This window comes from Eucyclogobius newberryi, unplaced genomic scaffold (assembly GCF_026437365.1).
Source record: "Eucyclogobius newberryi isolate DKJ021-1_F unplaced genomic scaffold, fEucNew1.0.hap1 SCAF_7, whole genome shotgun sequence".
Taxonomy (NCBI): domain Eukaryota; kingdom Metazoa; phylum Chordata; class Actinopteri; order Gobiiformes; family Gobiidae; genus Eucyclogobius; species Eucyclogobius newberryi.
The window spans coordinates 25,753,203-25,888,152 of record NW_027316389.1 but is presented as its reverse complement, the minus strand read 5'-3'; the positions used below and the strand labels follow the sequence as shown (position 1 = coordinate 25,888,152).

At 39.7% G+C, this 134,950-nt stretch overlaps 11 protein-coding genes and 1 long non-coding RNA gene across 21 annotated transcripts; 2 read left to right on the top strand and 10 right to left on the bottom strand.

Moving 5' to 3' along the window:
• Window positions 1–2,523: 2,523 nt before the first annotated feature.
• Window positions 2,524–14,686, bottom strand: dhtkd1 (dehydrogenase E1 and transketolase domain containing 1). Its single transcript, XM_072435356.1, has 17 exons — window positions 14,434–14,686; window positions 13,272–13,424; window positions 12,020–12,231; window positions 10,977–11,171; window positions 10,019–10,288; window positions 8,341–8,512; window positions 7,882–8,080; window positions 7,334–7,646; window positions 6,723–6,807; window positions 6,512–6,651; window positions 6,270–6,420; window positions 6,088–6,194; window positions 5,616–5,780; window positions 5,460–5,542; window positions 5,096–5,262; window positions 4,018–4,103; window positions 2,524–3,597 (listed from the first exon to the last, which is right to left on the bottom strand). Exons 1-17 carry the CDS (start codon window positions 14,603–14,605, stop codon window positions 3,496–3,498), a joined length of 2,772 nt encoding a protein of 923 aa, XP_072291457.1. The 5' UTR covers window positions 14,606–14,686; the 3' UTR covers window positions 2,524–3,495.
• Window positions 14,687–15,957: 1,271 nt separating this feature from the next.
• On the bottom strand, window positions 15,958–41,546 carry LOC140348688 (CUGBP Elav-like family member 2). 8 transcript variants are annotated; one of them, XM_072434723.1, is made up of 14 exons: window positions 41,292–41,544; window positions 30,529–30,716; window positions 27,473–27,555; window positions 24,913–24,961; window positions 23,977–24,132; window positions 23,056–23,135; window positions 21,848–22,006; window positions 21,692–21,755; window positions 21,410–21,535; window positions 20,739–20,855; window positions 20,460–20,630; window positions 20,224–20,370; window positions 19,962–20,133; window positions 15,958–19,191 (listed from the first exon to the last, which is right to left on the bottom strand). In XM_072434723.1, the coding sequence occupies exons 1-13, from the start codon at window positions 41,402–41,404 to the stop codon at window positions 20,006–20,008; spliced, it is 1,581 nt and encodes a 526-aa protein (XP_072290824.1). In that variant the 5' UTR covers window positions 41,405–41,544; the 3' UTR covers window positions 15,958–19,191; window positions 19,962–20,005. The 8 variants fall into 8 exon arrangements, with proteins under 8 accessions (XP_072290824.1, XP_072290827.1, XP_072290825.1 ...); XM_072434726.1 differs by having other exon boundaries at window positions 15,958–20,133; window positions 20,224–20,367; window positions 23,977–24,111; window positions 41,292–41,546; XM_072434724.1 differs by having other exon boundaries at window positions 15,958–20,133; window positions 20,224–20,367; window positions 41,292–41,545.
• A 4,019-nt stretch (window positions 41,547–45,565) lies between these two features.
• On the bottom strand, window positions 45,566–51,631 carry taf3 (TAF3 RNA polymerase II, TATA box binding protein (TBP)-associated facto). Its single transcript, XM_072435888.1, has 7 exons — window positions 51,255–51,631; window positions 50,745–50,987; window positions 48,437–50,217; window positions 47,569–47,651; window positions 46,969–47,239; window positions 46,568–46,674; window positions 45,566–46,336 (listed from the first exon to the last, which is right to left on the bottom strand). Exons 1-7 carry the CDS (start codon window positions 51,418–51,420, stop codon window positions 46,222–46,224), a joined length of 2,766 nt encoding a protein of 921 aa, XP_072291989.1. The 5' UTR covers window positions 51,421–51,631; the 3' UTR covers window positions 45,566–46,221.
• A 1,413-nt stretch (window positions 51,632–53,044) lies between these two features.
• Window positions 53,045–71,703, bottom strand: tasor2 (transcription activation suppressor family member 2). Its single transcript, XM_072435355.1, has 22 exons — window positions 71,474–71,703; window positions 71,041–71,189; window positions 70,786–70,881; window positions 70,639–70,711; window positions 65,990–66,081; window positions 65,779–65,916; window positions 64,390–64,514; window positions 64,285–64,301; window positions 63,339–63,438; window positions 63,161–63,255; window positions 62,978–63,084; window positions 62,814–62,889; window positions 62,675–62,746; window positions 60,696–62,597; window positions 59,773–60,487; window positions 59,219–59,648; window positions 54,963–57,899; window positions 54,387–54,506; window positions 54,149–54,302; window positions 53,965–54,070; window positions 53,702–53,883; window positions 53,045–53,532 (listed from the first exon to the last, which is right to left on the bottom strand). The coding sequence occupies exons 1-22, from the start codon at window positions 71,505–71,507 to the stop codon at window positions 53,429–53,431; spliced, it is 7,824 nt and encodes a 2,607-aa protein (XP_072291456.1). The 5' UTR covers window positions 71,508–71,703; the 3' UTR covers window positions 53,045–53,428.
• Window positions 71,704–79,021: 7,318 nt separating this feature from the next.
• Window positions 79,022–81,628, top strand: LOC140349431 (ankyrin repeat and SOCS box protein 13-like). Its single transcript, XM_072435748.1, has 6 exons — window positions 79,022–79,209; window positions 79,974–80,173; window positions 80,248–80,398; window positions 80,757–80,891; window positions 81,109–81,300; window positions 81,374–81,628. The coding sequence occupies exons 1-6, from the start codon at window positions 79,167–79,169 to the stop codon at window positions 81,520–81,522; spliced, it is 870 nt and encodes a 289-aa protein (XP_072291849.1). The 5' UTR covers window positions 79,022–79,166; the 3' UTR covers window positions 81,523–81,628.
• Window positions 81,629–82,019: 391 nt separating this feature from the next.
• On the bottom strand, window positions 82,020–86,678 carry LOC140349039 (neuroepithelial cell-transforming gene 1 protein-like). Its single transcript, XM_072435237.1, has 12 exons — window positions 86,318–86,678; window positions 85,493–85,559; window positions 85,367–85,426; window positions 85,138–85,245; window positions 84,888–85,052; window positions 84,747–84,809; window positions 84,579–84,675; window positions 84,415–84,491; window positions 83,799–84,056; window positions 83,313–83,483; window positions 82,933–83,119; window positions 82,020–82,686 (listed from the first exon to the last, which is right to left on the bottom strand). The coding sequence occupies exons 1-12, from the start codon at window positions 86,455–86,457 to the stop codon at window positions 82,349–82,351; spliced, it is 1,731 nt and encodes a 576-aa protein (XP_072291338.1). The 5' UTR covers window positions 86,458–86,678; the 3' UTR covers window positions 82,020–82,348.
• Window positions 86,679–87,721: 1,043 nt separating this feature from the next.
• Window positions 87,722–92,088, bottom strand: LOC140349540 (uncharacterized). Its single transcript, XR_011924540.1, has 2 exons — window positions 91,994–92,088; window positions 87,722–88,565 (listed from the first exon to the last, which is right to left on the bottom strand). It is a non-coding gene; the product is annotated as an uncharacterized lncRNA (long non-coding RNA).
• Window positions 92,089–96,998: 4,910 nt separating this feature from the next.
• Window positions 96,999–103,075, bottom strand: chchd3b (coiled-coil-helix-coiled-coil-helix domain containing 3b). Of its 2 annotated transcripts, XM_072434652.1 has the most exons (10): window positions 102,865–103,075; window positions 101,338–102,319; window positions 100,432–100,923; window positions 100,039–100,153; window positions 99,399–99,579; window positions 99,271–99,285; window positions 99,041–99,124; window positions 98,727–98,797; window positions 98,518–98,653; window positions 96,999–98,124 (listed from the first exon to the last, which is right to left on the bottom strand). In XM_072434652.1, the coding sequence occupies exons 1-10, from the start codon at window positions 102,937–102,939 to the stop codon at window positions 98,101–98,103; spliced, it is 2,175 nt and encodes a 724-aa protein (XP_072290753.1). In that variant the 5' UTR covers window positions 102,940–103,075; the 3' UTR covers window positions 96,999–98,100. The 2 variants fall into 2 exon arrangements, with proteins under 2 accessions (XP_072290753.1, XP_072290754.1); XM_072434653.1 differs by lacking the exon at window positions 99,271–99,285.
• Window positions 103,076–103,640: 565 nt separating this feature from the next.
• slc35b4 (solute carrier family 35 member B4) lies at window positions 103,641–106,403 on the bottom strand. Of its 2 annotated transcripts, XM_072435197.1 has the most exons (10): window positions 106,219–106,403; window positions 105,761–105,874; window positions 105,578–105,680; window positions 105,441–105,490; window positions 105,264–105,345; window positions 105,132–105,195; window positions 104,906–105,015; window positions 104,756–104,831; window positions 104,612–104,687; window positions 103,644–104,101 (listed from the first exon to the last, which is right to left on the bottom strand). In XM_072435197.1, exons 1-10 carry the CDS (start codon window positions 106,293–106,295, stop codon window positions 103,852–103,854), a joined length of 1,002 nt encoding a protein of 333 aa, XP_072291298.1. In that variant the 5' UTR covers window positions 106,296–106,403; the 3' UTR covers window positions 103,644–103,851. The 2 variants fall into 2 exon arrangements, with proteins under 2 accessions (XP_072291297.1, XP_072291298.1); XM_072435196.1 differs by having other exon boundaries at window positions 103,641–104,101; window positions 105,441–105,680.
• A 638-nt stretch (window positions 106,404–107,041) lies between these two features.
• golt1bb (golgi transport 1Bb) lies at window positions 107,042–109,768 on the top strand. The gene is made up of 5 exons (XM_072435198.1): window positions 107,042–107,213; window positions 107,645–107,736; window positions 107,828–108,006; window positions 108,084–108,165; window positions 109,290–109,768. Exons 1-5 carry the CDS (start codon window positions 107,189–107,191, stop codon window positions 109,326–109,328), a joined length of 417 nt encoding a protein of 138 aa, XP_072291299.1. The 5' UTR covers window positions 107,042–107,188; the 3' UTR covers window positions 109,329–109,768.
• Window positions 109,769–112,636: 2,868 nt separating this feature from the next.
• On the bottom strand, window positions 112,637–117,310 carry ldhbb (lactate dehydrogenase Bb). The gene is made up of 8 exons (XM_072435372.1): window positions 117,145–117,310; window positions 116,612–116,745; window positions 115,298–115,415; window positions 114,425–114,598; window positions 113,842–114,015; window positions 113,372–113,489; window positions 113,166–113,289; window positions 112,637–112,825 (listed from the first exon to the last, which is right to left on the bottom strand). The coding sequence occupies exons 1-8, from the start codon at window positions 117,197–117,199 to the stop codon at window positions 112,658–112,660; spliced, it is 1,065 nt and encodes a 354-aa protein (XP_072291473.1). The 5' UTR covers window positions 117,200–117,310; the 3' UTR covers window positions 112,637–112,657.
• Window positions 117,311–118,593: 1,283 nt separating this feature from the next.
• Window positions 118,594–122,472, bottom strand: tmpob (thymopoietin b). The gene is made up of 6 exons (XM_072434900.1): window positions 121,873–122,472; window positions 121,633–121,750; window positions 121,229–121,378; window positions 120,786–120,892; window positions 120,596–120,702; window positions 118,594–120,432 (listed from the first exon to the last, which is right to left on the bottom strand). The coding sequence occupies exons 1-6, from the start codon at window positions 122,104–122,106 to the stop codon at window positions 120,051–120,053; spliced, it is 1,098 nt and encodes a 365-aa protein (XP_072291001.1). The 5' UTR covers window positions 122,107–122,472; the 3' UTR covers window positions 118,594–120,050.
• Window positions 122,473–134,950: the final 12,478 nt, after the last annotated feature.

Sequence of the window (134,950 nt, the reverse complement as noted above, 5' to 3'; positions counted from 1 at the left end):
GAACACACTACATACTGGAACACACTACATACTGGAACACACTACATACTGGTAGAACACACTACATACTGGTAGATCACACTACATACTGGTAGAACACACTACATACTGGTAGAACACACTACATACTGGAACACACTACATACTGGTAGAACACACTACATACTGGTAGAACACACTACATACTGGTAGAACACACTACATACTGGTAGAACACACTACATACTGGTAGAACACACACTACATACTGGTAGAACACACACTACATACTGGTAGATCACACTACATACTGGTAGAACACACTACATACTGGTAGAACACACTACATACTGGTAGAACACACTACATACTGGTAGATCACACTACATACTGGTAGAACACACTACATACTGGTAGAACACACTACATACTGGTAGAACACACTACATACTGGTAGAACACACTACATACTGGTAGAACACACTACATACTGGTAGATCACACTACATACTGGTAGAACACACTACATACTGGTAGAACACACTACATACTGGTAGATCACACTACATACTGGCAGAACACACTACATACTGGAACACACTACATACTGGTAGATCACACTACATACTGGTAGATCACACTACATACTGGTAGAACACACTACATACTGGTAGATCACACTACATACTGGAACACACTACATACTGGAACACACTACATACTGGTAGATCACACTACATACTGGTAGATCACACTACATACTGGTAGATCACACTACATACTGGTAGATCACACTACATACTGGTAGATCACACTACATACTGGTAGATCACACTACATACTGGTAGATCACACTACATACTGGTAGATCACACTACATACTGGAACACACTACATACTGGTAGAACACACTACATACTGGTAGAACACACACTACATACTGGTATAACACACTACATACTGGTAGAACACACACTACATACTGGTAGATCACACTACATACTGGAACACACACTACATACTGGTAGAACACACTACATACTGGTAGATCACACTACATACTGGTAGATCACACTACATACTGGAACACACTACATACTGGAACACACTACATACTGGTAGAACACACTACATACTGGTAGAACACACTACATACTGGTAGAACACACTACATACTGGTAGAACACACTACATACTGGTAGAACACACTACATACTGGTATAATACACTACATACTGGTATAACACACTACATACTGGTAGAACACACACTACATACTGGTATAACACACTACATACTGGAATACACTACATACTGGAACGCACTACATACTGGTAGAACACACTACATACTGGTAGATCACACTACATACTGGTAGAACACACTACATACTGGTAGATCACACTACATACTGGTAGAACACACTACATACTGGTAGAACACACTACATACTGGTAGAACACACTACATACTGGTAGAACACACACATTAACACCCACAATCATGCACCACTGTGTGCAGACACTGAGGATGCAAGTTGGTGTCTTGCCCAAAGACACAACAACACTGCACTGCACTGCACTGATGGGAGCAAGACTCAAACCACAGACATTAGGGTTTGTGGGTGAACACTGTCATCTAGACTGTAGCCAATTGCTGTAAATCCTATTAGATGCCATATTACAAGTTCTTCTTTCATTTAGGATACATAGCCCACCCCTCATTGTCTTTAATAAAAACAATTATAAATGGCCACAAAAACGTTGATTGAAAATAAAATGAACAGATACTAACAATGTATAGTAGGGCTGGGTATTGGCAAGACCCTCGTGATACGATACATATCCTGATACGTATCCCGATACAGGGGTCATGATACGATACTTGTATATTCCGATACAATTCCCTCATTACAATACGTATCCCGACACATTACAAGCACTTATTTATGAATCCATTATGCTCCAATAACTTCATACAGCCAACCGACTGATCCAAATAGAAATATATGGAACACATTCTAGCAAAGTATTGCATGTTTCTTGCCAAAGAATTGGCCTGGTCTGAACATGCTGCAGCAGCATCTTCTGCACAGATCAGCTTCTGACCAGGTCCACAGCTCCTTCTCACCTCGGCCCAGAGGAGTGAGGCACAAACAGCAGATCAAAAGTACTATTCCACCTCGTTTAAAACATATGGGCCAAAAAATCGATACCGAGTCACAGTATTGATACGGAGTCTGTGACGATATAAATGTTTAGTGTGATATTTCTGCACTTTAGTTAAATTTTAATGTGCATTCAGGTTTTGAGCGATACTTTGACCTCAACCAAGACATATCTGAATATTGTCATCAGTAAGTAAAATATATATACAGTATATTTGTTTCAGTATCTCGACCCTGACCAACATTAAATGACTATATCAATCTTCCACAGATGTCACATGGATAGCACTGCCCTGCCCGCAATTACAGCTCTTTATTACAGTGTCGTTTTGTCTTGTTATTTTAGCTGCCAGTTAAAAACAGACACAATAGCGACATTGAGTTTTCGGTTTATTTTTCCTACTTTCAGCTCTGGCACAGCTGGGCATCCAGAGTTTTGATTGCCTTTGCTGAGTAATAAATCCACTTAAGTTTTAGAGCGTATTCATAGTTGAACAAAGTACAGCGACACATCAATTATCTTTGTGAGAAAATATTCAATTTAATGCTCTGGTTTGGTATATTTTACATAGCCCTTTGCAAACAAGTCTTTGTAAACATAAAAATAATCCACAATTAAACCAAAAGTTTAAATATTCATTCATTTACTACCGCTTGTTCCTGTTTGAGTCACGGGTGACCCAAAGTCAAAGCAAAGTTTAAATATGTTAGTACTAAAATTACCATATAGATCTCATAAAAATCTCACAATCACAAAGATGACAACTTGAAATCTTATTCAGAAACTAATTCAAGTCCTGTTTTGTGCTACTACTAACAGACTGTTGTGCTTGGTTGTTTACCGCAGCGCGACTCACTAATCTAAAGATACTTGTCTTTAGATCCACAGTTCAGTGGCGACGTAGTCCTCAAGAAGCAGTTTCTCTTTGTACATTCTGTGTTTAGGATTGCAATTGTAAACGTGATCATTAAGTGAGTGTGCCCATACCTGATTAATAGGCTGTGTTCACATCACAAATGCTAAACCGGATTATATTTTTTGTTAGTCCACAAACTAATCTATGTGGCTTTAAGAAAGAACTATAGAGCCGGTCAAAAAACACCTAAACATTATGTCAGTTTTTAAGTTTGATTTCATCTACATTTTAAACTAAGGTCATCTGCATGAACACAACCCATTAAGAGTGAAATGATATGATGTACTATTCCTCAACTTTCTGTAAAACAATGACCGATTGAGTGGCAATCACTTGAAGATAGTGTAAACGTCCCAGGCTCCCGTCTGCCCCACAGTTGAGCTAGCGTTGATAAAGGTTTGTAGAGGTAATGCCCGTCTCTGGTGGTTTGTTTCAGGAGAAGGTGGCATTCAGAATAGCTTCTTGTTGTTGATGGTGAAGGAAGCCGATACCTACAGCCGGAGCAGGCAGAGAAGGACGGCTGACGAGACGGAGCTAAAACAGAGAAAAACTTCAATGTTCCATATTTGAAAACTACTCTCCACGCATACTTGTATTGCATATAAAACCTATGAAACTATAGATATGATATTGTAGTGTAGATTTGGAGACATTCTAAAAAGTAACTTCTGCACCTCACTTTGGCAGTTTTCCAGTCTGATTCATAAGAGGTCAGTTGAATTACATAATTACTTCCCTATGTTGAAAAGTCCAGGTTGGAATCATTCTTAAAAACAAAATACCAAATAACTTGCCAACATGAATTTAATATAATGACAATCAATGAAATAAATGTATCACAATTACGTTTTTATTCATTATATTTTAGTTGACTATTTGACCTCTTTTTTTTATTAGAAACCTTTTATACATATGAGGACTATACCGGATATGAATGCGTGACAGTGTTATTACCTTACAGGCCAGTTGCCTCTCAAACCTAGGACCTACAAAAGACCACGGGCCCATATTTTCAGGTTCTTCTTGACTCCAAACAAATTCTGAAACACAACATTTGTCAAGATAATAAGATGACAGGTTTGTGCATTCAAACAAGATAATGTTTAGGCTATGGTATGTGGCTTGTCAGGTCTAGCTGTCTTCAAGCAGCATTCCAAAAGTTATCCTTTGCTCTGATATTTAGCATTCTTGCTTTAAATTGAAAACAGTTACATACCAGTGAGTACTGTACTCGGATATTACCAGAACGGCCAAAACTACATTTGAAGATGTCAGGGTCAGATAACTGGCTTTCAATATTCTCTCGAAGCAAAAAGTATTCAGAGATTCTTTGTGGTTGATCTGAATCCAAATTGATAGAGTTGTTAAATTGACTAGAAAATAGCTTGTGTAAAGGTTAATGTACAAGACTGGGGAACTCACTACGGCTTGAGGGGAGGGTTTTGAGGGTTGGAAATATAAAACAAGAGTTAAAACCTGTCTAAACAAGACCTACAGAGAGGTTATATTTAGAAAGCTAAGCTACTCACTCACTTATATAAACAGACCCCTCTATGTAAATCATTATGTTGTGACTGCTATATTGAGTTTTGACCAGCCTTAAAAGAGTGTTCCTATGTTCTCTCCATACTGATACACTGAAATGTAGAGAAGTAAAATATATTTAATCCACATTTCTTGCACCAAATGCTTATTTTAATGAAAATGTCAACAAAAAAAAGCCGTCAATTATCTGTGCAATAGTCTGTAAACCAATGTACTCCCCCATTTGTCCAGGAGGGTTCATAGTAGAAAAAAGGTAGTCAGGACAATCTGGACTAAACGTCTCGATCTTAAAAACATTGTCCAGATGACTTCCATGGAAACGTTAGGGGCGAGTAAACTATCGCCACACATAAAGGCCCCAACTTATTACTATGAGTTTAAAAGCTAATCACAATGGCACTGTGCAAATTTACTATATTTTAGATTGCAAGTTGTAAATATAAAATTCTGTTGATCAAGTGTAATGTACATAAACTGTTCGTTGTACCTTTAGCATTGTGGTATTTTGAGAGCTCCCGCTGCAGCGCCTCCAGTGGAAACGGACACAGCTCCTCCACTCTGATGAGAGCTGTGTTCTGATTGGCTGCTGACGCTTCCCTTTGCTTCAGTAAGGCGTAGTAATGCTTCCCTGAGCACAGCACCACCCTCTGGACACTGTGGAAACAACAAAAGCACAAGACAAGCTTTGATTGTGGACCTCTTTACGAAATGGATGAGCCCCTTGAGCCAGACCTATTGTGGAGATGCTGGAAAAACAGACAAATCTGATCTTTGTATTATTCAAAACCTCAAATTTGACAACTACTTGTTCACTGGCTGATGAGAAAAGACAAAAAAAAAAGCTTTATTACCTTTCAGCTGTGACCGTTGTATCACCAAGAACTGGTTTGAATGAGGTTCCCGGTGCCATCTCACTCAAACTGGACACTGCCCCCTAAAAAATAAAGATCCATCAAGTATCATTAATTTCATTGAATTGATTTTGCTGTTAAAATGTTAGCACTTACAGAGAATCTAAGCAGAATCTTGGGTCCAACCACAATGAGAGGTTTTCTGAAGTTTCGTATCATCTGTCTCCGGAGAAGGTGAAAGTACTGGGCGGCGGTGGTGGGGTTTACTACAGCCATGTTCACCGTGTCTCCATCGACACCATCCAGTTTACTGTCACACATCTGAGACAGGCCAGGTATTATCAGACACAAGTACTACGGTGTGAAACTATAGGACTGTTAGTTTTCACCATTTGATTTTACGTGTTGCTGTAGCGTTGCATGACCACATTAAGAAACCTGCACCGATGATTTGAATTGACTCCAATAAACTGGACCTTTCCGTAACTGTTGTATATTCATGTTTGACCCATCACATACCAATTGAAACAAAAAAGGTATTTATTCTTGTTTATGACTTGTATTTGTAGCTTGTTTGGCTCTAAATGAATATCAGTTTGGGTAAACAAGTGTGTAAAGAAATACAAACTTGTAAGAATCGCTCCATTCGACAGGACGAATGCTCAGGACCCGCCCCATCATAACCATGGGGCAACAGAATCACCATCCCACACTGCAACAGCCACTTGGCTTCACCTGTGGGCATTATATTTACACATTCAGTCAACATAAGGGAGTTAATAAATCAAAATCACGTTAATATTAGTTTACCGCCAGAAATGAAGGTATCAAAGATAATCTGTGCTCCATTGAAGAAATCTCCAAACTGAGCTTCCCAAATGGGGAGAAGTTTAGGTTGAGCAATACTCATTCCATATTCAAAGCCAAGCACGGCCTCTTCGGACAAAGGACTGTTGCACACCTACAAATTACAGTGATGACATCAGTAATGTGATACGTGAGGAGTACTATGTCCCATTACATGTGAGTATTTAGGAGTTATTTGGCATTACCTCCAAGAAGCCGGTTTGCTCAGGGCTTATGTTGTTTAGTGGGATATATGTGTCGTTAGTCTCCTGACACACCACCATTGCATGTCTCTGACTGAACGTGCCTCTTCCAACATCCTGTCCACTGATGCGTATATTAAAGCCTGAAAACAAATCACAGGTAGAAAAGTCATATTTTTATATTTTTGCCAAGACCCTTTATTCAAAAACAAACCTTGACAGAGAAGGGAGCCAAAAGCCAATGCTTCTGCAGTCGACCAGTCCAGTTTGGTCCCTTCCTCCAACTTCTGCAGTCGAGCCTAAGACAAAAGATTGAACTCTCTGAAACAAGTGTTTATGATTAAATACATGTTTAAAGGAATAATAGAAGATTTTTTGCCGATTTGAGAACTCAAGCGATTGTTAGTCCCTTTTTAAAAAGTGCGCATGCACACACCCCCGTGCGGAAGCACACAACAGCCCCGCTGCTACACGTGCGTTTGTTTATTAGCGCGACAGATCGCATCGCATCTCTCGTCTCCGCAGATTTCCATCTCTTTTGCGCCAGCTCGAACACATTCTTTCTGTCGTAATTTTGCACTTTACACTGAGGAACTCGCTAAACACACACACCGGCATATCAACCACGCATGCGCAGCCAGGAAAACGTGCTATGCTGGGAACGAGCCAGAACGAGGCTGCAGGTGAGCAGTAGGTGAGTCCTATGATTGACATGTGAATGAACTACTCGGCTGTCCACGCCACGAGGAAATGAGACAGATATGGCTCCAAAAAAATCCTCCATTATTCCTTTAAATGCAGTGCAATTGAATGTTTTAACGGTACCTGAACATGGGTTTTTCCTAGATGGCTGTGGAGTTGTGTATTTTCAGGGATGTCCACAGACTTTGCCCCGACAAACTGCAGAAGGGGAATAGGCACTCCAGTGTCCCATGTGGTGACTTTGGCCTGTGGTTCAACCAGGCCTCCCCAGCGCCCCTGCAGGTTGGTAGGCGTGGGGCTGTACACAGTCATGTTGGTCAGTTTTTCATTGAGCATGCTGTAGTGTTTGGATTTGATGCCATCGCGCTCCTCTTCAGTCATCAAACCCTCTGCAATGAGCTGATCCGAGTAAGAGTCTGGGACACTCTTACGAGAACTGCAAAACACCCATGTGGAGTCAAGTACTGTGACATTTAACACATCCAGGCAGGCGTATTGAAATACACTGAAATTTCAAATGCTAAACTAAGAATAGTTTGTCATGATTTTACCTCAATAATTTAATTCTGTGATTTGCTCATTGCAAAATGTTTTAATTGTAATTCTGTTTCAATTACAATAAACCATTCAGCCATTTTTCTATATAAAAGGAGCTAAATAAATCTTCATACCGGATAATCTTGTACATAGCCGGGTTTGTAAAGAAAGGCTCATCCAACTCATTATGGCCCCATTGGCGGTAACATAAGAGGTCCAGGATGACGTCCTTCCGAAAGGTGCGCTGATACTCCACAGCCAGACGAGTGGCCCGCAGCACCTCCTCCGCATCGTCGCCGTTCACGTGGATCACAGCACAATTCACCATTTTACCTGAAAACATGTTTCAATGTGGAATTAATATGTTGTCACTTTTCCTTTTCTGCTTGAATAATATTCTCTACATTTTCAGTAACAATTTGGGTCAACGGTATCCCACTGTCACTACAAAAATATGTCTGTTCTTGATTTTGTAAAGATTCTGTTCATATTTTCTGTATCTAGTTGGAACTGACATATGTTCACATTATTACGTCAATGAATAATAGGATTTATCCTGGAATATAATGTTACACAGCTGCACTACACCTTACCAACATCACTGCAGTAGAGTGAGGACCGGCCCCGCTCTGATGGGGTGGTGTAACCGACTTGATTGTTCACGATGAGGTGGATGCTGCCCCCGACCCTGTAGTGGGGCAGGTTTGAGAGGGTCAGAGTTTCAGGAACAATGCCCTGTCCTGGGAAGGATCCATCTCCATGAACCTGTGGAAACGCACAACAAGGTCAATATATTGACAGTTTGACAGGATTGTTAGATAGGAGTCACTGCTTAAGATCGTGAAGATGATCTATTCAAAATCCTGTAAAAACCTGTAGTTTCTTTCTGTTTTGAACCTGGTGTAACCTCATATATGTGCTGGTTTCTATGTCTGAACCTAATTTAGTATTGTTTAGACATGTTCACAAGTTATTACACAAGTTATTCTGGTTCAGTCCTGTCCTTTGGCTTGGTACTTTTAGCAAAGAGTTTAAGAATCACCGGAAAACAAAATGAATGGAAATTCAGCAATTACATGATTCAAGACTACTTAAGTAAGAATGGAACAAAGAACAAATTTGGGTATGTTTTGCTGAATAACAGCTTTAAAATACATTAAATAAATGCATTAAAGAGCGAATATAACTATATAGGATTAATGCATATGTTTTACAATGGTCTTGCTCTTAAAGTAGACAAATGTGTATATTTAAATGTTTCCTTAGGCAGAGGTGAGTAGTACTCACATTTAACTTTCAGAGACTATACTTTTATTCTTACTGGAGTACTATTTTTATTGAAGTAACAGCCTCTAACTCGAGTAAACGCTTTGGTTTTTTCCCCACTGTGAGCAAATTGATAAAAGTTTTATGTTGACGATATTACATTATTTTTTACTTGCATCACTCCTTCAGATATGATTATTTTTTTAAATAGCAGATTGTGTGCATGTTATGTTTTCTTGCACCAATTATCTCAATTTCAAATTACAAATCAGATGTTACGTCTACACAGTTAATCTTTAAAGTTATTCTTGCTTGAGTAAAAGTACTTATTAACTCTTACTTAGTCATTCTTGGACCACTACTTAGTACTTCTACTCGAGAAATATTATTGTGATGTAACTTTACTCCAGTGAAATCTTTGGCAACTCTTCCCACCTCTGCTCTTCGGCTGAAACACCTTGAAAGCGCCTGTATTTGCCTTTGAGTTTAAGCAGGATTTTCCCCTCCCTGTCTCGTCCAGTTTTGCAAGTCACTTCCTCTCTTCATAGGATAAAGACAGGTCCACTTCACAGACAATGATGCAAGATGTAGGAAACATACAGCAACAAAAATGACGGTAGAAGAAGAAAGTCACTGCATAACTCTCACACACTTGCCATATTTGAATAGTGTGTGTTGGGAAAATGGCTGACTTTACATAAGGTTTGCCACAAAAATGTCCAATGATATGAAGTGTCAAGGAAGCAACTCATTTTACCAAGTATTTTTACATTGAGACATTTCCCTAGACCCAGAGATGTCTCAAAAGGGAGGGAAATCCAATCAATAGGACTTGACGGTTTTGAAATAAGAAAACAGGACAATGTTATTTTTTTCACATTTTTACAGAGATTATTACTTTTACTAAGACTTACTTCCACACTTTTAGTCAATCAACAAAAACTTGAGACCATTTAAACATTACTTTTGACCAAATTTAGAAGTTCACCACCCTTTCCCCTGTACCTGCAGACAGACAACATGGTCTCCGGGCTGAGCACTTTCGTCTGGAGAGTAGTCGCCCTCTTGCTTCAGTTGCTGCCTCGCTCTCGCCTTGCCCTGAGCCACTGGGTTAATGGCCTCTAAATGAGACGGGTTCGGCAGCATGGTTACGTGGATCGGGCGTTCAGCTCCGAAATCCAGTTCAACGGACGAGGTGAGGTGCGACAACACGTCACCGATGGCAGGAGACGTGTCGGGAAACTCACTGAGACCTCGCATTTTACGAAACATGAGCTAAAGCAGCAGAGACATAATGGATGGTTAGTTACCTCGTTTACATTATGACTACTGGATTAGGACAACTGGTTTGCTTACTTAGGGCATTACTAGTCAAACATTGAATCATTTGTAGAGAAGGAATTAAAAATTGAAAAAATACCAACATAATATACATTGTCGACAGTTTTGGGAGCTGATCTTGTATAATCTCTGATCTTGTCTTGGTCACATAATTTAACAATACACTGTACATAAACAAAGGTTTGCCAGTGTTGTAACATAGGATCATTGCCATGTATAACAAGCCATTTTATTTACCGCATTTTCCGGACTATAAGTCGCACCAGCCAAAAAATGCATATTAGAGAAGAAACATATACAAGTTGCACTGGAGTATGAAATAAGGTTGCAAGTGTGGAAATAACAAATAATATCACATATAAGTCCCTCCGGAGAATAAGTATATAATATAAGTATAAGTCGCACCCCGGCCAAAACTATGAAAAAAGGTGCAACTTATAGTCCGGAAAATACGATATTTAAAATGAATGTTAAATGACAAATCACATTATTTCCCACACCTAAAATGTCAAATTTGATGGGACGTAAAATTCAAACCTTCTCTACTGAAGCCATTGGCACTGCCCTGTCTGGCTGGCATTTGAATACATCACTTGTCTGTGGGTCTACAGTGCCGTCTGACCTCAGGGGGGGACTTGAGCAGGCCTGTCAGGAGGTTCAGTCGGCCGCGGTGAGGCATCCCAATCACAATGTCCGTCACTCCGCTGTGGTTCGCCCGGTGGAAGAGCTCGTAGAAAAATCCCATCATGCTCTCTGCTCCCTCTCCTCCATAGCGCTTCACAGTGGCAAATTTGGTGGCCAGGAAGTGGTCAAATTCCTATATGTTGATACAAGGACATGCATGATATTAGAGTAATATTTATTGAGCAAAATACACAATACAATAAATGTGCTTTATAATAATATTTTGGGTTTCTTTGAATGTTGGGTTTCTCTAAAGAATCATTTATGCAAGAATAACACATCCATTGCCCAGAATGTGTCAAAGGGCAGTTGTTTCAATAATGTATACCTGATCATTAACAGTATCCAATTATTAAATGAGATTTCCTATATGTCTTGTGCTGCTTTCACGTGCATGTCAGGAAGTTAGAATGGGACATGTGGGATTTCTTTGAGGGCAGTGGTCATTCACCCAAACTGTGTGTTTTTGTGCTTTTGGTCAGATGCTGAGAGCACACTCTGTATCAGTTTATGAATCAATATTTTGAGCAGAAACTATTGCCCACAGTAGTTCTCCAAAAGTTAATGTTCCTTTGAGACAAAATGCCTTGCCATTAATCTAATTTATTATGAAATCTCATTTGACTTCCTTCAATCAAATGTCCCCAACATAACCCGGATTGTTCCTGCTGCTTCCAGAATTACCAGTTCTCCAAACCGAGCAAATGACTTGGGGAGTGTTCATGTGCAATATCTGCTCGGAAAGTCACATTTATAATCTCTCTGATGCCAGTGCAAGTTGTTTAGACAAGTTTCTCAGGGTGGTGATCAGAGTTCTTCTGCGGTTCTATATAAACCTGGTGTCGTTCAAAATAAGTTGACAATGGGCTAATTGTATCCTGTTTAGGATATGTTTAACCTAGATTTGTCTTGATTTAGAATCTATTTAAGATAGTACAAAGTAATTTATTCTGAGGCGATACCTGCTTTTTTCAGACTTGCCTGTGACTCCAGCATGATTTTGGCCAGTTGTATCTTCTCCTCAGCGTTGAAGCTCTGTTTTTTGAGTTCCTCAAAGCGATCAGCAAACCACACTCTCTCCTCGAGGCTGTTGAGCGGAGCAATCTCCACCGACAGATGACCACAGTACGTTTTCTCCAAATATGCCTGAACCTCTTCTACTGATGCCTCCAACTTGCCAAAATGTCTCAAACCTGTTCAAGCATTGCCAAGGAGTAACAATACAACAATATCAATCATTAAGCATCAGTAAAGCCTGAACTGACACTGGCGCTAATCATTTTGCATTTGCTCTCTTTCCCAGGTAATCCCGTTTGGTTTCTGTCTTCCACTTTGGTTCCAGTTACATTACACTTTGTACTTCTGTTTGTTATGGCATTCTTTATTATGTTTATTTGTTCAAATAAATCATCTTAAACGGCCCGAAACTTTTGTAGCCATTTTTCCCACCCTTTTGTTTGTGTTGTAGCATGCTGTTGAGCCAGGCTTGTGACAGGCTTGTTACACGTTAATCATCGATTGCTTGACATTTGAACATGCCAAGCAATCGATGATTAACAGTAGTAGACTACACTACACTTGGCCTAAAGGCAATGAAGCAGAGATTACAAATTTTAAAGGTTTTTCAAGGTTTGAGACTACATCATGACCATCTGGACCAAACAAATCTTTAAATTAAATCATACCGTATTTTCCGGGGTGCGACTTATACTTGTATATTATACTATATACTTATACTCCAGAGCGACTTATAAGTGATATTATTTTGTTATTTTCACACTTGCAACCGCATTTCATACTCCAGTGGAACTTATATAAGTTTTTTTCTTCTCTATTATGCATTTTTTGGCTGGTGCGACTTATACTCCGACTTATACTCCGGTGCGACTTATACTCCGGACAATACGGTAACCATTTACATTGCTGGGTGTGTGTTGTACCATGGTAATTTTAAACCAGTACAGAAGCCTATTAGGATGCCATATTCTGTCTTTGTTTCCTAAAGTGTGGCCAAGAACATGTATTTACAGTACACAGTATTGGCCAACTACACAAAAACACACTTATTAGACACTTAGGTATTTTAGCTGATCAGTTTCTTATAATGAGGGCAGTTTTGTGAAATTCTATGCATAAGGCTGACTTCACAATCTTTATTTATTCACTTATTTATTCTAAAGGTTTTGTACTCCAACTTAAGTTGTCTTCATAGGCATAACCCTGAGTATCTTACCAGAGGTGTTGAGTTGTCCACTAATGGTACCAGCAATGGTGCTGATCTCTGGGACATCGTCCAGTACAGGTTTATGGGGGAGTAATGGGTTAATTTTGGCTGCCTTATGTCCATGAGCTCTGTATGCCTCCACCAGACGAGCCAGGCCATGATCTGAGTACAGAAAAGCAACACCATTCATTGTTTAAGTCATTTCAACTTATTGCCAATACTACACCCTGTTTTCCAAGGCAGTGTTACACATGTCGAAGGTGTTACATTACAACGAAAATTAAGCGTATATTAATTCATGACGTTATAATAAAAAACATTTATTACGACCTCCTTTGACTGCCATTTTGTGTATTAAGTTCTTAGTCATTGTTCAGTCTATGATTAAAGGTGCACTATGTAACTTTTCTGATGGAGGGTACACATAATCGGCTCGTCTCCACCGAGATGTTATTGCTTTGACTGTTGTTCCACAGTATGGCATTAAACTTGTCCATCTTTATGGCGAAAAAAAAGGTAGGCTTACAGGTAGGATCTGTGGAGAGGTGATCCTACCGTAAGTAAGAATGTTTGTCATGGTATTTTAGAGGCAAAAAAACCAAAAATAAATAAATGAATGCATATTATTTCTTCACATTCACGGAAAAAGCAATAACATCACCATGGAGACAAGCAGCTGGACGACCCAGACTAGAAAAGTTACATAGTGCACCTCTATAGCATTATGATGTCCAGCTTACAGTCCAGTGATGACCATGTTTTTGTGATTTTAAGCATATCTGCCCGGGGTTCGATGAAATAGCAAATGCTTTTGTGTACGCATATTTTTCATTATCATTTTTGAGACTGTACAATATGGACACCTGCAGACTTTTAGTGGACACTTATACCACCGCAAATTATTACGAATCACTATTATGTAAAAGTACCACTTACATACATAGCATAACACAAAGATGTAATACATGAAATGCCTAGTAAAAGTATGGATAAGCAAAGACTGCTTACTAACTAGCTATAACATGCGGTCCTAGCTATAGCAGGGAAGCATTCAACAAGTAAAGTTAGGCTCAGATGTTGTGGAAAAAACACTAAGGAGCACTTCTACAGTTCCATAAGTGAACGTGTGCTGCAGCCACGCTTCATTGCGTGACTCGTGTCCCGCACTGACCTTGGTTAAGTGCGGTTGTCCAGTCTGTGCACAGCCCGAGGTCCCTGTCGCTGTGTTTGGGTCGGTATCCGAACACTCCTCGCTCCGTGTGGTAACAGCAGCCGATGACCTGCCGGGCTGCAGTCGGGGGGAGTCTGCTCAGTGAGTTTTTGAGGATTAAAAAGGCTGACATGGTTTAAAGTGTCAAATAAATGCATTTAACAGCAGTGACGCGATGATCTAACTAAGCGGCCATACTGCTCCAGACCGAGGCGGGCGGTGTGGGCGGGGACGCCGCTGCGCAATCCCATTGGTTTGTACAACTCTGTCTTTCAACTTATGTCACGTGACGCTTTATCGTTTGGTTGAGTTGGATGAATAAAAAAAGAATAAAACGCACGGCAAAGAAAAAGCGATTACGTTTTACATTTTTGGGCTTGTCATTTGTGGACATGGCGTGCCTCGTGTCGCTTTGAGCAACAAGTGCGCGTGAGGCGTTCAAAGACCCAGAGTACATTTCAGATTATTTTAGAGGGACTAATGTCAAATAATGGGAATGAATAAATGTGTATTTCTTCTTTATGCGGTCAAAGCAGACGAGGGTGGCAGAAACTTGAAATCTAGTTCAGCATTGAGGTTCATGTCCAAGTTAGTTAGTTCTTTGATGGAGGATCCTACTGAAAATGTAAAGCCTTTTGTCCAGTGTTCGTTGTATAATAGTATAAGATACAATACGGGGAAAAGAGTTTGTCAGCTCAATGTCAAAAATATGGAATTGGCACTGTCCCTAAAGATTGTATTGGATATAATGCAAGAGTGTTTCCAGAGAGCGGAAAGGAATATAGCCTGTATTTATTTACCCTCTTTGACGCAGTAAAACCTTTGTAATTATTCAAGTGCCAAGAAATAGTTCATAGGTATAGACTCACACATTTTCTACTCCTTCATCCAAGTAATGGCTTAAATCATTTTAATATTGACTCCTTAAAGTGCTCGCAAACAAAATATTCAATGTGACTTTTGATATTCAAAATGACACATTACTGCATTTGATCTTGGCCGAGTCTGAAAATTGTAGAAGGCTGTCGGTCTGTACCAAGGTGCTTTTTCTGGTGGAAAGTCCATGAAGACAAGCAGGGGACACCACCAGGCCAAGTTTCAGGTCAGATCTGTAGAAAAGGGACTCTGCTCACAATATGCATGATTTCCAACGATATTTTTGTTTTGTTTTCCTAAGATAAATTACTTTTAATGTCTTACTGTGAAACATCCCAGGCAATACGTTTCCATTTCATTTACTCTCAAAGCTGATAACCAGTACTATCTTAATGAACTAACCTACTATACTGGGGACAGAACAGACCAAAACTAGGCCTGTCATAGTTGGGAGGCCCATAAGAGAACTGAACCAGGACTAATATTCCCAATCATAGGCAGCTGGCTAGTGGTAAGAAGCAGAAGTACAACAGAAACATGTTAGCAAGACATGAGCCACAGACAAAGGGAGACGCTTTACAGCACAGGACAAGCACGGACACGTCAAAATTCGGGGAAATGGTTTAATTCAGACAGAGGCAAAGAAACACACCACACATGAACAAACATTGACCAAAATTAACACAGTCCTTGGGCTACACACTCCTCTATGGGAAACAAAAAAACTACACAAGTAAAAAGCAAGGCTCAAACTAAACAGTTAACTTCTTTTAAACTAAGACAATTACCCACATAAGTTGTCAAATGTTTTGCTGACTTAAGTATGGACAGCACAGGTACTAACATGAAACTTACCACGGTTTAGAAGACCCAAGTCCCCTCCCCAATAAACTCAAAATGAGACATGTAGTCAAATTAAAAATCAGGCATATTTAGAGACAAGGAAAATGACAAAAAATTGCTTGTCACCACCAAAGAGGCCCGACCTGGCGAGACGAGCCACATTGAGCGGCCAGACAATTTTTTCCATATAGATTTTGTTTCCTTTAATTTCCAATATAAAAAGCTCCACTGGTACAAAATACATATGAACAACCAGTTGTGGATATTGAAAGCCTGACATGTCTTTTTCAAATCCCACCCATTTTCTCCAAAAAAGAAAAAAAAAAACTGTATACAGATTACATCAAGATGCACCCACTTTGGCTTTTATCAGACAAGACAAAAACATCTATTTTAACTTATTTAACATAGTCCTACGGATAAGACAAGGATCAAGACAATATCTAGTGATGCAAATCTACCGCACGGCCAAAATGTTGCACTTGTTGGGAAAAAAAAAAGTGATCGTTTACTTGGATTTTGTGATGGAAGCCCCTGAAGCAAGTCATAATTTGGGACCACTTTGGACTGTACATTGTGCTCTTAAATATTCACAGTAAAACACAACCACACAATTAACCCTTTCAGTGTTTGACACAAGACTTCCATGAAACATTTCAATGTTGCATCGAAAAGTGTAACATGTTTCACACTAAAAAAGAGGGTTAACCTTTGAAACGTATAGTTTTATTGTTTATCTGCAATTTTTAAACCAACTGCTCAAATAGTACAACACAATACACATTTTACCAATAACTCAACACAGAGTGGGGGTAGGGGAAAGAGGGTTACATGAGCAAGTGACAAAGCTTTTTCAGGACACTGGCAGACAGATAGATATAGACAAAAAGGCGAATTGCAGCAATCTCTAACCAAGGCCTAATATTTAAGTGTAGGCAGTTTCTAGACGTATATATATTATGGCACTTTGAATATTGTATTGCATTTGGATAGAAAAAACACACCGTAAAAAGCACATGCCCACGTTTAAAAAGTGAAATTAGTGGTACCTTTGTAAATTTTGGGATATAATCACACGTCACACACATTCTGCAAAAGTGATTACAGCCCACAATTGTGCTTTTTCTTACAAAAAAAAAAAAACCTCCTCCAGTACTGGTTCAAATTTTGGTACCTCAATATTTTTTTGGAATATTTATGCACGTTAAGAAATAAAATCCAAACTGAAAAGGTCAAATGTGACAATTGTGCATTTTGTGTCATAACCCTGCGTGAACCAGTTTTCACACAAAGCAACCCCTGAGTTGACAACTCTTTAGCGCCATCGGGTATGCATGTTTTTTTTGGGAACCCATCTTTGGGGGATGATATTTTTTGTCTTTATTATTTTTTTTAAATCAAGGTTACAATACCACCCTGGTATTTAAAAAAAGTGTAAACTGCTGAACAAATGGAATGTATTTTGTAAACCAACACTACAGTGAAGGGTAAAGTTTCAGTGTCAATGTGCTGTGTGCATTTGTGAAACATGAAGTCGCTGAACAGAAGAGCCATAACTAAAATTAATCTAAAGCTAGCCTACGCGTGTGTGTGAATAATAAAATGTGCTGAAACCCACAGGCCGAGTGTTGTGTGTCCAAGCGATCTCTTCTTCAGGGGCTCCCACTAGTTAACACAAAGTGTTGGCGTGTGTCGGTGTGTGCATGCAAAAGCGTATTTGAAAATGTTAATCATACAAGAAAATGCATGTTTGTGTGACTTCAAAAACACTGAGGCTGACAAGTGGGCACTTAATAAAAACAAAAGTACATTGTCCGACATGTGTACGGTTTGACAGTACAGACAATTGTAAAATATTTCAACATTAGGCAACCAAGACTAAACTAAAACGTGACATCCATTAATTCAATTAATAATTCACAGAAAGTCAACAAAAATAAAACGTACCATTAGGTTTTTGTTTTTTGTCACACGGAGAATAAAACTACGAAAAATGTTTGTCATCTCAAAAGTTGAAGTTACAATTAATGCAGCAACATTTTAGACTTAAACTGAGATTTGAAATTTAAAGTGACCCTTAAATGGTCAAACTGATTTTTAGTCCTTTTTAAAAAATGTAATACACTGAACTTTCCCCAAACCCACATACACAGATGACAATTACAACATAATCTACAAAAAACCCAAAGTTTGCCTGGGTTCTGTGAGTTAAATTCTATAGATTCAATGGTATAAAATATAGGTAATCTAAGTGTGCATTTCAACCACAGATTGTCTATTTGTGAATCAGTTCTACAAAAGTTGACTCATGTAGGTGTCATTTCTCTAAACAGAGCAAATGCACCTTATATTGTGCCATCAATATTTTCCAAAGAACACACAGTTTTGTAAATAAAATGAAAATATATATTAGCCTTGGTGAAAGTTTTTTTTAGGGTTTTTTTTTACTTTACACTGCCCGCAAAATGTAGAGACCTTTACAGAGCACTGAGATTGAACTGGACTTTCAAAAGTGTTGGAAAGTGGTCTGGAGCACATTATCGTATAAGAAGCCAACATATTGCTAATGGCACCAAATAGCACAGCTGTGTGCCAATCCCTGTATTCAACTTTCAAGTGAACTTTTACTGAGAGAGGTAAAAAGAAACATAAAAAACCAAAACAAATCCCACAGGTTTTAAAACATTTGCGGAAAAAAAAAAAAAAAAAAAAAAAAAAAGCAAAAACTTTAAATGAATTGAACATAGTTTTCACATTGATTTGCTTGACCTCTCTCCCACCTGTCACATTTCTTTACAGAACAAAAACAAAAAAATGAATACACATGCTGAGAAACCAGGTTGAGCTAAGGTCAGGGGTCAGTGGGTGGCCAGGTATTGGTCAGGCGAGCTTAGACATCACAGACAATGGTGGGATGGTGAGGCCACGAGTTTGGCTTGGCTTTCAACATCATGGAGACATGCTAGGCTAATGATGAGCAAACAGGCATGGAGAGTTGTTCTAGAAAAGAACACGACAGGAGGAGAGAAGACACAGGAGAGAAGAGAAAGTTAGGGGCACAGCACAAGAATCTTTAGCCATGAGGCACAAAAAACAACAAAACATCACCACATACAGTAAAGACAAACCCCCCTCTACACACAAAAACGATACACAGGTTTAAGATGTGACACCAAGACACAGTATGGCCACATGCATTGACTATATTATACTTGGCACGCAAAGAGGGTCTCTGTGGAGGCCTGTAGACGGATGGAATGCCTGGAAGTGGTTAATAGAGAGGTAGCCTCACTCACAAGACACAGGACAGATGAGACAGGGGCAGGGGACGTTTGGGAGGGAGGGGCTGAGTGCAAAGATTCACATGAAGGACAATGGACAATGAGACAGACTACACACAAGAAGCCACACAGGGTGAAGCACTGGCTCAGGGTCTACGCTTCAGCCCTTAGACTGATCCTTAGTCAACCCCTCTACACTTGACCTAAAGGCAATGAAATGTATGGGAACACAACTGATGCTCTCCACTAAATACAGTGACACAAAATACCTCCAGCAAACACTGACTCCAGTGATAGTCATAAATAGGCATACAATAAAATATTCAAATAGACTTAAAAGTACATGATAAAACTGCAGGGATGAATACAAGAAAATCTGGAAAGAGAATTGCAACCATTTAAGGAATAGGCCGAGTCTCCCTCCAGTGACAGGCTCCGCCCCCTGCCCCATTGAGTCTCTGTGATGACCTTGGCAGGAGGTAAACTTACCCTCGCAGTGCTAGCTTTGAGCTGGGGAGGGGGCCCGGCTTAGATCAGTAAGGTTTGCTGTCGTTCTTGGAACGCTTCAGCTGAACCTTCAGCCTCTTCATTCCGATCTGAAAACCGTTCATGGCCTGGATGGCAGCTTGTGCAGACACAGGATTGTCATAGCTGACGAACCCTGAGAGGAAATGATGAGTGAAACTAAGTCAGTCATTCTACTTGTGTTAAAATGTCATTTGATGAATCCATAAATGCGAGCGCATCTTACCAAAGCACTTGCTCAGATTGGTCTGTTTGTCAATGAAGACTTTGGCAGAGACCACGTTTCCAAAAGGCATGAACATCTGCAGGAGGTCCTGATCACCAAACTCTTGGGGCAGGTGGTAGATAAACAGGTTGGCACCTTCTGGCCCTACTTCATCACAAGAGCAAATCAGATTTACATTTGCTGTAATAAAATCATACAGCACATATGGTATAACGCCACACACAGCGAGTCCTAACCTTCTTTCTGGTTGCCAGCAACACTCTGCTGCAGCAGGGCCTGGCCGTAAAGCGAGGGCAGGGCAGAGGTGTACTGCTGCATCCCTGAGTATGCCTGAGTCAGAGCGTCCATGGAGCTGGCGGCCGAGCCATTGGCCAAAGAGCCCAACCCTCCGTTCATGGCTCCCATACCTGCCACACACAAGGACAGTCATAACCTCCTCACCACCATACACAATATGGGCATTAAAGTATGGATGCAGTTACAATGAAAATTAAACAATAGAAGTAGAGTCTTACCGCCGACGCTGCTGGTAAGAGCATTCAGATTGTTGAGACCCATAGAGCTCCCGGTCAGGCCCTGCAGAGCGCCCAGAGAGGCCAAAGGGTTCATGGCTCCGGACCCTGTTGAACCAGCTGTAGAGACAGAAAGATTCACTCTCATATTCTGTCATATTATAACCATGGTTTTAGTCTAATCAGGAGAAGCAAACGATGGGGGAGGAGGGAGTAAAATATCACACTTGCACAAGGGCTCATTAACTGCTACTGCAGTGTGCCCAACAATAAATTGAGCCAATGTATATTTACACAGATTAAGGGTAAACTGAGACTCTCATAAAATGTTGGCTCAGGGTTGATTAACTTCTATAAAACAAATGTGCAGCGGCTGAGGACCATTAGGCAATCGGAATCAGAAATGGTTTATTGCCATTGTCAGCGAACAAAATTCACAGGCTAGGAACTTGCTTTGGTGATTCGGTGCAACATACAACAAGGAACAATAATGAAGCAAAATGGAGGATGCGCGAGTTACAGATCATTTGAAAGGTGCAGGCAGAGCAGCAGGAGGGTTGAATCTGCCCCTATGGTAGGTGCTTTTATACCCAACTCTGCTCGGTCTTTCCCAAAGGATAAAAAGCATTAGCATTTCTATGAAGATATTCTCTGCATGCGTTAGTGGTTAATACCAGGGCTGCCCAAAGCTCCCAAGCTGGAGGAGAGGGCACTAGCGGCGTTGGGGCTGCCAGTGCCCTGGGCTGCTGCCGCCGCAGCAGCTAATGTGGCCAGGTTCTGCAGCTGCAGTGGATTCATACCTGAAGAGAAACAATAATTATGGAAAACTACAGAATCTATTTTGATACAGTTTTCCAACATGTAGAATGACAGCGTTTAAGTATGTACTCAACATGCAAGTAAAAAAAGTTCAAAATGATGAAAAAGGCAGCCATCAAAAATGAACTGCTACCCACCTCCTAGCCTCTGAATGCTATTGAAAGTGCCCTGGTTACTGGTGGATGTGGCCTGCTGCAGCATCTGTTGAGGAAAAACACCCATACGTAGCAGTAAGTTATACATGACACACGTGTCTATGGAAATGATCCAAACCCAGAACATAAACCACTTACAGCCAGATACTGTGGCGTGAGAGTTCCCAGTGCAGCCAAGTTCCCCCAGGAGGCGCTATTGAGCTGCTGGATTTGCTGTACCAACTGCTGCTGCAGGCGCCTCTGCTCCTTATCTCTCTGTGTGTCAGCAAACTTCACCACCAAAGGCGAAGAGCAGCCCTAAAGCACCACACATTATATTAAGCGAAAAACACCACACTAAAATGTCAAGTTCAGTTCCTAATTGCACTAACTAATGGCAGCGGATCGCTTATAAAAAGGAAAATATAGTCTGAGTCCGAGATAGTCTTTATGCCTTTAGCATTGGTAATAGAGCTAACACAGAGGGCATCTGCCATGCACAGCTGAGCCGGGCCTCATTCCATGAAGAGCACAAATCAATGCTTCAGACAGTGAACTTTTTTAGCTTTTGGGAGGAGCTTAATCAAGTCCACAGACAAGCAGACAACTGATGGAGACGACATTTAGAAAATAAAGACACTGAACAAGGGGCTCCTCAGCAGACATTTAGATCGATGCATTACAATACAGACAGTCTCACAGACAGATTCATGAAGACAGACGCATGGAAATGAGGCATGCGGTGCAAGTACTTTCAGAGTTGACCCATACAAGGACCAGGTGGGAGAGGGAAAATGGCTTCTGCACCACCCGCAACCCCACGACAGCTAAGAACTGGGGGAGTAATAATGCAGGGGAATGGGTGGCTGTGTTCTGCTACAACCACAACCGGAGTTATGTTTGGTAGGATCTTAATTAGCTTTGGTCCAATGCTTCACTAGGGAGCCTCTGACCTGAACGCTGTCAAATTACTGCTGCTCCACTTCCAAAAAGTCTTTATGGAGGACAAGGACCCAGTTTGAGAGGAAATCTCATTGGATATGTGCTAGTCTCTAGGTTAATTCCTCTAGAGGTTAGAATTAATCCAACTGGTAGAGTATTAAGATTGCTAATACAAGTGCAAAACAATCTCACTCCGATAAGCAATTAATGTCAAGTTGCTTTAAGCTCTGTACTATATACATTTATTTAGCAAGGAAAAATGTATTTTTGTAATAAGTAAAAGTGGCTTTGGAAATGACTCATGCTTTATGATGATGGACACCATCTGCTTTGACAAGTCCTTCCATCTTCCCAACACAAGGGGGCAGCAGAATGTATGAAGGGGAAGGGTAAAAATGAGAAATAGGTGCTCAGGGGTACAGTACCTCCATAGTCTGAGAGTGATGCATGGTTTTGATTGCATTCTGTGCCATTGCCCTGGAAGCAAATGTGACAAACGCACAGCCTGTAGGGGGGAACAATAGGAGAGGGGGGGAGAAGGGAGGGAGGGACAAGAAGAAACAAAAACAAGACAAAAGGTTTGGACAACTCGTTATGAACCCCAAATAACACATTGTACAGAGAATGGCGACTCCCAAGCACACAGAATCACCCTCACTGGTTAGCACATGGAGAAAGAACAAAACGAGGAGAACACATGAGCACAGTGATCGACAATTTAAAATCGCCGCCTGAGAGGCTTTGACTGTGGTGAAACGGTTAAAACACATAATATGCACACATAAATACACACTGAAGGCCTATCTTCAGTGGAGATGTATCAAGACCTTCTGCTCCGTTTCAAGTTATAGTTACCATCACATATTAAATTCAGTGTAATTACTCGGGTCTATTCAGAGGCCGTCAGCGTAAGGTCTAATCAGCCCGAGAGCCCTGCTTCGACCCGCCATCTCTAGGCCTTTATGCGGCACTGAGCTAAGTGGGAGATGCGACGACAGGCTAATTCTAGTCTTTGTGGAGTGTGATGGAGGAGGTGGTGGAGGAGGAGCCGGTTGCCAGCTGAGCCCATAGGCATCGCCGCCAGCAGTTGCCTAGGCAACGGCCCATTGTGTCGACTCCGCTCTCACCGGCCCTTCACAGCACGATGCGGAGGCAAATGGGGAGAGGCTGCGGGCACTGAGATGGGTACTACTGTGGGTGAATAGCACTTGATTTGAGGAAGGAGGTGAAAATAAAGCAGGACGAAAGGGGCTGGTATAAACACCGTTTCTAGGTATTGCCCTGTAGGTGGCAGTCACGAAGGCCAATAACACTGCACCCATACCGAAGACTCAGAGCACACCTACCTCTGCTCTGGCCATCAGGACCCCGTAAGATTCGGCACTCCTCGATTGAACCAAAAGAGGAGAACATCATCCGGACCTCATTCTCGCCGTACTTCTTTGAGACCATCCCAATGAACAGTTTTCTGTCTTCTACCGCTGCAACGGGAAAAGAGACATCTGGAGATATAAAAATAAGCACAACTGAGAGTAGAGCATGAACCACAGTGTAGATTTATAGCAACATTGAAAAGAGGCGATATTGATTGATGGATATATATCCATCTCTATATGGAAAGATAAAGGCTATAAAACAATTGATAAGTCATTGCTTCACATCTGCTGCACTGAAATGAATAAGGATCGTGGTCTATGCCGTCTTTACAGCTACAACTAAACTACCTTTAAGGGTTTACAATTGAATATTTTAAAAGTCCCAGATCATATTAAAAGTCTTTAAGTGTCATAATACAGGTCTTGGGAGGAAAATGGGATATGAAAAGCAATTCAACTAAACATTATAGACATCAGGAAGATGAGTGCCAAATCTGACACCTTTTTCTTATTCTTGCCCAGTTCTCGTCATGCAGCCATTTCTCTGGCTCACACTCAAGGTGGCAGGCTCTTGTACAAGTCTTGGCAAATCTCTTGGCTCGCCCACCCCCTCAGCGTCTAGGTCTCGAGACAGAGTATATCAGCCATTTCTGCCGCGCTCCTGATCCACTTCTGCTTTTGGTGCCCTTTAAAGCCCTTAATCCCCCCAACCCTTGACACTGTATAGAAACTGTCAGCGGCTGCAAATTCCATAAACTGTCCTTTTCAGTCCTTCATTTTCGCCGTACAAAAATACGAAATGCGTAAAGCTTTGCCTCGTCCTGGTCAAATACTTTTCTCTGTACAGGTCACCAAGGTGCAAAAAAACAGCAGTTTAAACTCAGCAGGCCACTTAAAGCTACTCACCACTTGTTTTCTCACTGTCAGCGGGTTTCATCTGAATAGGATGATGCATCTATAACAGGGAAAAACAAAACAAAAGAAACAGTTAAGAGTGGCACCTGACTGTATAATAACCACGTAGGAGGTGGGGTTGAGCTTTATTATCATCATCATCATCATCACAAGGGCCTGTCCACTTTTCCAGGAGGGAAGTCGCCAACCGCTCATTTTCCACTCTCACCCCGAGACCATCACTGCTCTCCAACAGATTCAGGGGGAAGTGTCTCTGCACTTATGTCAGGATCAAATTCTCCAATATCTAGTTTCATTCAAAGCTCTGGTGTAGCCTTGTGTTCGACTTTCCTGTCTGTATCAATCTTCTTCAAAGGCTATTTGGGAGAAAGTGCTTATAGTTTCATGTTGTGCGAGTTGGGAGGAAGAAGAAAGACCGTCTAATGGTGAGAATATTTTTAGCATAATCACCTGCTTTGTGAGGTGAAAGTACCATTTATCTGTGAGATGCCTGAGCCGCGGTGTTCATGAAAGTGGAGGGTTTGTTTTTGACAAGCACCAAAAAGAAGCAGACAGATGGCCAGCTCAGTGTGGGAACTGGCAGCGTCGCCGACCAAGAAGAGCAAGGCACACAAGGGACGGAACAGAGGAACCAGCCAGGCTTTGGATGCTTCACAATTTATTAATTTAGGAAAATGTTTGTCTTATTTACAAGTCACTTTTACTTAGAATTATTTAGGATTATATAGAGCTGCACTATTCAAGTCAAATTGAAAACTTACAAAATCCAAATATCTAGGGCCGTTTCATTATGACAAAATAAATAATAAAAATAAAACAAATCACAATTTGGCTCCAAATTAAAATTATGGTGATTTCACTAACAAAAAATTAACCTATGATCGAATATATTTTAGTAATGTTTCATGACACATTTAAGGCGAGACGGTGCAGTGAATAGGAAAAAGAATCTTTAAAATGTAAAGATATCAATTTGAAACTTCTACTGCAGTTTACTCACATAAATGTGAGAAAGTTGATCATTCCATGTTTTCAATTAAAAACAGCCAAAAAACAATAATTCTAATTTCACCTCGTTTTCTTAACTTAAAAACTGTAAATCAAGTCTTAGAATTAGACATCAACAAATCCTACTGTGTGTTCAGTCAATATCTTGTTAAATGCAAAATTAGAAATGTAAGTGGTGAAGTCTATCAGGATTCCCGCGGGGCTTTAGAAAGTCTTAAATTTGATAGCGGAAATTTTACATCTTAAACAGTCTTAGATTTGAAGAAAAATTGGGTTTAGGTCTTAAATGTGAAGCACCTACAGTATTTTTGGGACCTTGCTTTCAGAGCAGATTTATCTACACTAAATATATCTATGTGTGTCAGAGATATTCTGTTTATTGTCCTAAAAAGTCTTAACTTTCACGCAAGATGTTGTATAGGAACCCTGATGATGGACGCAAGTGGATTAAATGAAATAATATTGTAGTTTCCAGCCTAAATGTTGAGAGCAAACGGCCTGCAGTGTCTTACCTTAAAAGCCCATAGATTAAAACAGTGCTTCAGGTTTGCATGACAGAACGAGAGCCCGTATTCTAAACCGAAATTAATTATTTCCATTTTCAATTATATTATACGTTTGACAGCCTTGACCAGGAAATACATGGACTACTTCTTTAATTGCAGACACAATGTTGTGTAATGCTTTATGTGACGTTTGCAACACACACACTGTGGTGCTAAAGGAACAGGCTACACAAAATAAACCAGTGTCTCACGTAGCACAGACAAGAAGAAACCTGTGATCAGTGCACAGATATAATTAGGACAATGGGTGAAAATTAGCCCTGTTCTTAGGCTACACTCTCCTGTAGTGCCAAGTGTCCCTGCTAAAGATTGACCCTCTTCAAAACAGAACAATGACCGTGATTACGGAATATATCAAGAGGGACCGGAGCACCTGCAAAGCCATTGAGGTGCATCGCAGAACTCTTGTGTTTTATCCACTCTATTTGAAACATAGAGCTGATTGATAGTCCTGCTGCTGCGCCTGCATGTGCTCGCCGCTGCTCTCATTCATCGAAGCAGTTCAATATTTACCTGTAACCTCTGACAGCCGCTCCTTCTCCAATGGACTGCTCGATTGATTTCATTGATGGCTAGAGTTGTTTAGTAAAGATTAAATTGATTGGCTGGGGAGTCCAATCTGCTCTCCCTATTTTAAATAGGGAGAGCAGATTGGTGGAGGTTTAACAAGCAATTGAACGCATCCTGCTTGAATGGGCTTTAATCTCTACATAAATCAAATGAGGAATTAGGAGTGGGGAGTCAGTCGCAAGCTTCTTTGTTAAAAGACCAGGTACAACTTCTGACTCACCAACATTAGGACGTTAGAGGTACAGCGGTGTGTGTTGGCGAGCCTGATAAGCTCTTAAATGTTCTCAGTTGTTAGTGGGATGGCAGTGCATTGTGGGGGCAGACATTTCTTAGGCCAAATGTGTTTGACAGCAGAGCTCATTATGAGACTGCAGTGGCTAAAGACGGTCCACTAGGTGCGTACTCACCCCACTTAAGGTCTTTATGTCGTGCAAAGCATTCTGGGCATCCTGTGCAGCTTTTCTTGTATAAAAAGTTACAAAACAGCATCCTGCACAAAGAAAAACGAAGGGGCAAGAGAGAGACAAAAACGGCATTAAAAACCTTGCACAAATAGAGAATAAATGTTACACAAAGACTGCTGCAGTGAGGAATGCGCCTAAAAAGAATGCAAGTCACATGTTAGCAACATGTGACAGGATATTCTTAGCCGCAACTCTGAGATGGAGCTACAGCTCATGTATGAGCTCGCAGCAAGGGCACTGGGGTAAATCGGAGAGTTGACATGTCCAAAGAGACGTCCACAGGGTCTGTCAAGAGCCAGTGAGGCAGGAGACGGGTCGGCCTCGTCTGGACAAGTCAGGGCACAGGACCACCATCCAGCGCTCAGCAATACACCAGAACCCACTCCACTATCTGAATATGAAAATGGTACACAGTTGAGAGAGAGTTGATGTGGGGGAGGGGGTAAAGACAGTGAGGGGGAGGAGAGCCTCATCCTCCCGTCCCAGCAGTGCGCCGATGGCGTGGAGCCTGTCAGTTTGACTGGGCTGTGGAAGTGGAGCACTGCAGCGTCTCTGACCTACATACTGTGTATTTTCTATTACTGGAGCTCGGGCCTAGAAGGGGGGGCACTGAGCTGCTCTCTTCTCGGACCAGCTGAGCTCTCTGTGCCGCTTAGACCTGCCTACAATTACTGGAGCTAAATAAACCATCCAGGGAGACGTCACACTAAGGATTTTTTTTTTTTTAAGAGACAACCTAAAAAAAATGAATTTGTGGCAGGAAACAAGTGAAATGGAAGTGTTTGACAACATCTCAGCCACAGAATCTCAAGCAAGATTCAACAGCGACTGGGGCCATATATCATCCATGCATATAAACATTTGGAGATAATGTCACCCACTCTGATAAAACTGCCTCTTCCCCAATTGCTTCCAAGTAAGACGGCCATGAGATTGATGAGTCTGAAACTCCAGCTCACACAGAGTTAGCCAAAGGCCGCTGTGATAAGGCAAGATTATCTATTAGAATACATTAACATTGCATTAACATGTCAATAGGCCATCACAGCTGACAGAACAGAGGAGGGCCCTTCTAAAAAAAAGGGGTCTTTGAACTCTTCATCCTCACCATGAACTGCTCTCTGTGCGCTGTATTCACACACACTGCATAAGTACCCAGGAGACTTCCTCACACACCGCTGAACACAGGGGGACAGCCACGCATACATTTTATTAAAGGAATAACAACTCATTTGTCGTCTCAAAGGTGCAGTGAGTCGTTTAGAAAGCGGAACAACTCTTATTTTCAATCTGGGAAGTCCCCCAGCTCTGTGTGTGTGTGTGTGTGTGTGTATGTGTATGTGTGTAATATATATATATATATATATATATTATAATATATAATATATTATAATATATAATATATTATAATATATATATATATAATAATATATATATATATATATATATATATTATAATATATATATATATAATAATAATAATATATATATATATATATATTATAATATATATATATATATATATATATATATATATATATATATATATATATATATATATATATATATATATATATATATATATATATATATATATATATATATATATAAAACAAGTACATGTTTGGGTAGTAATGTAGCAATTTTTGAAAAATTTCTTTTGAGTTTTGTGTATTACGGTCAAGAAAGGCCGTAGTACACAAAACCAGGAGGATGAAGGCTAAACCCTGATCTTCAAATTCATAGGCACAAAAGCCTCTCTGAGGTAAAGGTTTGAGATGCAGCGTGCTCCTTCATATTAAACCCTAAAGGGACTTGGGCTTATGCCTTAAAAGTGAAATGTAGCAGAGACAGAACAGCTCAGGCAGTTGCGTCAGTGCAGTGCGTTGACTTCATGAGTGAGGTACTTTCTAGCTTCTACAGACAGCAAGCCTCCACTTCAGGTCTGCTGTAATTACAACTAAACTGAACTGAATCCAGACGAGACAAGCTTCGAAAGGCGAGTAAAATGTCTTAGACAACAGTTTTTAATTTCCGTCATCCAATGCAGATTTTTTAAATCTGACAAGAAAAGTTGACAAAAGTGAAACAAAGGCAATTGAATCACCTCTTCTGTGAGCACAAACAACACTGCAGTCCGTGCACAGACAAGCAGCACAGAGCTCTGCCTGAGGACAGCACAGAAATGTGAAACTGAAAGACACCACAAAATGATTGGGCAAAGTGACCAATGAAAACACTTTATCTGCAGACTTTTAATTCCTGCATCATTTACAGGAGGGAAATAATACTCAAGTTAGAGCAGGTCATGAGCCTCGGACTGTGTAAAATACTGCACATCAGTCTGCTGGAGGGGAACCACACACAGGAAAAAGCCAACATAAAGATGTACACGTCTACATTTCTTTTTTAAACATACAAGCAAGAAAGATGTGACGTAACGAGAAAACATTATGTTCAAATCATTATCTTGAATTTAAGAATAGTCACTTTAAAGGCGGTATGGACGATTTTTCGGCGATTTGAGAACTCAGGCGGAAGTGCGCATGCGCACTCCCCCGTGCGGACTGATACAACACACACGTGCGTTTGTTTAGTAGCGCAACGCATGTCTCCTGTAGATTTCTGTCCACTTCTGCATCAGCTCGAACTGTCTTTCTCCGTCTTCATTTTGCCCCGTACACTGAGGGAACTATATTATGATAGATCCATGCACTTAGGCACGCAGAAACGTGGGCACGAACCGCAGGCGGCTGCAGGTGAGCGATAGGTGCGTTTTATGATTGACACGTGGCAGGACAAATGATTTATCCACGCCACGAGGAAATATGATAAAAAATTTGCTGAAAAAAATCTTCCATACCACTTTTAAGTAATGGTTATTACGATTATAATTAAATAAATTAATAAAAGATGAATTTTTTTCATGCTTAAAATCATGTCCAGATGCCAGCCTGAGTGCCACAACTTCGATCAAAACAGTGCATTTGCAGTGGTACCTTTGCTCTGTGGGGGGTTCTGGGTGCGGTCGCGGAGGATGTTGATTTGGTGCACGGGTCCGAAGGGCTCGAACAGCTCTCGTAGCTCCGTTTCTGACCAGGTGCGTGGGATTTGCCCCACAAACATTTTGATTGAATCTGGATCCGGCTGATCCATTGTTCCATTCATCTTGGTGCCGTTGCCATTGCTAAGAAGAGAGACAAGAGAAATGATTAGGTTCTTTACTGCTAAAAGCATTTCTCATAATACAAAGCACTTTCTACTAAGAATAAATTAGTAGATAATATGGACATATTCAGCAACAACAATCAGAAATGTGCTTAAGTGTATCTTTAAATGTATCATTAATCAGACAAACGTGGAAGGACAGTAAAATTACCCATTGCAGAAATATCATTGGTATATTTTCATGATATTGGGGTTTGGCTGACCACCTGACTAAAGACATTTGGCTTTATTTGAACATTTAAAGCAAAACGTAAGTACATAAGCAGAGTTTATCAGCCATCGGTTGCTCTAGTTTCCAAACAAGCTGGTGTCAGCATCAGCCGTGGAAAACAATAACAACATTGGCCAATCTATACAATATGATATATTGCCCCTCTAGTTCAGAGCAATTTTGTCATGAGTCAATAACATAGCTTACCAATGTGACAGTATTTTATGGATCTTGACTTAAATCCATACAACAAGTTAAAGCAATAATAGAAACCAGGCATCAGATTTATAATGCATATTTTGAATCCAGCCAAGAATAAGCCAAAAGAGTATTTTTTCCTTTTTCAGATCGAGGCATCATCTAAAGATAGTCCTCTTTCAAGTCGAAAATGACAATGCACAATCTCCAATGTCAGTACAACAGGAATGATCATGGAGGGTGAAGATGAAACTGAGGAGATGATCCAAATCTTAAATCATAGCATAACCACAGGGCGTCTGCTATGGCCATGTTACACCATGTTGAGGCTGCAAAAAGAGCTGATACATAAGAAAAAAATAGCAGAGCAAGGTTTAAAAGAGGGGAATAAAATAGTCACATTTTGTGTGACACTTGGACCTAAGCCAAAACATTTACAAGCACATTTAGCACATTTACATTTACATAATATTGACTGAATATATTCATTGCGATAATCCAACAAGAGACGTTTCTTTTAGACAAGATCCACACACTAGTCTAAACCATTGTGATGCAAGGCTGCTAGATTATTCACCATCACAATATTCAAGAACAGCCACAAAATACAGGTTCAAATTATTCTGGAACTGGCAAAATTATTCAGGTTCACCAAGAGCACCAATAAAAACCATTAAAGCTTCTGGAACCATTTTGCATTAGAGCCACAGAAGCTGTAATGGGCTGTTAACACAAAAAAGGAATGTAAAAGTTCAAGATTTGCAGAACAATTTGTGGTACTGGGGGTAAATGATAAACTTAACTGCCATTTGGCTGCAGGCGTGTCTTTAGGACCAGAGAATCAATATCACTTCTATGCTTCCGACTACAACACCCCGGACTCTCCTTCTCATAAACTTGACGTTATAGGTTTACTGAGAGCGGGAGCAAATCTTAATATCATCTATGTGTGTATCAAAATGATATTAGATACAGCAGGTTAAGTTCAATTCAACTGGCAAATGCTGTTGAAAATACTGTTGGAAAGCACAAACAGGCTTTCTTAGCTCATAAAGGCTCTAATGATAACTATTGTGCACACACACAGACCTTTGGACACGAGTCATCCATCGTTTACACATCGAACTCAGTCGTTCAGCAGAAACACCAAACTCCTTTAAGGACTTAAATGACATGCTCAGAGAATGCACTGCAGTCACTTGGCTTAAAAAAATCTAACTAAATTTCAACAGGTACTAGTCCAACACTGACACGTTAGAGAGTGCATGGAAATGGGAAAGGCTGCATACAAAAATATTCCAAATTTGAAGTGGATGCTCCCCTCCTGCAGACCCCAACAGCTCCTCACAAATAGCAATGCAATGGTACAGGCGGTAACCTCCAGCTCCTCAGCACAACGGGGGAACAATCACATATTGTTCACCGCGACTCTGCCGCACAATGGTCGTCTCACAGTGGGCGTCGGAGGCTTCGTCTGAGGGGCCTCGGTGCTGGAGTGTGACACCATTTATACACTTTTGCCTGAAGCTCCTGCCGCCATTTTACTCGGGGCCATTTGAGGAAATGTAGTCGTTTGATTTAAGCCGATGCAAGTGAAGGAAAGTGGATTTGTTAAAGATGCAACATTTGGTTTTAAAATTGCCTTAATTTCACAGTGTTTTCTTCTGGCCCTCCTGCGGCAAATTTCTCAGCCGAGCAGATTAATACTAACAGCAATAATACTTGCTGCTTAAAAGTTTCTATCCTTAAATTGTGTGTTTTACTGTTACTTTTTCATATTAATGAAGAAAAGCAAAAAGACGGGAGAATCAGAGAGGTTAACACGTGCCGATAAAAATTAAAAGTCAAGAGCTGCACAATTTTGGATGAAAAAAAAATCTCAAAGCATTATTTGTGAAGTGTTGCCAAAAGATTTACAATTTGTTTTCAAGTCCAGGTTCAGTTCACATCTTAAACACCTCGAGCATTTAAGTTTCACACGACTCAAATATGAACTGCTCAACAAATGCAAGAATCCTACACATTTCAGAATATGTTTGTAGAGGTTTATACAACTGGTTGTGTAAAGAGGACATTTGATCACCCAAATAATTGTTACCTTTGAGTCTTGATAATTGTGCCAAAGCAGATGTGATTTTGAGGTAATTGTGATAATTACGCAGTCCATTTTGAAGTTTGTGTAAACAATAGAAAGCAATACCGGTTTGATGTAGCAGCATTAAAGATGTCCAATATCAAACATCAAGTCAAGAAAACCACTAAAGCTTCTCTAGTTAATCTAATACAGAGGCAATAGTGGCATAGAAAAGTAAGTCTTGTGCCGAGCCGTCACTAACAGCATACTATGTGGCAGCTCGACGACTGAAGACGCCCTGCAGCAGCTGACGAGTCACTCACCCAAGTCAGCGTCGCGACAGAGGCATGCTTCCTGCAGCACCTCCATAAAAACAGGTGATTTATTTCAACCATGTGTCAGCGGGCTAAGGAGGGCGTGCAAGCATGCGGACGCCTCTTGTCCTAGAACCATAATAGCCAACCTGACAATTAGGCTAATAAAACAGGCTATTTCGGAGAGCTCAACAGTCTTCAGTACTGTACCAACGCGTTATTGAAAAATTATTCTTTCCGTTTTTTAACAAGGACTACATTTACACTTCATCACAGACATTTTGCCACAGCACATCTGAATTAGATGTATTAAAGTATGCACATTTTCAATCACACACTAAAACTTTTTTTTAAACCAATGGAACTAAGAAAGTGACCAACAAATGTAAGTGTTTTGGGCAACAAAAGAAAACCTGTTCTTTGCCCACGGCTGTTTTATCAACGAGCTGCTTAGCGTCACTGTGGATGTGGGGGAAGACATGAGGGTTCACAGGCCCTAACGGGATGAGTTAGCACAAGTGAAACAGCTGTGTACAATCCAGAGACGTGAAGACATCTACAACCATTTAGATGCTTAATACTTCAGCAAAATTCAGACTTAACATAAAGACTAGTTTATCCCAGGCTTGGTTCATTGTACTTTCTGTTCAGTCTCTAAAAATACATTAATATTTTATCAAAAAGGTAGAGCAGGGTCTCAGAAGCTCTGAATCCAAACATCAAAACACTCTTGTCAGACCTAAAATGGTGATTTTAGCTGCACAACTGCCCATTTAAGTTTGAGGATATTTAATCAAATTTCACAAACTACTGCTAAATTCAAAAGACTTCAGGATAGGATTCTTTCAAAAGTAGATCCAGATTTCTCAAAACAAAAGCAAGCTTTCTGCCAGCATATAAAAGCATTGGCAGATTTGGCACTTCAAATTGTCCAAAGGAAAGAATGCTGCAATGAGATTTTAATAAACTAATATAATTGACTTAAGTGAATCTATTAGTTGTGAGTCTTTTTGTCGTATGCCAGACTGGGTTAGGACCTCAATAACCAGAGTTTGAGCATGTTTATTACGAATGCCTGTGAGACATATTCATAATCAGCAGGAAAGAACTGCAGTGTGACAAAGCTTTTAAAGAAATAATGACATTTAGCGCCTTTATGTGGCTCAGGGCGAGAACACAAACAGGAGAGCGTTTGTTTCCATTTTGATCGCAAGTCGAATCTAATCAGTACATGCACTGTGGATATCACGAGGAGTTATTATATCTTCATCCTGGCATTAACTTTCAATGGCTCAATATGGACTGATTTCATTGTTGCCTTTTCCTGATGAAGACGGATATGTTCAATCAGGCTTTGCATGGCCTGCATGTTAACAGCATCTGATGACAAGGCCCGCCCCATTACCTCCATAATCACAGCAAGGGCTCCTGGCGGCAATAGATGTTTGTAAGATGTGGTTTAGTAAACACTAACGTACCTCTCTGCCAGTTTAGGGATGTAAGGAGCTCGGGTCAGATGCACCGCACATGGGGCAGCATTCACCCAAGCAAAATGAAGAGATAAACATCTAGCTAAAAGCCCCAATTACTTTTGATTAGTGTGACAGGCGTGAGTGGAGGGGACTTACACAGCCAGTCATTATTCTGACCTGAAAAGGCAATGGACCACAGCATGATGTGATAACTTGAGTGTTTTATAGACTCAGAAGTCATCTTTTTCTTCTTCTTTTCTTACAATAATTAAATCTGAATAAACCTGACGAGTTAACTACCAAAATAATTTACAATTTTAATAATCGTTAATTTCTCGACTATACAGGCTCCTTAAACACATCCCAAACAACGTTTTATTACAAAATACATTTTAAAATATTTTTTTCCTCGATAATCAATTGAGAATAAAATTGCAAATATTCTTTATGTAGAAGCCTTCCAGTCCATCAGCATATTTATAACCTCTAACTCGTTGTAGAAAAAGATTCTGTTGTAGTAACTCATCACAACCTGCCATTTTAATGTCGAGTTTGATCTGGATACGACTGCACAGATGCCATTTACAATTAAAACAGTTATGAAATCAAAAAATTGATTTTAAATTAAAAATGGTGCTCTTAACCATAATATTCATTAATGTATATCCTGAAAACATGATTTTAGAGATATAATAAAAAATGTTATTGCACATGGAAGTCTTATTTCACAAAAAAATATGCTAAGTCAACTCATTTAAAACAATGGATGTTCATTTATAACCTGGCTCAAGCAAAATGTATGTGTATCACTCTATTACGTTATACATTGTCAATATGGACAGAATATTGCCAAAAGTATTCAACAAACAAACCAACATCAAGAAAAATATTTGAACCTGACAGGAACAAGCAGAGAAATCAAACTGTTTTTAAATCCAATCAGAGAAAAGCACAGTTTTCTTCCCCGTCCTCAAATACACAAAACATTTCCACGTTCAATTAAAAAAAAAAAAGAAAAAAAGTACAAAAACTGCTAAAATAGGCCAAAGTACTTCTGTTTACTACCATGTTTAGATTTGTCCTTTTGACTTCCGCCTAAACTACAATGTTTAAAAAATTGCGTGTCTCCTTCATTTTAATTAATTAAATTTATACATCACCGTTCATGACACCCAAACGGCTTAACGGGGTGCATTATTCACTCACTCCACACTCTATGGTGCCATTACTGTATCCACAGCTCTTTAAGGCCAAAAAAAAAATCAGCTCCGTTTTTTTTTAATAATTGTACTGTTGCATTACGAGACTAAACGCAGAGCAGAGACGGGTATTTGAACCGCACAAAACACAATGAAAGCTCCTTGAAACATAGTGTTGACGCATTGTTGTAATGATTATGAATATGGAACTCTTCATTCAAGGGTCACTTTGAAAAGTCGCTTATGTTAGCCGCTTACCTCAGCTTAGCTTATGCAGATAAATCTGATGCAAAAAGCAAAATTCTCCAGTCTTTTTTCTTCACTAACATGAAATCCATGTTAAAAAAAACAATGTATTCTTAAGATTAGTCCATAAATATAGTAGCTAACGTTTCACTTACATGAGGGCACATGAGAGCTATCTGGTTGTGCAATTGTGTAATTACAAGCAGAAAACAAAGCGAAATTAAACATGCAAGTTAAAAGGGCAAAATGTCCTCACACTTACCGTACTTTTAGGGTTTACAGCGCCCCTGAATCAAAGCCGCACACACAAAATGTACAAAGAAAACAGAACTTGTACATATACGGGCCGCACCTGTCAATAAACCGCAGGTGCCCATGAGATATTTACACACAAATAAGTGAATACGAGTCTGAGTGTAATAAAACACAGCGTTTTGAAGTTTAACAAAGAAAACACGCGTCTACTGAGGTCTTCTTCTACAATGTGTCAAACATTTGCGCTCCCTGCTAGAGTGCCCCCCGGTGGCCTTTAGCCAGTAAATTTATAAATTAGAAGCACCATTGTAATGATCGCAGGGTTCAAAGTGTGGGAAAAAAGTAGTGGCTTAAATTCCTAAAAGTATGGTAAGCGCTTTGTGATGGTCACCCAACCACCACCAATCACACACACCATATTGATAGTGTGTGGGTGAAGTGTCATGCCTACGGACACAACAATTTGCTCTAGCTGCCCCACTGTACCACCAGGTGTTCCAGCAGTCTTCCATCCAAGAACTAGCCAGGTCCCGTCTTATCTTATGTACTTTGTTTAACAAAAGACACAGCTATTTTTGATCGCTCCTCACAGTATAAGATGGCAGAACTAGCAGATTTTGATAAGCCTTGGATTTCAGCGAGTGCACAATGGAGATGGAGAACCGGATTGAGCATTCTTGCGCAGTGTGAGTCGATTCTAATTATGGCTCATCCAAAGAAGCAACAGGAGCAGACCAAACCAACCAAAAAAAGCCAAATTTTAGACAAGCAGCATTCGGCCTATAGGCAAAAATCACGAGTGTTGCCCTTGATCTGGCGGCCCAGTGCCCTTTCTCTCCTCAGTCCACAGGAGATCAGACAGACCAACACACATAAGGTCCTAAACTTTGTATAATCAGGTCCCGTGCCTACACACAAGTCCACAGTGACACTTAACTCACCGATCGACTGCCAGAGGATTGTGTCTAAGCCCAGTTAGAGACACTCTCACTGTCAACAGTCTCAGGGATAAAGCAATCAAATACAGCTGGGCTACGTCTAATCAGCTGTATGCTGTGTATATGAGGTATAAATACACAAATACTATATATGCAACACTCTTGTGCTAGAACTGTTGAAAACTGGACATATCCTTCACCAGTTTGCTGATGCAGGTTGGTCCAAAAATGTATATCATGAAAGAAATTACAAAATGATTAAGAGGGACATGTTTGTAAAGCCTTTAAATATGTTATAATGATAATTCCATCGTTTACTCGGTTGTATTTTATTAATTTATGCACAATTGAGTAACGCTTGGGTCCCCACCTCCAGCCCTTTTTTGTACTAACCGGTACTTGTGATGACTCAAATAATCCAGACTGTGTGTCAAACACGTAAAATAAAAAATACAACTGAAAATCCACAGCTTGCTACGGAGAAATGCCTCTATGATGAGACTTCTCGGTTCTACTTTTAGGTTTGCGCAGAAAGTCTTTGGACGGGTTTTTATTATTAACACGTTCTAGATCAATATTGCGGTTTATGACGAACAAAATGTGAACTTATGATCTGTGCGGGGTAAAGAGCTGGGAAAGGCATAATAGGACTTGTTTAAAAAGAGATATATTGCATTTACCGTTCTCATGTATAAAGCACGCGCGAGAGTAGATAAGAAGGGCTCTGACACGCAGAAGGGCTCGTGTTAAAATGTAACAGAAGCAGACAAACACAGTTCTTACACTGCGACATGAGCTCTGGGCCAGGCCAGTGTCTCCACTTGTTTACATGCTTTGTCACAAGGTTTCCATTAATGGCTCAATAATGTGGCGAACCACGTGTTTCTGCCCTCAAGTCAGCACTCTCCCAACATGGACGGGCTGAGGACAGTTAGCCTGAATGCTAACAGTGAAGGGGCTAGAGCCGCGGGCTGCACACTGGGTCCAGGAACCCACACAACATAGTCCATCAACAACATAGTCCATTATCTCATGTTTGAACTCAGAACACTGAGCTGAGAACACATCCAGGTCTTCAACGTACTCAACGAAACGTGAACTCGACACACAGAACATACAAAACCTAATCGTAGTGGTATTGTTGTTAAATTAAGCCAGGAGATGAAACTGACAACAATAAGGCATTCTTATTATGCGCATTCGCACGGAATATACTAGTGTTTCTATACAGTCGTAATCAATGCGGTTTTTCAACGAAAATATCGAAATGCGTTATCTCCGGATACACATGTTACTTGACAAATGTAGCGCGCCTAGTTTGCGGTTGCTAGCATTTCATTGTTTGTTTCAGTCTGGAGTGTATTTTTTACAACATACATACATGTATGTAGTGTAGGGTGAAATGTAAGAATACTACTGAAGATATTAACAAGTAGCCTAACTTCTATGTGAGCCCGCGCGGGGCTGGTTTGATGCTAGCGGTGTTAGCGCTACAGTTCTGCGCGAAGCTAGCGCTAGCCAACTCCCACCTCTTTGAACTATCTTGTTTGTTTCACATTTATACGCGCCATGAGGTGCGGCTCACCGCCTACTCATAATTTGTACTGAATTTAAATGTACAGATACATTACTTACACTGTGTCGCCAGAAGACATCAATCGACTTTCGGTCAGAGGAAGAAAATCCAAGTTATACGCCGAAGTCATGCTCAAAGCAGCGTCTGTCTAACAATGAGAAGCGACGTCCGCTCACACTCCACACTTCACTCCGGAGACACAGCGCAGACGAGGCCGAGCAGGTGCGGGGAGGGGGCGTCTTCTTCAAAACTGAAAAAGCATCCGCCTTGTTTCTTCCTGCTAATATATCTCCGGCACTAATAATTTCATGCAATCCGCTGTCACATTGCACACCAAGCTGCAGCAAACCAGAGGCGTGGCTTTCTCTACCAAAGTCTGAAAGCTGCTGCTGCCCCGTGCGGATTTACAACGCACAGTAAATGGACTGTATTGCCTCCATAAGGACATGCACGTGGTGCTCAGTTTAGTGCCTCATTTATTTTGATTATGTTGGCCAAATGTAGACTTCATTCACCATAATGTGTTTTTAAACATCACTTAAATATGCCTATGTAAGGGTAGGCAGGTAACAGTGTTTATTATTATAACAAATCTCTGGTCTAATTCAAGCCCTATATTGTCTTAACGTGGGTTGTATGTTGTTTAACTTATTTTATTTTCTCTTTCGGGCAGATCATAAATTCCCTCCATACTCAACAGTTTCTGCTGGCTGTTTCCCGGGGTCACAGGTCAGCTCCTCTTTGTGATGGGCCGTTGTTTCTTGGGGGAGGGGCGCCTGTCCTCTTTTGTTGTGCTGGACTTGCTGGGCGAGGCCTCTACACTTGGGATAGGTAGGGGGGGCTGTTGTTGTCAAGTACTGCCATGGCAGGGAAACTGGGGGGAGCACGCCTAATTATCTAAGCAACCTTTATTGCTTCAGCAGCTGTGCAATCCTAAAATATTATTCATAGTCAGTGTTGAAAAATCCCATTTATTTGTATTTAATCCCACATAAACCTTGTATCCATGGCAGTTTGAAGGCAACCTGGCACCAGGGCTGGAGAAGCTCTATTAAACAGTGTCTAAAATGGGTTGGTACATAATGTGATAGGCGACCTATTTTGCCTTCATGCAGACTAGCCCAATGCAACATGCATTACCATTAAAGCTTGAGGGGCTGCTATAAAAAAGGCAATCCAAACGTCTCCAGAGAATCAGGTTTCATTAAGATGGAGGAAGAATACCATAATGTCATTCCATTTGCAACATACACACATTTCCTTTTGGATCTCAGGGGATCACAATGAAAATATTTGTTATGAAGGCAATATTATTCCCATAAAGAGCTGCTCCCGTTTCCATGCCGACTCACAAATCTATACAATATGGCATGAATCTATCTTGATTTCCAACACCATGTCAAATCTGATAGTTGATGCAGTTGTTGGCACCTTCTAACACTAGCCCATTCCTAATCTGAGATTATTACTACTGTAATCCCAACATAATCCTTTTCATGTACCATGCTTTTGTTGTTTACACATTTTATTTGCTCACAGTTGACACAGCACCATCAAACTTTTACATTTATCCAGTTTTGAATGAAAAAAAGACTACATTTTTATTGAGATAAAACCCCATAATAGGCAACCAACTATAGAGCTCTCAAAATGGAGGGTAAAATTGATCTTGTTTTGCCTAAAGTCAGAGTCTTATCCACTTATGTCCATTTGTCCATTTCTAGAATTAGCAGGCCTGCCAATTACCCATACAATAAGTTTTGCCCCACCTTAGTTTCCACCCATATGTAATGGTAAAAAAAGTAATTTGTACAGTCCAAGAGCCTATTCAGTCAAACAGGTCTGACATCATAGACTCATCCATAAGGTTTAAATGCAGTCCTTTAGATTCACAGGAAAGAGAAACATTAACTAAACAGTGATCATATCATGGAAGAATGCCTTAACTGGAAACAATACAACCTATGACAATATCCAGTCCAGACAAAGAGCAGTGCAAATACAGACTGCTCCACACAAGCAGATCTGAATGAGGGGCCAAACCAACGTACCTCAAAGGCAGGTCCTCATTCCTGACAGAGATCCCGGCTGCAGAGGGGGGACAGCGCATGTTGTTGGCATACAAACTCTGCACCAGGGCCAGCTCAGACGAGTGCTCCAACATCGGTGCTCTGGAAAAATCCACCGCTCAGAAAGACACTTTCTCCCGTTTCCTTCTGTTTCAGTTCCTTCTCTATCTCCTCCCACGCTCTCTGGGTTTAGTGCAGCAGAGCGCGCCCACCCCCTTCACTGACTGGCGTGGCTGAAATAATCCTCTCTGACAGTGCACCGTGCGCTAATGCATTGTGCTGCCTGCGGCAGCCCAGTTTGCACACAGTACAACTGTGGTCGTAGTAGCACTCTTGCTCTAATTGACATTCATTATAGGAAAACTTTGGAAATTGGACGTGAGTTATTTATTTCCGCTGCTCCTGAGAGTCAGGCCACAGACCTGTGTTTACATTGGTACCTGCTCCTTCAGATATAACTATTAAGTCCTGTGCTGAGTGAGTGTTTAAACAGTGAGGACTGGAGAACTGGGCAAATACTTATTCTTGAAGTGTGTCCGCCTGCTCGTCTGAGGGAATTGGATCACTCCTTCACTGTAGAACTCCTCAAGGTTTCTGCTTTTTTCCAAAGAGATTTTGTAGTTTTTTCTTGCCGAGAAGGAGGGTCTAAGAACAGGGGACTATGGGACATTAGGACTTGTGTCGAAGGACAGTGGATGCTGGGACATTGCTCAATTCCTATGAACATTGTTTAATCTGTTTTCACTGTCACCCTTCAAGGCAACTGCTGTTGTGATTTCGGGGGATTACAAAAATACATTGAATTGAACTGAAGGGAATTAAATTAATTCCTCCTGCACTCATTATACTAGAGCCACAGTCACATTTCCATATGGCAGGTGTTGGACGGGTGGGGGCCTATTGCCACCACCGCCCTCATTTCATGATTATACTTCAACCTATGAGGAAAATGCTTTAAAACAAGTTCTAGCTATACCTATAAGAAATGCACGAACTATACATGCATGTGTAGGTGCAGTCATTTAAGTAACATGAAAATGAGTATTTGTACATGCAGTCTCCAAGAGAAAGCCAAGACAAGAGAGGCTCATTTAGATGGAGACAAAAATACCTGCTAAAAAAGTTATATTTAACCGACTGCAACTCTGATAGCAGTCCCCCGTGGGCCTACTTATGAATTGAACAAACAGCATATTCAAATGCCTTGCCTTTATGTGATTTGACACATTCAGAATAAGAAGCAAAGCCACAGCCGTCAGTGGTGGCAGCATTCAGAGCACACTGTAGAGGCTTAATAAGGCTGTTTTATCAGAAGCTGTCTCCAGGTTCATTTGCATTGGAGAGGCTTATTTGCCTGTGGCCAAACGTATAGTTAGAGTGATTATGACAGCAAAGCATTTTTTTATAATATTGAAATCATATTTGTACAATTAATTTCATCAGGCCATGTTCGGACAAAGCAATTCAAAAAACAAAACAAAAAACAAACTAGAATTTACATCTGAGTTTCCCAAAGGAACACTTCCTCATAAGAGTGAGGAGGAAAGTTAACTGAAATAAGGTCAGGTTGGATGAGTTCTTGTTGTAGTTGAGAAGATCAGCATGAAAACGGCACTTTCTTTGATGTGTGCACCCACTAAATCTCCTCTATTTCTGCTGCACTCTTCATCTGACATGAATATTTTAAACACTGAACCACTTCTTTATGACATGCTTCTTCTAAGTTCGACTGTCAGAGCTACAGGCACCATGCAGAACAAAGCACCGAGGGCCTTTCTTCTTACTCTAATCCTACGACTTGTATCTAACCACTCAAATGTACTGTTCTATCATCGCTATCTGCCAACCACTGAAACAATCAATGCAGAGGAATATCTTATAACCGCATAAAAATACAGAAATGTAATTCAATGAGTCTTTGAAAAGCGCATCCACTCTTGCACAAAGGATGGCATTAGTCATTCTCAGTGCACAGTGCAGCCTCATGCCTGCTGTGTAATAAGCCAAATAACAGCACATGTTTACAGCATTGCAGGAGGGCGTGAGATGAGTCAAAGCTACCATGCACTTCCCCTTTATGACTTTTCGGGCTCCCCTGGGAAAGATCTCACAGACAAACAGGCTACAATCTGTTTTTGTGGGCTTAACTGATACTGCAACGCATCGCTGCACTTTTACTGATATCCAGGCAACATTAACATTACACTATCTAGTTTCAGTCTCATATGACGTTCTAAAACATGGGAAGTCATTTGTTAAGTCTCTTGGCAGGAAAACTGACGGTCCAACAGACGCTTGTTGTTGCAGCACCAAGCTTTGACTGAAGGAGACCTGACACCAGCATGTGTGATTCAAGTGGGTCACATCAGCTGTTAGCAGTTAGCATTTTAGCCACTGAAAGTCAAACCTGTGACAGAAATTTGAGAAGTGTTCTTAATGCATAAGAAATATTGTTTACTATGTCAATTGAAGTAGGCTAATATGTTTTGTCATGCATAGGAATAAGATAAAAGGTTTAGCTAAATAGTCAAGCAATTATACATTCACATTTTATTGAAATGTTTATCGTTTGTGTGTGCGCAAGGGTTCATACTTCTTCTTTTCTGGTGCAGATCCCCTTTTCCACTTCCTCTTATCTGAAGACAGTAATGTAGAGATGTCCATTTGTGCCTGTAATAGGAGACGCACACTGTAAGCGTGATTCAATTTCACTATAGGCCACAGCTTGAATATCCAGCACTGTTTGTGTATTTAAAATGTATATGAATTATGCATAACTTCACATTGTTTTCTCCAGCTACGGTTAAATTAGTTATAATTTATCACAGGAACAAACCAGCAAATGCCAAAGTATTCTTAAAAAAAACACAGACATTTTCAAAAGCAAAGTCTAATCAGTTCTGTAAAGCTGGTACAAATCAATTGAATGCAAGGCAAGTTAATATGTAAAGCACAATTTGCACACAAAGTACAAAAACTTAAAGTGCCTTTAACATGTCCTTGTGTTTTTCTAATTATTACTTTGTTTGATGAGATATAGTCAAATATTTATCTTAGTTTTCACATAGGTTGTAGATTGTGGAAAATGACAGGAAGTAGGGCCGAGTTTAAAAAGGAATCCTCGGGCTCGTCATCAAAAATAAGCAACATCCCATAAAAAGACCAGACAATTTACACACAACTGACACATTTTACAGATAGTTTAAACAATCATTCAACAAAATGAAGGTGCTATCGGGTATTATCATTAGTCAAATGATAACTTTAGTGTAATTAATATGGATTTCCTTCTTTACAATATGGTTGCTAGGTAACAGTTGTAATTACCTCTACTTATGTCACATCTGCTGCCCATGTCCAACCTGAAAACAACACTATACACCTTAAATATGTTTTAGTGCAAAATAGTATAACATGCACTGTCTAGAGGCCCGTCTCACATCTTACAGAGGAATATTTATAATTTTAAAGCAGGTCAAAATGTTTAGTTTACAAACACATCTGATAAAATATGATTAGATAACTTTACAAAATGTAAAGGGGGCGGAGAGAGTATCTACAGATAACACTGACCACCTGTTACTTTCAAGTCATTTTACTACATTTAGTTCAAAGAGTGGAAAAAGTTAGTCAGACCTTTACAAAAAAACAAGCTCACCAATAAATAGCAAAAGCACATTCAATGTGTCGTGCACTTTGTTCCACTTCCCTTGTTCCAATTTCGCTGACAGGCTTTAATGTGTAAGTTTTTTTTAAAATGTGATATAACTGGAAAAGTTATGGTTTGCAGAAGTAATTATCAGTAGTCTTTTACGAGTCAGCTGCATATTTCAGAGGATTGAAGCATGTGACAGTTGGTCCAGATTCCAGCTACTGCGTTTGGAGAATGACACCAAGTGGCCACAGCGGGGAAAGCAAACTCAAATATATAATGTACGAGAAGTCATTTAGGCCTACACAGCCTAAACATCATTTATCGTGTTAGTATGTAGTGAGATATATGTTGGACTGGCTTTGTAAAGAGCTAATGGATGACAAAATAGTGACATGGCGGCTGTGTACAGTATAAGTAAGCAAGAGAATCAGGAAATGCCCTCAACAATTGTGTTTTGACATGATACATTGTGTGCGAGCTAATTTAAGCACAGGGGCAAATGGTTGAAATGTCTACGGTGAAGTACATGACAGTATGTGCTACATGTAAAGAGGGTAGCGCACAGCCTGAAGGATTAAACATGTACATTTGGTAAATATACTTGTGTTAAGTCTGTTAGTACACAGACTGTTCATCTTTAATATTGAAATATCAGCGAAAATGATTTACATTACAGCACAGTCAGCCACAGTATAACTCCAGGACAAATCCAAGTGAGGAAAAATAAAAATACACACTTTCAATTAAAAAAAAAATGTACAGAAATTACAAGAAAAGAAATAATTGAGTTAAAAACATATCTTTGAAATGGATTTAACAAGTGAGAATTCTAAGAACAAAATGCACTTGGCGTGGTAAAGTTGGTATTTACACATTTTTACATACCCAGTGCCAACATCCCTCTATACATTACAATTACGCTGCAGAGAAAGGACTTCACATGTTTTTTTCTTTGGAGGCAAGACTTTCTGAACAGAAATAATGACATCAGTTCTAGTTTTGTCAGCTGATTTGATCAAATTCATTCATCACGATCTTTTTACAACTTGATGTCTTAAACAAGCAAACAATGTGGAGCCCAGATAAGAACTGACAGAAGATGCGTACAGTAAAACCACCTTTTCTCATCAATTATTTCATCGCTGTTAAATTTATCTTGATTTTTCTAATTATACGATTTTTAATTTTATTTTTTACAGCAGTGCAGCAGAGATTCAGTGATGGTTCCAAAAGTCCAAGAATTGCTTTTGCATAGTCTCAATGTGGTTTATGTTTCCTCTTCTTATGCTTTTTGTCTTTCTTTTTGCTGGAACATTTAATACAAAACCAAGCCTGGTCTTCTGGAGGAGCAGCCATGAGCCCAACGCAAGGCCTAAAACCGCAAAGTAAAAAGAGAATAAGTTGAACATTGAGTTGTAAATGTGGAAACACAAATGATTTATTTTGAATATCTTGAGTTTGTAATATCACTCAGGGCATAGTACTGTTCAAGAGGTTACATGTTATCACTACACGGCTATTTACATTCTGCCTGAGACCGTCTTATAAAAATCATGGCAAATGAATGTCAATAACTTAAAGAAATAATAAATATAAGTCTCACCAATGGTACCAGTCATCACAGTCGTCACAGCCAATCATTGGGCTTCCATCGTCTGGTTTGTTACAGCCAGGACAAATCCAGATTTGATTTCCCCATTCATCTCGAATCTATGCAAAAGAAAATATTGTAGTAGAAATGTTTTAATACAGGATTAGTAGTAACGAGAATTGACTAAGTCTGTTGTAAATGAGTATGTTAATAGTTGTCGCTGCATGTGTCCAGATTGTCATGTTCAGACACAAAATGTATCATCTTGATTTTTGATTGATCCACAATATGCAAAGTTTAAAACATCTACTCTTTTTGTCTGCACAGAAGTTCACAGTAACTTTAATATATCCCTCACTATACACGTTTCAACACTTAATACATATACTACTACATAACTTTAAAGCACTTACCACATAAGTACTGACGGTCTCTGTGACAACACTGCGGACCGGCGTCTTGAGGGAAGCGGCTGGGGAGAGCATGGGCGATGGCACGAGAAGTGACGGAGGCGCAGGTGCAGGTGGCAGAGGTGAGGCAGGGGGAGGCAAGATCGGGATTACCGGGGACAAAATGGGAAGCTGAGGCGGCGACCTGGGCCGGTTCCCTGGTCCAGACTTAGCAACAGGCGTTTTGGGTGCTGGCGTTTTGGGCTCTGAATTTGGAACCACCTTACTGATGACGCTGTAAAGAAACACGTGTGCGATGATGATAGCCGCTAGTATCAACTTGACAAATATAAAACTAAATCCACAAATGCAGCATCTGATAATTTTGATCATGTTGAATGTATTTATCTATCCACATTACAAAACTATAATGTTTTACCTGCTACCATTTCTTTTAAGTATTACCCCTCAATAGTAAGAACAAAGTGTAGCTAAAACACTAGCAAGTAAGTAAACGTGACAGCATTTAACCCTGAAGCAAAACCAATCATTCAATACATGAGGCAACAATAATACATTTTCAGATCATCAAAATGTCATTATGATAAGCTTTTGAAAACTTACATTTTGTCCTGGCCAGCTCCTACTCTCAGGGTCAACCGGGGAATGACAGGAGATGGAAGAATAACAGGAGCTTCAATTTTAACCTGGTGAAGTAAGAAGACATTGAAACTCTGTCAGTCTTTTCAGCATGTGTAATAATGATGCATGATGTAGTAGCTACTACGTTAAACCGCATGGATTACAATTTACCACCCACATTTTCAACAACAGTTCTTTTGCAGAAGTGGCGGGTTTGATAAAAAGATTATACTTTTTTTTTTTTTTTTACTGCTGACACAATACAAACTAGTTGTACCAGTTACATTTGTATCCACACAGTACTAGAGCACAAAATAATGCCTTTACCATTTAATCAACTGAATTAACCTTACTTTAGTGCCGTGGTGAAATTAAAATCTGTGGGATTGAACTGACATTCGGATTGTAATTACGGTGTGTAGATAAAAATAATTCATACATTAATACTATAGAGGAAAAATGTGTTTGTTACCATCTTAAACAATTATTTTGTTTTGTTTTTCAGATTGTTTTACCACCACCGAGTATAAGTGAATGAATAATGTAATGGACTATTGCGTCTTGATTGTTATATGTTTGTTGATTGTGAGTGACAGTCTAGACTCTCTGTTGACAGGTCTTGTTACTTTTGTATTTTAACTTTGTAATAACTGTATTTTACTGTGTGTAAGGTAACTTTTAACATCTGTCCAGGGACAACAGATGAAAAATAGCCTTGCTCTGGCATATTGACAGGAAAATGTTGATTAACATGCACCGTCTGTGAAATAAATACACGTTTGAGTTGAAAAACAAAGGGGAGTTACTATAAAGTCAGTGTATTTGTGTTAAAGAGCTCAGATTTGTTCACCTTCTCCAGTCGTAGCCTCTCCTTTTCCTTCTCCTTCTCTTTCTCCCGTTTCTCCTTCTCACGCTCCTTCTCTTTCCTCTTCTCCTCTTTTTCCCGCTCTTTTTCTTTGGCCTTTTCCCGTTCTTTATCTTTGTCCTTCTTTTTCTTTTTTTCCTTCTTTTCCTTTTTCTTGTCCTTGTCTTTGCTCTTCCCCTCCTTGTCCTGTAGAAGAGGGGCCAGAGCAGGGAGAATCGGGGGCATCCGGATACAGGTAGCGGGGCTGAACAGCGCCGGGACATCACCAAGAGAAAAAGATGCCAAGGCTGACTGTTTCTGTCGGTCTTCTTTATTCCGATCTTTGTTCTTCTCTTTCTTCTCTTTATCCTTCTTGTTTTTCTCCTTATCCTTTTTCTTGTCCTTATGCTTTTCCTTTTTAGAGCCATCGCCATCTCTTGACTTTATTTTGATGGAAGCCTCAGGTAGACCAAACTCATGCAAACCAAACTCGTCGTCTTTCATCACCAACTCCTTCCACAGTGTTTTGCCATCTTTGTTCTTGTCCTTATTTTTTTCCTTGTTCTTTTCCTTCAGTTTGCCCTTGTCCTTTTCTCGTTCTTTTGGTTTATCCTTTTTCTTCAATTTCATTTTGAGGTCTTTCTTCAGCTTCTTCTTGACATCCAGAGAGACCACACTTTTACTCTTGTCCTCAAATGATTTCATTATGGGTTCAGGTGTGGGCGGCGAGGCAGATCCAGATGATGCATAATCTTCTAGTTTAACTGGTGGAACTGAGGGTCCTCCCTGGTTTACCTTTCTGATCACCTCATCAATAGAAGCGTCCAGACTCCAGTTTGCCCCACCTATATGAGGAGGCAAGTGCAGGGGTGTTGATGTGTCTTTTAATCCGTGGCCCATCCCTATTAAGTGTTTGGGCGTCGAGGGCTCCATGATGGTCAGTCTCCTTGGGCTAGAGAACCCATTGCTATCAGAATCAGAGCCAGATGAAAAAGCAAATGGATCAGGCTCTCGCTCAGCACAAGCGCGAGCTATTACTGCATCAATGGAGGCATCTATTGCTGTATTATCAGGTTCTAGTTTTAAAAAGGATCCTTCTGCCAACTCGTCTATATTTTGTCGCATATGGATATTTTCTTTGCCCATCCTTTCACTCAGTGCAGATAAAGGTATTTTCTGCACAATGTCCGTCTTGCTTTGTGCTTGTGAGGCCTTTGCAGAAACAAGCTTTGGACTCTTGGGACTTTTAGGGCTTTTAGTTCTGCCAGGGGATTTTTTTCTCTCTTTAAACAGTTTTGGAGAACGTATAGGACTGCTCCCTGCGGGAGCAGAAGTAAGGCCTTTAGGCGATTTAGTCCGTTGTCTACCTGGGGATGACGCCTTATTCTTTCTTCCTGGAGTGGTGAGGACCTTTGCATCAGCCTTTGGTACCATGGGAACCAAGGGTCTAAACGAGGGCAAAACTCCTGTGGGTGTTTCGGGGGAAAGGGGGTCGATGCTGTCATGAGAAGGCAGAATTCCTGGTGGGACACGCTGTGGGTTCAGAGAGGTTAGAGGTTCCCTGGGTTCCCCCCACTCAGGGCTCAGGCCGGGGTGAATGCGTGGTCTTTTCGAGGTAGGCATCATGCCCAAAGCTTCATCGGGACTGTCCAAGTGCCGCTTCAGGGGGTGGTTCTCATCGTTAACAGCCTCATCTTCCTCCATTTCTTCCTCATCCTCCTCCAGAGCTACCTGCATCGCCTCAGCTGAAGTGCCCATGTCAGGTAGGGCCTCTTCCTCCTCCTCATCTGAAGACAAAGCGAATACAACAATCATAACTAACTTTTTTTGAAAAGTTTAAATTAAAAAAACATGTCTACATACTTCTAAATCAAAACAACACACTGATTAATGACTGATTACAAATATTTTTGTTCAGGGTAAATTTTATATTTGACTTTTCTAGTGGAAAGTCGTCATGAAGATGTTTTTGCTTTGCATGGAATGTTCCTTTGTGTGGCATCTATATGCCTATAGAGACTTTCAGGAAATGCCACCAGGCCAATTTACAAGTTTGGTTTGTAGAGACCCGACACCGCTCAAAGTAAGAATGCATGTCAAAATATTTTTTATAATAATGATATCTGATAATGACTGCAATACATACTTTTAATACCATACTGTGTAACATTCTAAGCAAAGCAATAAAAGCTCCATGGAGACAAGCAGGTCGTAACAGTGCATCTTTAAGGTACTTCTGAGATGCATAAAGAGGTAGACACATACATATTAACGATTGATATAAAAGACAAAAATGTAAATAATAGTAACTCACCTTCTTGTAGGGAGACCAGGGGTGGCATATATTCTGGAATGTAATCCTTCCGTTCTTCTGCATCTCGGACTCCAGTCTGGGGAAACTGCAGCACATTGTTTTTGCTGACGGGGAAGACTGGCGTTTGATGGGTGAAGCCCACAGCCTCCATGTTGTTGACATAGTCCTCCAGTTCGCCGAGACTGACCCCCATGAGTCTGAAGGCCTGACCCAGATCATCCAGCACAGGGTCTGTCCTGCCATCTGAAACGAGAGGGAAAAAAGTGAACTTATTTTTATGTTTTTAGTTATGCCTTTTAAATATTAGGAAGACACAGTGCAGAGAGTGAGGGTATTCCGGAGAGTTAACAATATTCACTGATAATAACAATAGAAATACACAGGAACTACTTGGGGCTACTGTACTTTTGACATATGAGGACAGGACAGGCCAGGGGGCGCCAGTCAGTTGGATCGTGATCGCGTATTTGAGGTTCAAAAAGTAATTGCTGTAGTAAATGGGGCACTTACAGAGTTCAGAGTAGCGGTGACAGACTCTGGATAACTGCTGGATGTATCTGTGCAGCACATCGGACAACAGATCACATGCAGTGACCTGAACTGCATCCCAGCCCAGAGCCTGGCAGATCTGCGCCACCGAAACACGCAGCAGCGAGCGGGCATAGCTCTCACACATCTCGCTGACTTTGTTACGGTCTGAATCTCGATCAATTCCTCTTCCAGAACATCCTCCGGGTCTTCATGTTTCACAAAACCCCAATGGGGCTTGTAAAAACCGACCAATGCGGCTAATTTTAGACATCTATTTCAGTAAATAGATTGGCGCTTTTGCCAGAGTCGCCATCTTGATTTCATCGATAAACCCATCCCCGAAATTTACACTACGCATGCGCAACTGTGAAGTCACTGCCTACTATTTCCTGTTGCCTTTACGTTCACGCGAGTCAGCTGAACGTAAATGAAATATCTATCTTTTGGTTATGAGACGTACAAGGAAAACACTCACTCTTTACTCTTTAAGGTTAAAAAAGGGCAAAGTAAAATATATGTATGTTTAAAAATAAAAAAATAAAAAAATATATATATATCGGTGATGCCCGATCACTACGGGCACCACCGATACCGCTCCAGGCCTTTTCCAGCTCCTCTCTGAGGCCTTGGTATTTATCTAGTTTCTCGTATTCCTTATTGCGGATGTTACTATCCCATGGCATTGCAATGTCCACCAACACGGCTTTCCTCTGCACCTTGTCAACCACCACGATATCTGGCTGGTTTTCCATTACCATTCGGTCTGTCTGTATCCGGAAGTCCCAGAGGACCTTGGCTCGGTCGTTCTCCACCACCTTTGGAGGTGTTTCCACTTTGTCCTTGGGGTCTCCAGCTAGTACTCTGCACAGATGTTTCTGTACACTATGCCAGCCTCCTGGTTATGGCGCTCCATGTATGCTGTCCCTGCCAGCATCTTGCACCCTGCAGTTCTGTGTGGGATTGTCTCAGGGGCCCCTTTGCACAGCCTACACCTTGGGTCTAATCTGGTGTGGTAGATCTGGCCCCCCCTACCCCCCCTAATATATATATATATATATATATATATATATATATATATATATATATATATATATATTCTCAAGAGATTGAATCTGAATCTCTTCTTACTTACACTATTCATGGTCCCTTTAAGTCCCTCTTCTGGTAGAACGGTCCCAAGGAAAATGGCCTGTACAGTAATTTCTTGAAAAAAAAGTATGCAACAAAATGTAAATATCCTCACTAATTTTGTGATTATGTAAATCAGGCATGTGCTAAACTGGTCAGGGGTCAGGCCTCCAGTTGCCTGGAAAATTCTTGAATAATATTTCTGTATTTTTAATACACATCTCTTCGTAAAGAATTGAAGTGTGTATTCTGGATCCCAGGCAATGCCTCCTGCTGAATTGGCCCAAATTCCCTGAAGTTGTAATGTACCGTACTGACCACCATATGGCCCTCCTGTGTCGTTTGTGCAGTCCTCAATGAAAAACATGTGGACAACCCTACTGTAAATGATGTAGGCCAACTATTTCAGTTGGGATGTTTAATAAATATATGCCAAAATATTCTCTACAAACATATTCACAAGAATAATGTATTTCAATTCAAACATTGAAGTATTGTAAGATTGTTGCATTTTGCACAGCGACAATATGTGCAAATATAGTTGGATAAAGACAAGGCTTGATTAAGGGCTTGACTTGCCGTCATGTTTCAGCATGTTAACTGAGACAGCAGGTCAAGGTCTATGGGTGTAGTATCTGACGTACTGAAATATATTTATTGCAAAACATTGAACGTCTTTGTCAATACACTGACTGTACAAAGCCAGAAGTTGACTTATAACAATTAAATAATGTAAAAAATCAGATATAGTTAGCTGTACAAATATAATTGACAATCAAAAGGCAAACCCATTTTAAATACAAATAAAGTCAAAGTTTTGGTATGTGAAAACAATAATATATTTTTCTTAATGCAATAAAACTGCAAAAAATACATTGCTCACAAGATGGAACGTTAGACCACTTGTCTGCAAATGATCACTATTTTTTTACTATCTTAAAATGATAGATTGTTTCTCGTCCAGAAGAAAGTCGTACTTAATACAGTACATTTGTGTCCGATTGTCATTCACAATCATCATTTTTTCATGTAGAGCCGTTAATGGTTTTCCTGAGCAATCCCATCAGGAAAGAGTTGATAGTCATCGCCATAATCCCATTCTTTTCAAATCCGTTGTCTGTTCTTGAATCTGTAAGAAAACAAAACCAACTTGAGAGATTGTCGTTATGGTGTTTTGTTTTTTCACCAGTAATGTCCGTTCATTACACTACTGAAAACCACTACAAAAGATTTATGTCTTTGTTCGTCTTTAAAAGTGCAATATAAATCAAATACTACTACACCAAAAGCAGTCTCACCACTGACGAAAACAGGATACCGGGATGATATGTTCTGGATCTGCTGGCGGCAAAGGCATTGAAGATAGTTTGGCTCTTGTCTTGACATGAGATCGCATTCATGGTAAGGCAAAATGTCTAACAGTCCATCTTCTTTGCATTTGTTCAATAGATCAGTTTTCTCTTTTGCTTTGGGACACAACCTAGATCAAATTATTAAAAAGACATGAGGGAGGAAGTATCAGGTTTAAAAAAAAAATAATCATAAGATGTATAGTACGCACCTTGCATTTTCTTTGAGTCGACGGCTGTCCCTGTAGTGCAACAGCCACTTCCACTTTCCTGTTTGGCTAAGCTTTTGCAATATTTCTAAGATCTTTTTCATATTGCCTAAAATACAAAAATGTCTTATTTAGAAAATGTATGACATAGAAGATGTGAACAGAACATATTTGAAGTTTTACTTGCCTGGGCTCAAGGACTCTACCGCTGCTCTATCAAACATTACAAAACCACCTTTGATGAAGAGCTCCTGATAAGTTAAATTAACAACATCATCCGGTTCATCAATCCCTGCAAACTGAACATCAAGGGACTTTCGGAGCTCAAGCAAATGTGGGACCTGGAGCAGCAGATAACAGATTGAGAATTAATTATTATGTACACATATTGGGGGGGGGAAGAGTTAACAATATGAATATTATACCTCAAATATATGCTCCGCAATATCTTCATTTCTGATAATAACCAGCAATGGTGAGCTGTTTTCTTTGATAAAAAAGTCCAATGGTTGCACAGCAGTGTGACCCTCTGCCTCTAAATATGCCTGAAATGTTTAAAAAAAAACAAATATAATTAGCTCCATAATATTGGTCCAATGTCCGTAAACAAACTAGATAGAAAATACTGAAATTCTTTCTTACTGGCTTCAACTTTTAGAAATTATATTCCATTCAAATGGCAAACAGAATCTCTGAAATTCTTATGTGTATTTCTCCATAAAGATTTGTCCCAATTTTAGATAAAAAAAAAAAACTATCCCCTTTTTACCAAAATAAAATAACCTTGTAAATTTAAATGAAACTTTTGAAACTATTACAATTTTGCCCAGGTTTCTATACCAATTCCAGACTCTTCTAATTTCCATCCCAAGCCAATTATTTCCTGAATGAGACAAGACTATTTCAAGATTTGTATGACAAGGCCAAAAATCTTGTATTAGTGTCCGTTTATAAACATAGTTGTATATTATTTGTTGTTTGAATTATTGTCTTTAACCTACCTGGGTTTCATTAAAGAAGGCATCATCTGATGTGACCAACAGGAAGAACCGGTTCTTGGATTTGCACGATTTCTTCACCACTGAATTCAGACTGTTGTGAAAACTGTCATCAATTTCTCTCTTCATTTGACTACAAAAGTCAAAGTAGCTGCTAGAATTAGCAGTTGAATCGTCAGAGTCAGTCTTGTGTAAATCTTTCATAAGAGATGCATTCCTATTCGCTGAGCAGATCTTATCCATGATGGTCTTGTACAGTTGTGTACATTGGGCTGTTATGGCCGACACCCCAGGCTGTTCCAGTGATCCTTTGGGCTGAGGGTTTGAAAAACTTTGTTGTGTGGCATCCCTCAACAGTTCTTTGTCAGACATATCTACGGCGATTTTTTGATTAAAAAATGACAACGGTATCTCAATGTCATGTAAAACGTCATCTTGCTCCGGAAGATGGGAAAACTGTAGAGTTATGGGACAAGATGATGGCAGATTAGATTGATCACATTGGGCTTCTTGGTCTTGTTTTCTTGTCAAAAGTGTTTTCATTTGATCAAAAAAAATCAGACACTCGCTATCCATAGACGACTGAGTGGGGTTGTCCTGCAAACATCGTTTAGATACCTTTTCCAGAAAAGAAGAAACCTTTCTGTTGGTATTGGATACTGTACAACTAAGTGAGCATCGAGTTCCAAGACTGTCATCTGTAATTTTATTTGTTTTTGAATCTACAAATGATGTTGAGCAGTTCAAGAGGTCTTTGTCGCCAGTTTTATTATCTGTCACCAATATGTCAGGATCATGCTTGGCAACCTGCAATACAGTGTTTTCATTAGATTCTACTGGCTGTGTGGTCATAGTGGATGATATAGCTTCTGCCAATTTAATATTTTGCAGTTCTTTTCGGTCAGGATTCTTGCACTTGCTGGGGAAAAAGTTATCAGCACTGTTGTCAATTTGATTATGGCTTTCAAATACTGGGCCACTGCAGAAAAAGCGTCCCTGTTTTGTCTTTTTAATAGAAAACCTTATAACAGGTTTAGGCTGTGCATCACAATCAAGGTTTGTCTTTACTTTTTGGAAATTTAAATGTCCTTGGTCCTTGGTCCCAGCCATGCCAGGTTCTGAAGAAGTTGATGGTTTGTTAGATTTGGGTTTTTCCACATCATTATCCTTACTTTGAATGAGCTTGCTTGAATATTCTACTTTAGAGTATAGGTCAGGGACAATGGAAGAGTCATCATTTGAGCACTTTTGTTTGAGTTGCTGCATATTCCCTGAAACATCATTAGGGAAGGTGGAAGGTGACATATATAAATGCTGGGAAGATTCAGAAGTCTCATTTTTTGGAGGACAAGGATCATCCATGCTGGTTGCGGTTTTCTTATTGTTTGAATCACAACTAAGGCTTGAACTTTCTTTATTTGAGTAAATTGGTGAATTAAGGGCATCTTTAGAGCTAAAAACTGATTGATTTGATGTTTTCTGCAATGTGCTTAAATACTCATCCAAGCATTTCAAAGTTCTGAGAGTCCGAAGTTCAACATGAGACTGAACATCAGTTATAGCAGTCTCATCAATTACAGCTGTTAAACTTGTGATGTTTTTCCCCCCTGAACTGTCAAGGAAAACTTTATCCATATCTTTTCCATCTGAATTCAGGTTTGGTTGGCTTGCGTACACAAATGGTTGTTCGTCAATTGTTGGGGTAGGACATCTATCATTTGGCTCACTGTTTCCAAGATCAGATGGAAGGTGAACTTCACTTCCAGCAACAAGTTGTTCTCCATGTTGCCCATGCCCATCGTAACTTGCATTGTCTTTGACTTCAGCACTGTCAGATGGTCCAACCTCCATGTCTTCAAAGCCCCTCTTATCCATCTCCTTGGAAGCTTGCTCTTGTAGCTTATCCTCAAGAGGGGCATTCATTCCAGTAGATGAATCAACACTATAGTAGTTCTCAGCTTCATCATTTGGACATCTTTGCATGATGTTAATTTTATTCATTACAGGGGATTCAATTGTTCTGGCACACTCAGTTTGAGAATTTTCAACCATTGCATCCTGTTTTCTCATGCTCGTATCCGAACACTTCTTGGCTACAAATTCTCCAGCTGGTTGATTTTTTTCCTGCAGATTTGACACAGTGGCAGATAAGTCTAGAACTAAAGGGGCTTTCGGATTTGTGGATTCAACAAATGGAGCTACAGCAATAGTGTGGAAAGGTTTGTGTCCACTTAGATTTTCAGTGCAAGTTGTCTCTTTCACTATTGAAGCTGTAGAATCTTTGGGATAAGAAGGTACTTCCTGGCTTAAAAATCCACTTTGATTAATCCATGATTTTTTATTGCAAGTTGCATTTAGTTTTGGGTTTTGGCAGCCAACTGTCTTGACTGTTGAAAAGGACTGCAGTTTTGGTCTCTCTCCGATGATATCCTCCTGCAAGAGTTCCTTTAAGAGAATACTTTTTTCACCCTTTGTAGCATTTTGAGGCAAGGAAGAATCTATATTCTTCTTGACCAGGCTTGAAACAGCTTTTAGTTTTTCCATATATTTTTTCTTAATTTCTAAAAGATGGTTACTGCTTATAGCATCCACATCTTCATTTGTTGGATATAGATCCATGTTCGAGTTGGATAAATTTTTATCAGGTCCAGATAACTTGGCATATCTTGAATGGTAAACCCGTTTTCTGATAGGGGATAATGGCTTTTTGGGCAAGTTCCCAGTAGTATTCTCTATCTGGTGGGATTCACCTGATTCAAGAGAAAGCAATGAAGATGACTGGGCATTGTTGGTCCAAAGGTTTGGATAGGTGATCCCATTCCATACAGGAATAAACAGTTGTTGATTTATTTCGGGGGAATTACCAGTGTTCTGATTTAATGGGATACTGACATAATTCAGTGGAGCAACTCCTGCAGTCTGCATCAGCTTCAAATAACACTGTAAAAAAGAAAAGAACACTGTCAAATGCAAGTAACGTTGTCTTTCTAATTTAAACAAGAATGGCAATATAAAGTAATACATACAAGCCCAAAAAATAGCAATCAACTGCGATATAAATCTCACCAGTTCAGTAACACTTAGGGTTGATTGCTTTATGCTGCACCGAATCACCAAAACAAGTTCCTATGTTTGTGAATTCTGTTCATTGGACAATGGCAATAAACCTTTTCTGTTTCTGATAAGATTATTTGTCTATGGGCCCCTGGGCAAAATTATATTACTGGCCCCCAGTTTAAAGAATACATATTATGCTTTTTTTCTTATATAGGTACAATCTATGACATATGTGGAACATTATCCTATATTTTAAATTGCAATATTGACTGTAATAACCGTTTCAGGAAAGTGTTTATAATTTCCAATTGTCTGATATGTTGGAAAAACAAACAAATGTAAAACAGCATAGTATTTTTGTTGATCGGGTCGACGTGGAATAAAAAGGCTCTGGATTAAAAAAACAGAGTGAGACACTTAGGAGGAGGAATATTGTAAAAAAAAAAAAAAAAACATATGTTGAAAGTACTTTTTGTAATCTATGGACATTATGGATTAAATATCATATGTAGGGCTTAAGGTATAATCAGCACTTTATGTTAAGTATACTACAATACACTATGTACAATATACAAGGTGTAGGACAGCTTTGGCTTCTGCCTATTCATTTTCAGACATTATGTCCATTATTTGCATTCATTTAGCCTCTTGGGGATTTTTTTTCCCCACAAAACTGACCGGCTTAAAAAGGCAAAGCTCCACTTCCTGCTCCATACATTTTTTGTTAGGAATTAGCCAGTCTCGCTAAAATAAATTAGTAACGAATGAACACAATGTCTGAACTCACCTGGATTAACACACATGGTGAAATTGTGCAGTGGGCCCTGTCTACTACACACTTAGGCATCTTTATGCATGGTAGTAACAGAATCACTAAATATGATTTTCTGAAGGGGAGAAGTTTGCCTGTGGTAATAGTGGTGACTTTTGGTCTAATTGTTGTCGAGATAAATGGGCCCTGGTTGGGAAGGCCTATGCCTGGTAGGTCCATCGGATAATTTGGGCATGGAGCCCTTCTATGTATCCCTAAGTAACATACACAGTCACAAACTAAATTCTAGGGGAAGCCATAAACAGCAATAATAAAAAAATCTATAAAATAGGTTGATAATTTACTGTTACAAATATATATATATATATATATATATATATATATATATATATATATATATATATATATATATACTAAAGTGTTGTCAAACCTGAATGGGAAGTGTTGTCTGCAATACTTCTGGATTTAATGTGTTCAAATCTTCTGGAACTTGAGTCTCATTTATGTGCTCTTGTGTGGCGACTTTTGGATTCTCCTTTGCAATTTCCACATTAAACATTGCAGGTTCGGTGTCTTTGACACCGTTTTTGGGTATGCTAAGATCCAAAACATCTGTTTCTGGCTTGTCTTCTGCATTCAGCAAAGGACTGTGCCCAACAATGTTTGAGTGACTCTGCTCAGGTCTCTTTTCATTGGACACATCCAGTCCACACAAAACACTGTTCTCTGGAGCTGGAAATGTGACATCTGGATCGAGATGAAAGAACCGAGCAGTTGACCGGCTATAAAACAGACCAATCCACATGTGAACGATGAGTTGTACTTCTTCATTGGTGTCATGAATGGAAGAATCCCAGGGGCTGTTCAAGAATAAACAAAGATACATAGATTATTAGTGTTATTTGCTTTCAGAGTGAACACAGAATACTACCAGTTTATAAGTACTTCAGTAAATTATACAGCGGTAGAGTAAAAAAGGCCTACCCATGTAAGGCTCTGACAATTGCTTTGTCCTTAAGATCGACTGTAAAACGGCTGTCCAGATTGAAGTCGTACTCTTCCTTCCAGTGTCTTGTGATACAAATGGTCTTGTTCCTGTTCTCAATTGTGCGTGACAGACAAAACTTTCTTGTGTGCCAGCTTCTTTTGGGGTCTCTACAAGCCCTTTCGTTTTGTTCAACATTACCTTCTGGACTGCCAGGAGGCATTGCATGTGCTCCATCCCAGAGTCTCTGAGAACGTAGTAGTGTGGCAGAACCATTTAAAGGTGAAACCTGGAAAGGTGCTGGCAAAGCCAACAGCAAAGAGGGAGATGAGGGCAATGAGTATGCATGTTCTTGATATATCACATCAATCAATCCAGAGGCTCCAAAGCAGTCAGGTGCAGAAGGTTCTTGTGGCTGAATGGATTTAACAACAGGTTGTCGGAGCAAAGCATGAAGAACTGACTGTTGTTCAGGATTGGTAACATCTTTAGTATTATCACACTTCTCCAAATTCGCCTCGAATTCACATTCTTGTGCTGGATGGGGTGAAACCTGTCCTTTATCGGTACTAAGTGCCAAGTCAGCCAGTAAGTTCAAAGCCTCTGAAGATGAGTTTGTTTTTTCCTTGATAGTCTTCCTGACTAAAATATCACTTAAACACCCTTGTAATTGTTTTTCACCATAACAAGCTGGGGTTTGAAAATGCAACCACCCTGTGGAAACAAAACAAAAGAGACAAAGAAGTATGAAAATGTAAAGTACAACGTTTAAAGAATATGAAACACATTAAGACATTGTTGCCATGTAAGTAGTCAAGATTTTTTAGGCAATACCACACCACCAAAGAAAATGAAAGAGGATATTGGCATGCATTGTAAACTAAAGTCATTACAATTGGAGAAAGTTTTAAGATGTACTTACATTTCCGTTTCACTTGATCTGCAGAAAGGTTTTGATGCTTTTTAAGCATTTTAAGTCTTGTTCCTTTTGGAGAAGATGGAGTTTGCAGTTTGTAAGAGTATTCTCTGGCTACAAACTTTTCTTTTGTCCCAGATGATTCACTTCTGTGTACTGCAATTTCACCTAATGGTTTTAAATGTTGTGCCTTTTTGGGAGTCAGACCCAAGGCTTGGGCAAAAATAGGGTCAACTGAAAGCAGGTTGGGATTTGCATCACCTATGCTGGACCCCTTGACGCATGGGTCATTGAAGTTTCTCATAGTTACAGGTGTCAAGTCATTCTTGGCCCTTTTTGGACTGGGCTCATTGTCCAGGACACAATTTATATTTAAATCCTCTTTGAGCGCATCAATTTTCCTCTTTTTGAGAATAACAGACTTCAGTTTTCTGAGCATAATCTGACCCTTTGATTGTTCTGTAGTGGGAAAATCCTTCATGTTGTCATCCTCAAGGGCAAGATGGTCTGTACCATTTCTCAGTTCATCTTTTGCCCTTTTATTTAAAGTCATAGGACCATTCGATTTAGTAGCCACCTCCTCAATGGGCTCCGTTGGTGCTTCATTATCAAAGTGGCGCTGCTGTTGCTTATCATTAGAGGTATTAGAGACCTCACTAGAGGCACCAACAATCATTTCTTCAGGATGATCAAGATTTTCTTTAGTAGGTTGTAGTTTCTCTTGTAAAAGTCTTATTTCTCTCATCTCAACAGAGCCAAAAGGGATAAATATTCTCCCACAGGTGGTAACAACAGGCTTTAGACCCCATCGTTCTGTCTTTTTTCTAAGAGTACGAGTCTCCAGTTCCTTTAATAATACACTATCAGCAAGAGAGGTGCTTGTTTGTGTGTCACTTTCTTGTTCACTTCTTTGTATTTCACCCCTGTTTACATATAGTGACAGTTCTTGTGCGCGAACATGGTCCACACAGATTGATTCGTCTTTTTCAAATAAAGTTTTGACCATTTGTAAAGCAGGGGTTTCAGTAGATTCCAAGTGATGTCCTTGAGGTAGCTTATCTGACTCTGTTAAAAAACTGTTGTCATTGGAGCAGTTCAATGTAATTTTGCTTTGCACAATTTCACTAAAAGTATTCAATGTGGCCTCTTGCAATCTTGCAGTTACTGAAAACTGATCATGCTTTATCACATCAAGCCTCTCATCAATAGTTTGAGCTGCAGACGTTATACTGACAATCAACTCCCCTGAAGGTTCATCAGTTCTCAATGACATCGCTTTGTCTATATGTTCATCACCCTTTTCCGTAAAAACTGTGGAGTCGAATATCTCAGAGGTCACCTCTTGAGCGGGTAAAACACAAGGTAACAGCAATTGAGAAATAGTGGAGTCACGTTGCGCGCTGTCGTCTGAGATCTCAACAGATGGTGAACATGTGGGGTCTAGTCTATCCTCTGACCCAGTGCTTATCAAGCTGGTTGATGGCTCTTCTGGAGATGACAAACAGATATAAATGTCATCTTCAAGATCTTCTTGTTGTGCCTCTTGCCCAGCTACTAAGATTTCAGAAGCTTTGCAAACAGGTAGCTGGAAAGAGTTTGCATTGCTCAGGTAAGACTTGAGACTATGCCACTGTGTGTCTGTCCACTCAGGGGTTGAATACAGGTGACGATTGGCATCAAGCATGTCATACTGATCTGGGAAGATATCAACTTCCCGAAAGCGACTTGAAGGAAGGCCTGGATTTATCAAAGTGACATAATTTTGCATATGTTGAACAATTATGTCACAGAGATCTTCATTTGGCTTGTTGCTTGCTTTCTCAACCTCTCCTTCAGCATAGATCAGCAATGGTAAGACACGAAGGGCATCTGATGGAAGGCTCTGGTTAATTAGTTCAATTTTTGTGTCTGTAAAACATAGGGTATAATCAACTTTACTGGAAAAACTGGAACTTGAAAATACTCAAATAATGTATCAAATGTACCTCTCTGGATATTTTTGGACTCTGAGAACATAAAAAGTCCTTGCAGTGCTTTATCTGTGGTTATGCCATTATCTGAAATGATACAATTTACAAGTATGTAAACTGCACCATCATTTAAATACTTAATACTAAATCCTACCTTTATCATGCGAGATGAAATTAGAGTCATGAAGTAAGATCAGAAACCCCCCCTCATTCAATGCAATAATAAGTGCCTGGAAGGAAAAACAAACAAACAAATGAAACAAAGCAATTATTATACAACAGCAATAATAACATTAAGATAGAAATATGAAAACTCACAAGATCTTGTTTTTTTATTTCCAGCAAAAGAGGTTTTAGTTGCTCCTTATCTTCCAAGTTTAAATCAACAATTTCACACAGACTGTAATATGAGTGTTCTAAAAGAACTAGAATCATAGAGGCAAGAAGGTAAGGTTTCAAAAACCATAATTTGCAAATACATTGTTTATAAATTTTGAGCACCTTTTCCATTAAAACTTGTTTCAAAGATGGCTTTTGGAAGCAGCTTTCTGAGGATTAACATAGAAATTGCCCATTCAACTTTAATTATTGGAGGCCTAAAACAGAATGTTTAAACCATTAAGGCATTAAAAAACAAAAACAAATCTACTTTTTGAATATTCTTTTTGCAATAGCTTACAACTTTGCCCAGGATAAGGCACCAGCTGGTGATCTAATCCCAATGTTGAATGTCTGGGAACCTAATTGAAGCTTTCCCATCCAGGGTGAATATGGACAAGCTAGAAAGATAAATAAAACAGCATGGGTAATGGGAAAAATTTCAAATGTCATCATCTGGACACTTTCTGAAATTGAGACGTTTCAACCGCTACCTGAAGTAATTTTCAATCTGAACAGATGGATATGAGAAGAAGAAGTTATACTTATACCTTACTTGATGGCCCTGTTTTAAGTAATTATTCCCTTATTATCATGTCCCCCCCAACCAGTGATTGATCGTTAACAATTATTGTGCTGTGCTGGCACCCCTCTCACATCTGATTGTCTTGAATTATGCCATGGGTTAAGTAAAGAGTTGTAGACAGAAGGCAGATTACAATAATTTCTGTTTGAAGAGGGAATCTCATTTGTTTATTTTTTAACAAAAATCGCCTCCTTTACACCCATTTCAAACCATCCCTTCTCTCTGCTTAAAATGTGTACCTCACAGTCTTCTAATAAGGATGACGGCTAACTGTAAACCATAGTTTGCATGTGCTTTCTGTGTTGATAGTCTTTTGTGCAGGCAAGTGGAGAATGTTTTTTTTTTTTTTTAATCAAGAAGTTTCAGCTTCAATACAAAGGTTATTTCTAATGGAGTTATCACCGGATACTGTCCTGCTCATTGTTAACCTGTAAGACTTGCTTTGAGACGTGCCCATCTGATTGTTTTACAAATCTTGTAGAACTCAATTCAGAGTGATAAAATCTGACGTGAGACAGGATAGGGATGGAGGGAATTTTTGTTTAAGAAAATGTTCACAAATTTGATTTGATCTTATGTTACCAGCCCCTGTCGTGGAAAGAAATGGTTGTAGTTTGATGAATCTACACATATACATAAAAGAGTAGAAACAACCACTTACAGATTTTTTTCTCTTCACTGCAAAGAGAGAACAAATTAATTCAAATATTACAAAAAGAAACAATTAATTGATACATTTTCTTGATGAAGGTGACTCTTAACTTACAAATTATCCTGCTGGGGGAGTGTTCCTTTGTTGTCTGTGTATGAAAATTCTACAAATGCATATGGACAAGCAAGGCTGGGAGAAAGGGCAGTACGTCCATTATCAAGCAGCTCATATAAGTAGTACTGAAAGGTAAAACAAAATGTCTTGTCACTACAAAATGTAATGAATGATTAAAAGCTTGATAAATGCAGTGTAAAATGTACTTGTTTGTATACAAGCCAATTAAACAAAAAACTACAAATAAAAAGATTAGACATTTAACATCCAGTCAAAGTACATAATAAAAATGGAACTAAAACCAAATAGCCATTAGATTTTGATTAAGGTGTGTTTAATTTACTTAATGACCCTAGTAACTTTTGATGCATCCAACTAAGTATGCTTTATTCGTGATGTGAACGCGCTATCAAAACATATTCACGCAAAAAAGCGCACATCTGGTCCATTTGAAATCAGGTCTCAGTGCATTACACTTACAGCCCTGCAGCTGTAAGCAGGTGAGGGAAATTTAGACTATATAAGTGGACGATTTAGAAAAATGCATCGGCTAGTCTGGACAGAAGCAAGGCTGCCAATTAGCTCAATCAGTACCTCCAATCAACAAGCAAGCGAAAGCTAAATCTATGGAGACTGGGTCCATCGTTAAAGATACAAAAGCGCCACACATAAGGTGGAGGCGTCGACGAGAGCGCGTCGTATAAGATACATACGCTCAGCACAGACGTGTGCAGAGGCAGATAGCGCGTTGACATCTAGGGACAGTCAAACATGGAAGAATCAATCTAAAAGCGATGTGCCCATCCCGGAGACGCCTGTCACGCTGGCAATGTCAAATAAATATGGGAAAGATTGTCTAGAGTGTCTGCCAGTGTGGTCCAATAGATTTGGTTCTCCATCTGGTGGATCACTAAGCATGGACAAAATGTATGATTCATGTCAGCAAAATTGTTAAATTTAATGATTTCTATCAGGTCTTTGTGATCTTATTGCATCTTTTTTCCTGTTGTGTGAAGCACTTTGAATTGCCTTGTGTACGAATTGTGCTCTACAAATAAACTTGCCTTGCCTTGCCTTGCCCAGCAAGCAGTAATCACTCACGCGCACCCATTAAATTCATACTAGCCAAAGTAGTTTAAGTGTCTAACCCAATGACACAATGACAGTACACACTGGTCAGAGCGGGAATCCTCCTTGCATGTCTTAAATATTGGCAAAGGACAAATCATACCAAATCGCAGAGCTATATTCACCAAATATTTACGGGGAAAACAATGAGTTAACTGTCATGCAAGTAATGCAGAGTTGCAATATACAGTAAATAGACTAAATTTGGTCTTTTTGGTAGCAAACCGGGTGAACATATTGAAATAGTAACGGTTTCTTTACCTGGGTCCTTTCAAATGCCAAAAATGAACTCGTTTTTGAAGACACTGACTGCAACTGTTCAGAAACATGACAATCAAACCCAACTGTGGGTTCAGTCAAGTTTTGAGTGTAGTTTTCTGAAACCTTTTTAACTCTCCCCTGTGCAGAAAAAGATGCTTGATTAAATCTATTGAATTCAAGCCAAACATAAACTTGTACTAGTTATCCTTACCTCTGTAATCTTTACAATTGCAATGTACCCCGACTTTCCATGGTACCAGCGATTTAAATCCAAAGAGTCAGAGTACATTGACAGATAGACACCTATACAGAGAGAACATTATTATTATTATTACAATTATAGAAAGCCGTGTAGTGATAAAAGCAGCCTGTCTCACATCGGCACTCACAAGGGCTGCAGTTACTGCATACAGTAGCTTGAAAAAGTATTCATACACCTGGATCTTTTCCACATTTAGTCATGTCACAACTAAAAACTTGAACATATTTTATGAGCATTCTTTGTGAAAAAGGAACAAAATGATATACAGTTAAAAAAAATGTTTTAACTGTTTAATTTTTAAAAATTTTAAACACAAAACTGATAAGAGCAGAGTGCAAAAGTATTCAGCCTCCCTGAGTCGATACTTTGTAGACGCGCCTTTCTCTGCAATTACAGCTGCAAGTCTCTTCGGGTATGGCTCTACCAGCTTTGCTCACCAACAGACTGAACATTTTACTCATTCTTCTTTTCAAAACAACTCAAGCTGAGTCCGATTTGATGAGCATTTAAGAACAGCAGTTTTCAGGTCTTGCTCCAGATTCTCGGTTGGAAATAGGTATGGACTTTGACTGGGCCTTTCTCTTGTTTTAAACCATTCCATTGCAGTCTTTAGGGTTGCTGTCCTGCTGGACGCCAAAATGTTTTCTTTCAAGATTGCCCTGGTATTTGACTCAATCCATCTTCCCATCAACTCTGAGCTTCCATGTCCCTGCTGAAGAATAGCAGCCATATTTGACAGTGGGGATGATGTGTTCAGAGTGTGCCGTGTTAGATTTCCACCACTCATAGTGTTTTGCTTTTAGGCCAAAACATAAACTTTTTGTCTTGTCAGACCAGCACACCTTTTTGTATATGGTTGTTTTGTAACAATGCATTTCCTCTTACCAATCTTCCATAAAGGCCTGATTTGTTTAGGGCACAACCAATGTTGTCCCATGGTCAGATTCCCTGTCCACCTGTGCAGTGAACCTCTGCAACTCCTCCAGAGTTACCATGGGCTTCTTAGCTGCATCTCTGGCCAGTGCTAACCTGTACATTTTGGCGGACGGCCATGTCTTGGTCAGTTTGTAGTTGTTCCATATGCTTTCCGTTTCTGTATGATGGCTTGAAGAGTTCTCTCCTTGTTGTTCAAAGCTTTGTATAATATAATCCTGCATTAAACTTCTCCACAACTTCATCCCTAACCTGTCCCTAACCTATCTGCCGTTGAATCTTTTGGATTTATTCATCAGCATTACGAGTTCACCTGGGAAGATTTGTGTGCATCTTGGACACTTGGTGCTGTTCCAGAGGAAACCAGCAAGATAGACCCAGTTGACGCTAAAATTGATGCTACACTTGCTGATACGCATGATCTAAATTCCAAGAAAAGGCGAACTGGATAACCGAGCCACAGCAGCCAAAAATGAAATCTCTGACTTGAACCGTGTGGTTTCTACCCTGACATGGCAGAGCAAATAAACCAGGTTCGTGTCTTGATGGATCATGTCGATGACTTGAAGAATCATAATTGCAGAGGCAATCTGCGGATTGTAAATCTTCCAGAGGACATTTAAGAAAAAAATGTGGTCAGCTTTAGGATACCCGAAATAAATTGTCTGTTTGCTGTAACCCGAGTTAACATTTTTCAAGTGGGTCGGACGGTAGGCAAATTCCTATTTTTTGTACTTTGAAGGCAAAAAAAAAAAGGATAAAAATTTGGTCATTTTTTGACTCGGAGTGACCACCAGGGGTCGGGCTTCAACAGTCAATGATGGAAAACGTCTCTATCAACCCGATCAGGAGACTAAATCTCCCGATTTTAAGATATTTCAATCGACCTTTTGTACGCCGCTATCCTTTATTTTGGTAGCGAAGGCGAGCGGGGGAAACATGCGGGGGACACGGGTGCCGCCATGTTTGTTGTAATGACGCTGCTGGGCGTGTTTCAATCTCAGAATGCATTTGCGTAAGTCAAATTTCACACCCTGACAGAGGGTGACATTCCTATGGACATGTAAGTGGCGCCGACAGAAGTAGGCCAACTTGTTAAAGACAATGTGTCAAGTCCTATGCGCGTTCTGTTTTGTTCCAGACGCTTGTGGAAGACTGAAAACGCACTTGTAATGCGCAATGCACTATCAATCCTTTGAGATGAAAGATAGGTTTACCAGCATGATAAAAATGTTATACACGGCGGTGTAGGAAACACAGGTCGGTGAGTCGGCGAAATAATTGAAAAATAAAAGATTTTGCCGTTTTTTCAACAAAATGCTGATTTTTTTTTCAGACGGCTAGTTTCAAAGCGGGTCGGTCGGGTTACAGCAAACAGACTGCTCAGCCTTATGGAGGCTTGGAACATCCCCAAACATCTAAAACTTTCAACAAAAGTCGTGAAAATAAAGCTTGACCATGCGCATTGCTCCCTGGTTCCCAGCCAACTCCGAACCAGCGTCCGAGACCTATTATAGTATACTGAAGTTCCATAACTTCAGTGATAAACAACATGTTATGGCTGCAGCTAGACATCTCGCCACGGACTGATCAAAGAAGCTCCAAGGCATTCCATGAGGTGAGGTCTCGCTTGAGAGAGAAGGAATTAGATTGTGCGCTGCTTTATCTTACACCACTTAAGTTCAACCAGGATGGTAAAATAAAAGGATTTACCACATAGGACCTGGAATTTATTGGAGACATGAGTATTTGCTCAATGTGGGCCAGTGTAATTCTCCTTTTACTTGTAGATACCATGGGGAAAATATTAACCATACCATAGGGCCTTTATTTGATCAATTTTATTTAAAAGGATCAGTAACTAAGCTCTTGTCATGAGCGCTCTTTTTTTTGCAATTCGTTTGTTTCGTTGTGTTCAGTTATTGTAGTTCCTGTGTTTGTGTGTTGTGTTCAACCATAGAGTTGTGTAAAAAAAACAGACTTACAAGAATAATTTCAACATGGTTATAACAATGGCATCTGGAAAAAATCCACTTTAGAGACTCCTGGGTGAGTTAGCATCACAGCTAAGTAAGTTTGCATAACAGCTAGCCTAGCGCGGCAATTTTGGTCTGCAAGTGATCACATGACGCTGTTGTGGTCGTGAAGTGACAAAATGTGAAAAAGTTCCAGGAGTACGACTACTTTTGCAGGCCACTGTATCCGTAAGAGACACAATGTGTCTTAACTTCTAAAAAATGGCATCAGAAGTTTGATTTTTTTTTTAATGTGTTGTTGATTGCTGGGTTTCAGATGACAACACAACATTCTATGGGCCAATTAATTATGCAGGCCAGCTCAAATTAATAATGTTAAAAGGCAGTTTTTGTTATGATCAGATCAAATTAAACATTTGTGAATTATCTTTTAGATTTTTCATGGCAAAATGCAATGTAATCAATAGGGGATTCTGGCTCTTGCCCCCGTCTGAGGTTATGACATCATCACACATAGAACCTGAAAACTCCCAATAGGTTGAGCTCACATGTCAACATTCTAAAATGCACACAATTTTAAACTGAGCAGGTCTATGGTATAATTTGGCGTTTAACTGTCAAAATGAGGATTTGTTGACCAGGTTTATGGTTAATATCTGTAATTACTCGGACTATCCACATGAAACGAAATTCTACCATGTTTCTACAAATAAACAAAAGTTAAAAAAAGACATTCCACAATAGCTTCAGAGAGTGATGCCATTTTTCAACTTCAAAGGACTTTAAGCTGTGAAAATAATATGGCAAGTTTGTGTAGCCAATCGATATAAAATAATGTATTCAACTATTGTGGATTATACATTTGTTTATTAATTTAAAAATAGTCAATCTCCAAGAGACGCCTGCAGTCTATTTGAAATGATGACATCATTAAATGAGAACATGAACACAACCAATTGACGACATGCCACTGAACATAAGGCGCGGCAGGAAATGAATCAAAAGCTAGTTTGGCAGGTTTTTCTACAGGCAAGTCTCAAGTGTCAAGTTATTTCACTGCAAAACATGCTAGTGGTATACCCTTAGCCCTTATAGCATAACATTATACAAACTTGCAGCAACACATTTTACCTTGTGTAGGTGTATCTTGATATTTACGCCCATTTTAATGCTGTCTGCTGTCTATTCAGTGAGTAATCAAAATTCACTTTCCAATAAAAGCAACCCCAATCCACTAACAGGTTGTTATTGTTGAGTTGTCCTAGTGGTGCTAGTAGCATGCATGTGGAGTTGGAAAGTGACCTTAGTACCAAAAAGTACACGTTATAACAATGCTTAACAATGTCTAGTTGAGACAACATTAAGAAACATTTTTAGTTTAATAACTAAGAATGTATTTTTTCTTCATGCCCTCTTCTCTCAACATATTCCTCAAACTTCACTTTAACAGTTTCAAATTGTTTCTCTTTCACTTTCAAAGTTATAACTTAAACATATAGGTGGTTTCACTTTCAAAACAAGAGGAGCAGCAGACAGAACATGGAATATTTCCTCTCTAGCTGATCCTTCAAGTGACATGGACTTCAACTTTGAGGTAAATACTTTCACGAATACAAGGTAAATGTACTTTATCCAATGTCTAATCAAAATAGTTAAGTCAGCATGCTGGAATACTTGTTAATAATTTACCCTTATTGGGATCTCCCAAAGTTGTACATGTCCCATTTTCAGCAAGCACACTCGTTTCTCCTATTGATTTGACCTTCAAAAAGAATTATGATTAGAGACAACATATATTCAAGGCGTGGCAAGATTTCAAGTTAGTCAGTAGTCTACCTTGTTCAGTTCATCAAACAATAAAAACCCGTAGGTCTCCTTCAGCTCTGTGTCTGAATAGCCTTGTCCTCTTCTTTTCTCTCGACAGGCATTGTACTAATAATAAGAATAAGTATTAGTTTTAAAATGTCTTTATATTTTATGTCTCTTTTTTTTCTCCATTATTTCAAACAATTCTTATTCTTGCTCACTCAGTTATTGTCACACACCATCAAATAGGTCTTAAGTTGAATGGTAATTATAAAGTAAACTTACCCTGTCTTCTAGTGTAGGATTCTCAATCAAAAAAGCAGACGTGTATCTAAAACAGTGCTTTGATTCCTCAAACAAATACGCACTTTGAAAAAGTGCCAAAATGCGCTCATGAAAGGCGTCAGAATTCACTGGAACAGGTATAAATATACCTAAAGAATAAAACATTAGCGATTAAAACCAGAAGTAGAACATGAAAGTGCGTGCTCGACAGAGCCACAAATCTCGAGTGTTTTCACTTTCAGCTTGTTGGTGGAAGTTGTGCTGTAACAAGGAACTGTTCTCCAGCAGCAGCCACAACTTAAATACCAGTTATACAGCATTAGAACAACGACTTTTTACATGGCTATACAAGAAGTAGATGCGTAGAAGTAGATGAACTATATGTAATGAATCATGACATATCATTTTCAGAAAATAAAACAAGCAAATAAACCTGTGCTCGATGAAGCGCCATTGCCACTTTCCATTGCTCAATACTTATGAAATCTGTCCTTTTCCGTTTGCCATGGGTGGAAAACAACCCCGTGTCGCCCTCAACACACGCTCATCAATACAAATCCTCTCAAACTCGATGTCAACGATCACTTTGCGTGTCTCGTGTCGTTTTAAAACACTTTGTACAGACATGGTTACGCGACCAGGAAGTTAAAAAAAAAGACTCGACGTTTTAAGTCGCGCGAGCATTTCAACCCAAAAACAACCCCCCTTTTCTCCTCTCCATGTTCACAAATGACTTCTTTAATGTCTTTGGTCGCGTAATTCCTTAAAACGCGGACTGACGCACGTAGAGTTGCGTTCGAAAAAGAAACAGAAACCTATCTCGCTCCAGCGTCCATCTTGAAAGCCTACACCGACTGCGGCGCTGTGACGGTGCGTCGTGCTGGTGGGGAGGCTCCGGGAGGCTCCGGGAGGCTTCAGGAGGCTCCGGGAGGCTTCGGGAGGCTTCAGGAGGCTTCACTTTCCTGTTTCACTGCGGCTCCAAAAACCTGCCCGTTTTTCATTGACACGTGGCGACGCGCGCGGCAGTGATGCAAAAGGGAATCGGTCGTGTTTATGTGCGTTTATTTAATAACAGCGAGGTTCCGTCACGCTGCAGTTCTGGTGGTGCGCAGTGGTTATTAAAAGTTGCTAGTTTCAATTTTGCGTCGTGTGAGTAACTTCGTGCGGCTGTGTTCGTGTTGTCATGTCGTGCAAGGCTTTTTTTTTTTCTTAGTTTAGTGAGAGTTATCTCCAGGGGTAACGCGGGGTCTTGATGCAGTATAGATGCATAGGTTTGATCTTTAATCTGGGGTGGATAGTGCAGTGGCCATTTTGGTATTGCAGGGGGGAAACAACACGCAGCCACGGCCGTACGCAGGATTTTCAGTCTAAGAGCAAGTTTGTTTGTCTAAAACGCTTATTCAAATAAAACTGTCTTGAATACAAAGCATTCTGTTGGCTATTTATTTCATTAATTGAGAAAATATTTGTATATTATGCTTAATGGGTCTTGCTTGCATCAGGTAGGTCCCCAGTACACTTTGAAAGAAAAATATGTAATTTCCCTTCATTTCAATTTTCTCTAGCTCTCACAATATGAAAACATACAAAGAAATGGCCTGCATTGTGATAAATTCACTCCAATATATTCATAGGCCATTATTTAACGGCTACACTTTTGTTGATAACTCAAATACAAAATCATTAAAAAAAATATGGCGCTAACATTTTTATATATTTACAATATATTTATTTTTGCACAGCTCCGGAGAAAAAAAGCAGACTGCACCACACCATTTATTTTTTATATTTATATTATATTTATTACTCAACTTCTATTCCTGACTTGTGCAAGCATCATGGGCATTTTTCAACTCAAAACATTTCCCGAGGACCACAAAAAAGCTGGATAAAATGCTAAATACTGTGCTTTTTTCCTGTAAGTAGATTTTTTTTTTTACATTTTACACTCTGTTAGTATGTGTGTCAAGATAAAGAGTTTAACATGTTTCCGTTTTGCCACAGCCACAAAAGCATTTGAACAAAACAAACTTTTTTTTGTCAAATCGGAAATATTATGTAGTGGTGGGTCTAATTAGTGCACTTCAGTCTGACTGAAGTCTTGTTTGTGTTTTGATCAAAGTCAGGGCCGGCCCAGCCTATAAGCGAACTAAGCAGCCGCGTAGGGCCCCGAGGCGTTAATAGGGCCCCCAATCTGGCAACCTGTCTTATGAGAAGTGCAAGCGCAGCGTGCGCCACTAGTGTAGTAGCGCTGCTGGCGCGGCAGCGCACACAGCGGTAACATAACGCACAAACCGCATTTATTTGTAATGACAATCTGGCAACCAAGACACCAAACCTGCGCTGATTGGGCAACTTCATTGTGCGCGAGGAGCTCGAGAGCAAAACATAAACACAACAGAACGTGGTCCCTGCGTGGTCCTCATGTCCAGAGGAATATATCCCCCCGATGCCGAAAAAACGAAAGAAGAAACTTCTTGACGATGTAAAGAAACTGCAAACTCAACAACACTCTCCAGGTATTGAACTTCTCTTACAAAGAGACGGTTAATGCTGCTGTTTGAAACAACACGATTCTGTCACGTTAGTTCGCTCAGGCTGGAGGCGACGAGAGCTCTGCCCCGCGCACAATGTGTGTCTGAATGAAAGATAATGAGCTTAACATTTACACCAGCCCCGTAGTGTTAGCTGCAGGTGAGGCCGGTGAGGGGCGTCTATGCCCCGGGTCACTAAGAGGCGGAGATCCGGTCCGGAGAAGCGCCGTCTCGTCCAGAACCTCTGACGTGAAACTTTGGAGTGAACAGTGTGCGGCCCCTGTCCCGGGCCCCTGTCCCGGGCCCCTGTGCAGCCTCACTCAGAGATGAGCGGGTTTGAGTTTGCGTCCCTCTCTCTCACATCACCATGTGTGAGATCAATCGTTGTTGTTGTTGTTTTATGGCGGTTGGCATCCAATTGTTGCATTACCGCCAGACTTTATTCCTCAGACTTTCGTAGTCCTCAGACTCTGTCGTAGTCCGTAAAAGTACTCCTTCCATTGCTTTGGTGTTACAAAGCCCATGAGATCAATCGTGACCCGTGATGTCTGTTTTACTTTGACTTCTTAACGTGCAATGAGAGGAACGTGAAGGTTTATGCGTGTGAGGTCCATCAGCCAATCACATCGCAGCATTGTTTCATGCAGGAGTCCAGTGTGTGATGTTCTGATCAGAACAAACATTTATATTGTAATTCACTTTTAATAGAGCAATAAAACATTTCAATTTATTTAAAAAAAAAAAGTTATAAATTATAATAAATTGATAGTGAAAAATAACCAGACATATTATGATTACGTCTGTTATAGAATAATACTATATATTTTTATATAAAAGTGGCAAAGTTGCAGAAACGCAGTCGCTTCACAATAGCGAGGTTTGGACCTTCACTTCTAGTTCTGTTCATTCTCTGGGAATAACATTTTTGCGCTGTCTAGTTTTATCAGTGTTAATTGTTAATCAAGCAATGCTTATGCCATTTGTTTAATTTAATATAACTTGTTTTGTCACTTTAGCAAGAAGGAACAGTTGGGGGCTGTAAAAGATAAATTAGTAAGGATAACTATTACTTTTACATTTTCAGTTAAAATGAATCAATTTGATCATAATTATTTTTCATAGCCAATATTGTATTGAGTAATTAAGTACCATAATGTATTAATAACTGGCTTTAGTCATTTTCTCCTGGCACAGTTTCATCACATCATCATTTTATAGCATTGCAACCTCAACATTTTACTCTTACTTTAGCCGACTGGACCACATTAAAATGCAGCAGAAGACCCAAAAAAGGTCTGAAAATCTCTGGCCCCCAGACCCCCCCTGTTCATTAATTTAAACTAATGTGCTAATGTGGCTGTCGACCCTTAACGCCCACAAATACGCCCAAAAACATATCTGGGACGTGTGTTATTTGTTCAGGGAGTAGAGGTGATGTCAGCGGAATACCAAGTTGCATTGTGGGATTTAAGTTAGCAATATTTGAGCTTGTGAGGTGTTGAGAATAAACTAACTGGCAAACATATGCCCAGGAGTTTTGGTGCGCTTTGTTTGCGTTGAAGAAAGTTCCCATATGTGAATTGTTTACTGACAATGGCAATAAAACTGATTCTGATGACGTGGTGAGGGGCCCCCAAAAATGTTTTCGCTTAGGGCCCCCTGAAGGCTTGGGCCGGCCCTGATCAAAGTATCAAAGTTGTATTAATTTGTACAGAAGCGTTGAGCTGCCAATGGTGCTTAAATATAATCGGCCAGTATCACTTTTATTATTTACTCGAAATTGAGCGTGAGGCGCTCACCCACTTCCAAACACTCACCAATGCACTCCTCCACTCCGTGCATACTTATTAGTTGTAGGAAAATTTAACATTATTGTTGTAAATGGGCAAAGCCCTTGCAAAAGTGCGCGGTCGTCATCCCGTCAATTTGGCGCACAGATAGATGGTGACAAGAGAAGTGAAAAATATTATTATGGCAACGCAATCTGCCCAACCAACAAATGTCGGCCATATTGGGTCAAAATTTGCAAATGTCGTTACTTTTATGAACTCATCCTAGGGCGTTGGCCCGAAAAGCTGAAATTTGATAAAAGTTGTGTCGGGGAGTGGGACATCAAAAGTCATCCAATTTATTTTGATATCTTTAACCGTGTCTGTGCGGGGAAGCCGAAAACTGTAGCTAGAATTTCAGAAATATCCCAAATTTCAAAATTACTGCGATTTGCGCATACAAAGTCCAAATTGCATCCAATTTGAATCAGCTGTTGAACCCTTCGCCTTAAACCTACTTTAAGTAAAGCAAATTCTGGCGCCATAGCGCCCCCTACAAATTTTATACAGGGGCAAAATATTTAGTTAGGGAAATTTTATTGAATAATAATGCGATAACAGAAACCTCCCATGTTATTCCAATGGGAAAATCGTCAAATCTCTGAAATTTGAACATGAACATGAAATTTGAGCTTACACTTTATATTTTTATTAACTCTGCCCAGGGCGTTTGCCTGATTAACCTGAACATTGGTGTGACTCATCTTTAGGAGTGGGCCATAAAAAGTTATAAAAAAAAAATTTCCAAAAATTACAGTCTTTACGGCACAGCCGCAAACTTTTCCAAAAATATTTATATTTTCAGTACACAATATTGGGGAACAAAGTATGGGGAACAAAAATTGGGGAAGGCTATATTTATCATAATTTTTTTCAGTTTCATGTATTAAGCTGATACCACTACAAAATAACACCATCATATGACATTATTTCGTGATAGTTTTCATAATAAACAAATAAATAAAAACAAAATAAAACCTGAAAAAAGTTATCACGAAATAACATGATACTATCACTATTAGTCAAATAAATTAATATAAAAAAATAAATAGTTTTCATGTTAGAGCGTGATTTGTGAAAGAGGAAGGAAGTAAGGCAACACTGAAGGATCAATACACTGTTGCGCATTTTTTGTTGCATAGGATGAGTCATCAACAAACTGCGTAAAATGGCTGAGGATCCTGTCAGTGCTGTACACACCGCCAGTGGCTGAATTAACTTGACTCTGAGCAATGAGAAATACGAGCTGCTAAGCTCAGAGTTGAGAGATACCAGTCCCTGGGGCATTGTTGTGCAAACACCCATAACAGAACAGTTATAAAATACCCCCCAGCTCCCCTACCCGGAAATGCCAACGGTTCAGAGGGTGTTAACAGGTACAGAGCACTTCCTGGAGGAGGGGCTGAAACAGGACAATGTGTCTATTACCTGACCAGCCAGTCCCTCCCACATTATGTTCAAATATGGTTTGGTAAAGTAGTCTGTTAAAACATGTTGGGAACGGTTGGTCAGGCAATAAAGTCTGAAGTCAAAGACGTGCAACTACAGTGGGTGGTGGTAATGTAACACTTGGATACCAACTGCCATAAAACACCAAAGAAGAAGAACAGGAAAACGTCATGTCATTATGGTGAGTATGGTGAGTAGCCCCAGTTTGCCTGCTCATCCGGGGGAAAGGATAGAGATGGTTCTCTAGCTAAAGACTGCAGGAATCGATTAAAAAACAACACTTTGGGCACATATACGAGGTACCAATACCACTGTGAGAAGGTTAAAGGCTTATAAAAGTCGATTTTGCATTACATAGGCCCTTTAATCAGCATTATTAAGCTCCAGTTGTAGTCTGAGATATTTTCAGGTTAAAACTGAAAATACAGACCGATTGGCAGCTCTACGGTTCATATGGTCAATGTTTTCACATATTGTTGTTAAACTCTAAAATGGGTAATGCTAACTATGCTAATTAATAATTGTACACAAACGCCTCAATTTACATCCAGACTGAACGTTCATTCAGTCATTATTGATCTAAAACCTTGTTAATAATAATAATAACAAATATAGCCGCAAGCGGCAATGATCGGCCCTCGCCACGCCGCCGCCACACCGCCGCCACGCTGCAAGAGGAGGGGGCGCTTACGCGCCCCAATTGTCCTTTTATTACGCTAAACATAACTAAACATTTAACCTCCATATAAAATCTGTAGGGGGCGCTGTGGCGCCAAATGAATTTATTTCACTTCAAGTAGGTTTAGGGCAAAGAGTTTAACAACTGATTCTAATTTGACGCAATTCGGACTTTATCTGCGCAAACGGCAGAAATTTTAAATATGGGAGATTTCTGAAATTCTAGCTACAGTTTGCGGCTTCGCCGCACAGAGACCGTGAGAGGTATCAATGTAATTTGGATAACTTTTGATGTCCCACTCCTCAGTAGCATTTTCACCAAATTTCAGCTTTTTAGGGCCAACGCCCTGGGAGGAGTTCGTAAAAGTACGACGTTTGGAAAAACTCCGAAGTCATGTTTAGCCATTTTTGAAGCAATATGGCCGACATTTGGTTGGGCGGACGGCGTTGCCGTAATAATATTTTTTACTTCTCTTGTCACCATCTACCTCTGCGCCAAATTTCATGATTCTACGATCAGATTTTTTTTGGGTCATTTCCCATCTCTCAATGCATTTTTGGTACATTTGGGGGCGCTGACGTGCCAATTTTTTTTATTTTAGAAAAGGGAAATAGCCAGAATGTAGAGAGGCACGATTTTTAGAGATGTGAACATTTTTGTGACTTTTCGTCAATGTTCACTGGGTGAAAAATAGGGGGGTTGGTCCCGAGAAGAAGAAGAAGAAAGAATAATATTCCGATGCGAAAACAATGTTTCCCATTTTTCAAATATCATAAACTATACATTTTCGGAAAGCGCTCGCGCTTTCCTACCTCATGGTGTGGGTCCCTGGTCACTGACGGGTACTTTCGTTAATTTTGAGTGGGCTCCGCCCACTTTGTGTTTTTGGCCCTCTAAACAGTAATAATGTTCAATTTTTGCATTACATGTTTATATGCACGGAACATGCAAGAGATGGGGAACGTATTCGTGAGCTACTTAGCGCAAATGAGTGCTTTATATGGGGATGTAAAGTGCTCGTTTAGTGCGCACTTTTGCACGGGCTTCGCCCGTTTACAACGGTAATGTTCCATTTTCCTACTACTAATTAGTATGCACGGGGCGTGCATGAGTGAAGGAGTGCGTTAGTGAGTGTTTGGAAGTGGGCGAGCGCTTCGCGCTCGATTTCGTGCGCACTTTCGCAGCCGTGCTTCGCACGGCCTTACGAGATTAATAGGCCTCTCGCCAGCTTGTGGCGCTCGGGCCTAATAATTGTGTGAGTTCGAATCCCTACTCGCCAATTTACTGCATGTCCCTTCTCTCGCATCCCCTATTTCACGCTCCCCTCTCATGTCTAATAAAGCATACTTGCAAAAAAACAAAAATAAATGATGGTGAAATGGTTGCATGCATCTATTAGAAAAAATAAAGTTTCTTTACAAAAAATGTAAGTTTGTGGCAGGAGCTTGCTAGCGGAATTCATGCCACACTACAAGCATGACTACAAGTCCCAGCATTCCTTGCGAGGAGCTAACAGACGAGGCTTCCTGGCGGTTCGGCTAGAAATGAATCTTCTTCAAACGGCACATGTTTTCCCCAAAATAAATATCAGTTTGGTTGAGTCCTAGGGGCGGGCGCAGAGGAAAGTAACATGAAATGGACATGACTCGGACCAGACCGTCCTTGTATGGTGACATCGGTAAGAAGCTTATAGCATAGCTGTAGTTTATAAAGGCGACACAACAGCACCACAGCCTCCATCGTCTCAAGTTGGACAAGGGTTATTTTAGTTAAGGACTCGAGAATGTGTTATATTACGGACTACAATTTTTTTTTATTGTTGCGGAGATGCTTATATGTGTCTCAAGCGGCAAATGCGTATATTTCAATGCAAACGAACCCTTGTGTGTCAACGGATGCTCTGCCACACACAATTAATTGTAATTTTATCCGGTTATAAATAATGGTTATAAGTTTATACACTCGAAGCCACTGGGGTATTTATCATCTGAGCTGGCCGACTCAGACCCCATCGCCCCAAACCTGTTTTGCTGATGGGGCGGCTGGACCCTACCCTTCCCCAAGTGATGTGAACCACTACTTCTGCGTCACTACCTGCCAGCCCTACAGACTAGATCCAAGTGGTAGAAGGTAGTGAGGAGTTTAGACCCTCAACTACCCAGGGCGTCTTGACCTGTTCGGAAAGAGATGTAAGGTGTTCCAGTTTTTCCAGCTGCTGATGGTTCAACTGGCTCAGCTGAAGTCAAGGTGAGGGACCGGACATATGTGAGTCGGTTCATTGGACTCCCTGTGTTGCCGGACAGTAAATCCACACACTTCACAACATTCCTTTAAGGTTTATCTTTTGGAGCTGAGGCACACATGCATGCAAGTAATTGTCAGATCAACAACAGTAACATCAATGGGTTCAGTTGGCTACAATTTGCCTTCATCTTTCTGCAGCCCATGGACTTGGATTCTGGACAGACCGGTCAGCCGTGCATGAGGCTGCAGCTCAGGGCAAAGCAGTCCAGCTGCAGCAGCTTATTGAGAATGGGGCAGTGGTCAACATTGTGTCAATGGACTCCATCACCCCTTTACACGAAGCCTGCGTTCAAGGACAGACCCAGTGTGTCAAACTGCTGCTAGCTGCCGGGGCACACGTGAGACCAGTTTGTTTGTAAAACCTCTGTTGGTGAAATATGGTGATGAAACTGCAGCCTGTCTATGTCATTAGGTGGATGCCCGTAACATAGATGGCAGTACCCCGCTGTGTGATGCGTGTGCTGCTGGGAGCCTGGAGTGTGTCAAACTGCTGTTGGAGTATGGGGCAACAGTCAACCCTCCGTTGTTTACCTTCTCACCGCTTCATGAGGCCTGCATGGGAGGTGTGTCCTGTCACATGTTCACAGAAATGTGTGTTGCGTTAGCACTGGTTAATGATTGGCAGCAGTTTGTGGCGTTTTGGTTTTTAGCTTTTAACAAACTGGATTAGTCATTGAATCTGACAACCCAAATTAGAGTCATCTGAAGCTCATTTTGCTTTCCAATTTGGATAATTGTCTTGACACCAAATTATAAAACATGTCCAGTGTTTTTGTAATTAAAAATGAACATGTTTACTTCATCTCTCTCTCTGTGTGTGTGTGTGTGTGTGTGTGTGTGTGTGTGTGTTTTTTATATACAATTCAAAATCAAAGTTACAGTTCCTTTAAAACCTACTCAGTGACTTGTGTTTTCTTTTAGGTAACTCGGATTGTGTTCAGATCATGATTAACCAGGGGGCTTTCATGGAGGCGCATGACTGTCACTATGGCACACCTCTTCATGTGGCTTGTGCCAGGCAGCATTACGACTGTGTCAAAGTCCTTCTCAATGCTGGTGAGTTGTTTTTTGTAGTTTAGACATGTACAAACACGTAGAGACCTGTGATTCTTGTATTAGTTTAGCAGTTCATAGTATTTTAGTCTTCTCTCTGAAGATGCAACTGTTAAACTGAACCTTAAACAAAGACATTGCGATCAGTCAGTAAAAATGTAATTTGAGATTTTTCCAAAATAGATATTTGATAATAGAATACACTTTTCTCATTCTTCAGGTGCAAATGTGAACGCTGCAAAGCTCCATGAGACTGCCCTTCACCACGCAGCCAAAGTAAAAAACACCAGATTAATAGAACTACTTGTGGAGTTTGGAGGAAATGTTTATGCTAAAGACAACATGAACAAAAAGCCCATAGACTACACAAGTATTGGCTCGCGTTCCTGCTGCTGCCTAGAGTTTTATGAAAGTAAGTTTACAAATGTGCATTCGCAGCATGATTATAAAGGCTGATTATGTTATCTCTCTTTTTCTTATCTTAGACACACCACTGAGTCTGCAGCAGCTCTCCAGAGTCACTCTACGCAGAGCACTAGGCACTAAGGCACAGGACTTTGTCTCAAATCTGGACTTACCCAATCGCATCATTCACTTTCTGAGTTATGCACCACCTCAAGTTTTTGAACTCTAAGATTTAGCATTTGAAATATTTGGTTTTGTGAGACCCACTTAATTTAAAGCAACACATTTATGCTGACACTTAATCAACTAAAATGTTAACCCTACATTATTATTTTATGTCAGTAAATGGCAGTCAGAAGTATTTTATAGTTTCAAAGTGTTACTATGTGCTTTTTTTAAAAGAAGTAATTTATTTTGTCTCATTAAAATTGTCATGTTATTGTTGTTGTTATTGGCTTGTCTTTTTATGTTGCTTGCTTCACATTACTTCAAGACACTTTAGTTTGCAGATTATGGTCAAACGCTTTTCCGGACAAACATTGCGCCACGCAGTTGAACCTTGTTATCTACAGTGAAAGGAAGTCCAGACCAAAGAACATTTAAAACTGCTGTTTACAACCACTCAGTTAAATTATACCCATGACAACTTCACATGTACAAACAAATGGTTTTATTTTTCTGAGTCACATTTGTGTTAGCCATTTTTTTTCCTTGAATTAAATTGCGTTCCATTATTGATCCCACAGACAACAGACACTATAGCACTGACATTTGAGTATAAAAGTTCAAATGATCAAGGCAGTAACAGGTGTAAAACAAGCAGACATATAAATCCCTATTCAACATAGGTGTAAACAGACAAGACATCACAAAAGCACATTTTGTAAACTATGAATTGTTCGGATGAAATTTAAGACTTGGACGGAAATAATTGCAGAAGCTTTTTCTCAGTGCAGCTACAGACAACAGAATAAAACCTGCAGTGGCTGAGGAGCTCGCAGTAGGCTCAAGTGAAAAAGATTTTGAAGGGGCTCATTTTTTGGCTCAAAACAAGTCTACACTCCAGTTTCCTTTCTCTTTACAGGGCCTTGAGAGCTCTGATCCAATCTGGTTGTAGAGACTGTCTGGGGCCTTAACTTTGGGCCTGAGGCGGGAGGAGGGCAGTTTTCATCCTTCTCTTCTTCACCATCTCGAATAGTGATTGAGGAAGTGGAAGAGCTTCGTTTATGTGCAACGGCCTCACCTTGAGCTTTGGGTGGCGCCCTCTGGTGTTGGGCTATGGCAGTGCGCAGGCAGTTGAGCCATTGCTGCTTGTGGTAGACGTCGTTGACGTGCAGCGTGTGCGACTGGCCGTGGGCTGGATCCAGAGAGCTCACACGAAAGACATTTTTAGCTTAAAAAGGAAAAAGAAATACAAAATGAGACCTAGCAGCAATATCATGAACACTAGTGCCACAAAAAACTATAAAATGATTATGACCAAGAAGCAAAATGATTATGATTTTCAAATTTACTAGAGCTTTTTCCACACAATACAGTGAAATTGCGTTTTTGTTTTGTTTTTATAAGATAGTTTGATAGCGCTGATGTTTCGAGATGTGCAACTCCTCCACATTATTTTAACCACACATACCAGTACCTTTTTCTCCAGCCACAAATGCCCCTCTGAAAGAACCGCCCATCCGGATCTCTCCGTCCTGCAGGTCCTCCAGAGCCAGGTCCCGGACTGGGATGGGCTGACGATAAACCTGGAAACAGCTCCTCTCATTTCGAGTCACGGGACGGGTCATGACCAACAACTCAGAGAACAGGAACACATGCAGCCTCTGGAAAGAAACATAATCAGAAACACATTTTAACTTTTAATACGGGTACAAGCAGCTCTTCATCAACAATCTAGGTAATGTACAGAATAAGTAAATCATTTCATCAAATGTAAATTGATCAAAAGAATCCAACCCATTAGTTGAGTCATTTACATGCATTTAGAACTACTAAATGTTTAAAGGGAGTTCTTACCGAGCCGCTCTTGTTGCGCAGTTCACCGTGACAAAGGAGGGCCTTACAGCTGTCTATGATAGGGTCCTGCTGCCTCTCATCCAAATATTCAAGTTTATCTTTGTAATACTGGCATTCGGACTCCCCTTTTCTCACATTTATGTCAGATAATATGTCCTGAATTATGGTTATCTGGAAAAAAAATTAAAATAAACATTCAAATATAAATAGACATGCTCTCTAGAATTGTGTGAATGGAAAAGTTCCCACTTGTATTTGATAAATAGTATAATAAAACAAGCTTCACAAACTTTTGACCTAGATTAGATTGTCAAAACATGCCAATATGTAATATGCCGCCTCAAGACGAGGGGGAAAGAAAAAGAACCGAGCTTCAGGCATCGTATAACAATGACAACAATCAGGCAAAAGGTATGTAAAAGATAAATAGAGTACAAGCGTTACCATGTAATATAATCCATTATGAAATACTTATTTTGAACTTACAGCCCTCTCCAGGCTGGCCACATCTGGGTGATCAGGAGGGGTGTGTCTGAGAATCTCCCTGAGCAGCAGAGGATATTTGACCAGTCGTGAACGTGGGATGTCCAGGAAGCTCCAGAGGTCCAGTTTTCGGCTGAACGGGGACTCAAGGCAGCGCTGCAGAAAGTCCTGCACTCGCTTGTCTTGCTTCTTCATGTCCAACAGGGCTTTTGCTGCGAGCTGGTTACTGCAGTAGCCTTTGTAAGCATTCAAGCCAGGCAGCTAAGAGGAGATGGTCTCATTGTAAATGACAACTTGGTCTCAATTAGCAAAATACATTTAAAATCACAGTTAGTAAGTTTTCTAATTGATAGAGAAAGCCATTGCTTTTTACTTTCATTATTATCACTGTCTAACTTCTCAGAATGTACTTCACAGGTTTTTATTAACTTAATTTATTTGTATTTTATTTAATGTAACCCGTTTTAGGTATTTAACAACATTTTAACACTACATCATGCTTTGTAACTCTTGGATTAGGCGTCTTGTCACCCTCTACTGGCAAAAACAAAAGTCACCATAATATAGGACCTTTAGTAAATCATGTTTGTTAATTGATAAATTAATTGATTGCACTTACCCACTCTATTACAATCTGCCCAAGCTGGTCTACTGTTCCATCAGGACCTGTCCCTTCTGTCAGTTTCCTTAAAAGATCTGCAAAATAAATTAGTCTTGACGTTATTACATTACAATTACTCACACGAGCACAAAAATCTCCAAACACAAAAGTTAATAAATTACCTTGATGTAAAGGGATATATGCATCAAGGTCTCCAAATATGTGCGTTAATTCCTCTTCAGTCATGATGGAGAGCTTCAACATGGGATCATGGTACGCCTAAGTAATAAGACAGACTTAAGCAAATCATAATTGTAAGGCATTTTCCAATTCCTAAACGTTAAAATAACCTTTCTGGCAAGCTGAAGATCTTCAATCAGATCTTGTTCTCCCCTGTACAGCTCATGAATTGCCTGAAAATAAACACAAGTCATGTTAAAAACTACAAAGAATTGTAAGAGCTATTTCAGCTCAAGCTTTTGAAGGCCTACTTCTTGTCGTTTGATCTCTTTGGTAGAGAATGTGCTCTTCTGATGTACGTCCAGCGTCTCGGACCATAGCGTGCTGTTTCTGCGCTTGGTTGGTGTGGGACCTGCCGCTTTGTTTCCTTTGAGCGTCGTCCCTGGAGACTTGCTGTCACTTCGTAAAGACATGGACTGGGGGGAAAAACGCAACGACGAACAATTCAGGGTGAGCTAAACAAATTTACAATCCAAATATTATATGAAATTTGCCATGTACCTGAATAGTCTGTCCAAAGCGGCGAACTGCTCCATTTTTTGAAGGTGATATCAAACTGACAAGGGACGAAACTTTGGCTAGTGACCGCACACGTTTGTTGTTTGGCTCCTAAAATTTTAAACAAATAAACATTATTTTATTTTATTTCTCACAATATCACAGCGAGTCACAATGTGGGATTCTATTTCAGGCAAGAGCACAATGTTACTTTCAAAATCTTTAATCTCACCTTCAAGTCAAAACTCGACAAACTGACTGTATCATCGTCTTTGTCTTTGCGCTTTCTCTTCTGTTGGGGGAAAAAAAGTGTAGTTACAAAAAATTATTAGGAAAACACTTCTGAATAGGAACTTACTAGACCAAATTCCCATGGCGTCCCAGGAGTAAGAAATGTGAAGGAACTGCCTCTTTGTAAAACATGTCTATAAATGAAATAGTCAAAATGTCAGGTAAAAAAAGTCAATAGAACCATTAGTCATAACATATCTATAACTAGTATTTGCTAATTATATTGAATAATTACATGTATGCATTTTCCATTTCCAAAGGGCCACAATGAATGACTATTTTACAAGTCAGCAATTGATGTGAAGTGAAGCCTTTTAGCACTTACATATATAATTATTATTGTTATTAAATTGACTAGTCAAACAATTATATTTGAGATATTTTAGATACAATTCAACCAGTTAAAATATTAATATAGAATGGAGGCTTCTTGATAAGAAATATCTATTTGTTGTGTCTCAATTCTATTCAAGAAAGACACAGTTTTCCAAGCAAATGGTATGACATTCTTATCTCAATACGGGCCTACTTCTCCCTAATTGGGGGGGAATTAAAAGTTAAACTGACACTAGCAGCACATGAATATTGTGAAACACTGAGACACATTTCTCTAAGATTATTTTTGCTTTGAGATTTGAAACACTTTAAATAACATTTAATATTTTAACTCTCAATGTGTAGTGGAATATACAATTAAACAAACAAACGTTATGCGAGTAAGCGAGCTTTCCGATATGTCCCTGAATGCATCATTAGCCAGTTAGCTAAGCGTCGTCGTTAGCAAAACAAAATGAAAGTAGATACGTTTTGAAAATCCCCTGTTTTAATGTGCACGCTGACTGCTAGGTGAATGTTTTTTTTAATCATTATTCCTGTTCACACGTGTACCTACTTCTTGGAGCTGTTTCTCCGGAGCAGTTTGGGGGATGGCTCGGTAAAGCTGATGACACTGGTGGTGGACGTCCGCGATGACACTTTACGAAGTCTCTTTTTATTCCCCATAGTTCCGCAGATATCCTCGTTTTCTTCCATTTTCACGGAGGCTCGGCTTTGAAATTGGTTGCAAGGGTAAAATATCGTGGATGAGAGTAAAAATCGACAGCCTAAACGAATGAAAAGTGGCGTGTTTTGTACAAAAGAGGGAGAAGAGATCGATGACAACAGAACACACAGCACGGCGGAAGTTTGAATATGGCGGATTCTTGGAACTGGACCAATCAGGAGCGGCCCGTGGGCTCCGCTGCTAGGAGACCGTGATGTGGGAGGAGCCAAGATTTCAATGGAGTGAATTGAAAAAAAGACCTTGAATGTGTGTTCAAATGAATACCTCACCAGCCGTGAGGAGTTCAGGGTTTGGTTCTTTATAAAACGCAATAGGAGGTCTTTTAATAGAAATGTCCACACGTTTTAAATGCACTGAGTAACTAACTTTTGAGCCTAATTTTATTGTAGATATTTGTCTTTCACAATATGGCATTGCCAATTTCCACTATTTTTCTACTTGTATGTTGTGTGCATAAGATAAATCAAATATTTCAGTCTAATAGACTACACTAGATTTTTTCCTATAGACCACAAGGGAGAACTCATATAGAGGACAAAACGAACTCCCCCCTGCAGCTTTGTCCTTGATGGAGACATTAAATGTACCCTGAGACCATTTGTATGATATACAATCAAGATTCCTGTCATTCACATGAAATACTGGGCCTTACCTCAGTGCTGCGCTGGCTTCATAAAATCTGTAGAGAGGGGGCATTTGTAATCACATCCTATGGCCAAGACAGGTTCTGTCTGTGTTTTAATCAGCTATATTTTATGAGGTAGCAGTGGCGAGTACAGTGCTGAGTGCTAAGTGATTGCCTTCTGTATAATGATGTGGTCCAATTAACCAAATTAAACACACCAGGGAATATTTACCTTTAATGAAAAAAAATCTGTTTCCAAAAAAACATAGATTACAAAAAAACTCGAATTAAAACGACTTGATCTGACCTCTTCACCAATTAGGTGCTGTTCGCCCCCTAACCACTAAGATTTGTCCTTCAATCCCATGTTCTCCTTCCTCTACTGTATTCATGGCACGTTACTCTCCTTACCTTCAGTAAAAGCAAAACATATTTCATAATATTATTAACATGTCTCTAGCTGAAAAGGTTGTTGAAGCTTTCTTCAAAAGCGGCCTTTATACTTACTCTGCAGGAGAAGTGCTTTAAATAAAGCATCTTTACATTTTACATAGGAATCACTAAAACAATACATATGTCTCCATGCATTACAAATCACAAAAGACAGACTTAAGTATCATATTTTATTTTTTCTTTATTTTTTTACATTGTCCACCACCGTAAGTCACCTGAAAGTAAGACAATAAATGTGATGGTTCAGGGTTGAAAAGTAGGGAGCAGCTGGGACCAGGTTGGCACTGAACAAAGGAGGACAGAAGTTTACCCAAACACGACCTAGTTTTTAATATTTCATTCATTTACAGTATTGTGCACATGCAGAGTGTCCACCTCCCAAAACACTGATTTCATATGGTGCTAGAGACCATATTCAAACATCTATGTCACCAGAAGAAATCAGTTTCTGAGGGCAGGGATTTCATACATTTATCATAATTTTATGCCATGTTTAATTCATTAAAAAAAATACGTTCAACCATGTATTCCTACTAGCTTTAAAGTCAATATAGTTTGTGTTTTATGTCAAGTACTCAAGTCAAGTATTGTATTTGTTTATTTAGGATTCACACAATGAGGCACAAGCGTCATGCCTCGGACCAGAAAGGAGCAAAGAAGTAAATAACTAGTGTGTTGCAACAAAAGTACTTTTCGAAAGTGCAATTTGCTCAAGTCACTTGAGTAATACAATGTAATCTAATAATACTAATAGCGAGGGCCACTGCCCACATGATGTATTACTATGTACTTTGATGATGCCAGATGTGATTTCTTGTATGGATTCTGCAGATGAACAGCAGGGGTGTGTCACTGCACCGCTGACCCTGTAAAGTGGAGGAAATCCTACAGTGAGCCAGAGTTCAGGGAGATATTTTGGAAACTGGGTCGTCAGCGAAACCTGCAGGAAACTCCTCCGTGTGAGTGGCCGCTCCACTTATGTCAGCCCTCAGTCCTCTGCTGTGGAGCAAAAGCACCATCATAACTGCCGTACAGTAAGGCCGTGTACAGCGAAAGGTGTGTCACTGCACAAGTCAAAATAGAAGCACTCAGAGATCTCTGCCAAGGCACATGTCCTATATCTCAATTAAATCATTGAAAACTGTCTTGTACAAAAAATCTTATAGTTCAGGTAAATCATTTTTTAAGAAACATAAACCCTTATCTCACAATGACCAAAACACATTTTAAAAATGGTACAGAATAAATTATAAAACTGCTGGAAATGCATTTGTTCATATATGTAAAAAACACCCCTTATAAGAATATGGTACAAATTTCAAAAATATCAATATACAAAACAATGCACTTGATTATGTTGTGTTAATTATGCAACCTGAATATGTAGTCTATTTACAGCAGCTTATTGTCAAATGAAAAAAAGCCTCCTCCCCTGTGGCTCTTGACTTGCGTTTGGTCCCATGTGGATTCATTTAAGTGTTACATAGGGTTTATGACACACAGTGAATCACAACACCTCTTCCCCATCAATGTCCATACTGCGTAGGGATGTAGCGACTCTCCTTTAAAAGAATATGGCAAAGATCCCACAAAATATATACCAGTAATGTAGAGTTTTGGTTGTCTGTCCTGGTACAATTCTAATAGAACTGTCTGTAAACCCGCTTATAGGGCCTGGATTAAATTAATTGTAAGTACTGTAGCTTCCTAATAACTGAATACCATTTGTTTTCCACAGGTGAAATAGCCTTGACCCTGGTTTACCAAATGGTTATTTTGACTCCACAAGAGGGAGTTTTTTGTCTCCAATGTTGCCAAGTGTTGCTCAAGTTGGGAATTGGTGGTCCAGTCTGCCAAGAGCATGAAATGGCACTAGATAAAATTACACTGAACTGAAGTGTTACTGTGGTGTTACTTCTCTTTATCTAACACAGCAGTTGTTGATCTGTAGTTTTAATCTTTGGATGGTTTTCATAAAGTAACGTTATTATAAGAGTATGCAAGTAATCGCCAACTGCCTCTGCAGCTCTGGCTTTTGAAAAGGTCAAACCCTCTGAACGGGTGAAAGATTTTTTGAAAGCTGGTCATCAACATGTGGGCAGTTTACAGTCAGTAATGGTACCATCAGTAATGGTAAATCCCGCCTCTTGCTTTGCAGGGAAATGCTGTTTTGAACACTTTGATGGTATGACTGGTTCATGACACAGTCGACCCCTGGGATCCATCTACTGTAAGTGCAGTGTAGTCATCCGTTTCTCTTTATAGCTGCCATATTTCCCCCCACTAAGTCAGTGTCTGTCTATGGAGCTATGCATGTCAGTCAATTAATCATCAAAGTAGCAGATCCAATAATGAGGTACATAAATTATTATTGTTACTGTTATTTACGACTTAAATTTAGCTTTATCCTGTATATGGCTCTATAAATATAAGACGAGGGGGCATACAGTAGATTAGCTTTCATATTGGACATGGACTGCTCTTTAACTCATGGTTATAGGTGAGTTCACATATAGGGCAAGGCAGAGCAATTATCCGTAATGGTAATGCTACGAAAATATGCAATCATGTACTCTAAAGGCGGTCAAGAGTCAGCGAGGAGACGCAGAGATGGGAGCTTTCTTCTAAGAGATAAAGTTATACAGAAAATAATGTAGGTGCTTCAAAAGTCTGGTCCTGGTTTGAGCCCATTTTTGTGCTAATGGTTGTTTGGCCTGTTCTATTGTTATTGCGTCTCAGATTTGGTGGTTTGAAGTGTTGCACAGGGTTGTTACCACCTCAGCGTTGTGGGTTCATTTCCTGGCCTCGACCAAATGTCTCCACCCTCTCTCTCCCCATTTCACGCTGTGGCTGTCCTGTCAAATAAAGCCTTTGGGCAAGAATATTGTTTTAAAAAAAGAGAGAGATGTGCTGGTAAAATGTTGTCAAGTGCAGTACAGTGTCCAGTTGAGTGTGAACACCCATAGCCTATTATGCAACATTTACAATTATAACATGTATCATATGTTGAAATTAATCTTTTAGTTTTCCATTTTCAAAATTCATACTATTTGTGAGACATACAAAATGAATATTAATGTAAATGTAGATTTTGGATTGGAATGTGTCAGATGCATGCGTTGTTGAAGGAAATTAATCATTTTTTTTTAATTCTCAAATTGAATAAAATGAAGTGGAAAATGTCCATAGGTCATTCGTGATTACTGAGTCATATAACACTTCCCTTTGTAACTATTTTAGGCACTTCTATTTATAGATAAAACATTTTTGCAATTAACTTGGCATTCTGTTGTGACAAGCCACTATCTATCATCACTTATCACTTACACATGTTTTGTTGTGGTCAGAAAATTAGAGAATAAGTGTGGTGGGAACATCTTGCCCACTCTAGTTTGACTTTAGACAGTTAACATTTAGCCACATTCACTGATCTCAAGCATTTGAATTCCATTCAAATCAGACGGGCAATGTAAAAATGAAACAGGATGTACGTCAATATGTTTGCAAATAACCTTGAGCCAGATGAGTCATTAAACATTGCACTGTGTATTTATTTCTATATAGGAGATAAATGAAAACAGCTTAGTGCTCCCAAATGTGAAACCATGAGTAGCCATTGATTTTTCATGGCGTATAAGATATTCCTTTATTGTCCCACATGGGGAAATTTCATATTATAGTCTTGTCACTAATTACTCCATACTGTTAACTCCTAAAAAGAAATCAGTGAATGAGCATATATTGAAAGACTATCACACTACAATATGAATGACGCAGTGAAGATTGCAGTGTGTGCTACTGCAATATTTAAACTTGTGTAATGTAGGCCAGAAACCAGGTGTGGTCACCTGGCAAACACATAGAAACATGGGTGGGAACGATTACAGCCCAGGGATATTTACATGTCCTGGAAATGGATTGGATAAACAGACTACACCTGGAATAAGGAATGAGACTATTGCAAGTGTTTTAACAAGTGCTATGCCTCATGTAACTTAGAGAAAGACCCCCTCTGCTGGATGTCTCCCTCCTCTCACAACACTACGTTTTGTTAAAGTTTCTTATGCGTCACATAGGAAGTGATCTCAAATGTCAATTAAATGAGACTGTGTATACATTTATGCCGGATGTCCTTCCTGGCCGACCCTTCTCTTATTTTTTGCAAACATGAGATTGAAATGGCACTAGAGTACATTGACTTGTAACTGCAGCTGAATGTATACTGTGTGTATTGTGTTCATTCATACATTGATTTGGCTCATGATTTATTCGAGATATTCCTTCTAACACAAGTCTCAGAATATATCCACGCCTGGGACTGGCACAAAGAGAACAAAGTGTTGTACACAATGACAGATATACACTGTTCGATTACCTCAAACCACTTTAAAAGCATTGAAACTTACCTGTAGCAAGTGGTCACTTACCTCGTCATGGCGTTTTACATTCTCCCATTTCACTCTCGCTTGTCGGATTGGATGCCGCAGTTGTGCCGTACAATAGTGTCCTGTACTTCATTGTATCGATGTCCCCAAGGTTGTCTCCCTGGTATGTGTTTGTGTTTGAGCGCTGGAGGAGTTATGAGATGTAGATGCCACAGCCCACTTCGCCTCTAGCCTCGCTCTACCTCCCTTTCGCTCAGTTTGTCTCATTCCCCTTTCCTTCTTCTCTTTCTGTCTCCTCCCTCTCTCTTCCTCTCTCTGGTCTTTACAGTCACTATGAGCTGTTCAGTGCCAACGTCATTACAGTGACTCAACATGCTGCCCCCTCACACACACACACACACACACACTCACACTCACACACACACTCACACTCACACACACACACACACACACACACACTCACACTCACACTCACACTCACACTCACACTCACACACACACACTCACACTCACACACACACACACACACACACACACACACACACACACACACACACACACACACTCACACTCACACACACACACACACACGAGAGGAAGGAGAGGAGTCTGAATATGTAAGTTGTGAAGCAGCTCAAATACAAATGCTAATCTATAAAGTGATAAAGTGGCAGTACCATTGACGTAGATAGGAACACACCCAGCATGACAAAGCATCTTTTACATCCTCTTCACTTTCTACCTCGGTGTTTTTACATAACCGGCACTGCTGTAATGTGGCGATCATGTGGAACAATCTGCGCTTACCCTTTCAAATGTGAAAGCAGTTTGTCATGATGTAACATCATCTTTTTGCTTTCATTAGCTAAGCACTGGTAAATACAGTGATAACATAATACAGTATTCAAACATAATTACTGGCATGTTTGGTCTTTTGCACTTCCTATAAGCGTAAAGCAATAGGGTACACAGACCTAATTACTTTTTGTGCCAGTCCAAAGCCCAAATAAATGCAGAGAAAAACAATAAAAGGGTATTCAAGAATCTTAGGAGTTAGCTCTATTGTATGGCTTTATATAGCAATAGTATAACAAGAAAAATAAGGCTTAGTCAGATTATTCAATGACAGTAGTTTGTTTTGTTTGTTAGTGCTTAAGCCCTGCCCACTTGTCCTAATTTTAGCATAGAATTCCCCATGGTAATTAACACACTGAGCAAAACTGAGGGTAAATTAGTACATACATACTTGATTGATTATGTTTACAAAAAGATTTGACAGAAGAAATATGGTAGTGTTTTCCCTCTGTCTTGGTCTAGTCATGAGTCGTCAAAGCTCTCAAGTGCTTTCGGTGCAAATCACGTTATTACCAGAACAAAATGGCTAATACGCACTTCCTCTCAGAGACACATGAACTGGGAAAATCCCGTGCTCTGGGTAAAAGCCTGAAACAGGATCTTTGCGGCGATGGCAGGTGAGGCTTTCATTGGAGGAAGAATCTGCATTCCTCAACAGTGACTGGAAACAACAGCATAGTGTCAAAAGTGAACTTCCTACACTGGATTTCCCATAATTCATTGCTGTTAGGTGAGTCAGCTGACCACACTATGAGTCAGGAAGTGAAGCATGAGTGACCCTTAACCCAGATCATTAGACCCTCCACATCTTTTACATAAACAACAACAAAGACTGATGATTTCAATGCAATGATTCAGGAAGCTCTGCCACTCACACTGACCAACACCTCACATTCACATTCTCTGCTTGCCTTGGTCTAAAAAGCCCTTTTGTGTTGCTCAATTGTAGAGCTGCATTGCATATTCTTATGCGACTTTGAATCCCATTTACAACAGTTTGCAATAACTCTCTCTCCTGGCACTGTACAACATTTTCTGCTGTGCTATTCGTCACCATTAAACAAAAAGAAGGAAACAAATAACTGGGAAAACATACAGTAGATACTATAGATTCACTTTTATTTCTGTCACCAACTGAAAAAAATTAAATGCAGTATACTGTGTGACATCTCCAGCTAATCTTGTGACAGACTGCTCAAACAAACACACTGAACTGAACTAATCCAACAAAGATACTGGTTTGTCATTACAATACAACTTGTCGCCCACAAGATCGAGCCAGTGCAACTAATAACTCCTGCTGCCCGGACTCAGCCGCAGTATTCCATGGTATTCATCTGAGCAGAAAAACAAATAGCCCCACGCTGACCAACATCCTGACCATTGCAGCCTATTACAATCTCTAATCCGTCACAGATGTCAGCAACAGCTTTCAAGCAAACATATCTCTCTCCTTTTCCCTGGCCTTGTTTAAACTATATACTACTTTATTAAGAGAATGCAACCATTAACTAATTCAAATTGTCACTTTTCTGGTGGAGGCTGCTTATTTCCATGGTGATGTTATTGCTTGCCTGGAATGTTCCACAAAATGGCATTGAAAGTCTCTATCTCCATGGAGACAAGCAGATGACGCTGACAAGCTTAGTTACAGGTCAAAGTGGAGAGACGACCCCACTCACAGTAAGAATGTTTACATGTTTATAAAGGCATTCTTTTAGCACTGAAACACCTGTTGTTGAATAAATGCAAGTCTAATCCCTCACAGTGGAATATGTCTGGCAAAGCAACGACTATTCCATGTAGAGTAGTAGAGTAGGTTACAGAGTGCACCTTTAAGATATCACAGTTCTATATTGGGAGAGTTTTATTGTCAGGTGTCACCGTATCCCTGGGGTGCTGCGGACCGAGCGACAGAAAAACATCTACGTTACGTAACGACGGACTGAGGAGTCCTAGGTAACTATCACTACAGCAGCACCAAAAGAAAAGACGCTGTTACATAACCACTAATATAATTTACTGCACTGACAAAGAAATATTGAAAGTACGTACACGAGTCGGGTAAACACGTTGAACTGGCGTGGAATAGACAAGTCAAAATCAAACTGTGTGTAAAGGGTCATTCTAAGCAGTGAACATACAGGCTGTACCAGATTGTGCTCCGGTGACATCATAACATGTGAATAGCCTTGAGGTTACAAAGGATACAGGTTAAGAGTTCTATGGTAAACAGTCCTATTGTAGATGCTTCATGATAAATGATTGCAGCCATCCCATGAAACTTTCTGTAGACATGACATAATTCCAAAAATATACATATTTTTAAGGTTAGATATGTGGATACTTCCCTGCTAGGGGGTTGGATAAAACCATGAGCAGGTTCATAAAATGTGGTATACAAATAAAAACTTGATTAATTATGACTGTTTGAGGTTAACCTTTGCAAATGTTTCCAGGACATATGTAGCAAGAATGCATATGGTCTCTTAGCTTTGGAAAAATGCAAAAGCGGTTACTATGAACTACCAAAAACAAACGTTGGAGAGTATGTTTAGCCTTAAGCTTAAAATAAAATGCCATGGAGTGGATTTCAATAGTGACGTGTGTGGGACACACCAGTGGGATGTCCCAGGTGAACAGAAACCTTGTTAATTAAAAGGGTATTTTTAATGACTGCAGCCAAGTACAAGCACTGCAAAGGAAAGGGATGAGTAAAGAAACAACAATATTAACATAACAACAGGTAACTTAGCATAAGTGATTAAAAAGTCTTATTTTAAGGACTGAACTGGGATTACCAAAACCCATAGGCTAAATATTGTCATAAGGAATCAATTGAATTGATTAAGTGATCATTCTATTGTTGTATTGCGCAACAACAAAAAGTTAATTATAGTTTTCTGGTAATCATGGATAAATTTATAGTAGTTGTAGTAGTAGTCATAGGCCTATACCAGATCAAGTAAAATCTAGTTTACTTGATTTTAAGCTCTCATTCTCCTTTTCTTTTAAGAGGCAGTGGATACAAAGTGAAGTGCCTATACATTTAGAGACATTACAATGTGGGAAAAGACAGACGGACATATACATAAGCGATTCCAGATTGTCTCGATTATAATTTCCTATTAAAAATACAACAACAATAATGATAATAATAAATATATAAATAAAACAAATAATGCAAATTATAATAGTAGTGTCTTTAAGCCAGGCTCTGACATCACATAATGTATAACTTTCCCTTTTGCCTCCATTCTGGGATTTACTTTACAATAAAAGGTCACAACCAGGCCACAACTAAATGTACCGGTAATTGAGTATATTGTGATGTCATTCATTCCTTTTAGAGTTTGTCATCAATACTTTCCTTGAATAGACAGAGACAGTGAAGCTGCTCGTCGGTCGGAGTGAGCACTGAAGGAATCAGTCCAGTTTCTCCTGCAGCGAGCGTCTTTGATATCTGATCCCTCTTACTCAGCAGAGTGATTACACATTTATTATGTACATTTGTCAGATAATTACCACTTGTATTTTTAGTGTAGTGACACACGTAAAAAAGACTGATATTCTTATTCGTATTTCAAATGATAAATAATTAGACACGGATTCTCTGATTGGGTGAAATGGAAGCGTGCATGAAGCTGCTCCTCAGGCCAACACTTCATGCTGAAGTAAGATATGATTTAGGGGTATTACATTGATGATTGTTTATATGCATCTCTCTTTATATTTGGTTAATAATTTGATATTATATTGTTTACTTAAAAACCCATGGCAGGCTTGGACAATAAACCTTCACATTAGCTGTTCTGCTGTGTGTCATTGTCATGTATTCGATTGGAGATGCTACAATGGCTTTGAACTTTACAAACATTTATGAATATTACGAACTCTTAATATAACATGATAAGGAAGAACTAAAAATAAAAAACAAAATCTGGCCCAAAAGCTTTCTGGACAGGAGCACCGGCGGGAGCACAACTTCATAACCTTTAATATAATGTTATTTTGTTGAAGCCCATAGCTCTTAACGTATGTATATTTTAAAAATCACACAGTCTATTTTGTATAATTTTTGTAAATTTATTGAGGTAATTTATCCATGCATCGTCATGTTTTAAAATGCAGTTTCATCAATACAACATTTAGATGAAACCTGAAAAAATACAGAGGCCCTTTTCCCTATGTCCATTAACACTTGATACATGTCGAATAGTAATAATAGGTTTTGAAAACTCAAGGCAAACAATACAACAATTAGATCACACAAGTACATTCTAAATAAAATTCCTGTATTGCCAAAAAAAGGGAAAATACTGTACTGTTGCAGGTTTTATTTTGGTTTTGGCACAGTTGGTTGTATGAAGTGTAGGTAAACCAGGGGATGTGTCACAGTAAAAGTGTCTTATAGCAGTGCCCAGTATTTTAGCTATATATTGAATGCATGCATCGACCGGGGATAACATAATCATCACCTGTTGCCCATTATTAGTCACCACAAAGATTTTATGAATCAATTGTTAGGGATCACAATTTGCCCCATGTCCTAAAACTAAATCCTTATGCTTGAGAACAAGGGTAAAGAGGACCACCTCATGGACCTCATGGAAGTTGCAAAAAACAGCTGTAAAACAGGTGCTCTTTGGTAGAGGGGATGTCAATATATAAAAAATATAAAACACAAAGGCACTAGCTTATAATCACCAATATAACCAATAGGGCATTTCCACATGTGGAAAGTGAACCTGTAAATCCAAAAACATTCTAGATGTATACACTTAAAGGCACTAAATAGCCTGGATTGAAGGAGGACCTCGATTTCACTGTGTTTTTATTATAGTATTTGATTCAGTCTTTTACTTTGTAGATGTTGGGACTTACACTACCATCTAGTGGTGTGTTTTAGTCCCTGCGCAAATTCACTTCCCACGTTACCAGGTGGAAATATCCTATTGGTGGAACACTTGTATATAACATCACATGGTTCTTTTGAATTCTGTTTGTCCCCCTGATGAACCGTGTTGGGGCTCAGTGAGGTCCATTGAGACATGCCGTCATTATTAAAAGGCATTTTAATTATAAGAGAGTGCCTTGGTTTTTGGTATTTTTTATACATTTTTATGCTTCTTCATTTTTATGAACACAAAATGGGCCGTTCCCTTTTACACTATAACAAAGAGATAATCTGTCTTGCCATAACTTAACTAACTATAAATAACTGGTCAAACTGTGATAACTGTGTCATCCTACTTCGCAGAAAAGCAGCAGTCCTTCTTGCATTAATCTTCATCTTAGCCTCTGGTGCTCATCTTATCCTTCAAAGACAGAAAGAATAATAAAATGATTAAAACATATATTTACAATATTGTATACAATATTTTGATCCCCCAAACATCCTGGAGTCTACATTTTCTACGACCTAATATGGAAAGCAAACGTGCTGAAGAAGCCCAGCATTTTTTATTGGATATGTCAAATGTTAAAGCTAAATGAGTATTGCAGATTATTAGGGAAGGGACAAGCTCTCATGCCACAAGATAAAATTGTTACACATATAAAATTATATTTTTTCCATGTGCTCTCAGGGAAACGTGTCCCACCCTGTATTACATTATGCTATTTATGACTACAGCACCCATTCATTTGCTCATTTTCTGCTGTCTGTTACTTATGACATCGATAAATAGGTAAAAGCAAAAGTAACTCACCACCTTGACTTTGTTCACACACTGCATGTAGGCAGAGGCAATGCCAGAGCAGGAAAGAGTTTTCCCTGGGTTTTCCTGATAACACTTCAGGATCTGACTCTGTAGATCCCCACACACCGGCTGGATATTGACACGACTGCGGAAAAAAACAATCTAAAGTCACTGCATGTTAACATATTGTTTCATTTGACAATTTTTATACAACTTACGCAAAACGATTGTGTGTCTCTTCTTTGCCTTTCTGGAAACTATCAGCTGTCACTTTGTAAAATTGTGAACACTAAAAAAATGAAACACATTCCATTTGATAATACAAACAAGTAAAACATTATAATTCTACAGTCTTTTGTGATTAAAGCCCAGCCATGCAACTACAGAACTATTGCTCCTTTTTGCAGATGCACAACTATTCAATGATCAAGAGTCTTCGAGTTTATTTTTTTTTCTTTAAATACTATATATTCTGTAGTACTCAAGACAGGAGTGTGAGGCATTGGAAATGGGACAAAAAAAACGTACATACCTTTGATTCTAATTTTGCAATATGTTGATTGTAGAGAGTGTCTCGTTTCTTCATCTCTTCCTCTCTCATCTCCAGTTTATGAGCCTGTGTGAGTCCAAAGGTTTTGCAATGATCAGAATATCTGCAGTCCATCATTTAAAAAAACAAAAACCTTCAGCCCAACAACATTGCGGCAGTTGGAGAGAAGATAAAGAAGATAGAACCCCATGCAAAGGTCGTACCCGCCTTACCTTAAGTTCCATCCACTGAAAGAAGCCACACGAGCAAGAAAGAAAAAGATACGATCAGAGAAAGAGTATTTTCATGTATTGGAGAGATTCTTGCACAAATACATGCAGTTTTGTAGCTAAATACTCACATAAAGCTGCACCATCAGTTTCTCGTCCTCTGTCTTCATGCGCTCCTTGGCGATGGACTGCGTAAGGTTCTCCATGTACGCCGCTTTCTCCGCCTCCAGCGTCTGCTTCACCTGCTGCTCCACCTGAGCCTGAGCCGCTGCCTCTGCTTCAGCTATGGCAATTGCTCTCAGCTCCTCCAACCTTTCAAAAGACAGCAAAAGTATTAAAAAACGACAACACGCACTTAAATCACACCACATAACGTGAGGGTAGGTTTCATAGAAATTTGGATACCAGGCACCACTTTTTAGTATTTCCTTTTTATTTATTTATGCAGAAGTCACAGAAGTTTATGTGGTTTGGCTTGGTAATTACAGAAATATTAACCCTAAACCAGGAGAAACATCTGCATTTTGAATGTTTAAAGGCCAAATTCAACATAGACTTCTCAGTATTCTCAGTGTTCTTGAATATTGTGAGCGCAACCTATTCATGGGCTTTATAATGATTCAAATTAAAAGACCCTTGTCATACAAGGGTCTTTTACAAGGGTCAACAATTCAAAACAAAATATGCCGTCTTTTGAAAAGGTAAAAAAGTATACAATACTGCATTTAACAGAAAGCTGAAACCCATAAAAGAACATATGTTTTGACTCACTGTTTCTGCAGTGCTTGTCTCCTCTCAGCGATCTCTTCCTCCAAACTCAACACCAGCTCAGCTTTAATCTTCTGCCTCAGCCGATCCTCGACCACTTCAGGAGGGACTGGCTCAGCTTAAGGGAGAGTAAAAAGTGGCACACATGAGACACAATAGGTATTTTTGTATGTGTTTATAAAATATAATAATTGTTATTTGGACTTAGTCAAAATTAGTTGGCTAATTGTTACAGCCCTAATTTTGTTTGACATATTATATTGGTATTATTCTTACAAGCTGTGGGAAGAACAAATAGACAATGTGCATGTTTAAGATCAAGGTTTTACTACTTTTTATACCCTATTTTTCAGTAATACTGTTAATATCATGGTTGTAAGATGAGTGAGATCGAACCTGGGAGCTCTGATGTGACAACCGTTACTTCTTCTACAAGAGTGGGTGGAGCCAGGATCTCAGTGACCTGCTCAGAGGGTGGGGCTGGTCCTGAAGCCTTTGCAGTGGACTCTAACAGTAGCACTGCTAGTTCCACTGGAGAAGCAGGCTCAAGTAGAGGTTCAGGTGGAGACTCGAGGGACAAAACAGGGGGTGTGTCTTCAATAGTGAGAGCCAGTGCCACAGATTCACACGTAGTCGCTGCGGGTGGAGGTAAAGGCACAGCTTCAAGTGTATTAACAGTAGCAGGTGGGACATCAGCAGTAACGGGGGCAACGGGTTCAGAGGGAGGGGCTAAAACAGGCAATTCAACGGGTGTAGGTTCGGTGGGAGGAGCTAAAGCAACAATTTCAACAGGAGGTAAAGTGACCAGTTCAACAGGTGTAGGCTCGGGAGGAGAGGCCAAAATCACAGGTTCAACAGGTGTGGACTCAGGAGCTGGGGCTAAAACAGGTAGTTCAATGGGTGTAGGTTCGGTGGGAGGAGCTAAAGCAACAATTTCAACAGGAGGTAAAGTGACCAGTTCGACGGGTGTAGGTTCGGTGGGAGGAGCTAAAGCAACAATTTCAACAGGAGGTAAAGTGACCAGTTCGACGGGTGTAGGTTCGGTGGGAGGAGCTAAAGCAACAATTTCAACAGGAGGTAAAGTGACCAGTTCGACGGGTGTAGGTTCGGTGGGAGGAGCTAAAGCAACAATTTCAACAGGAGGTAAAGTGACCAGTTCGACGGGTGTAGGTTCGGTGGGAGGAGCTAAAGCAACAATTTCAACAGGAGGTAAAGTGACCAGTTCGACGGGTGTAGGTTCGGTGGGAGAGGCCAAAATCACAGGTTCAACAGGAGTGGACTCAGGAAGTGGGGTTAAAACAGGGCCAGTGTAAATGGCAGAAGCTAAAGTAGTTAGATCAACTGGGAATGATTCAGGAGTCTGGGCTAAAATGATAGTTTCATCAGGTGTAAGCGCTTCAGGCGAAGCTACATCTAAGGTATGGATAGGTGGTGTATCAACCAGTAAGGCGGCAGGTTCTGAAAGAGTTGACTCAAGGGGAGATGCTAAAATCACTGGCTCTAGAGGTATGGCTTCAGTGGGTTGGGCTAAAATAGGTGTAGATTCAATGGGAGGAGCTAAAACCACTTGTTCAACAGGTGTGGGTTCTGGGGAAGGAGTCAAACGATCGGCGGGTGGGGTTACACTAGCTGGCTCGATGGGTAGAGAAAACACAGTTGGTTCTCCTACAAGTGGCAAAGAGGGAGGTTCTGGTTCAACAACTGGGGGAGGTGGAGGTGCCAGCTCCATGACAGATGGAGGAGGAGGTGGTGGCACATATTCTGCTATTGTTACAGGAATGGGACAAGTTTGTTCCTCATAACAAGGTGGTGAAATTGGCTCAGTAATGCTTGGAGGTGGAGATGCAAGCTCTGGAGTTGGCTCTACAGTTTTGATTGCAGGAATTGGAGGAGATTCAATTATTGATGGTGGAGGAGTTGGCACCGGGTCGGCAGCAGGCGGAGGTAGGTCTACAGGTGTTTCTATAGGTGTCGATGGGGAAGGTGCAGTTATGGGTGTGGCTTTGGGCTCAGGTATGGCCTCTACAGTAGGAGGGGGAAGGGAGTGAAAATGTACAGGTGGGGGAGGGACTAGCTTAACAGGTGGTGGCTGTGGAGGTGTAGTGTCTAAAGATGGAGCAGCAGCAGTTAGGACGTCCTGAGCGGGTGGAGGAGTCAGGAGTGGGAGGAGATCATGGACTGAGGCCGGCGTTTCAGGTTTAGCAGGAGGTGGTCCGCTCTGTGGAGGTGGTGGAGTGATGACCTTTGAAGACTGGCGCATTCTGTTTATTACTCGATCTGAAACCTGAGAAAAAAAGAAATAGTTAGTAACATGACATCGACATTGGCCCAAGCAATATTAAGTCTGCTTTTGTTAAATGTGTTATATTAAAGAGTCACTTTTGTATTTAAACAAAGCTTGTCTTACCAAGCATTATATCTTTGGTTCATCTTTATCATGACATAGTAATAATATAATAACACAGAATTCCCACATAGAATAGTTACACAATGGTTATGCATCCAAAATAACTAAATATGTTTCTTCAATTTCTTCAAACACCAGTTTAAATTGTGTCAGTATATTTTTTCCCCCCAAAACATTACATAGCCAACAGATTTTAGAGTTCTAGTTGATTTTTTGGGGGTTTAACTAAAATATGACAACAAAGCCGACAAGTTTCATTAATTTAAAGGTGAAGTGAGCCAGTCAGTGGTACAAACGATCACAGTATTATTGCGTTTACGCCGCTGCAGAAAAGGCATGCACAACTATTTCTCATATTACCGGAGCGCTCTGGTGTTACTGTTGCAGCCGCATATAAGTTCGCAGGCTTCTCTTTTACTCACCCGAATGCCCTTCACAAAAGTCACTCCACTCGCCTCTTCTCCCGGAGCAAACTGACTCGGGCCATTTCCCCCCATCCGGCCCCGGAGCGTCCCCGCAGAAGATAAACTAGTTAATGGGAATTATTCAATCTACAACGTGCGTCTATAAACCAGCACGAGTCCAGTGTTATCACGGCTGCAATGGCCTGCCCCGCCCACCAAAGCTTCAACAACGACTGTTCCGATTGGCTGAAGCCCAACAACGCCTTCTCTGATTGGATAATGTGGCTTAAATTGCTCGGCGTGAAAGAACATAATGTCCCGGTTGGAATATTTGCCCAATACAAGAACCGAATTTGTCTCAAATACACGAATTATATTATGAAGGAGGAGTTAATTAGTTTAAAAGGACATATAGTCTACACACAGCAGTTAATGATTTGCAATCATGTTTGCCATGTGGACAACTAGGGGGGAAATCTAATGTAGGTTTTCTGTGTGCTAAAATGACCCATGATGCACTGCTTTACACAAAAATAAATACATTTGATCATCCAATTATTGGTGTTATCATTTTATTTACAATAAAATGTAAGACTATTCATAAACTACTCAAAAAAGCCTGAGACAAAATATTAAAACGCCAAGAAAAATAACAAACCTCTTACCAATATTCAAGTTTCACATTTTACGACAATTGTGACCTTAACCCATTACTGCATAAAATGTGGGAAATTATTATTAAACATTATTTTTTCTTTCTCTTTCTAGTAAGAGAAAATAATGTAGAAAACCACACTACCCAAAGTATTTTTTTTAACAAACAGATCATAATAAAATTGCATAAACATCAGCAAATAATGAGGAAAATAAAACAGGAAAAGGGAGTGTTTCTTTCCAGTGTTATTGGCTATCAAACTTGCATGATTGTGTAAAACACTGGACTAGCAGACCTATTCCTAAATCTTTACAAGTATATTTCTTTTTTAAAACAAATAACTAAATCTTTCACTCCTTTTTCTTCTCTTTGGCGGGTGGTCCAAGTAGGGCTATATGTAAACTGCTCAAGACCTCTGTGTACAGAAGGGTACCCAAAAAGACCACAGCGGTGCCGACCCAGTGCCACACAGTAAAAGGGTTTTGGAAGTAAAGGATGGAGAAGATTAGGCTCAAAAACTTTCTCAATGTCACGACCAAAGTGACTGTGAGTGATGCACACTCTGTGGTCAAGATGAAGACGCCACGAATGCACACGTATCTGAAAAAAGCTGGTTAAGGTTATTTTTACTGTATTAACTTAATTTATGTTACCAGTTTAGTTAAAGATAGAACTGGATAATGGCAATCAAACATACAATATACAAGTTAAGCGATATACACACATTCTTAAAAAAATAAGTCCTTCTCTTTTTTAGTTCTGCCAAACATCTTTATATTCTCTATTAACTGTAAATTATGTTTGTGTTATGTTAAATACAGGAAACCTATTTGCATGACTTTTTTGCCCTAACATAACCAAACATGAAATAACTATGTTATAAGTAATATCAATATGGAGTTATATGGTTAATCTTGAAATAGGAACATGTATTGTCATCAAGTGTAGTAATGATAGTAAACTATGTACAGATTATATTACTTGATTCTAGTACAAAAAATACTTTTTTGCTTTATCAAACTGCATTTACACAAACAGCAACTATTATTATTATTATTATTATTATTATTATTAGCAATTAGGGTGCTATAAATATGTTTTAAAGGATACTGTGTAATGACATTCATAAATAGGTAGAACCACATTATGGGCACAGTCAGTCCGACCACTGGAACCGTCATGGGAGCTAAAAAAGAACAAATATTTAGAGTATGTGAGAATGTAAATGTACTGCTACAAAAAACGATTACATACTGCTCTGGCTGAAATAAACACAGTGTCTGTAGATGTCGGTGGAGAGCAGCAGGAAGCCAGGAAGGGGCAGGCAGTGCTGAGAAGAGAGAAAACCGTTATTATAAAGTTACAAACACAAAAAAGACCCTATATGTGGACTGTGCAGCTTACGTTATAAAACAGAGCTTCTTTGGAGTGTTTTCCATATTGCTTATACAAAGTCTCCTGAAAAATCCCCATCCTTGCCGACATCAGCAGAGCAAAAGTCAGCATCGCAATGCCTAAAATAGAAATCATACATTCACTGAGGTGAAGGCCTTTGGTGGCTTGGGTTGAAAAACTACTTAAATTACTGCTTTGTTTTTCTTCCTATGGTCATTCTTAAATACAAACAGACCTATAAGCCAGTGGACAAATGCATAAACACTTTCGTCTTCAGATCCCTCATTGGCAAGATTTTGCTAGAATGAAAATAATATTTTAATGAAGAGAAAAACATTAAATGGCTGATGAGAAACTTAGTACTTACCATTTGTTTGGCTGACATAATTGTGCATATGAAAATGCCAAGGGATACTAATGCTATAGAAAGATATTTGCTAGTAGAATACCTGTAAGCATTATTAATATGTAATTATTTGAGGACTGATGAATTATTTTTCTATTTTACCTTACATGAAAAGGTAAAGTAAATTATTTGAGATACCTTTTCTTCAGGATAATTATCCCAAGGATCATATTGGCAATAAGTGACCCCTGCAGACAGAGAAAGTAGGTCAACTCTGAAACTATGTCTTGCATGTAGAAAAGACGATGAGATAAAAATAAAGTGTTGAAACTTACAGATCTGAAGATCATGTGTAGTGGCATGGCAATATTGAAGTTCAGTGCATAGTTGTTGACCACACTCACAAAGAAGAACATTGTTACCATAATGACATAGTTGCTGAAAGAATTAAAAAAGGTGTGTTATATTCCTGCATCTTTTCAATACAAGCTGCATAAAACATTATAAGTACAGTTTACCTTATAGGGATGGCAGTTTTTTTCCTACCAAATTTACTTTCAAAGATAAAACCTTCCATGGCAATGAACAAAAACTGTGCAAAAGTAACAATGTTACCGCATCCTGGAAAATCTCTGAAAATTGCAACAAAGTTTGTTAATATAACAAAAAAATATATAACTATGAACAGGACTATTATTAAGCATTATACTGAAATGACCAGCATATTTTGTTTATGAACAATTTACAAACTGATTACAAGGAGAGCTATCACCAAAACATGATGCAAATGTAAAGCTGTTGTTTTGCCATAATCCTTATAACATCACAGGAAATGTAGACTAGATTATAAACAACCAGTAACCTATAGATAAGAGAAGATAACAGTAAACGTAATATTAGGCCACAGCCGCTAGTAAACCTGTGGATATTTAAGAACCATATGGCAAAATACCACAGTTCTAAGTTTGTCACTGACCTTACGAGCAGCTCAAGAAACACTACATTACTACAGCATCCAATAAATACTAAACCGATCGCAAAAGACGTCCCCATGTCGGTCCACCGATGAGATTAGTCGATGGAAAAAGAGTCACTTTAATAACTGGAGTCTTTTCACGTGCATGCTTGCACATCAGCTGTACAGTACATACAAACTACAAACCACTGCCTCAACAAACGTCTGTCGCGAGCCCCTGTACGGTGGCCCCAAGCTGGCGGTCCATTCAAGTCAATGACGGCGAATGTACGGAAGACAACACTTCCGCTTGGGCTGCTCAGTGCTCATGGGAAATGTAGTGAAAAAGCAGCTCAAGAGAAGGAAAGAAAGAAAGCGGCCTCACTCTGTCTGCTTTTAAATAGTAAAGAACGTGACTGCTTGGACTGAATATTTGTTACTACAGGTTTAGGGCCCATGGTTTAGGGTCCCCGATTGTGATACCAGTGATCATCACTTGAATACTACAATTTCTTATCATATACAATCCCAAACATGCGTTATTTTATGAAAACACTTATACCAATAAAAAAGGGATTATGAGGAGTGAATCTTTCATCCAATTTTGGATTTATAAACATGGTTTGAACTTCTGAACTTTACTGTAATGCAAATGTGGAGCACGATAGGGGGGTCCATGGGATATTTTCTGACCAATAAGGGGTCCCTGGCCTCTAAAAGATTGAGAACCCGTGAGGTAAACAACAACTACCGGTACTACTAAACATGGATCTATTACTGAATTGCAGAGTGAGTCCTCTTCATATCAACGATCTTTGGTGGAGGACGTGGCTGAAAAGACGTGGCGTAGTCTGTACGTAACTTACGTAAACCGCTAGCTCTGCCTTCGCAACTGCTACAGCATCAACAGTTTAGCCATTAACACCGTTTCCGTTTCTAGTTTTCACACGCCTTATTTAATTCCTAAACATTGTCCCGTTCTGCTGCCAAAATGATTTCACTTACGGATTCACAAAGTAAGACTATTTCCCCTGTGTGTCATTGTGCTTTGTCTTTAGCTCCTTTTTAAAACCGAATGTATGGGCTTTTAGCTCCAACACAATTGGACGAACAACTTAAACGTCATCTTGTACAACGTGACTCTAAACTAAGCTCCTTTTACCAAATATTTTTTTAAATGTAGCCTTTAATTTTCTTTTTTTATTCTTGCTACTGTTTTGAGCACTTTTAGCCCACGTGTAACTCAAATGGTAATACCATTCAGATCCCTAACCTCTGGTCTCTGGTGCCATATGTTTAATGATATTTACACTTCAGCAAACATTACAGCCTCACTGATAAAAGAGGCAGTTTAATAACATTTGCATCATCACTGAAATGAAACTACTTTTATTTTATTATAAGCCTGCATAAAGTGTTTGACATAATGTTCCATCTCTGTCCACAGAAATTGGGATGGGGTTGACAGGTTTTGGGGTCTTCTTCCTCTTCTTCGGGATGATGCTGTTTTTTGATAAAGCGCTTCTCGCAATTGGAAATGTAAGTTGACGATTCGCAACCTCACAGTTCTCCCTTTCTTTTGACTGAATAATCATTTCACATAATTGTCTTTTTCTCACTCCATTTCCAGATCCTGTTTGTGTCCGGCCTTTCCTTTGTCATTGGTTTGGAGCGGACTTTTAGATTTTTTTTCCAGAGACACAAGGCTAAAGCCACCGGTTTTTTCCTGGGAGGAGTGTTTGTGGTGCTGATTGGCTGGCCCATTGTAGGAGTAGTACTGGAGATCTACGGTTTCTTCCTCCTGTTTAGGTCAGTTGATTCACAAAGAGCCACTTCTAACTAAACACTGTCTGTTTTTATGTTGACCTCTCCTATGTTTCCTACAGGGGATTCTTCCCTGTGGCTGTGGGCTTTATCAGACGTGTTCCTATTCTTGGGTCTCTGCTTAGTTTACCTGGAATACGCTCTGTAAGTATTCTACAGAAAATATCCTCTTAATAGATGCCGACCATCAGCGTAGAAAGAATTAATGTAAAGAAATATCTAGGAGTCCTCAATGACGTCCTGTACATTTTCATTCAGCGCACTAGCAATTGTATTGACAGCTGCCACTTTAAACCTCAGTCTAATTCTAATTCCACTCTACCATGTGCCCTAAAATGTCAATTATAATAGACTAAAGCTGTGGGACTTCATGTAGATGTTGTTTACTGGTTTAAAATGACTGCTTCTTCTTCACCTTACTCCCTTTTGAGCACTGAAAACATCGCACAAAAAGCTTGAAACAACCAATGGAATTAAGAATAAAACACAGTTCAGTCATTCAGATTTTTTGGTCCTATCCACAAATTAGTCATTGTATTTTTTGAGCTACTTTGTTTGATCCACAAGGTTTGGGTCCAAAAGTTTGCTTCAGACGGAAAATAAGTGAAATGAATGAGTAAAGTCGGTATTGTACTTGTATTACAAAAAGGTTCGTGGTCCTGGTAGAAAGTACCTGCCCCAGAGCAAGAGCTGAAAAACGTTCTCAGGGTGTGGTTCCAGTCCTCCAGTGTGGCAAACGCATTAAAATTGGGAGTGGAACAAAAAAATAAAACGGAACAGGAACTGAAAAAGGTTCCCTATGGTTTCGCAGAGCAGTCACATCCTGTCCTGGGCAGCTGTGGCTTTGAGCGGGACTGGAAAGTGAATGAGAATAAGGATCTATGCATGTGCCATTATTTAAGGATTCTTATTCTGATTAATATAATACCAACACATTATTACACCCTTTACTGTTATCATTTCACTCTGCAGTATCAGTCCAACGTTTTTCCACACCTTTGCAGGTTTCACTGGCACTTTTTATGTATTATGATTCAAAATATGTTTATTCTTGTTCTCCTTAACAACACCGCATCCAACCAAGTGAGTTTGTAGCTGAGTGAAGTCGAGACATCAGATAAATGAAGCTCTCACCTGTCATGTTGCCTCTGAGGAGCGCTTAAACTAGACTATAAAAGACTCTCAGTAACATCTACTTTAACAGCGTTAGTCTATTTGCATATTGCATTACAACATTTACAATTGTTACCTTTTGTGCTTTTTTGCAGCTCGTCGACAAGATTGGAGAGAGCAATGCCATGGTATAACGGCTGCTTTGCTTTTACGAAGGCATTTTCAAGCTGGGACCTTAAACTTTGGTCATTGCCCCTCAACTAAAACAGCACTGACGATGCTGAAAAATGTACATTCAGAGACATTTGATGAGTATTTTTGGCTTCTTCTGTGAAAAGGAGAGAGTTCTACGCTTTGCCACTGGATAACAACATACACTTTTATTTTAAAAGACTGAAGACTTGTTTTGTATCATTCCAGTTTGTTATTTAAAGACTGCTGCCTATGGACCACTGGGTGAACTGTTACTGTACACACTCCCCATTGGACTGGTTCATGTCTGTTGTTACTAGAATAATGTAAAAATAAAGAGCTAAATGTTGCTTGAATATAAAAACATAGGAGGTCAAGTTGGACATTTTACTGTTAACTTTTGTAAATACATACTTGGAATAAAGTGTGTGAACTTTTTAGTCACGTGTTCTTTGTACCATGTGTTTGAAACCGTATTATAAACTTTCTCTACACGTAAGCATAAATACAAAGGTTTTTAGTTATATAGGAAATATGCAAATGTATAAAATTGTAAAGCAACTTTGAGTGTATGGAAAAGACGTAACACACTGCTATTATATAACATTAATTTTACTATAGATTGTATCACATTTAAATAAATTTTACATACACAGATAATTGCAACCCAGCACAGTCTATGAAATGCAGGGTTCAAATGCAATAATAAAGCTTCCGAAATGTAAAATATAACGGTTAAAGTCCATAACACATAGGTGGACTTATGTTATCGTGTCCCCGTCTGTGACACATTCGAGGTGACATCCCGCGAATAAAATGTGAACGTATGACGCAAAATATCTGTCAGCGCGGCCGTTAGCACTTTATAAGAGTAACGTGTCCTGGTGAGGGTCCTTTACAATTGGGCCGAGACAACACTGCAGCGGGATTAACTACAAGGTAAGAAGAGGCTGGTTAAAATGTACGATTAGTTGAGTCAAGAAAAGTTAAGTCGTTAGAATTAACAATCGATGACATTTTTCTTTAATTGCCTTGTTAAATTGCTTGTGATTTTTGTTATTGATTGATTATTATTGGCTGTTGAAGTACTTCTTCCACCACTGTCAACAATTTGTACTAGTATTTTGTTACATAAAAGTACAGACACAGAGGCAAAAATGACACTGTTATTGAGAGCTATTTAAGCGCCAAATGTAGAGATAGAGATATTAATTGTGCTTTTTTTCATCATCAGAAGCGACTGAATTGATTTTTTTTTATTTTCCTTGTAATTCCTACTTTCAGACCACCATTAAACATGCTTGAAAATAACTCATTTCAGCAGGTTTCAATCTATAAGAAAAAATAAGCTTCCTTTTCAGTCCAGTTCAAAGTAGAAAGTACAAATACCTGCTTTTAGATACTTCTGTACTTTGTTGCTTTCAACACTTGTTATTGATTCATATAATGCTTCTTATTTTTTTATTTGCATTGAATAAAATTGTGTATACATGTTTAATACAGACTCCAACGATGGCTCTCATTGTGGTGCTTGTGTTGTCACTGGTTTGCCAAAGCTGGACTGCGCCACAGGTAAGATATTTGTTCGTTATTACAAAATACTGTATATTTACGGCTAAAACTGCAATGCAACGTTCATTTTTCCAGTGGAGGAACTGGACCCCCCAGGCAATGTTATATCTAAAAGGGGCACGTGAGTCTGTTCAGCAAACTCAAGACATTTAGTGAAGTAAATCAATAATAATAAATAATGTATCGTGCGTCTTTGCAGCAGGACATCGGTCTCTTGTGGAGCGCAGCAGCAGCAGAAGCAGAAGCAGAAGCACAGCCGTCGTGCCAGAGTGTCTGTTGTGATATAATTGTTTTAATAAAATATGCATGAGTTTTGTAAATACTGAATTAATTTTTTTAAGTATTATTTTACCAATTTAAGTCATAATAGTTCAGTTTGTATAATCCCAGCGCCACAAAAAACCTTAACGTATTTGTGATGGATAAATTGTAGTATAATGATGTCTGATCTTTTTACAGTGAAGTACAGCAGTGATGAGGGACTGAGGATTTCCCCCAGAATATTGAATGTTCTGCTGAGAATTATACATTAAGGTAAAGTAAAAACAAACAACATAACAAAAGAAGTAAAAAAGGAAACGCATTTGATAAAAACTAATATATATATTTTCAGGTGGAAATACTCCAAATGACTATCTCAACTACTGGTATTCATTGTAACTGTGTCAAAGTCTCTTTCTGTGTAAACGAGATGTTCCTTTTTGAGAATAAACGTCTCACATGCACGTCTCTGTAATGGAGCACAGTCAATGAGACATATTCCCTCGAGGCATTAATGAGCGCGTTCACACATTGAAGTGATTTGTGCCGCGTTAAACATCACTCAGACATCATCACCTTGTTGAAGGAGCGTCGGGTCAAACTCAGGGTGACAAAACCAGAAACCATTCATAACTCTGAGCATGTTGTCTGAAACAAATAAGTAAACATTAAATTGAAATAGAGCTTATAATAAAGGAGACTGTGGCGACTGTTCATAGTTCAGCAACAAGATACAGTACACAACATATTGCAAAAACACACACTTATTTTTGTTTGTCATATTGAAACCCTTTTGTTCAAAAAAGGCTAGAAGATTAAAATAAGAAATACAGTAGGTGAGTCAATAGAGACTTAAAAGGGGAAATTTATGGAATACATTTAATATCCATGCAAGGGAAGATACTGCATGTTTTATTTCAATGAATTTTCAAAAAAATAGAGTACACATATATAGTGACAAGTTCTGTATATATTTGGATGACAGGGGAGGAAACACATGGTACAAAATATCAAACAATATATTTCAAATTGATGATGAACAAAAACATTACTGGAGATTAGCTTTGTCAGACAAAGATATGCAAACTTTACATAAATAAAATAAATAAAATAAATAAAATAAATAAAATAAATAAAATAAATAAAATAAAATAAAATAAATAAAATAAATAAAATAAATAAAATAAATAAAATAAATAAAATAAATAAAATAAATTAAATTAAATTAAATAAATTAAATAAATAAATATTAATATAGCTCAGCATAAAACATGTCTGGATCACAAAATACAAGACATACTCTTTTTAGCCGCACATACATATTTTTAGCCCGTATTATTCAAATGTGGTAATATTACCATGGAAATATTAAGTTGGTGCAGTTATAAGTTATTATATACCCGTTTTCTGTAACTGAGACTATAAAGACAGCTATGGCAGGAGCTAGAGCTGCCTTTTATTTTTCTTTACAGAGAAGTTGTCGTTCCCTACTGTCCACTCAGAGATCCTTCAGGTCTTTCTGGATGTCCCACAGAGTGCTGGCACTGTCCTGCAGCTGCCCCACCTCTTCCTGTGTCAGAGTCATATTCACCACACTGGAAACGCCCCCTCCGTTCAGGACACAGGGCAGGCTAAGGTACACTGCCTCGCCTATCCCATACATGCCCTGGGACGCACATAGACAGGCAAAACAGTCAATGCAAATAAAGTCAAAGGAGTCATAAGAAAATCCTTTTGTAAAGTACGGGTTAGGCCTGAACAACACTATTTAGAACTGCTTGACATTTTAAACTAGATATTACAAGAAATATTAGGCTTAATGTTAATTAATCAATTTTACAATCAGAGAAAACTAAAATGCCCCCTGAATGAATCTTCATCTGTGTTTTCAATACGGCATTCAAAATATTTGTTATATAATATTAAATATGCGTATACTTTAATCAACTATTTGTGTTTATCTGCCACGTGTATTCATCGAGTGCACTAGTTCTACTGGGTTATACCTGGACCATTGTGGAGACTGGGTGGATTCGGTTCATGTTCCTCATGATGCTTTCAGTGAGGTCAGCTACACTCAGACCGATGGCCCAGTTTGTGTATCCCTTTAGTTTGATCACTTCATAGGCGCTGAAAGACAACTTTAACTTTACTCAAAGGGTATGTACAGTACAAGCAGTTAAGCAATAAAGGAAATAAAAGCCTGGCTCACCCGTCGACCACCATCTTGTGAGTCTCTTTCCAGTTCTCCTCGTCAGCTTCAGTGCCAATGTTTGGGTTCAGTGTTTGCAGATTGACTCCGGCCACGTTTGTTCCACTCCAAACAGGCACTAGATACACATACCTGTATTATTTATTTACTACACTAGATAAGGCAGGGCAATATGGCAAAAAGGATGAGAAAATCCAAATGTTTTCCTTGTATTGATCAATCGCATTTTTTATTAATTTATCGAAATAAATTAAAATAAATTCAAAATTAATCTCTTGAATATAAACAATATAGAATATGAATCTGTCATTTAACACAAAAAGGTCAAATATTTTTACTCAGTTTAAGAGCACCCAACAGTTCATTACCGGTACTCCATTGGAATATGACAGTAACATAACATAACATATAAAAAAATATCAACACCTGATTCACACAATGTATTCATCTTTCACGAGCACAAATCTTACCACTGGTGTCTCCATGTTCTCCCAGGATCCAGCCGTTGAAGCTGCTTGGGTGAATCCCCAGTTTGTCGGCAATTAAATATCGGAAACGAGCCGAATCCAAATTTGTGCCGCTGCCGATGACTCGATGCTTGGGCAGACCGCTCAGCTTCCAGGTCACGTATGTCAACACATCAACTAGAGAGAAACAAAGCAAGAACTGAACAATAACCCTACATTATTCATAATTACAGTTATTATTTCAAGGTGACTTGTCTGTGCGGTTACAAATGCATTACATTTTTCAAGCACAAATAATCAGAAATCTGTCAGAAATGTTATGGATTTAAATAATAAAATTAAGATTTCAATATTATTTATTGAAGTTGTTATTACTCATGCTAGAGAGCATTTATTTGCAATAAATGTTAAGTTTGACAAACTCTTTTACAGATGTTTTTCTGGGACGTTGAGTTTGTCAATCGTCTGGTTTAGTGCTCTAGGACTGAAAAGTGGAACTTGGATCAAGACTCACTCACTTTTATTTATTTTGTATTAGTTGACAAGGATCTCAGTAGATTCAGTCTTATATTGTAAAGTCTATTACCAGGGTTGGAGACCACTAGTATGATGCAGTCAGGGCTGTATCTGACAATTTGAGGGATGATGTGTTTGAAGATGTTCACGTTTCTTTGCACCAGGTTCAGTCGACTTTCTCCTTCTTGCTGCCGCACTCCAGCCGTCACCACGACGATGCGAGAGTTTGCACTCACTGAATAATCTATGGTGGAAGAGACAACTTCAATTTTTATTCACATTTTAACATATGGTATATCATTTCATTTACGGATCTTTCTGTTATGACAGTTGTAGTGTATGTGTCAGAATGTGCACTCGGTCATTATTTTATATAATATGGTTGATTCCACCATATTAGCACAGAATACCTGACTTTTGTCTGTTAAAAGAAGTGTTATATTGATCAATTTGTTTTTTTCCAGCAAAAACCTTTGCACATGTACACAAGTATTTCTTCTGCAAGGATGTATACTTTTTCTCTTTTATTTTCATGTATTTATTGGCAGGCGGAAATGGAAAGGTTGTGTTTGACTCTCATTTCCCCCTTTCCAATGACATAATCTGCACAATTACACAACAGGCTTGAACTTCATTGAGATACCAAGACTTCCGATGTAGACCAGATAAAACTGACAAAAGGCATTAGTGTCCAAATGGTTACTTGTTTATGCTTACATTTATTATTAGGATCCCCATTAGCCGAGCTTCACAGCCAGCTGGGGTCCTTTTAACAATGTTTTTTACAATGCACACAAAATACAACTGCAAGTATACATTCTCATTGTAGAAAAGCCTCAAATAGGTATATTAAAACTGTATTTCATTCATAGATAATTTATTCCAAAAAATATAAGTATTTTCAGTGTTAAAATACTGACTGTCAAAAAGTGAAAATACTTGCCTTTGTCTGCGATGATGGTGGGGGTTTTGAGGAACAGACTGCCGTGCTGCAGGTCCATCATCTCTCCCTTCAGTTTGTCCTCGAGCACATCCACCAAGGCCAGCTCATCCGCCAGCTCCTGCACAAGACAAAGTTGTAGGACATGTTTCCATCTGATAACTGAAAAAACACTGTTGGATGTACATTGTTTTCATCAAATCTACTCAAACACATGTATTTCTCAATTCAGTCTAGAATGGATAACGAGGAAGTGTACGTAAACATAAATTACCGTGAGGTTTATTTTGTAAGTTAGGTGTGCCTGTTTAACACGTGTGGAATGAGATTGTTAAATACACACTTGGAAGAGCGTTTAAGGTAAGTGCCAATGTCACTTCACAGCAGCTCCAGAGTGAACCCCCGGCAGAGCTCTGTTAAGAAACATTACGCTAATCCTGCATTTAGTGGATCAGCTGCTGAAGAAGTAGTGCAGCTTCTCTAGTCAACTCAAGTAAAAGCTCTTGAATTCAGAGTAGTTGTTTTACCCCAAATACAAATATTTCCATAATAGTTCAGCAAGATATATAGTAATCTAACTGAAATCGCAATTTGTGAATAGTCGCAATTTGTAAATCACAAACAACAACAACAAATGATCAATTAAAACATGCTAACCCTGTAGATTAGACCTCCACAAACATGTTCTGAAATGTATTAGTTTGGAAGATCAGATTTAAGTCTTCTCTCAAATGTTAATGCTCCTGAACATATTCAAAATGTGAACTTTGAACAGAATCCTACAGTCAAAACATCGTGAATCCAATTGTAATTGCAATGCTTGTCTGGAAAATCCACATCTCTATTGTTTTTAGACATTCACGGTGTACGTAATAAAGTCTTATTTTTGTCATTGCACAGCAGCAGCTTCTATGGGGCTCTTTAAGAAAAACAAGACTCGTGTTAAAAGTTGGTGCGGGTGTTCAAAAGTTCAAGGGCAGTGAAGAGTTAAGAGAAGCTCAGACGTTTTGGGGCAGTAATCCTGGGAAAGATTCACTTTGGTCTTATCTCATCCTGGAGAGCAGCAGCAGGAGGTGAGAAGTTAACACACTACAACCAATTGTTTTGTCTACTTATAAAAAGCTCATTTTGGTCGGTCATTGTGTGAACAGGAGCTGGTTTGGAGCTGGATATCGGGCAAAGAGCGACTATTGAACAGCACAACACCAGGTCCACTGAACCAGATCTGAAATACAACCAGGACTCAAATAGCTCCAAATAAGAATAAGAAAGAGGAGGACCAGAACCGTACTGCTGAACCTAAAAAAGACCACTCACCCGGAGCAGGATGCTGACGGCACAGGCCATGCCCACCTGCCCCACGCCCACCACCGTCACCTTGTTCCTGGGCGGCTCTGGAAGGCCCTGGAACAATGGGGTGATGAGCTTCTGGAGCGTTGCAGACATTTTCACTGAACAGACAGACAACAAAAGTCACTGAAAACAAATAAGAGAGCACTATTATGTCAGTCCTACGCTTAAATAACTGGGGGGAGTTATATAACGAAGGGCATCTTGCCTATTACTGGCCTGGTCACAGTTGCGCCAGCCTAAATTGATTTAGAGGTGGACACTGGTTGTTTGTTGACAGGACAGAAGAACCTGGGCGATGGCCAATTAAGACATAGAGACAACACACAGACACCACTCTAAACAGTTATTTCTCATCAGCTCACTCGTGAAAGCTGAAAATGTCATTCTTGACAACTTAGAGACATTTTAAGCAGCAGTGAGTAAGGAAGGTGACATGTCCTTCCTCTGCAGAGATCACCTTGAAACAAAACACTGATACAAACAGCATGGATACTTGCTTTGCTTGACGATGCTCCTGGCAGTCAAGTATATGTACCACCATGTGGTCAGCATGGTACACTGTGTGGAGATGCAAATACACTAGTGGGCATCGGCAGCAGCAGGCCTTCCTAAACACCGTCTATGGGCTCCGTTAAAAGACAGTATCCAGTCAGCTCCCTGCTCATGTGACTGTGCCGTCCTGTCCCGCACCCCTCCCCTATCCCAAACAAGATAGAAGGGTTTAATCGGATACCTAACCTGTTTAGTAATGACTGTCCTGACTACAGACAGCTAAACGCGTTACAGTAATCTCTTAACCCTATCTCCATCTGCCTCATTACACTTCAACTTGAAAGTACTCACTAAGATAAATATATATGAAGCATAGTTGTAGGTCAGATAAAGACACCTATCGTTATTATATTGTGTAATAAGTTTTTTTCTGTGAGGCACTTTGGTCTTATCTTTTGTATTCAGGTGTGATATAAAAACATATTTGATTGACAAACATATTACAACTAAATCAACCATTCACCCAGCACCATTCACTTTTGGGAACCTTGGAAAGCATTGCTCATACCAAGGCACTATGCAGCTAATAACAGGTCATATCCTGCACACACAAAAGGAATGTCAAGATTTTAAACTATGTACAAATTATATAGAAGGCCTGTGTGACCAAGCAACAACACACGATTATCATCTTTGGAGGCAGGCCAACATTTTTGAGTAGTTACTGGACACAAAGTAGTTGTAAAAGAAGAGTAACAACATTTTACATGTATGCAGTAAAAGTTGTGCTGAATGAAAGCCCACTCACCTGTTTAGTGTGAGTCTAGTAACAGTCGGGTTCTGTGGTCCAGTTCAAGTTCAGATTTGAGCTTGGTACTATGTGTCTGGTCTGGTCCCTGCTCGACCGGCGACTGCTGGATTTAATTGAATAAGCCTCTCCTTCCTCTACAACACCTCATTGTAGTGCTCTACTAAGCACAATACTAATCTAAAAAGATGAAGCAGAGAAGATGTGGGTCAGTACATAGACAAAAAATTAATTGTACATCAAATATATCTATTTACTGCATCAATGTGTAGGTCTTAGTGTAGCGCTTGTGGTGGTCAGGAATTCAATATGCATTAATACAAAGAAGCAAATGTGGCACAATAGTTTGTTTCAATTGCATTTGACCAAACAACTAAAATTTTCAAACTGTTCACTCTTCACGTACACTTTGGAGTAGTTCCCTTTTGATTATTATAATTATGGAAGCGCAAGATTAAGGTTATGCATTGCTTTCTTACTTGCTATCTAAAAGCATTCAAAAGGATCAACATTTTTGTCAACAATCTCGAGTAGAGGAAAAAATCTGAAACATTTTAGCTGCAGGGAAAAAGACTAGACAATGGCATTGATCTATTCCATTCCAAAAAGTCTATGAAGAGCTGAAAACCCATTAGAAAATCAAACATATTTTAAGAAAATGACATTTAATTCAGAATTTCATATACATGTCAAACAAAATAATACAGGTCCATGTGGGGACAATCGAGTTTATTTCATGATACACAGCCTACATTATCATAAATAAACAGATCACAAATCCTTACCCACATAACCCATGCCTTCAATCCATTTCGCTGAGCTGCCTGGTGTGAAATCTTGTTAATTGTGGCTTCTGCATGTATTGCATATTGCTTCTATATAGTTCCCCAAAATGTGCTATAAAAGGTTTTACACCCGCTTTAGAAAAATATCAAAATTAATTTGACCCACTATCGGTTTCACCTTTTGTGTTTACTAAAAACATGTAATTTTGCAGATCGGCCATATAATGGACAATTGTAGTCAGTTCAGTGGTTATGTGGGCGCACTGCATTGGCCAGTCCTGCACCGCCACGCAGGACTGAAGGAGAAGTAAACCAATTATAAAAGACAAAATATAATGATGAAAAAGCACAACAAAGCACAAAAACCCAAATCATGTAAACTCAACAGGGTACTATGGCAGGACTGAGGAAGAAATGCGTGATCGGATATTGAAGTTAGCTAAAAAAAGGAATTGTTAAGAGTGATCCGGAAAGCAGTTTTAATAATTGTGAAATGTCCTGCTGGCAAAATTTGATATCATAAAAAGTACAGTAAACTTTCTAGCTTAAAATCATCATTTGAAAAAGTGGTGATTAAATACAATGTAAGTGACCAGAATACAAATTATAAAAACAAAGCCTGTTGCTGAACATCAGTGGCTGAAAATGCACGTCGTTTGACTTTCTTCATGCGGCATGTGACCTGGCCACACCGCCCTCCCCAGCACAGAGCACATTCCCCTTTTCCACCAAGCTGGATCCGGGTTTTGGAGGAAAAGAAGTGTAAGATATTGTACCTGAGCATCATAGAAATTGGTAACTACCTACTGACCAAATGGTTAAAGCTGCACAAAAACACTTGAAGTTATGGTGGAGTTTGTAGAAGCAAAGCATGTGCTTGAAATGGAAGGGAGTCTTAAGTGCTTGCATTTATCCAGGCACTTTACCATCCGAAAACACACCAGGTACAAGAATGAAAAACTACAGTATGACTTTCAAAAATACTATCATGCATGGATAAAGTGGCCTTCTCAAATTAGCCCACATTTCTACATACACGGGTTAAATGCTCACAAAGACAAACAAACAATTTCACAGGTTAAAAACTACATAAAATGAGTCACTTCGGATGAGTTACCCAGAAGCTACTGCTGAATCCCTCAAGTGTCAGAAGGAGAGACTGAATTGGAGAGAGGAGATAAGAGCGTTCATAGATCTGTGTCTTTTGTCCAACAATGACGGGAAAGTAAGAAAAAAATAAAAATAAGCAAAGTTTGTTGTTTGGGTTGTGATGCGCTGTTGTTAAAAGATGGAGTGAACATGAGGCTGGTGCTGGTCTTCACTCTGCAGGCTGCTGCACTGCGGCCGGGGCATCTCCCCCACCGAGGCCTATGTAGGTGGCAGTGCTTTCCGCTGCCCCCTGGAGAGGGATCAGGACGCTGTCTACAAGACCTTTGAAGGCCTCAATGTGACTGCCATCCAGGTTCTGGTAAGCATAGTAGAGGCCAATGATGATGGTAATAAGCAAGAGAAGCTTGAGGAGGGTGGACAGGAAGCAACCTCGTGAAGCAGGTGCTGCGCCCGAAGAGCAACCTGCTTTGAGACACTCTGTGCGGCTCTCGGAAAGGACTGTGGTCTGAACACGGGACTCGTCCAGCCAGTACTCACTGGGCTTCAGAGGTCGGCCTGCTGCACCACGAATTGGACGCCGACAGGTTGCACTGTAAATATAAAAGCGTCAATCAATCAAATATTCTATCCTTTAAACTGCTTGTGTTGATGGCTGCCTCAAATGGGCAGTTGTTTAACAGATACACAGTAATAAGCAAAGTAATAGAAAAGATAAAAGTGACAGTAATAGATACTATCAACAACTATCATTACCTCATTCCAGGTGGTGTGCTTATTTCATTGGCAAGAATATCTTCAACCACACTTTCTGCAGACTTTTTCTCCAGTGTCTCCTCCGTAACTGTAATTTCCTCCACTATCTACAAGAACATAAAAGCTATGACTTTAGTATTGTAAAAATGTCCCCATTTGGTCAACTCATAAAAGTTTCATATTTACTTACTTTAGCCTGTCGTCTGCTGCTGGTGCGGACTGTGGTGGGGGTTTTTCCTCTGCTGCGCACAGGCTTTTCAACAACAGGGACCGGCTCTGGCTCAGGGGCGAGTGCCTCTGATGAGTGAAAACAAAAAGCTACAATTTAGTTTATAACTTACAAACAACATGTACAGTATGGCATATTTCGTTTTTGGTCAAGTAAAGATATGGAATAATATTAGATGTTGCTTTGTAATAATTTGGGAAATGCTTGTGATAATGAAAATGTCTGCACACTATTGTCTAAACTTAAACAGTATACATTGGTGGATAGCTTGGCGTGTTAAAACCTTTTCATTAACATTTTACAGACCCATTAATGTAGTGTGTCCTAGTTATTTTCTGATTATCCTAAAGACAAACTGCCTTGTGTCCATAAAGACTCCCGAGTGCACAGAGGCATAAGCTCACCATCCTCCTTGTCACTGTACTGGTCAGAGTTGGTGTTGCCATTCTGGTTACTATCGACCTTTGGTAGGATTGTGACCTCTGCAGTGGCCTCAGGCGGGGGCTGGTCCAAAAGCTTCTGCAACTTCTTCTCATACACTTTACGGGTGGAGGCTGCAGTAAAGTAAATAAAGCATGTAAGACACTTCAAAGACTCTTTAAAAAAAAAAATTGCATTACTCTTAACAGATAAATATATTGCTTGAATCGATAACAATGTAGCACACAAAGTTATATACATTTACCAATAACTGTGATATACATTTTCGTTTTAATTAAATAGCAAATGGCTTTTATGATGTTGATACCGACTATAACGTGACCACTGACTTCCAGGAGCCACAGTCTTAATTCCAGCATGAACTTACCCACGATAGGTCCGGATTCCACCCCATGCTTGGCCAGCTGTTCTTTTAGATCTTCGTCTGTGAGCTCCGTCACCTCCACTTCCTCTGTGCGGGGCTTGTCCGTCTTCTTTGTGGCTTTCTGCACAACAATGCCACATAGTTCAGAGGATTAAGTAATTAAGTGATTTAAAGCAATAGAGAGTCACAAGATATGCATCACAAACAAAACTAATCCAATCCAAGTCAATAAAATGTACTTACTCTCCCGGAGCGGCTTTTATTGGAAACCACGGGCACAGGTAACTCATCGTCGCTGGAGAAAGTGTCTGTAGGAGGACTTGTCTTGTTGTTGAGAACGGTTAAGTTCTTCAGATAGAGCTGAACGTACACTTCTTTCTTGTGCTCGCCGCTCGGAAGTGGCACATTGTTCGCCGTAAGCTCGGTCTTGAGCTTATCTTTAGTTAAAACCGACGGATCTTCCAGAAATTCTGCCATATTAAACTTCCTCTAGTTGCACTATTTTTGCCGCCCAAAGGTAACGCGGACTGACTGCCTCACCCTACAGCTACAAACAACAACACCACTAACGTGACGGAATAGCGCTGTTGTCAAACAAGGCTGGCGCCCACCACCGCCGACTTAGCTAGCAGCACAAAAAGCGATTTAGCTCAATCAATTTAGATATTAGCCGACCGATTCTACAAGAAAAAGAGGGCTCCTATTTTTCGAGATCTCGTGCAAAAGTCCGATAACAGCGAAGCAATGAAAAAAATTCTGAAATACTTGCAATTTGACTGAATTAGCTTAGCATCCAACCGGTCCACTTATCGCCGTCTGTACGCGGTCGAACAAGGCCAATAACTAAGAAGCCACGCTATTGGTCACAAGAGCATAGCATTGGGGATTCTGATTGGCTGATATGAATGGAAGCCTAGTAGGCCCCTGCCACAAAGAAACGGCTGGCTCGTTCAAATATGCGACTGAATACCGACACTGAAAGCAACATTTCAACTATTTAACCTTTTTTTGCAATTACAATCATTATCGTTTCCAGGAATATTAATTCAGACGTGAGCTTTACTACACTGCAATGCATTGCAAGCAACGAAGAAAAAACCCGAAAATGCCTTTCAGAATCAGATAATGTTTATTGCCATTGTCAGTGATCAAAATTCAATAGAAACTTGCTTTGGTGATTCGGTGCAACTTGCAGCATACAACAATGAACAATGATGAAGCAAAACATTTAATTGAGGCATGCATTAAAGAAAAACAATTTAAATGTACTATTAAGATAAAAATAGATACCATATGCTACTGCAAAATTCAACATTATTGTGTGAATGTTTAGCTTTTTAGGGGGGCTGTGTTACATCATTCTACAAACCAAGTCTTGTGATTTTAAGATTGTGGCAGAAGATGGCAGCAGCCCCTACAGCATAAAAACGCAAAGACATTGCACACCACACACCAACTCAGTGTCATATATATATATATATATATATATATATATGGCCTGGGAACGCCTCGGGATCTCCCCGGAAGAACTGGAGGAAGTGTCTGGGGAGGTCTGGGAGTCCCTGCTATATATATATATAAACAGGCCAACATAGGTTATATTTGAATAACCTCTTAATTCTCTGAAAGGAACAGAATGTAGTTGTAGGCCTATTTGTCTGTATTCTGATGGCTTTACTACTAAAGTGTAAGAAGTCACTCGCTAATTTAATTCATGTTTGTAATTCTACATACTCAAAAGCATATTACAGTATAATTATCCTATTTATAAGTCTTGGCACAGCACTTAAAGCAGGAACACTGGCTCTCATTCAAACATGGCATACTCTTTGCACCTGTCTTTACTGGCTCAGGACTGTTGTCATTGGTTTGTGCTCTTATTCGGGACAGTGGTGCACAGGACTGTGCCGGACCGGCCCACCTGTCCTTCAGGCCAGCCTCTAGGGGTTTCTGGGGTGCCGCTGCAAAATGAAGGCAATTGATCCCCACCTAAGCCCAAACCACACTAAACACTGCACTTGAAGCTTAGTTCAAATTTTCCATAGTGGATTTGCCAATGAAGTGAAAGCATAAAAGTTTAGCCCTTGAGAAACACCTCTTAAGCTTTCTTGTAGGTAATTTATACAGAAAATAAGACGCAGGCCAAGAAACATAGAGAGAGCCTCTTTAAGAATAACAGTCATGGCCTCTGAAAAATGATCAAAGCCCAACATTTAATCGTCAACATTTACATTTTCAGAATGAGTCATTTAACAAGGACTTGCTACATCTGATGTGGCCCAGGTGGTTGAACTGACAACAGGTTTTGACAAATGATTGTAAAATAGATATTTATAGAACAAATTAAACATCTGGCAGGAACATGACTAAAAGCAATTTACGGGAACATAAAGCCTGTGTCAAAATGTCTTTATTGCTGTCATATTAAGGAGAACTGACAAGAAGGAATAACTTTGAATAATAAATCAATTAACAAACCTATAAGTGGGGAGTGTTTAGAGAAAAAATATTGTGAATTTAAACCTATGCAGCAATGGATTGGACAGTGCAAACTCAAAACATGCTCTTGAGTTTGTCTTGGATTTAAGGCCTTTTCTAAATCCCACTTGAGCCATCCACAGGAGTAAGTTAGGAAAAGTCTTCAACCCCAAAGAATCCAATTGCACTGACACAACAAAATAAGCACTTGTAAAATTGATAAAGGTTATAAATAATCTGCATTATAATTCCAGTGACAATGCAGATTAACCCAAGCGGTGTTCAGTTGGACTTCTGTGCTAGCCACAGATTGTCCATAACGAACATCATGTTCAAGCACAAGGGTGTCCATCAGTGCTCGTGGCACCAGGACACCCTAGGCCGAAGGTCAATGATCGACTTGTCATCTGACCTCCGGCCGCGTATCTTGGACACTCAGGTGAAGAGAGGGGCCGAGCAGTGAACTGATCACCACCTTGTGGTGAGTTGGATCTGCTGGTGGAGGAGGAAGCCAGACAGACTTGGCAGTTCCAAGCACATTGTGAGGGTCTGTTGTGAACTTCTTGTGGAGCTGTCTGTCAGCAGGGTTTTCAACTCACAGGGGAGTGAAGCTTCTCCCATATCCCAGGGGAGGCTGGGGACATTGATTCTGAGAGGACCATGTTCTCGACCTCCAATATCAATGCGGCTGCTCGGAGCTGTGGTCTCAGTTGCCTGTCATAGCGGAAACTCAGGCAGAAGAAGGAGGCCTATCAGGCCTCTTTGGCTTGGGACTCCTAAGGCCATTGACAGGTTGCGGCATCCAACTACAGAGGGATCACACTCCTCAGCCTCCCCGGTAAGGTCTATTCCAGAGTACTGGAGAGGGGAATCCGACCGATGGAGCAGAGTGGTTTTCTCTCCATCGGGTGCTCGAGGGTTCATGGGAGTTTGCCCAACCAGTCCACATGTGCTTTGTAGATCTGGATATGGCTTTCGACCGTGTCCTTTGGGGGGTGCTCCGGGAGTACGGAGTCCAGGGCCCTTTGCCCAGGAGCTGTGTTCGAATTGCAGGCAGTAAGTCAGACCTGTTCCCAGTGCGTGTTGAACTCTGCCAGGGCTGCCCTTTGTCACCCGTTCTGTGCATCAATTTTTTGAACAGAATTTTGAGGCGCAGTCAGGAGTCGGAGGACCACAGGATCTCATCTCTGCTGTTTGCAGACAATGTTGTCCTGATGGCCCCATCAAACCTGGACCTGCAGCATGCACTGGGACGGTTTGCAGCCGAGTGTGAAGCGGCTGGGATGAGAATCAGCACCTCCAAATCCGAGGCCATGGTTCTCAATTGGAAAAAAGTGGCGTGACCTCTTCAGGTGGGTGAGGAGTCCTTGCCCCAAGTGGAGGAGTTCAAGTATCTCGGAAAACTTGTTCACGAGTGAGGGAAGGATGGAGCGTGAGATTGACAGGCGGATCGGTGCAGCGGCTGCAGTGATGCAGTCGCTGCATCAAGATTGTTGTGGTTTGGAGCTGGGGGTCGAGTGGCTCGGACGGGCATGTCCCACCGGGAAAAGGCCCCGGAGAAGACCCAGGACACGTTGGAGGGACTATGTCTCTCGGCTGGCCTGGGAACGATTCGGGATCCTCCTAGAGGAATTGGAGGAAGTGTCTGGGGAGGGTGAAGTCTGGGAGTCCCTGCTTAGACTGCTGCCCCCGCAACCCGGCCCTAGATGAGCAGAAAAAGATGGATGGATATAATCCTAGTCATGTCAAATTTATATTCAATCCGTCTTTAGCAAGCAAACTGTTTTATTTATTTAATTTAGGCTTGAGAAAAAATACAAAAGCCTCCCAGTGCCCAAGGGTATTAGTGTCCACTTGTAAATTAATTAAACCAATAGCCAATACACTTTCCAGTCCAAAGTGGAGGGAAGGATGCGGGCAGTAAGAAGTGGTGTTTTAACTGACTTTGTGTGTCCTGGCACATGCACAACCATTTAGTACTCACACAGTATATTTTCATCTGTTGACAATCCAAACTGCACTAAAAGGGCACAGAGCTGGTTGTAGACATTTCTGTCAAGAGGAGAAATGAGCCTCCCTCTTTGGCCCGTTGTTGATGCCCATTTGGCCACTAAAATGTTTGTATCATGGTCCTCCTCCGTGTTATTTGTATTTCTACTATGATTTGGGCTTTTCCCGTTTTGGTTGGCTGTTGAATACAAAGCCACACTTAACCGTGCCCTTGTTGAACTTGGGGCAAAGATTACTGTGTGTTAACGTCTAGGCTGTAAAATGAAGTATTTCTATTGAGGCTCCACTGAGGCACACATGCGGATGCCATATTGGATTCATTGTAGGAAAACTTTACGCTGGCCATTCGTCTCTGGAGCATATAAGGCAATGACATAACAGGATCAACATAAATTTTATCTGTTGGAAGCACTTAGTCTTAATGTACTCTTTGGAGAGGTTATTGGCGACTACTGCACTCATGCACTTTATGTAAAAAGCATTTCCAGTGAATACTGGTGGATGGGGAATTTAGCATATTCTAATGTTAAGCACTTTTATTACTTGTGAAGTATTCAAAATTATATAACTGAGGTCAACAGGTTGGATCAGCATAATTAAAACCAAATGTGACAGTTGTAACTATAAAAGATACAGTGGTCAATAACAATTCCTCAATATAAATGTTATGGTACCTAACATAGGATAAATGGAAAAAGAAAAATCTATAAAGAGATATCCAATAGAAAAAAAATGCAAGTATGCATCTTACACCACAACCACTTTCATTTTGTTAATCAATATTAAGAATGAATGGTGGGACATTACCGGTAATCTGTTTTTTGGTATACATACAATCCAATCTCACAACCGATCAGCAAAACAAAAATATAAATCATCTTTGAAGGTAATTTAGATTGACATTTCTACAATTTAAGCCTAAAACAATCACACATATTAGAAAAACAAAGCATATATTCAAAACTCACACAGACAAACACATAGCTTCCTCATCATAAGACCTTCAGGAATTTGTCGCTCAATATTCCACCACTGACACAATAAAGCAAAGTCAATGAATTTGTACACTTTCAGAAGTACTTGGATTTGGTAAGGGTCCATCAGCACTTAGCCCGCACACTGCCTCACTGGACGGCGGGTGGTTCATTGTGAACTGCCAGGACAACCTTACACAGGTGACTGCCAGACTCTTGAGTTAACAGGAAAGAAATATTTCCGTGCTTAACTTGGCCAGCAAACCCAACAGACCTTGCTCTGCTTAGTGCTGTACCAGTATGGCAAGAGCCAATACTCCCTCAAAGCGTCCTGTGATGTGTTGGTGACACTGGAGTGCACCTCGACTGTTTCCTGTCTTTGCCGGATGCCTGGGTCCTGAGCTCACTGGGCCTTTCACTCAAACGAGTCGCAGTTTGGAAGGGTCAGCAATAAACAAACCTAATGAATGAGAAGTAGAGAATCAACAGAGGCTCTCATACCAGTAAAGAGCCAGAACAAGAGGCATGCCAACCGTGTATAGTGCATTTAATTGAAAATTGAGCTAGTATTCTGCCAACAACTACAAGAGAGCACCAAAAAAAAAAAAGGGATTTAAGCAAAGCAACATACTTCTTAGGGGACCAAAGTGTGCACCACAGAGATGAGCAGACAAGATGTTATGCACAATCAGCCATTAAACAATCCTAGAGTAAAAGTTCCAATAGGATATTTTATGGAGAAAGTATGAATATAATATATTGATATACTATACTTGGCCTGACTATGTTTTGTCAGTGAACCATGTGGAAAAAGCACTTGCCATTATGTAAACCAACTTTCCAGGAGGTAGTCTGGATGCTCACGCTCTTGTAGCTACTCCTCATATTTCGGTGTGAAAAAATACCGGGGGCCTATTGGTGCTCTGAAGCCTCCAAGAGAGGCTCATCTGTGCCAGCGGTGATGGACGTGAGTGCCAAAGTCTGGAGACTTTGGCACGTTTCTTGCCCCCTGGATTCCAACACCTATGTATCCAGCGGAGGTAAAATAATTTGACACCTCTAAAGCAGCTATAGCTCTTTGCTTGAAAAATACAGAATGATAAAGTATATTTATACAGATCGATATGAGTTTGGCCACCGTTTTCCTCTCCGCACGTTCAGATGGAAGTGATTGACAGGAGGATTACCTTATCTGGGACATGTATGGTCCTTCCGCATCAAAATAAACATGGCTGCTCACAAGGAAATAAAGGTAGGAAACCAACATTGCAAAACATTGTAAGTCACAGGTGAGAGAAGTTAGATTTTTTTAAATGACAGATGAGCAATGAACTCCTTCATTTCACATACGTCATGGAAGTAAACACATCTGATCGCATGGTACGGTTTGAGTTTGACTCGAGGCACGACGGAGGGCAGGGTAACAGACTCAATCTTCATAAAGAATTGAAGAAGTGTATATTCTGGATCCGAGGCAAGCTAGATCCTAGAGCGTGACCACCGCATTGTACACCTTTAAATTGTATTTTTTATCCTTACACGTTTGATCCCTCTGGCCCCTTCTGGTCTCCTCTATCCCTCTCTTTCCTATGTGGGTTTTAAAGTACACTTTGTAGTAACTTTGCAAAGTTATCAATTTTTCCCTGAGCTTGTTCACACTGAATAAAGGCTTGTTTCTCTGCGGCTGCTTGTTAAGACTTCAAGGACAGCTCCCTCCATCTGGCATTAAGTATTCCCGGTGCCAATGTCGAGTTAACTGACACTCCTGCACTTAAACTAAATGGCAGTGAACAGTCATCTCCCATGAGGTACTCACCTTGGAAAAATCACCCAGCTCCCTCATCTCCAATCATCATAGAGGTACATACTCGCCACCCACTGAATGAAAGACCCGGTCATGAAAAGAGGGATTGTTTCACTATTTGGGCATACACGGGGCAAATGAAAACATGTAATACGAAGGCTATGTCCTGTGCTGGCTTTACACAAGTTCAATGAGTCGTTGAGAAGTGGGAAGAAAAGAATGGCGCACAAATAGAGAAAATACATCGTCAGCAAGTTTCATCAATGAACCATCTCGATCAAGACAGAACCAGGCCTCAGTTTTGTAATTAAAAATATATGGTTCAGCTCTATCACAGACATACTCTTAACATCACTGAAATGGCTTTCATCTGCCCCCCTTTTTCTTTTCGGAAAATTAAACAGATGAAGTCAAACTTTTTCATTAAAAAAAACATGACCCCATAAAAAGTTTTTTGTCATTTTTCAATTTGTTTTGATGACTAAGGTTATTGTCAGAGAAGCCACAATAGTGTTTGCAGCTTTATGTCACATTAGTTAGCGTTGTGGTTAGTTGTACCATTTTATAGTAACTACTAGACTTAATTTGTAACTTAATTTGCTTTAATAAATAAAACTGAATGATTCAGGTCAAACTACTTGACTAAGGGGTAATTAAGTTGAGAAAAAGTGTAAATCATTATTATTACTATTTTTTAATTATGAATAAAGTCTTTGATGATGCTTTATTAAGGCTATTAAAAGTGTAGTTGTTACAAGAGGGTACCGTTGACCAAAAATTTTAAACACTGTAAAACATTTGATTTACTTACATAACACAAATGTATGTAAATCAAACAAAACAAAAATGCATGCATTGTTATTTTCTCTTTAAAACATTATTAGAGCTGGTTAAATGGTTGTAAACAGCTGTGTGTAATACATTATTTAACTAAGAGAGACCCACATGAATTAACATTGAGACAGAACTTGTTTTTTACATGCTTGGAGGCTTTACAAAATTCCACACTAGAGCAGCACTGTAGCACCTCTGTACTCCAGGTAATTACCAAGTCTCCCATTAGATTTCCCAGGACCATATTTCTAATTTTACCAGATCCCTTGGCTGTCCTTCAGAGACTGTTTCCATTTTAAGCTGTTGAAATCTACACGTCCAGCGCAGGTGAATTGAGGGCAGTGACGAGCACAATTTAGACCTCAGGAGAATCACAAGCGTCGTATAAATACAAAAATAAAAACATTTGCAGCTTATTGCAGCAATATTCAAAAAGTTGTACAGTACGCGACTAAATTTAGGTCAATCCGGTGGGAGGTGGCAGGTTGTACAGAGCGGCAAAGATGAGCCCCAGGTTGACTGAAGGTGGTCTGCGTTTCTGTTATGCACCGGCTCTTATGTAAACACAACACTCCTGCGGTCAGTAACAGGATGGCAAAGCGCGAAAGACTTCACTGTGAGGCTAGGTTGTCTTCTCTAGCCATCTACACCTTCAAACCTTCTCACTCTCTGGGGCCTGAGCTGGGATCAGTGGATACAACCAGTGTGAGAAAGACATCTATGGACATTCTGATGGGTACCTAATAGTATCAATAAGCCTGCTGAATCTGAAATGGTTTGAAATCTGTATATTCAATCACCAGAGGAATCGTTTCAACACTACGGCATTAATCATCAGGATCATATCCAATAAAGTGCCAGATTAATCAACACAAAGAGACCACTGACAGACTCTATCCACAGAAAAGACATAAGGGGTACCAGCTTTCCCTTTATCCATTGAGCTCTGTTCCTATAAACACAGATCACAATATGGGGAGCCCCAGTGGCTACCTGTGCAGACCACAGGGGTGGCGAATTGCACGACTGTGGCTTTCTGAGCGTCTTAGCGCTGCGAGCAGACGGATTTACGGTAACTCTCCGACAACCGTTCACAGCTTGGGCTCTTGGCAAGGCTTCCATATTGTCCCTGGCTGAGCATCAAAACCACTGTACCTGGGGCCCAGAGTACCTACAGAAAACCCTAGGATATTTCAATGATAAATCGACGACATTTGGCGGCTGCATAGAAAATATTGGCATTGCTGTGGATATCAATTTAAATTTTAATTCACAGTGAGAGCGCATACTGGGTGGCTTGATTGTCCGTGGATCGGCTTCCAGTTTGATTGTCAAGGTCTTCTTTGTAGGGTAAGGATATGAGCTCTCCTGCAAATTCAGCACAGGTACAGCAGTATAGCCCGACCCGCAGCGCACAGGGGCAACAATGGCCAATGGGGTGATATATCAAATGTCACATATTTTTTGAAGAACATTGAGTAAGTTATCATTAAGTTCAGTGTAACTCAAAACGGCGAGTATGCCTACTTCAGCAGGCTGCATCCAGCACCTCTGGTTTTGATTGAAAACTGTTCTTTCAGATTCCAGTGACGAAAAATACACCCAGAATATCTACAAAGGATATACAAGTTACGATGTGGCAGAAACACAATGAATCGATTCACCAATTGCCCAAGATTATTTTGATTAGAGGATAGTTTAATGATTTAAAAAAAAAAAAAAAGCTAGAAAAATATATGTTTATTGAAACTGGACAAATTTGACTTTGGACTTAGTTTTGAATAATTAATTTATTTTATGTTTAAATCCTATTATCTTATGATTTTTATCATTATTATTAATGATAATAATATTAATAATTAATAGGACCCAAGAAAGAGTAGCTTAGTTAATATAATAATTCTTCCTTGCATTCAATAACAAAATGCAGTGCACTCTATTTGATCAAAAACATGTTGCCTTTCATTATCATCCAATAACCCCTAGGTCTTTGTGTACATTTACGTTTTTTTTGTAATCACTAGTATCACATTTGTTACAGGGCATAAGGTACTATTACTTTGTTTGTTTGGAATGGATTTCAGGTCTGAGTCAAATTCACCAACTGTCACACAGGCACATATTTAATATTAAGGAAAGAGTGATTACAGCGCTACTATTAGAGTCTGAATTTTTGCGACTAAAGTAGGAACGCCCTCAACACCTCTCTTTGGTCTCCATGCCCTGGCTTCTTCGATGGCACACAACATGATATTAAGAGGAGCCAGAGAAAACATGCCGAGGCGGACCACAGGGTTACATGCACATTCTTCTGAGCCTGAAACCTGATCAGTCCTATTTTTCTGCAGCTTGTCAGACCCTTTAGAGAAAAAAAACTGTTGTCACCTTTGTATGGCGCTTGCCTTGTTTGATGACAAATTACAACCTCAATGTGTGGGCTAGGGATGCGTGCTGGCAGCTGGAGGTGATACACTTACATTAACAGCAGACAATACATTAAATGATTGTATATGTAAATCACTGGACATGGAACTGTGGTAAAGCGGTAAGGCCAGTAACCACATGCATATGTAAAGCTATAACTGAAATGACAAGCTTTGGGTGATTTAACTTTATATGTGATTGTCATACAATACGACATACAAAAAATGTCAGTTATGACAGCCCCACCCTTTGTGTGCCCACTATGAGGAGACAGGGAAGAGGAAGTCTTTCTGCCAGGCAGGCCATACTTTATCTCAGTGGGATATGGAACTGCTGTGTGATGGACACGGTTCAATGTGAACGAGGGCACTTCGAGAGCTATTCATTATAATGGCATTTTGGCAATTTTAACCTGTTCCAGGATTTTGAACAAAGCTGCTTTGAAATTTAATACAGCACAGAAATAATCTGTGAAGTCTGGTCCTCCAAACCTTTTAGGCACGAATTATCATTTTTTTTCTTCTTAATTTAAAAACAGGGCCTTACATATAAATGAAATGCTACAAAATAATTACTTTTGATATTATACAGTGTGAAATAGTTTCAGTTCACGAATATGTCTTAAACTCATCAAGAGGTTCAGGGAAAATCCCCGTTTCTGCTGTTTATAGTCACACTTAAGTCTTCCCTGCGTTTGTCAGGGTAATTTTACCAGGCCCTTACCAGGGAAACTGTCAGATAAAAATGCAGAGAAAGCAGTTTTGGTTTTATTCACCCTCCTCTAGGTAAAGTCCCAGGTCAGGCTGCATGTGTGAATGTGGCTTTACAGACAACATTTAAGAATTAACTACCTAACAAATACTTGTCTGTCTCTGTGGACCACATAGAAGATAAATATTTTTCTCAAAGATATTTAATGTTGCTGGACATGCTATCCCTTATCAAATTTTCATTTCTGAGGCAATTTCCCTAGGACAGTTGTTCTCAACCTGGGGGTCGGACACCCATGGGGGTCCCAAAATGATTTCAGGGTCTTCTGGATCCCCAGAAGACTTTCCCTCCGTATCATTTGAAAATGCATACAATAGTCTTAAAAAGGGCTTGACACCCTTCAAATGCAGTGGCAAATGGAAATTATTATTTGTTGGCCTACCAAAGTCATTTATCTAAGTCTATATCCTCAAAATAAAATCACACATTAGACATGAGGCTATTTTATCACTTTGGAGGAGTTTCCTCTTTATGATTGGGGTTGCAAACGCTAACGCTTGTTATTTTGGGGGTTGTGATTGAAAAAGGTTGAGAAGCACTGCCCTAGGGTTTAGGGACAAAATGAATTTGCAAACAAAGCCACAGAAATGTGCCGTCTAATTCCACTTTATAAAATGAATTACACCTGACCACAAAGAAAACAAAAGATGGCAAGTTTATTTTCCTGTGGTGAGACCATTTCAACAGAGCCATTATTTACTTACACTGTCTTCAAAGTTACCTCAATCAAGGCCTTCAAGCCCCAGTGAGAGAGGACACATTACAGCCCTGTACTTTGTATATATAATTAACTTTCACATTACAATTAGTAAAACACTCTTTTTGCTTAAGGCGGGAAGAAACATCGCTTCAGGGTTTTGTGGAGCAAACCTGGCAGCCACATTGAATTCTAAGCCTGTATTTAGATCTCTGTTGTGTGCAAACATATTTTTCAAAATAATCTAGGGGCAGGACAATATATGGCCCCCGGACCTGGCGTTGCCTACCAAATTGATTAATATCTTGGAGTTATGTTTCTTTGAAATAGGGCTGTAACTAATGATTACTGTAGTAGCCGGTAACTCTTTTTTTTTTTTTTTTACAGTTACTTCTATAACATTTAGATTTAAAATACATTTTAAACCAAATAAAGGTTGAAATATGTTGACTGAAGGCTTCTAGATGGAGAATATTTATGAACAACATATATGTAAATTTATAAAAGTTATATTTCTAAAAGGTGTTTTTTTCTTATGTGTTTCAGAGTCTGTATAGTCTAAATAATGATTACTATTGTCAAAATACAATTATGTTATTTGTATTGTCAACTAGTCACAATTGGTTGATTAATCATTGCTGCCCAACTTGCAATAATAAAATAACCCAAAAAGAAAGAAAGAAGAGAGATGTCTGTAAAGAGGCCGTATGTGTTTGTTTGTTGGTGCCTCCAAAGGGCTGTAAGTGGCCTGTGTGTGGTCAGACATGCAGCGCTGCTCTTGGCTCCTGACCACTGCTGGCGTTCACTGCATCTGTACAGAAACAGCTGGAGGCAAAGCCAACATCGACCTGCTTAGCAGCGACAGATTCCAGGACTTTCCATAGCCCCACGTCGTCATGCCAACATGACCTGGCAACACGCGCATATCCCAATCTGCATTCTGCACACCTGGCCCACCAAGAGTCCAGACTCCCCCCCCTGTCACTGTGTGATGAACAGGTCATTTACAACTCAAGTGTTTGTGTGTTTTTAAGAGTTATGGGCCCAGCTAAAGAAAACACAGCCCACTGGACCTCCTGTGTGTGGCTCTAAACAAACAAAGCTGAGAACCTTCACACTGCACAGTTACACACGCTGAACTACAGTTCACATGGAAACCAACTGATGGACATGACAACATAGAGTTAAAATAATAAACTATGTACTTTTGTTTGTTCATATATAAAAATAAAAAGTGATATATTTCCTTAATGAAGACTTTATGCTGTTCTATTAATAGAGTGAGCTTGACTTAAATACATGTGAAGTTAGAGATTTATCAACAGATTA

Excerpts from the sequence above, each read along its gene's own strand:
- dhtkd1 (XM_072435356.1), bottom strand. The coding sequence starts at position 14,605 with ATGTCAGCCTTTTTAATCCTCAAAAACTCACTGAGCAGACTCCCCCCG. Across the intron at positions 10,289-10,976 it reads TGCTCAAGTCCCCCCCTGAG|CTCATGTTTCGTAAAATGCG; the intron begins GTCAGACGGCAC and ends CTGCTGCTTTAG. Across the intron at positions 8,513-10,018 it reads ACCATGTTGTCTGTCTGCAG|GTTCATGGAGATGGATCCTT; the intron begins GTACAGGGGAAA and ends GCGTTTCCACAG.
- tasor2 (XM_072435355.1), bottom strand. The coding sequence starts at position 71,507 with ATGGAAAGTGGCAATGGCGCTTCATCGAGCACAG. Across the intron at positions 62,890-62,977 it reads AAATAAAAAAACAAGATCTT|GCACTTATTATTGCATTGAA; the intron begins GTGAGTTTTCAT and ends TTTTCCTTCCAG. Across the intron at positions 62,598-62,674 it reads GTCCAAAAATATCCAGAGAG|ACACAAAAATTGAACTAATT; the intron begins GTACATTTGATA and ends TATGTTTTACAG.
- LOC140349431 (XM_072435748.1), top strand. The coding sequence starts at position 79,167 with ATGGACATGACTCGGACCAGACCGTCCTTGTATGGTGACATCG. Across the intron at positions 80,399-80,756 it reads TCATGAGGCCTGCATGGGAG|GTAACTCGGATTGTGTTCAG; the intron begins GTGTGTCCTGTC and ends GTTTTCTTTTAG. Across the intron at positions 81,301-81,373 it reads CTGCCTAGAGTTTTATGAAA|ACACACCACTGAGTCTGCAG; the intron begins GTAAGTTTACAA and ends TTCTTATCTTAG.
- LOC140348688 (XM_072434722.1), bottom strand. The coding sequence starts at position 41,404 with ATGTTGGAGCACTCGTCTGAGCTGGCCCTGGTGCAGAGTTTGTATGCC. Across the intron at positions 24,133-24,912 it reads TGACAGTGAGAAAACAAGTG|ATGTCTCTTTTCCCGTTGCA; the intron begins GTGAGTAGCTTT and ends TTATATCTCCAG. Across the intron at positions 20,631-20,738 it reads TCTTACCAGCAGCGTCGGCG|GTATGGGAGCCATGAACGGA; the intron begins GTAAGACTCTAC and ends TGTGTGTGGCAG.
- LOC140349039 (XM_072435237.1), bottom strand. The coding sequence starts at position 86,457 with ATGGAAGAAAACGAGGATATCTGCGGAACTATGGGGAATAAAAAGAGA. Across the intron at positions 84,810-84,887 it reads AAGAGATCAAACGACAAGAA|GCAATTCATGAGCTGTACAG; the intron begins GTAGGCCTTCAA and ends GTTTATTTTCAG. Across the intron at positions 83,484-83,798 it reads TGGCCAGCCTGGAGAGGGCT|ATAACCATAATTCAGGACAT; the intron begins GTAAGTTCAAAA and ends TTTTTTTTCCAG.
- slc35b4 (XM_072435196.1), bottom strand. The coding sequence starts at position 106,295 with ATGGGGACGTCTTTTGCGATCGGTTTAGTATTTATTGGATGCTGTAGT. Across the intron at positions 105,681-105,760 it reads AAAACTGCCATCCCTATAAG|CAACTATGTCATTATGGTAA; the intron begins GTAAACTGTACT and ends TAATTCTTTCAG. Across the intron at positions 105,016-105,131 it reads ATTTGTCCACTGGCTTATAG|GCATTGCGATGCTGACTTTT; the intron begins GTCTGTTTGTAT and ends TTTCTATTTTAG.
- ldhbb (XM_072435372.1), bottom strand. The coding sequence starts at position 117,199 with ATGCTGACCACATGGTGGTACATATACTTGACTGCCAGGAGCATCGTC. Across the intron at positions 114,599-115,297 it reads CACCATCATCGCAGACAAAG|ATTATTCAGTGAGTGCAAAC; the intron begins GCAAGTATTTTC and ends CTTCCACCATAG. Across the intron at positions 112,826-113,165 it reads CAGTCTCCACAATGGTCCAG|GGCATGTATGGGATAGGCGA; the intron begins GTATAACCCAGT and ends TGTGCGTCCCAG.
- tmpob (XM_072434900.1), bottom strand. The coding sequence starts at position 122,106 with ATGGCAGAATTTCTGGAAGATCCGTCGGTTTTAACTAAAGATAAGCTC. Across the intron at positions 121,751-121,872 it reads ATAAAAGCCGCTCCGGGAGA|AAAGCCACAAAGAAGACGGA; the intron begins GTAAGTACATTT and ends ATTGTTGTGCAG. Across the intron at positions 120,703-120,785 it reads GCAGCAGACGACAGGCTAAA|ATAGTGGAGGAAATTACAGT; the intron begins GTAAGTAAATAT and ends ATGTTCTTGTAG.
- golt1bb (XM_072435198.1), top strand. The coding sequence starts at position 107,189 with ATGATTTCACTTACGGATTCACAAA. Across the intron at positions 107,737-107,827 it reads CGCTTCTCGCAATTGGAAAT|ATCCTGTTTGTGTCCGGCCT; the intron begins GTAAGTTGACGA and ends CTCCATTTCCAG. Across the intron at positions 108,166-109,289 it reads GTTTACCTGGAATACGCTCT|CTCGTCGACAAGATTGGAGA; the intron begins GTAAGTATTCTA and ends GCTTTTTTGCAG.
- taf3 (XM_072435888.1), bottom strand. The coding sequence starts at position 51,420 with ATGTGTGAGAGCTATGCCCGCTCGCTGCTGCGTGTTTCGGTGGCGCAG. Across the intron at positions 50,988-51,254 it reads TCACCGCTACTCTGAACTCT|ATGGCAGGACAGACCCTGTG; the intron begins GTAAGTGCCCCA and ends CTCTCGTTTCAG. Across the intron at positions 46,337-46,567 it reads TGTGATGACTGGTACCATTG|GCCTTGCGTTGGGCTCATGG; the intron begins GTGAGACTTATA and ends TTGCGGTTTTAG.
- chchd3b (XM_072434652.1), bottom strand. The coding sequence starts at position 102,939 with ATGGGGGGAAATGGCCCGAGTCAGTTTGCTCCGGGAGAAGAGGCGAGT. Across the intron at positions 100,154-100,431 it reads TGTCACATCAGAGCTCCCAG|CTGAGCCAGTCCCTCCTGAA; the intron begins GTTCGATCTCAC and ends CTCTCCCTTAAG. Across the intron at positions 98,125-98,517 it reads GTGTGAACAAAGTCAAGGTG|GATAAGATGAGCACCAGAGG; the intron begins GTGAGTTACTTT and ends CTGTCTTTGAAG.